Below are 142,903 nucleotides of genomic sequence, written 5' to 3'. Positions count from 1 at the left end.
ATTAGAGCTAAAGCATACATGACTTTTGCACCACCTAACTCACAGTTGGTGAAGGAGTTGAAACTTCGAACTAAAGAGGTGGACATGTGGTCGGTGGAACTCACAAGGATTCTGATTTATCTTGGAGGTAAAATGATTTGTACTTTTGTTTTCATCTTGCATTACTTGCTGTCAAACACATTAAACATGCCACTATCAATTCCCCAGACTTTGAAAAAGAAGAATGCAATTAGTTATGTGAGTGAACATATAGGTTGTGAAAAACCATTTCTCATTTAGTCCCCCAAAAAACAAGGTTACTGTAAACGGATCTGTTTTTGGTTTAAATCTCCAAACTTGATGATTTTTCAGTGCTTTGCAGAAAATGAGAACATGGAGGCCTCACTATCCAAAGCAGCCGTGCTTTCCCAGACTGCTCTGCTATGGCCACAAAACTACGTTCTATGACCACAGTGCTGAAGAGCAAGTTGCGTTGCAGAAGAAGCAAGTCACATTTCTTTATCACCTTGCTGGAAGTACTAACCCAAAGGTCTTCATTGTCTTTCTTTGCAGCTGACTGCAGAGTACTTTGCTCTCGAGTCCAAGGAAAGGCAATTTCCTAACCGACACAAGTTGCATGATACACAGCTCTATCATTGTGCTGTCTTCTCCGACAATGTTCTGGCATGTGAAGTGGTTGTGAACTCCACTCTTTTCACTGCCATGGTATTCTCAACCAGCATTTCCAATAATATGTTTTAACTATTTTGTTTAATTCTCAATCATCCCATTATTTTTTCCTTCAGCTAAAATCAATACCTAAAAGCATGATTCTGTCAAGCTTAAGCCAAAATCATCCCAATTGATCCCATCTCCAAATGTTTGCCATATTCTTTGCACACTCGATCCTAAGTAGTAGCATGAAAGCTTGATGACTTTCTTAATTCTGGCATAATGATGTGCAGGAACCAGAGAAAATTGTTTTCCATGTGGTGACTGATTCACCCAATTTTCCAGCATTTTCCATCCTCCTGGAAAAAGCCACTATCCAAGTTTAGAGCATAGAGAGTTTTGTGACAAGCGTAGAGAGCTAAAGCAGGAACTTCCATAATCCATACTAACCTGTTATCCAAGTTAAGCATGATTGATATTTTACATTTAACTTGTGACAAAATAGTTTACCAAATTATTACACTATTGATTTTGGACTTCCAACTACGGCTAAGAAATCTGTCGTGCTCAATGTGATGATAGTTATGAGCGAACTGATAGGAAAGAACAAAATTTTGAGTTTGTGAACACCTTGGAGATTAGAGCTTTGTTGATTTTATTTTCATTGATAATACTCACCTCAGAACTGTCCACTTAAACAAATTAAACTCTTAGGGGGGTGTATTGTATTTGGATTTATGTGGACTTTTTTTAAATGATAGACTTTTTCAAAAGTCCATGGACTCTATAAAAAGTTCATAGACTTCTATTGATTTCTTAAAACCATTGACTTTTAGCATTGACTTTTTACTGATTTATAAAAATCTACAGATTTTATATGAATGACTTCTATAGATTTCACAATATTTACAAAAAAGAAAGAAAGAAAAAAAAGCTAGTTTATGAGTCAGAGAAAGAAAAAAAAGCTAGTTGTTGTGATGACTCATTTTCACTTTGTACGAACATGTTAGTATTTCGATCAAAAACTAATCCATCTATGCCACCAATTCCCCAAGATTCATTTTCCTCCGCTCCAAATGTTGTTGCATCTGTATCATCACCTAGACTGATTGAGCCCATTCCAGTTGCAGTTCCATTTCCAACTGCAATTTTCAAGTCCTCATAGTCTGGAAAAGTTTCTGACCGAAAGTGCCCATGCGTTGGATGTGACTAGTAGGAAAAAAAAAAAAACACAATTGTCAATATGATGATAAACATTTGAAGTAATTATAAATCCAAATTAGAATAAACGAAAAGGCAATAAGCTCACCTTCAAATAATCTGCCCATACTTCATCATCAGCAGTGAATCTTTTTGTGATGGGATCCCACCCAAATCCAGAACTATGGCGCATAAGCTGAGAGTAATTGGTGTATTGTTTCTTAAACCATTTCACTCTGCTTTGGTAATGACTAAAAGTTATTTCATAACCAAGTATCTCTCAAGCCAGTCACTGCTGTTGAGAGTCAGTCCTAAACAAACTCAACCCCTGAGTGCACTCGACTCATCATAATATAGTAAGTAACCTCTTGCCAACATTTACCAACTCTGATGAACTATTTCGTTCAGGTCTACAAGATTGCAGCCAGGTAGCCTTCTGACCTTGTTTTCTTTCATGATTTCTTTCACCCAAGCCTTCTGACCTTATTTCGTTCAGGTCTACAAGACATTCAGCAACAATCTATAGTATGCAATGTTTTGAGGTTCCATGTCAATCAGAGATATTGCTATTTGTTCTCCCACAGTAACATCTTTTTGGAAACGACATGAACCAAGCACATTAGCCCATGCCAAGGATTCTTTTGTCAAATCTTCAGCAACCTCTGGCATTTTCCTGATCATTTCCTCTGCCTCTTGTATTAGCCCCTCACCAACATAAACATTAGCCATGCACCAATAATGTGCAAACCGGGGCTTTAAATGGAAAACATTAATCATTTGCCTGAAGTAATCTCTGGCTTCTCTTAACAATCCAGCACGCGCACAGGCACAAAGAACACCTATGAAAGTAGTTTCATCCGGAAGAATTCCCCCTCTGCCTTTGGTTGGCCTCGACAACCTATTCTCAGGGATGGTTTCCCCATCGTTTGACTCTGTTCTACCTAACATTTCACTAAACAGGCTAAGTCCATCTTCAGGATTTCCCTCAAAACAATTCCCCAAAATCATAGCATTCCAGCAAACCAAGTTCCTATGCTTGAAGCGCAAGGTCTTTAACTTTCTTGAGGGGAAAATCTAGCTAGTCCTACTAACAGTGATGCACAAGATGATTGCACAAGAAATTTACTAAAAGCTAGCTTGTCGGACCTGGAGCAAAGTACATGAATGTTTCTACTCAGCTTTGGGGTATTTAAAGAGGTAAATATCCCTTGTAGAATGAGGACTGAAAATATAAAATTCCTTCGTGATATAGGAATTACTAATTTCCTTCGTGTAGGAATGTTTCTACTCAGCTTTGGGCAAAGGATGTGCTGTTAGACTAGTTGCTCCTAATGTCAAAAGCTCAATCTAGTTAGTTAGCTTTCTGGTAAATCAACATCTCCTTGAACTTCACTATGTTATGTTTCATTCGCCAAAAAAAAAAAAAAAATAGACGCAGCAACCAACAGAAGAAAAGGAATTTCTTTCAGAATAGTCTAATAAGGATGACAATTGCAATAACAACAATAGTGCAAGACGCAGGACTATGATCAAACCGTAAAAGCATTAAGCATATACGTATAGACGACAAATTTGGGTTTAGGGTTTTAGGAGTAGATGATAATATTTGGGTTATTAGGGTTCCAAGCATCACAATTGAAAAACAAAAAAATCAAATTCAACAACAACAATGAACATGTTAGGTATTAGAAGTTGATACCACAAAACATTAGAGAAAAGACAACAAAAAATTTAAGAAAGAGAGATGGTGGAGGACCAACCTCTTCGCGCGCAGAGAGCAGAACTTTGATAGACTTTTCCACGCTCAAAATCTTTGCTCTGATGGCTGGACAAATATTGGAGTTTGGTATTTATACTAAACACTATAAAGTCCATGATTTTCCATTATTTTCTAATTCCGTATGTATGAATGATATTTTGAATACCCCTAAACTTCTATTCATTTTTAAAAGTCCTAATTGAATACCCCTAGACTTTGGTGGAATTCATAAAGATTTTTTAAAATCCTGATTGAATACACCTAGACTTTTATGGATTGTTAAAAGTCTGTATTGAATACACCCGGACTTTTAAATTCCATAGACTTCTTTAAAAATGCCAGTAATTCCATATACAATAGACCCCCCTTAGATTCCTTAAATTCCATGTAGTATGGTGCTATGTTATGATGAGATGGGAAATAAGATGTTAGAGATGGAAGATAACTATTTTGTCAATTAATAAAGCACTTTCCTCTTTGGTTCAATGTTTGCAAATCCAATTGAAACTGTGACAATCACAATCACAGTGAAACTTTCATTTATAAGCAGATAAGAAACTGAAAACTACGGTTCTAATCATCTCGTTTGCTTCAGACCAAACATAAAAAAATCATCTTGTTTGTTACCTTACGCCCTGCGGAGACTAGTATGCTACTTTTGCATCTTCTGTTAGCTTATGAAGACCATATGTATGAGTTGGTTTTACCGCACCACCAATACTATAATGCCATGCAGTTCTTTTGCTTTATTGCGAGTCATGGGACGTCGCACCATTTTGTTCAGTGCAGGGTAAACTTTATCATAATCAACGCTCATCTGTGCATATTTGTTTTCACCCACAAGATTCCAGATCTTCATCGTCTTTGAACTTGGTGAGATATACACTCATCTTCAGGGTGTTTGGATCCCTATCTCCCACCCAAAATGGCGGTGATTGCATAACCAGCAACCCTCTGATCTTTTACCCGATGTAATTTATAAAGCACTGCATACTCTCAAGTTTTCAGTCATTTCTCTATTTCTATCAGTCAGCTAGTAAAATTTAATTTTACAAGTTATTTTCAGCAGAAGGAGGTCAGCCATTTAACTTTACTAGTTAACTTTACTTCCGTCGGGAAAACAAAAAATTTAACTTTTGGGTTATTATCACAAATGGTACTTGAACTATACCTCAATCTTATCGATGGTACCTGAACTTCAATTTTGATCACAACCAGTACCCGAACTTTTCGATTTCATTTTAAATGGTACCTAGAGCCACCTCCGGTCACTATTCCGACTAAAAACGACATGGGAGACGATCATAGTGATGATTTTTGATGATTTCGAGAGTTGCAATCATATATAGTGATGATTTTTTAGTAATAGACTTGCCTTGAACTTGTTTTTTTTTATTTTTTGTCTTCTTAGATTTGGCTTTTTTTAGCCGGAATAGTGACCGAAGGTAGCCTTAGGTACCATTTAAAATGAAATCGAAAAGTTCAGGTACTGGTTGTGATCAAAATTGAAGTTCAGGTACCATCGATAAAATAGATGATAAGTTCAGGTACCATTTGTGATAATAACCCTTAACTTTTCTTCCAAAGATGATTATGTGCAATTATGTGCATCCATAGTAAACTGTAAACATGAGAAAATGAGCTAAACTGCTACATAATAAACTCTTGTGCAATCAAACGAAGTTTTAAACTCCAAGCTATACACATCAAAGCAATTTGCATCAAAGCAAACCTCAGGCTACTAATAGAAAAGAAACAGGTGTTTTTTCCTATTGAGTATTCAGAATATCAATATTCTCGTCACTGCAAACTCAACAAAAGACTATTCCAGTGCAGTAAAGCAAAGTAAGGATGACTGTTCCACACATCACACCAGAGACAAAAATCAATCACCGAATTGCATATTGGCAAAGTAAGGATGACTGAGGGCCTCCTGTGCAGTAATTCGATTCTCTGGAACCCACACTAGCATTCTCTGCATTTTATAATGAAGATTAAAAAGTTAGTTTCCTTTTTCATTTTGGAGGAAAGGGAGGGGGCAGGGGGTTGAAGGATCAGAAAATTCCTTGTATTACATATGGATAGCTGACTTACCCTAAGCAGATCCACTCCTGCAGGCACAGCTGTAGGAACTGCAGCTTCCAACAGTATACTGATCGGTTTAAGATCCTCAAATCCTAACCACCGACTCTAAGGCACACCAGGGATTAGAATCCTCTCTTCATTTGAGGGAAGCCCCAACACACTACAAGCAAATATCACTACATTTTAATAACATATTTCCAAATAGAAGTGATAAACCAGCAATAACTGACCCCCCCAGCAGCCATAAAATGGAAGCAAAACAGTAAGCCATCACAAGGATTCTCAAATCTCAACAGCCATAAAAGAACTATTGGATTAAGGAAAACTATTACAAAATTCATATGAACAGAGGGCATTAAATAAGCAACAATTCAGTCTCTGCCTACCATACCAACTCATAGATTGAATTAAACAACTTGGTAAACGCATTGTAAAATTTACAAGAACCAGAAAGGGCATTAAAAATAAGCAACATTTCAGTCTCTATGGTGTAGAATGAGATTTTAGCCAATTTCAACAAAAAATCTCGATAAGAAAGAAACGTCTTCACATTAAGAAAAATAATTTAAATATTGGAAACTAGTATTCAAATAGGCTTCTTAATGATAGAATTAATCATAAATTACTCTTTTGGATATATCAGGATTTTCGAGCCAAATCTTGATTGAGATTCCAAGAGTAATATTTTTTAGTATCTAGGATTCTATTTCCGATTTTTATTTAATCAGGTTTAATTAGGTTTCCTAGTTTTAGTCTATAATAAATTGTTCTGTATGTTTTTTAGTTGTATTAGGTTTATGCTATGTGTCATATATACGGCACCTCTTAGATTGTAATTTTCATTATAGTTATCAATAATAAAAAAAAAACCAAATATTAGAGAAGTTTCTCTATGTTTCTTACGGCTGTGCCCGTAATTGGTAGTGGATTCTAGCTCATCTCATATGGCTTTCGACACTTGACGAAGCCTCTTGCTATCAGTATCAGAGCGGGTTTCGCCCGCTTCTTAGCATACAATGATCTAAGAGAGAAGTTCACTATCGCCAACCTCAACGACGCTGGTCATAGAGTATCTATCAAAGAAAGTTTCGTTGAAGAGGAATATGCCAAGGGATTAAGGGCAACCTCATCAATCCAAAAAAGAAGAAGAAGAAGAAGAAGAAGAAAAAAAACATGGAATGTTGGATATTCACAACGCCGGATTATGACGACCTCCCAACAACATGTATCATCAAAGACAAGGTATGCTCGGTAATACTTGACTGTGGTCTACGAGAGAACTTTGTAGCAAACAAAGTTGTGGATTATTTTCAATTATCGATAGTGAAGCTGAGTGATCCATATTGGATTCCATTTGGAGAGGATGAATATGCGCAAATAACAAAGGTTTGTAAAATTCTTGTCTCTATGGGAAAATTTTATAAAGAAGAGATTACTTGTCATGTGATTGACATGGATGACACTAATGTGCTTTTTGGAAGACCATGGCATGAAAGTGTCAATGATGGTTATTGCAATGACAACACATTTATTTAGGTGGGATGCACACAAAATTAAAATCAAGCCTAGAAGGAAGAACATCAAGAATGACCATTCTGAGATGTGTGAAAAGAAACATGAAGAAGCCACTTTGAAGATTGAAGAGAAACTTATTAAAGACAAGGAAGCTGATTCATTCATCACATCGATATCCATGTCATGCATGCTTAATAGTGTTCAAGACCAACCCAAAGAGAAGTCAATGGCCATTCGTTTTCAAGTGGAGGAGCTTAAGTTTCAAGATGCGTATTCTAAACTTGTCTACAGTATTGGATTCATGGTGATACCTTTTAATTTCGAGAATATTGAAGTTGATGGCTTATCATGTTTTATTCCTACTAATGATCGAGCTGCATTCAAGAGGAACTCGAGGTCAAGTTCTTTTCAAGTGGAGGAGACTGATGTAGGACGATATTTTAGCCAATTTCAACAAAAAATCTCGATAAGAAAGAAGCGTCTTCACATTAAGAAAAATAATTTGAATATTGGAAATTCAAATAGGCTTCTTAATGATAGAATTAATTATAAATTACTCTTTTGCATATATCGAGATTTTCGAGCAAAATCTTGATTGGGATTCCAAGAGTAATATTCTTTAGTATCTAGGATTCTATTTCCGATTTTTATTTAATCATGTTTAATTAGGTTTCCTAGTTCAATAAATTGTTCTTTATGTTTTCTAGTTGTATTAGGTTTATGCTATGTGCCCTATATAAGGCACCTCTTAGATTGTAATTTTCATTCAAGTTATCAATAAAATAAAACCAAATATTAGAGAAGTTTCTCTATGTTTCTTACGGCTGTGCTCGTAATTACTAGTGGATTCTAGCTCATCTCATATGACTTTCGACGCTTGACGGAGCCTCTTGCTATCGTGTTCACACTTCCCGCATCATTCTGCCTACCATTTCAACTCACAGATTGAATTAAACAACTTGGTAAACGCATTGTAAAAGTTAAAAGAACAGAAAGGAATAGACAACTAACATAGAGATTGCTTTTATTTCTCTTGGCCAATATCCATAGAAAACCTCTTCGCCAAAAAAGAAAAAGCCATAAAGAACTAATGACACGTTTACTTATTTGGAATGGAAAATAATCATAAATCGGAGACAACTGGAGTGGGAGAAGAAAGGAATCGGTATTGATTCCGGAGGAGTTGATTTTGAAACCCATCTCCCCCCTTCGTATTCAAATTCTTGAGTATTCAATAATCGATTCCTTATAAGGAGGTGGGATCTACACCCATTCTGATTCCTTCATGTGTTAGTAAACGCAGGAATATTTTTATCCGGAAACATTCTGATTCCTTTATGTGTTAGTAAACGTAGCAATAGTTGTACCTCGTAATCATTCTCTCTCATTCCAAGTAAGTAAACGTGCCCTAAGAGTGTGTTTGGATAAGGGAAAAAATGATGGAATTTAATTAAAAGTGAGGATTTCATAATTCCTAAAATCCAATTCCCTCGTTTGGCATTATCAAATTGGAAATTTTAAATTTTTTTGTAGAAAAAAAATGAAGGAATTCATTATTTAAATTCCCCACCTCAATTTCCACCAAAATATGTGTCATTTTCGAATTCTTTTGCAATATTCAACATTTATTTCCAAAACAAGGCTTTTTTCTATTTTATTTTTTTATTTTTTTTAAACTTTCTTAATTTATTACACATTTCAAATCCTAAATAGATACAACCAAACAATAGAAATTGCAATTAATGAAATTTTAGATTGATAGAGTTAAAGATTCCATCATTTATAAATTTCTCCGGATTTTATAATTTTCTCATCCAAACGCATCATTATTTAAGACAGTAATTTCACTTCAAGATAAGCATAGGAATTAACAATTCAGTACTATAAAATAAAGAATCCACACATTAATCTTAGGATAGAATAAATTCCAATTCGTTACCAAAGATGGTTCCCAATGACCATATATCAACGGAATAGGAGTATATTTTGGCCTACAATAGCAGCTCCGAAGCTGTGTAGTGCAAACAGGTTCCGAAAATTTCACTCGGGGGAGTGAAATGTCCACCGCTCTAGCCCTTGTCGAGTAAGCCACGCAACACTAGCATCGCCTTTCTGGAACGAAAATCACAGAGCACATCAGCACAAGCTTAGTTGGCCCAAAATCAATCAACGCGTTGCCCGGGGACAACTCATGAAGTGGCACTTCCCTATGCCAACGAAAAGCAAATACATCAGTGACTGGATTTGAGCGTCGGTCATCCTTGTTGGTGGCATGGTGCATTTGGAATCTGATTTGCTACGACAACTTGGTTTCGATTTCGACAGAGACGGTCTAAATGCTGTCAGAGACTCATCCAAGTCTTGTGCTCGTAAATCACACAAAGAATTCCTCCACCATCTTTCCAGTGATGGCCCAAGACCTTCATAATGTAGGCGGTTTCAGGCAGCTCCTTATAAACCTCCACTTCCCTCAATCCAAAGCGATGACCATTCGAACTCCTTCACAGTTACCAACTCGCCAGTAGTGCGGTGACGAGCGCAGTAGACTTCTGTTTGGACTTGATTTTAGCAACTCCCATGTGTTTTGACTTGACGGTTGATTAGGGAGGCATCGAGTCGTTCGACCGGAATAAAAGTAGTGTTCGGCTATTCAGCCGAGATTAGAAGTTTTCGAGATGTATGGTTGAGATGGATGCATCGATGGAGGTTTGGGATTTTGGGTCACATGACCCAAAATATGAAGAAACACGGATCTCATAACATAAAGTTAGACGGCCCAAGTCCACATGAGTAACTATATAAATGGGCTGCGAGGCAAGGTGGAGTAGTTCAGCCGAACCCAAGTAGTAACGTCGGCCGAAGAGTTCACTCAAGAAAGGAATCCTTGCAAGGAAAGAGTTCAAATCAATTATCGATTTTGATTGTGAAGATTTCATATATCAGCCAAGTCAGAATTTTATGAGACGAATCAATCCTAGAAGGAAGGAGAATCCTACTTAAATTCCACGTCTTGGAGGACAAGTTAGCTAGGGTTTTTGACTTGTATATATAGCACATTGTAAATCATTGTAAGAGGTCCTGCACCACACAAACAAATCAATATACAACTTTTACTCAAACCTTTCTCTTACTCTTTCATAGGTACTTTGCTTTCTATTCAACTTTCATAACTTGTTTTCATTTTTAGTTTCTTACTTTTATTTCAGTCGTTACATTCAAGCACTTTACTTTCTTGTTCTTTATTTTATATGTACTTTACTTTTCGCACATAGGAGTAGTTCGTAACATAGAATCATTAATCTCTTTCGGCCAGTCCGGACTGGATTGATGTGATTCGCCGTTCACACACATATCATCTCACAACGTTTTGACAACCTAGTCCACTTCACCTTCGTCTTCACCGTGATTTGCGAGTACCTTCACCCAATAGATCTCTCGCTTGTCACCCGAACCTTTGAGTTTACCCAAGAAGTGAACGTGATAGAAGATCCCGGTCAGCATTGACGCCTAACCAAAGTCCTTGCAACAGAGGCATCAGAACCTAACGGCCGAGAGGGTTCCTTCCTCGGCCTATAATCATTTGAAAGAAGTCAGATCACGCACCATTCAAATCATAAACCTCGCTTGGCCATTCGGCCGCTAGTTGGCACGCCCGCGCAATTTCAGAAGGACGATTCAACCACAAGTCCCTCGGCCCTCATTCGGCCGAGACGATTTTGAGGCAAACATCTTTTGGCACGCCCAGTGGGACAAAACACTAAGGCGTCATTTTTGGATGCACCCCAATCCATACTTAAAATACCGGGGAAATACTTGTCTTAAGTGTAACGAAGTCGGCCATACCTCGGCCGAGTGTCCGAAGCGAAAGTATACAAGAACAACTTCAGCCATGAGTAGTGGACCAGGGACGTCAGGTAGTGTGACACCATCACGTACCTCAACCCCGGTCACGGCTAGTCATGGAACTACGGCCGCAACCCAGGCCGTCCTAGGGGCTACCAACACCTCAACCATAGGAATGTCAAGTATGGCCATGATCGTACCAAGCATTCAGACCGAATCTACGTCTGTGACACCATTTGGAATGCCTTCCGGACAAATGGCTCTTTCACATCAAAACTCATCACAGTCTGGACAAAACCAATGGGGGCTTTATCCAAATTTCAACCCTTCGGCCGAGGAGATAACTCGAATGATGGCTGACGAGTCTAGGAGGACTGTCCATGAGTTGAGGCTCTCAGTAGATGGTTTGGGTCGAGACTTGGCAGCAAGCATCAACAGTAACACTAGTACCCAAATGGGAAATCTCAATAACACCCTGCTCCTCATCTACCAACAATTGTTGGCTAACGGGAATAATGGAGCGCACGAAATCGTGGGACATCAACATAACATACAAGCTCAAATCCAACCCAACCAAGTCAACATGGCTGCTCCAAACCAGATGAATATGCAACAGCAGCCAAGGATGCCAAATATGCAACAGCAGCCAAGGATGCCGTATCCGCTTTATGGCATGCCACCTGAAATGGGATTCGGCCAAGGATTCATCCCTCAGCCGAACCAAGTAAACAACAATGTGGCTCAAAACCATCAGCAGAACAATCATCAAGGAGGAGGTCAAGACTGACCGGTTCGGCTCAATGAGTTTCAAAATTTAGTTGAAGATCTTATGGGAGTCTTACCAAGACGGGTGGAGAGACCAAGTTATGCTAAACCGTATCCTGCATATATTGATACCATCCCGTACCCAGCAGGATATCGCATTCCCTCATTCACATTGTTCTCTGGAGATGCATATCAATCCACTATAGAACACATTGGCCGATTCACGGCCCAGTGCGGAGAGGCTAGCTCTGACGACAACAAGCTAAGGCTATTCGTCCACTCCCTCACGGGACTAGCCTTCACTTGGTTCATCAATCTCCCGCCCAACTCAGTCAATAATTGGAGGGAAATGGAACGAGCTTTCCATGACCAATATTATCGAGCGCAACAAGAGATTAGGTTGGCTGACCTGGCCAAGACGTCGCAGATGAGTCATGAGACTGCACAAGAATACTTAAGCCGCTTCAAACTAGCTAGAGCACGATGCCGAGTAAGATTGCCTGAATCAGAGTTCGTAGATATGGCTGTAGCTGGCTTGAGCTTCAAATTCAGAGAACATTTTGAGGGTGTTACCTTCAATGACCTATTCGAGCTCGAGACAAGGATCGATCGGTATGATGCCATTTTGAGGGATGAAGCTCAAAAGCGGGCAGCATCAAAGGGTACGTATTAGAAGAATCAGGCCGTTAATGCGGTTGACAGATTTGGAGTGGATTTAAACGAGGACTCGGTTGAAGTGGATTCGGCCGAAATGGTGATTAAGCAACCCCGTGTGTGCAAAGCTTTGGAACGGGTTGACCCAAAACAAACCAAACCACCACCAGCCCAAAGCACAAGCACAACAAAAACTAATGCACGTACTTACACTTTCAATATAGCTAAAGCCGATTTGATCTTTGATCAACTCTTGGCCGAGAAGATGATTCAACTTTCTTTCGGCCATATACTCCCCAAGGTCGAAGAAATCAAGGGGAATACTTTTTGCAATTATCATAATTCATGGAAGCATGCAACTAACAATTGTGTTATTTTTCGTGATATGATACAGGATCTCATTGACGCAGGAACTCTCAAGTTCCCTGAAAGTAAGCCAGCAATGAAGGTTGACACCAACCCGTTTCCTGAAGCTCAAGTGAACATGGTGTATGTCAGAGTCCCCAAGGATGGGGATGCTCCAAGGAAAATGGTAGATGATAGCAAGACTACTGATAAGCTCCAATCATCGGTCCAGCCAACGGCCGAAGGACTTACTATTGGGAGTATCAAGCTTGAGCCACCAAAAGTAGCTGTTCTATGCACTCGGTGCCAGGAAGAAGTCATGCTTGAAGGGGTTTTAAAACTCCAGAGGCCAGAGCAGGTTGGTAACAGGGGTTTTAAAACTTCTAATTCGACTCAAAAAGCCGAGAGTGCACCAACAGGAACCAAAATAGGGAATACACCCGAACAGGTGCATTCCAGAGTAGAACTTCGGGACAAAGGAATTATCTCGGCCAAAGTAGGTAAGGCCGAGGCTGACAAACAGAGATTCAGGTCTCAGGTTACCACAAAGCGACCATTGACCCCAGATGCATCGGACAAGTATGGTCCGCACAGTCCAAGGGAAAATTCGAAGGGTGTATTTCATCGTCTTGATAAATCGGACGGAAGATTCTCAGAGAGGGAGCCAGTTAGGCGGCGCCTAAACTTTGATCGGCCATTTTATGATGAAGAATATTACGGCCGAAACGAGAGGGACAAAAAGAGATATCATAGAGACGAGGGTTGTAGCCGTGGTAGCTATGACCGTGATGGAAACCCCCGTCCACTAAGGACTTTCAAGCCTCCTTTGGTTTCTGATAACCGTTGGTACCGCCGTGTTTCAAGGGACCAGCCAATTGCCCCCAGGACGAAAACACAATTGAGAAGACAGCAAAGGCAAGTAGCCGAGGCTAAGAAAGCCCGACTGAGCGAGACAACCAGAACTTCACCTCCGCGACCCGTTAAAAGGTCTGGATACGAAACGGCACCGAGAAGGTTTAGAACATACGTGAAAAAGAGCATTGATCCTCCTGTGGATAAATCCACTCGGGATACTGAAGACATGCAAATCGACTCAAGCAGAAAGGGGGTATTGAAGGTTCACTTCAAAGAGGCCCCTCGCCAAAACCGTTGGTTGTAGTGGATAGGAGTCGGAATCCACCCTTTACGGCCGAAGGACTCGTAACTATGCGAAACTATCATCTTTTGCATTCGGCCATCGATTGGTATGGTTTGACTAAGGAGGAAAACAAGCTTTTTAACTTAGTGCGTAGGGACTGCAATAGATGCGAAGAACTCTGGGCGCCTAATGTGAGAAGAGGTGTGAGAGCCAAGTATCAAGCTTATTTGGAAGATCAGGAAATAAAGGCTGATTATAATTCTCTTCCCATTTCGAGAGACGACTTACAGTATTTGAGAGAATACTTTAGTGTGCACTCGGCCGAAGAATTGTTCGGCCTAACAATTGAGGAACAAAGACTTGCGTTCATATTTGAGGAACGCATGGAGAAGATGGATAGAGAAAGGTGGGACATTCTTCACGCCCCAAGTTCACCCAAGTCTTCATCAGGTACACCGGCATCAGGTGAAGAGGAAGAAGAAATTTCTGAATCAAATGGTGATGAAGAGCCTTTCGTAAAACTGTACAAGGACTTGAATCCGCCTTTTTCAGTTAAGGGACTTAGGAGAATGAAGGAGTATCACCGAAAGAATTCTGCTCTTGCATTGTACGGACCAACAAATAAGGAGATGGATACGTTACACATGATCGCTGAATGCCCAAAGTCAGCAACCCTTTTGTTGGACTTGGATTCTAGCCTTGGTTTAAAGGTTGCTTACCAGGCTGTCCAAGAAGGCATAGAGCTTAAAGTTGGTAATGAGGAAATTCCAATCTCAGATAGAGATCTGAAGTATTTAAAGAGGTTCCATAAGATCCAATCTGCGGTCAAGATGTATGGGATGACTACTCAGGAAAGAGAGTTGATGAAATGTTTCGACCACCATGTCCGAGAAGAAGAGAATTGTCAGCAAGCTCAAGCAAACCAAGACTTGGCCAAATGGTTAGAAGACTCTGATACAAATGATAAGCAAGACCAACATTTGGATGACTTGGATGGCCAGATTGATAAGGGCATATTGGAGGACGATGAAGGCCTATTGGATGAGGATATGGGGGATTATGATGACATAGGGGATTATGAGGAACAGGTTGACTATGATGATGCCGATCAGGTTCCTGATATCCTGAGCTCTAATCCACGGGTTAATACCACCATAAACACTTTGAGTGAGACAAGTGTACAACCTTCAGCCAGGGAGGCCAACGAAACTACTGTCCCAACATCTCAGGGCATCGGTGACTTTATGGTGAATATGATTAGCGTACGGTCAACAATTAAGAATGATTTCGGCCTGGTGCAGAAAGAGAGGGATTCGACCAGAGTATATTTTTCTCGGCCGAGCGAGTCCATGACCCAAGTCAAAGATCCCATCCTTATAGATGCTTATATAGGCGGATACCGATTTTCAAGGGTTTTAGTGGATGGAGGATAAGCTGTCAACATCCTTCCTTGCTCTATTATACGTCAACTCCACCCTGCCAGGTATGGCTTTGTTCCAACTGATATTTCTATTTACGACTATACAGGGGAAGAAGCTGAAGTCAGAGGAGCATTGCCATTAACAGTAACTGTAGGAAAGAAAAGCTCGACAACTTGTTTCTTTGTCATCCCCACCAACAACTCATGCACCGCTATACTGGGTCGTGATTGGATCCACCAAAATACTTGTATCCCATCTTCAGTACATCAATTTCTTGTTTTGTGGAATGGGAATGAGGTCGAGGTCATACGGTCGGTTCGAACTGAAGATAAAGAAGATACCGCCATTGATATGGTGTATGTGCTCCCGCTCGAGTTTCAAGCTCAGCCAGGACAGTCGGACGGGATGGAGGGAGATGTCCAAGAAGAAAGTGAATGCCCAACTCCAGTCCAAGGCTTGGCCAAAGCCTACTTTCCAAAGCCAACACCAGCTATGTCCAAGCACATCAAGCCATTGTATATCACAGCTCATTTTGAGGGATATCCGATATCAAGAGTATTGGTAGATGGTGGAGCAGCCGTAAATGTTATTCTTCTTTCGGTTGCCGAGAAGTTGAAAAAGACAGACAAAGATATTTTGTCCTCCGAGATCGCCATCCGAGATTTCTCCGGTGGTAAGAAGCAAACCAAGGGAATTCTACCTTTGGAAGTCACGGTAGGTAACAAGAGCATGATGACTGGTTTCTTGGTCATAGATTCCAAGCCTTGCTATAATGCTATTTTAGGAAGAGATTGGATACATCAGAGTATGTGCATCCCTTCGTCCATGCATCAACTTTTGGTATTCTGGAATGGGAACACTGTGGAAGTAGTGGAAGCTGATTCTCAACCATTGAAAGCTTCGGCCAATGCAATTGATGCCCAATACTACGAGGAAGAAATTGGGTGCTCAGAAATTCAGAGGGAAGATGGTACTGGCTGAATTACAAGGATAACCATGCAAAGAGCACTGGCCCTAGGCGCCGAGAAAGTCCACGAGGACTCGGAGCGGCCAGCATTGGCGGACTTGTTTGATCCCATAATCCATGGATAGTGGCCTAGAGAACGAGACACTATCGGCCGCGGTTAAATCAACAATGAGGAAACTGTTGGCTCATTGGGCCGAAAACTCTCTTCAGAATGATTCGGCCATGAATTTGATAGAATTTATCTCAGAAGGAGCACCAGAGGATGAGTTGAAGATAGAAGACATCGGCCCTGCATCGGCCGAGTTGGAAGATGACCTTACTGAAACTCAAGACCCTCTAGAAGAACTAAATTTAGGGACCACCGATGAGCCTCGGATAGTCCGGATCAGCAAACTCCTGCCACCCAAGATGAAGGAAGATTTGAAGGCTTTGCTGACTGAGTTTCAAGATTGTTTTGCATGGAATTACCATGAAATGCCAGGTTTAGATAGAAATATAGTAGAACATAGGTTGCCTATACAGTCCAATTGTAAGCCTTACAAACAACCTCCTCGGCGATGTGCCGCCGAGGTTTTGCCTGAAATTAAAGAAGAAATGGAACGTTTATTAAAGGCCGGTTTTATTCGAACGGCCAGGTATGTTGAATGGTTATCTAATTTTGTGACAGTAAGAAAAAAGAATGGAAAAATGCACATATGTGTTGATTTTCGAAATCTCAACTTGGCCACACCCAAGGATGAGTACCCAATGCCCGTGGCCGACTTGCTCGTGGATGGTGCGGCCAAACATGAAATTCTTTCTTTCATGGAAGGGCACGCCGGATATAACCAAATTTTTATAGCTGAGGAAGATGTTCACAAAATGGCGTTCAGATGCCCAGGCGCAATAGGAACATTTGAGTGGCTCGTTATGCCATTTGGACTCAAAAACGCCGGCGCAACCTATCAAAGGGCCATGAATATGATCTTTCACGACCTTATTGGCCACACAGTCGAAGTATACATTGATGACATTGTGGTAAAGTCGGCCAAGACGCAAAATCATTTGGCCGACCTTCAACAGACATTCGTACGGATGCGAACCCACAAACTAAAAATGAATCCTGACAAATGCCTTTTTGGAGTATCAGCTGGTATGTTCCTTGGTTTTGTAGTTCATAAAAGGGGAATTGAAATGGACAAAAACAAAGCCAAGGCCATAATGGATGCGCCTGCTCCTAGCACGAAGAAGGAACTCCAATCATTCCTAGGAAAAGTGAATTTTCTAAGGCGTTTCATCTCTAACTCGGCTGGCAAGATTCAGCCATTCTCTTCACTTTTGAGAACCAAGGCCGAAAATGAGTTTGTTTGGAGAACAGAACATCAAGTGGCATTCGACCAACTCAAACGATACTTATCAAACCCACCCGTCCTAGTACCCCCAGTACGTGGGAGGCCTTTGAAGTTATACATATCGGCATCGGATAACTCAATAGGAAGCCTATTGGCACAAGACAATGACAATGGCAAGGAATGTGCTGTGCATTACTTGAGCCGGATCCTCACTGATGTGGAAACTCGGTATACGCCTATTGAGAGGCTTTGTCTTGCATTGTTCTTTTCGGCAATCCGGCTTTGGCATTACATGTTACCCTCGGTTGTCCAAGTCATATCCAAGACCAATTAAGTAAAATACATGCTGACTCGACCCATCATACGAGGCCGAATTGGAAAATGGACCATGGCGTTGTCTGAGTTCACGTTTCAATATGTGTCTCAAAAGTCAGTCAAAGGCCAAGCATTGGCCGATTTTCTTGCTCATCACCCTTCGACCGAGTTTGAGGGAGCCGAAGAGGTAGATATTGGGATCATATATGTGGCTTCCATGACCAATAACCACTGGACCATGTATTTCGATGGATCTAGTACTGAATTTTCAGCCGGGGCTGGTGTTGTCGTTGAAATGCCTGAAGGACAAAAGTTCCAGTTCGCCTTCCAATTAGACTTTACGTGCACAAACAATCAGGCAGAATATGAGGCTCTGATTGTTGGTTTGGAGATTCTCCAAGAGTTGGGAGCACGGCGAGTTTTGGTGTTCGGGGATTCTCAACTAGTCATTAATCAAATGAATAAGGAGTTCAAATGCACAAGCTGGGGACTTTTATCCTGTCACGCTTTAGCTGACCAGCTCGCCAACACGTTCGACCGAATCTCTTTCGCTCACCTCCCAAGGGGACAAAACATGGAGGCCAATGAGATGGCTCAATTAGCCTCAGGGTTACGGATCCCCGAAGGAGACGACTCCCGAGTCATCAAGATTGCCAAACGTACCCTCCCAGCTTTAGAAGAGAGAGGAGTCTCAGAGGATGTTTTTGTTATCGACATCGAGCCCGATGATTGGAGACTCCCCATTATCAAGTTCCACAAAAATCCTCAAGGTAATCATGATCGGAAAACTCGATACTTGGCTGGACATTTCGTTATATACAAAGAAGCAGTGTACCGCAAAAGCTCGGATGATCTACTCCTTCTTTGTATAGGGGGGCAAGAGACTTTGGAAGTCATGAGAGATGTCCATGAGGGGATATGTGGTGCACACCAGGCCGGAATCAAAATGAGGTGGTTAATTCGAAGACATGGCTTCTATTGGCCAACAACTCTAAAGGATTGCATTGAATTCGCAAAGAGTTGCAAGAAATGTCAAATTCATGCACCTGTACAAAGGGTTCCGGCCGACGTCCTCCATCCAATTGTTAAGCCATGGCCATTTCGAGGTTGGGCCATGGACATTATAGGGAGTATTAGACCACCATCATCAAAACAACACGTATGGATCTTGGTCGCCACTAATTATTTCACTAAATGGGTAGAGACCAAACCATACGTTACTATTTCAAGTCAGACAGTGATCAAGTTTGTGGAGGAAAACATTGTACACAGGTTTGGGATACCTGAAACCATAACGGCCGATAGGGGTTCGGTTTTCATAGCCGAGGCAATGCATGAACTCACAGATAGTCTGGGTATCAAGTTAACTCACTCGACACCTTACTATGCCCAAGCAAATGGTCAGGCCGAAGCTAGCAATAAAGGCATTATAAATATACTCAAGAAGATGGTTCAAGAGAATCCTAGAGATTGGCACAATCTGCTATCGGAGACATTGTGGGCTTTTCGGACCTCCAAACGTACAGCCACAGGAACAACGCCTTTTGCACTAACATATGGCCACGATGCTATGTTACCTGTCGAGGTGAAACTGAAATCACTTAGATTCGCTGCTCAAAATGAAATGGTGGCTGACGACTACATTCAGGCAATGATTCAGGAACTTGAAGAACTCGACCAAGAGCGAATGGACGCCTATAACCGAATGGAAGCTCAGAAAAAGGCTGTGGCTCGTGCATACAACAAGCGAGTTAAGTCTAAGTCATTTGCTGAGGAAGATTTAGTTTGGAAAGCCGTTTTGCCTATCGGAACTAAAGATAGACATTTCGGAAAATGGTCGCCAAGGTGGGAAGGCCCGTTTATCATCGATCAAGTGCTAGGAAAAGGTGCATATCAACTTAGGGATCAAGATGGAGAGCTGCATGCAATGCCTATCAACGGGCAATTTCTTAAGAAATACTACCCCACGACATGGGAGATGAGGGAGCAAGAATCGTAATGTACTATCTATAGAACATCGGCCGAGTATTTGGGTTTGTAAACTCGGCCGCCTTTTTTATTTTTGATGTTTTTATATGAACAACATTTTAGTGTCTTTTTACATCCCTTTACTCATATTTTTGAAATTTACCTTTACTTTTGTTGGCCAAAGCTAAATAAGAGGTATCGGCCGAACCAACCATATTTGTTTTGGCCGAACCAACCATATTTGTTTTGGCCGAAGTCAAGTAATTATTTTGGCCGAGTTAAACAAGAAGTGTTGGCCGAGACGACTGAGGTAATCTCGGCCGAAGTGAACAAGAGTTTCAGCCGAGCTCGAGTTGTTGATTTGGTTGACTAAAATGTTGAGTTTTTCGTTGGCCAAAGTTAAAATGTTGAGGTATCGTCCGAACTAACCATAATTGTGTTGGCCGAAGTCAAGTAATTTTGGCCGAGACGACTGAGGTAATCTTGGCCGAAGTGAGGTAATCTCGGCCGAGGTGAACAAGAGTTTCAGCCGAGCTCGAGTTGTTGATTTGGTTGACTAGAGTTTTTTCATTGGCCAAAGCTAAATAAGAGGTAACGACCGAACCAACCATCATAGTGTTGGCCGAAGTCAAGTAATTATTTTGGCTAAGTTAAACAAGAAGTGTTAGGCAAGACGACTGAGGTCATCTCGGCCGAAGTGAACAAGAGTTTTAGCCTAGTTCAAGATGTTGATTTGGTCGAGCTCAAAATTAAAATGCATGACAAGCAAAAAGACTTAGGTGGCCGAAATATATGAAGTCAAAAGAGGCCGAGTCAATTGACAAAATAGCGGCCGGGTGATCAACGGTCACATTCACAAAATTAGCGTTTGAGTCATACAAAGAAGGTCAGCCAAACTCTACAAAAACGTGTCAACCGGCTGAGTTACAGGCCTAAGGCCATGTACAAAATATAAGCCGAGATGAATATCACATCCTAAAGTAACTAATCAGTGGGCAAGAGTGACCGAAGAGCTTCTTTAACATCTTCTAAGTCTTGCATACCTTGGTCGACCTTTCGCTTCAAGATGCCCCTCTTCTTGTTATACGACTTGACCGATGACAGAATCAAGCTATACTTGGTGAGATCTTGTTGGGGAACAATGGTTCGGATGGCGCCGAAGTGACTTTGACTTGCTTTCAGCTTCGGCCAACTGCTGCCTCAGATCAAGCACTTTTTGCCTTCCTTCGTCCAAAGAAGTCTTCAACTTTTGGAGTTGGCCAAGATCGGTGGATTGGCGAATGTCATCGTACTCACTTTTCAACTTCTCACCTGCTTCAAACTCTTTTTAGGCTTCTAGACAAGGAGAGAGACTAAAATTTACAACAGCCAAACGAGCATGAACTTCATAAGCCTCTACCTGAGAGAAATGTTTGGCTGAAATAAGTACTTCAACCGCCTCCTTGAAAGAGAGAAAACTAGCCTCGGTCACTGTTCTCACATCACAACCCAAAAACTGTCTGACCGTCTCAAGTGCCTTTTTGGTTTCGGCTGTTTCAAGTTTTTCCTCTTCAGGACTCGTGGTGTTGTCTAGAGTATTTAGGAATTGAAGTAGGTCCAAACCAAGATCACCCACTGTATGATCCTAAAAAAAAAAAAAAAATGGAACTGAATTAATTCGATTAAAGGCAAACCAGACTTGAATTTACCAGGGCACTCACCACAAGCTCGGCCGAAGATGGAGCACAAACGATAGCTTGCTCACTTTGACACATCCCGTCATTAGGAGGAGAGGTAAGTGTTCCGAACATAGGGGGATGTGATTCAGTTTGGTTGAGAAGAGCCAATTCTAGGGTTGTACTGCTTCGAGATTCTCCTACCTACATGATAACAACTTTTCAAGTTGTTTCGTATAGGATTTTGGAAAATTAAACACCAAGGCGGGATGAAATATCTTACCTGAACCAATGTCTGATGGATAAGTAGTGTTTCTCGGCCACGTGCATCTGTGTTTTCAACATCCTTGGAAAAGTTGTTTGATATGGCAAGCTGTTGGCCGATGCTCGATGTGTTGTGAAGTTGGCTCTCACCCAAGTCCTGTGAAATGAAAGAAGTCAATAATCTCAGACAAGCAAGAAATGAAATTCAAGAAAGGAGTAGGGGAGGCTTACGTCCATGTCAATCTCAATCATGGAGTTTTCAAGTGGGGGCAAAGAATGATCAATGCGGCCATCTCTCTATCAAAATAAAGGGAAGGTTCTTAGCCAAGCACGAATCGTATAACCAAGTTGAGAGAGAAGCACACAACTCTAGATTAGGAACTTACCTCTTGGTCACCGCTTTCTGATTGAGCTTCTTCCGAATAACCTTCGCTATCAGCCGAGTCCGCGCTATGGATCGAGGCGTCACCAGTTTCGGCCATATCCTCAATTTCAGACGTATTTTGGTTTTCAGCCAAAGCATCGTGGCCATCATCCATATTAGCCTCAAAAAATATGTCCTCACTAACCATAGTGTCCGTCGGGTTTGTGACCGAATTCTCCACCACATCTGATGATTTCTTTGTTTTCTTGGCGTTCCGAGTATACCCCAATGTTGAGCCACATTTCTTCGATGTTTGTCCTGAAGAGTTGCAACACATTAGAAGGAAAATGTGTAAACAGAAATCGGAAAGATTGGTTTGAAGATTACCTTGTTTAGAGGATCCTTTGGTTGATTTTAACTTCCCATCCGGTGCTTTCTTCTTACCGTTACCTGGATCAAAGAGGTAAGAGATCAATATAAGGAAAAGTTGGAACAATAAGCCAAAATAACTTACCTTCCTTGGGGCCTAGCAAGTTCGAAAGTCCTTGTAAAGCACCACGTTGGGTCCCAGCCAAGTCCTTTCCAAGATTTTTCATGATAAAAGTCGACCACCAAGCTTGGAAGTGTGGGGTGGCTCTATGATCAGGACAACGAGGCTTTAGGCCGGACCTCTCAAACTTGCCAAATTGCTCTTCATAGTAGTTACCAACGGCCGAACACTGAGAAGTTCGTGTGAACCCATCTCTCCATGACGAGAAGTAGTTTCTTGACATCAAGAATAAGGCCGGACAACTTTGTATGAAGCCAAGCTGACGTGCAACAAAATTGGGAAGATAGACCTCCACACCATACCGACCCACGGTGCCTTTGAGGCCATAGTTCAGGTCTCGAGAGATCAGAAAACTCCCCCAAGTCAGAATCACATCCAACTCAAATTTTTTATCCCATGGTTTTGATATGTTGATCTCAAGGCAAGAAGGGTGATCTCGGCTGTAACATATGGAAAACTCGTCTTTGGACATAGTCTTTTTTGAATAAAAGAAAGCAAAACACTGCGCGGCTGAATGTGTATGAGTGCCAAGGGCAATAATCTGACGGCCAAGTGTCATTGTGGGGACAAATGGAGGACATGTCGACCGGAGCTCATGAAAATAGGTCTGTATCCACACTTGAAACATCCATAATGGCCCTCCAATATCCAAATTCATATTATCGATCACTGCATTGCGTAAAGCACGGTAGAGGCGAGCAAGAACAAATGGCCCAAGGGCTAGAGGCCTACCCATGCTAAAAGCTTCTGCAATACCAGCAAATTCAAAAGTGCACTTATTTGACTTGGAGCAAAATACAAACTTACAAAGCCAATAGAGAAGGAAGGCGGCGTGCTCGTGCTGTTTTGGAGGTTGCCTCCTAGTTTCCGAAACTGCTGCATCAACTGCATGTGTGGCATAAAAGGTGCTATAGTTGAGTAATTTCTTTGCCTTAGCTTCTGCGTCATCTTTAGCCTTCTTGTCATTCTTTATCGCTTTAGGTTTCAGACTAGCATGGAAGGAACTAGGGAATTTGGTTGTAGCACAAACCGCCTCGCCATTCGGCCGAAACCCAAATATTGCGGCCATGTCTAACAAAGTAGGGGTCATGGGACCAAGAGGCAACTTGATAGTGTTGGTGGCAGACGACCAGAAGCATAAGCTCGCCGCAAGAAGGGGCCGATCCATATGAATCTCTTGCTCCGTCATCTTAATACTATCATATATTCCATAGTCCTTCCATTTTTGAGCAAAGAAATGCTCCATCCTTGGCACCCATTTGCTCCACTCAGGGGTCAGTTTCGGCCAAACCCGCGGAAGTTTGAACTCAGAACTCCAGGTGGACCAACTAGCCCCATAAGCAAGACATGACGTGTCAACTAACGAACCCTCTAGTACCTCCTTCATGACCAGCGGCACGCCCGCGTAGTAATGCGGCCCCAGTGTGCACATTCCCAGCGGTTCTTTGTTTTTCGCCAGCTGACAAACCACGGAATTTTGAAGTGTGTCTTTGGAAGCATCAAAAGCCTTCTTAAACTTTGTGGCAAACTCGGCCGAATTTTTGGTTAGTATGTCGCTGCCTTCCGACCCGGCCTCGAGTTCCGAAGCATCGTCGGCCATGGAGCACTTTGCCTTTTAACCAAAAAGCTTCACTAAGCCTACAAAGACCACAAAACCAAAACAAATGAGCAGCCGCAACATTGACCACCGTATAATACAATGGAAGTCATTGAGATACAACACTAGAATCAAGAGAGAGCATATGTCAGGGAATGACGTCTAGGCAGGCCATTGCCACCCAAAAGGCATTTTGAAATTTAAATTTTGAAATCTAAACTACTGACTGGTGTGGAGACTGACTAGTCAAATGGTCAAAGTAGGCTTTCTGGGTATGGAGCAGTTTGTCACACAGCAACTCTAGAGAAGCACCTTAAACTCATTACAGAAGGCATTCGTAATTAACTCCAAATCCTAGGAAATTATACTCTAAGTCTCTAATTAAGGGCTTCGATCTTTCAAAGTCGTGGTTGATGCTTCCTATGGCATTGTGTTATGGTTGGGTTCATTTTGACATTTATACCTATAGTGTCATGGAAATCAACGATTGAAAGTTCAAGTGATTGCTTAATTAGCTCAGATTGGAGCATAGAAGCAAGGCAAAAGAAGCTAAGTTAAATTAAAGGCATATTGGGTCATTAGTATATCTATGCAAGTCCAAGTCCAGATTTAACAAAAGAAGCCAAGACAAATTAAGCAAGATTCCAGGTTGTTTCGTAGCCATAGAGTCACCAATTAAAGCTTTGACTTTTCAAACTTTTGATTGAGAGTAATTGCAATTACACAAGAATGATATGCAGGCAACAAAGTAAGCCCAGATTATGACTACCGCCATTTATGCTCTCCACGAAGCCTATCTTTAATTTGAGAAGGTTAGAAGCAACTGACCTCAGCAAGAAGGAAGATAACGACAAAGGCTCAGTCCGAAAGAGACCTCTCCTCCATTTTGGCTCCTTTTTCTAGTTTGCCGGCATCGTACCCAAGCCGGCGACCCACCTTAAGGCCTACCGGTGACAAGCCGAGCAATGATGTCCAGATGGAGAACCCGTGCCACCGGCGTCGAATGTAGATCGCCGATTGCTGTTTGAAATGCTCAGTCGTAGATCTGGGTTTGGTGCCCAGGTTAAGTCAATTGATGTTTGTGAGGCTCAGCCGTAGTCGATTTCTTTGGAGAAAGAATCATATTCACACGAGGAGAAGGAATTAAATGCCCAGAAGTGGTTTTGAAAATGTGAAGATGCAAGAGAGATGAACCAGTGGGTGTTCCAAGGGATAGTACAGTGCTCAGGTTTGGTTGTTTACCAATGCACGAGTCAGGTGATAAGTCCAAAGTGATATATAATTGTGTATGCACACGTTATACACATATATTTATATAATATATATATATATATATTATAATCATATTCTGTTATATGCATGTGTGATCATGATATAATATTATAATTATACATATAACATTATAATTGTACATATATGTACTGTGACCTGGTACACTCGGCAGGTGATCATGATATAATATTATAATTGTATATATAATATTATAATTGTACATATATGTACTGTGACCTGGTGGCGTCTCGGGCTTCACATAGCTTGGAAAAGAAATGGCTATGTATTTCTTTTTCTTTGGACTTTTGTAAGATCGGCCAAATTCGTAAATAAAGGTGTTTCGGCCGAAGTTCACAATCTTGGATATGACCCAGTCTCCATGCATCAGCCGAGTTGTTCTGTTCTGGCCAATTGGACTAGTTTTGAGTGGTTGGGCGATTTGGCCAAAGTTAAATTAGGATCTCAGATGTCACTTTATCAAGCCCTTGGTGAAATAGAATTATACCTTGTGGGTCAATTTGGCTGAGCCTTATATATTAGACATCTTGGCCAAGACTTCAAGGCGAGTATGCTTCGGCTGAGTTCGGCCTAAGTCCAGGAGTTGGTGTGTTCAGCCATGTTTCACGTAAGTAATTTAGCACGATTAACTTCACGATCACACGACCGAGTTATTTCAAGAAACTCTAGTTAAAATCTCATGGCCACTTGGCTAGAGAGCCGATACCCACGAGACTGGGGGGGCAATGTTTGGACTTGATTTTAGCAACTCCCATGTGTTTTGACTTGACGGTTGATTAGGGAGGCATCGAGTCGTTCGACCGGAATAAAAGTAGTGTTCGGCTATTCAGTCGAGATTAGAAGTTTTCGAGATGTATGGTTGAGATGGATGCATCGATGGAGGTTTGGGATTTTGGGTCACATGACCCAAAATATGAAGAAACACGGATCTCATAAACATAAAGTTAGACGGCCCAAGTCCACATGAGTAACTATATAAATGGGCTGCGAGGCAAGGTGGAGTAGTTCAGCCGAACCCAAGTAGTAACGTCGGCCGAAGAGTTCACTCAAGAAAGGAATCCTTGCAAGGAAGGAGTTCAAATCAATTATGGATTTTGATTGTGAAGATTTCATATATCAGCCAAGTCAGAATTTTATGAGACGAATCAATCCTAGAAGGAAGGAGAATCCTACTTAAATTCCACGTCTTGGAGGACAAGTTAGCTAGGGTTTTTGACTTGTATATATAGCACATTGTAAATCATTGTAAGAGGTCCTGCACCACACAAACAAATCAATATACAACTTTTACTCAAACCTTTCTCTTACTCTTTCATAGGTACTTTGCCTTCTATTCAACTTTCATAACTTGTTTTCATTTTTAGTTTCTTACTTTTATTTCAGTCGTTACATTCAAGCACTTTACTTTCTTGTTCTTTATTTTATATGTACTTTACTTTTCACACTTAGGAGTAGTTCGTAACATAGAATTATCATCCATTAATCTCTTTCGGCCAGTCCAGACTGGATTGATGCGATTCACCGTTCACACACATATCATCTCACAACGTTTTGACAACCTAGTCCACTTCACCTTCGTCTTCACCGTGATTTGCGAGTACCTTCACCCAATAGATCTCTCGCTTGTCACCCGAACCTTTGAGTTTACCCAAGAAGTGAACGTGATAGAAGATCCCGGTCAGCATTGACGCCTAACCAAAGTCCTTGCAATAGAGGCATCAGAACCTAACGGCCGAGAGGGTTCCTTCCTCGGCCTACAATCATTTGAAAGAAGTCAGATCACGCATCATTCAAATCATAAACCTCGCTTGGCCATTCGGCCGCGAGTTGGCACGCCCGTGCAATTTCAGAAGGACGATTCAACCACAAGTCCCTCGGCCCTCATTCGGCCGAGACGATTTTGAGGCAAACAACTTCACGTGACGCCCAAGCGCCATGTGGTGGAGCTTCTCATACTTGTCCATTTTCTGAGAAACCCTAACCTAGACGACGCTCAACTGGTCTACAATTTGATCGCGAGAGAGTGACATTTTACATAGTAATAGAGGTAAATTGGTTTTGGGTCATTTTCATCTAAGAGCAAGTTCAGCCATAGTCCCTTGGCTGGTCTCCACCTTGGATTGGTGAGGTGGTGACCAAGTTTTTGCAAAAACCATCTTCCACCGCCAAAGGATTGACCTGCCAAAGCAAGGTTTTTCATGACCCAGGCCAAGAAAAATGGCAAGCCCATGACAAATTTGTTGACCCAGTGTAGCCGGCTGCCAGCTCAGCCCAGAGCTAGATCGTGGGTGATGTCAGCGAGATGGTGGAGAGAGGGACGTGTTCACACCCTCACATGGAGGCCAGTACTTTGTCGCGTAGCGTCGAAAAGGCTGCTGCACGTGCTGCAGCAGATGTTTGTCGCGTAGCAACAATTAGGGGACAGAAAAGGTGCACATGGAAGAATGTAGTTGGGTGGTTTGGATTTTTGAAATCAATGGTCAATTAATCTTGGCCGTTGGTTTCAATTAATATGGAGATCTGATGACAAATGATTAATATGTATGCATATACATGTAACGGTAACAAAACAGTAAGAAAAAAAATTCTAAAATTTTTCTTATAGATACCTTACCATTTATTTTAGGGGAAATTCCCACTTACACATTTTCTAGGGGGGTAATTCCCAGTCACCCAAAGTATTTTCAAAATACCGAAAAGGGGTACAGGAGGAGCATAGCAGGATCTGCACCATCACTTGTCCTTACCATCACATGGAGTTTGTCTCCTTCATGTTTGAAAACCCGTGGGTCAGCCTGCAAGCCTAGAAAGAATAAAATATAGTTTTATAGCTTTTATTTGTAGTTTTGTCAGCAAGCTCTTTGCGTAAGAGCTATTGTCCCTTTTTGCATGGGCTTTTGTTTATTTCTGCATGCTGTTTTGTATAGTTATGCATGCTTCTTCCACCTGTTTTTGCAATCACCACCGTAATCTTGTACAAAGCCAGCTAGAGCTGGTATAAGAAGGAAGAATAGATAGCAGATGGAGTACGTTGGAGAAGAAAAAATCTCAGTACCCATTGCTTTCCTTTGTAAACACTTTCAGTATCAATAAAGCCCTTTGTTCATAATATCATCTGTTCATATACTTTCTACTTATTAACACCACAATCATCCATACATAACCCACAACAATAATCTGTAGCTGTAATATGGAGCAGTAGCTGTGGTGACACTTTATTCATGTTCGTGTGAAGCAAACTAGCATTCAACTAGTGTTTTCTGTTGCAACTCCATAGAAGACTGTACAGTTTGTACTAGCACGTTCAAGTAGGTTTATCTTACTTTTTATTTTCCGGTTTTCTTAGTAGACTTCTAGTCCAAAATAGGGAAACACTGAGATAATTATGCTATTATATTGCTAAACGGACGATCATATTATCTTTAAGGATTCCTGTTTTAATTAACATGCATGCCAAGATAACTAATAAAATTAGTCAGGGAACCTCTGAGTCTAAGAACCTCTGTTTCTGCTCTTGTTTGGCCCAATAGGTTGGCTTTGTATGCAGTTTTAAGCTCTTGTCCATGTTCAAGACTCAATCTTTAATAGATGTTTTGGCATATGTGTAGTTAGGACAGACCCCCTTAAATTAAATTTGGTATCAGAGCCTAGTTTAGCATTATAATAGTATAGTTATATCAGTAAAGTACCTTGAGGACAGAAGTCATAAACACACCTAGTAAGAAAACAAGAAAAATTTGAACCTGTAATTAAGAGTCAGTACAATCCGACCCTGTATTGGGGGGCAATAGACGACTATTGGAGGCCAATAGACGATTCAGTTATCTTGAAATCTAAACTGTTTGTTACATATATTTTAAATCTGTTGTTGTTTTATGATAGATTATCTTAATTTAGAGATTACAGAGCATCAAAAACGTAAGATCACTCTAGATCAGAATACTTTAGTTTGTTATTTTCCACAGAAGAATAATAAGCATATTTTGCATAGTGAAGAACATCCACTAATTAATAGTGTCATAGACCTTATAATTAGCCAAGCAGAAAGTATAAAATTAGAACATAGTCAGTATAATCAGAAATTACAGCAAGTATTAGATTATTTTCAGAAAAATTCCCTACAAATAATTAGACAAAATTTAAGTTTTATACAATCACAACTAGAAGATAATAATAGAAATATACAAAGGTTTCCTAGTAGAAAAGAAATAAAAGAGCTTGTAGACATCATTGACAGTAAGCCGAAGCAAGTAGAATTGCAGTCCTTAGAAATTGTAGAACAGCTGAAAATAGAAGTACAGAAAATTAAATTAGTACAAAAAGAGTTAACAGAGCAAGTAGAAAAATTGCATAGTAAAATAGATAGATTATTAGTTTAATGAATGATTCTAGAAATAATAATAATTACATCAAAGCATTAAAAGAAGTTAGTGAGTTAGAAGAAGAACCAATAGGATTTTCAGACTTTACAACAAGTGTTCCTAGTAATAATATTCCCATAAGGCAAAATAATATTATTATCCAATTGATAATAAATTTAGCAGAAAAAATAGATCACATAGAGGAACAAATAGCAGAAATTAATCAACTTTTAAATAGCACATCAGCATCATTACTACCATCATTAGTTACTAAATTAGAAAATTTAACATTAGGCACAAGCAATATAAGAAAAAGAAAAATAAACCCTTTTGATAATAGCAAATGGAACTCTTTAGAAGAAAAGGAAAAGAAATAGTAAGAACCGAAGATATATATCCTAGTGAAGAGGAAGCACAAGACTTTCTTAGAAATGGATTTTTAAGATCACAAAGAAATAGACATAATTTATATCAATTAGGAAGATTTGAAAATAGAAATAGCATAGTAAGTAGCATAAGTCAATATGAAATAAGTTGCATAGATAAAGAAGTTATACTAAATTTACTTAGTAATTCGGCAATAGAACAACTTAGAAAATCAAACTATTCACAAATTCATATAGGAACTATATTAATCGGAATAGCAGGATTGACTAGAGCACAAGTAGGAACTAAAGCATTAGTATACATATATGATGATAGATGGGATAATCACCAACAAGCAGCCATAGCAACAGCTGAAGTAGACCTTAGCACAAACTTAGCAATTATAGGTTGCATTCCAAATTATGTAATGAATATTAAAGAATTTAGTAAATATATTAAGGTAAGCATTAGAACAAAAAATTATAATATGAAAGGAGATTTTAAAAACTTAAGTGTTAGTTTAATGTATGTAGGAAAAGTGTCAGACAAATTTAACTATAAGTTTAATGTTGAATTCCAAAACTTAGTACAAACTTTTGGAAGTAAACATGTTAATATGATAGAAGCAAAACCAGTAGATAATAGTTTTTTAGAAGGAACTCAATGGTTATTACCTAATTTACATGGATCAAAAAATAAACAACCTGATAAAGCACAAATTTTTGAAAATCACTTAGGAGAAGCATCAGTAAGGTTTAGCAATTATAGACAAATAGAAAATGTGGACGACTTAGAAAGTGAAGCAGAAATTAATATGGCTTTTGATAATTTAGAAATCAATATGATTGAACATAATTTTGATAACATAGTAGATAAATTAATAGAAGACATAGATAATTTGAGTGAAGAACAATACTTAGAAAAATATAAAACTTATGAATTAGGATTACATAGACTAAATGATGAGGAACTGAAGCAATTAATATTAAAAATAGGATTAGAACATATTTTAGGAGAAAAAGAATATAACAATATGTTAATAAAAGTAGAATGTATGCCTGTAGAAGAAACTAGTTCAACAGGAACTTCAGGAATCCATACTGAACCAAGAGTAGGTAGAACCGATCAACAAAATATAAGACCAACTAGAGAACATTATGCAGAAAATAGTAGAACTTATGATTATGAAGAAACTAGACCTAGAAGAAATAGAATACCTTATTCAGGAATAGAACATGTAAACTTAGCAGGAAATATATTAAACATAGATCATGTAGACCCACAAGATTGGGAAAAAACAATAGAAAGATGGGAGAAAGGATGTGTACATGCGGCAATCATGTTAGATTTTAGTAATACAACTGATATGTTAGATTATTTTGAACATACTTTAGATGGAATGGTATTTGATTTCTTTCAAGCATGGAAAGTAAAAAATCCACAACAACATCAAGCAGCAAAAGAAACTTTTAATATAGATACTTTTGTTAAACTTATTAAGTATGAGTTTCTAGATCATAATAGGTTAGATGGTAGAAACGAACAAGAACAAATTAGAGCAATAAGAAATTTAGAGCAATTACAAATTTGTGATTTGCAATACATAGGAGAATATACTACAGATTTCTTTAAATATTTAGGAAGAACAGGTAGGATTAATGACATAAATTTATTAAATACATATATGACTAAAATTAAAGGACCAATAGGAGAAAAAATATGGAGAGAATGGCAAAACCACCCTAGAAAAGATGATATAGCAATAGGACCTAGAACACAACATGTGTATGATATATTAAGAGAAGAATGTAGACAATTAAAAGCAAAGAGACAAATTAGAAAACAATTTTACATGAGCTGTAAGAACATAGATTTACCTAAGCAATATGGTTGTCATAGAAAAGATAAGTATAATAAGAAAATTAGACCATATAGAAAGAGCTATAGGAAGAAGTATAGATCATATAAGCAACATAAGACCTTTGACATACAACCTTCAAGAACCTTTAGGAAGAGAAAATACATTCCTAAGCACTTTAGGAAAAGAACCAATAAACCTTGGATTAGAAAATACAAAGCACCAAAGGATAAGAGTACTTGTAAATGTTATTTTTGTGGTGAGGTAGGACACATTAGACCTAAATGTCCTAAGTTAGGAAAACAACCTAGAGAAAAAGTACAATTAATTGAGCAATTTAAATTAGAAGAAGATGAAGACTTAGAGTCAATATATAGCTTAGACAACTTAAGTGATAGTGCAAGCATTTATAGCATAAATAGCATAGATATGTTATCCGAATCAGAATTAGAGTCAGATTACTCTAGTAATTCAGATAGTGAACTAGATGAAAATATATGTATGTTTGAGGAAGAACAAGAAGAATTTCAATATGTTAATTTAGGTTGGCCTCAAGAATGTAGTAAATGTAAGAAAGTAGTAGCTGAAAAATATTATACAAGCAAGATAATATTTTGTAAACCTTGTTATACTAATGAAACATTAGAGCTAAATTCAATAGAGGACGAAGAAATTAATATGCAAAACATTGGAGAAAATCAGAAAACTAGTTCTTTAATAACTATTAATTGTGAGTTAGAACTATCTAAAGAACATAAGATTCAAACAGTAGGTATGATAGATACAGGTAGCACTAAGAGTGTCATAAAGGAAGAGTTAGTACCAACACAATTTAGGCAAAAACTAGTTAAACCAGTTAGAGTATCACAATTCGATACTAGAACTGTATACTTAACACATTGTATGACTAATATACCTATAAAGATCGAAAGACAATTATTTACCTTACCTTTAACATTTATATCACCTGTAGGATCTTATCAATTTATCTTAGGATTAAACTTTCTTAAAAGCTTACAAGGATTTTTGTATATACCTCCGGATATAACTTTCTTTAAGAAAGGTATAACTACAACTGATCAAAGTAATTTGATAGAAGCTTATAATAGCATTAGCATAGAAGAGTCAAGAGAAAATAGCTTTAGAGAAGAAGAAAATCTAGATAACAATGTCGATGAGCAGAATAGTATAGAATATGATGAATCAATCTTTGAACTTGAGTATCCAAACATAGGAGAAGTAGCTCTAGTAGAACTGAAACAAATAGGTAGACCTAAAACATTAGAAGAATTATTACAATTAGCAGAACATACTCGAATCATAGGAGAAGATCCCCAACTACATTGGAATAAAAATAAGATTTTAGCAAAATTAGATATAATTAACCCAGATTTAACTATTAAAACAGCAGATATGCCTTGTAATTTATTGGATAAACAAGAATTTGAGCAGCAAATAAAAGAGTTATTAAACCTTAAAGTAATTAGACCTTCTAAATCTAGACATAGGTCAGCAGCCTTTGTAGTTCGAAAGCATTCCGAACTAAAAAGAGGTAAAGCTAGAATAGTTTATAATTATAGGAGACTCAATGACAATACCTATGAAGATAGTTATAAATTACCTAATAAAGATGAGTTAATAAATAAGATTCAAGAGAGTAAATACTTTAGTAAATTTGATTGTAAATCAGGTTTTTGGCAAATTAGATTAGCTGAAGAATCAATAGAATGGACAGCCTTCACTTGTCCAGAAGGACACTTTGAATGGTTAGTCATGCCATTTGGATTGAAAAATGCACCTTCTATTTTTCAAAGAAAAATGGATCAACTTTTGAAGAAGTATGATAGTTTTTGTAGTGTATATGTAGATGATATACTTATACACAGCAAAAATAGAAATGAACATAGAAAACACTTAGAAATAATCTTGCAAGAGTTTATAGATAATGGTATCATTATTAGTAAAAATAAAATAGACTTAGAAAAACAAGATATAGAGTTTTTAGGAATATATATTAAGTCAGGAACTATTCAATTGCAGGAACATATAGCTAAGAAGGTTACAGAATTTCCAGATCGATTAGAGGATAAAAAGCAGTTACAAGCATTTTTAGGATTATTAAATTATGCTAGAAGTTTCATCCCAGATTTAGGAAGAAAAATAGCAGTTTTACATAGTAAGACTAGCAAAACAGGTCAGAAATACTTTAATACAGAAGATATTAAGTTAGTTCAACAAATTAAACAAGAAATTACACAACTTAAACCTTTAGCACTACCATTAGATAGTAGTTACAAAATAGTAGAAACAGATGCATCAGCATTAGGTTGGGCAGGAATTTTATATCAGAAAAAGTTTAAAGAATTACCAAAGTCTGATGAGCAAATTTGTAGATATGCATCAGGTAAATTTAGTGACATACAATCTCGATTACCAGCCACAGATTTAGAAATATTAGGCATAATTAATTCTTTAGAAGCATTTTCTTTATTCTTACATAATGAAATATTTACAATTAGAACTGATTGTCAAAATATTGTTTCTCATTATAATAAAATCACTACTAATAAACAAGCAGCTAGAAGATGGGTCAATTTTATAGATTGTATTACAGGAAATGGATTTAGGCCACAATTTGAGCATATAAAAGGAGCTGATAATACACTTGCAGATATCTTATCTCGGCTTCTTCTTTGACAGGTATGGACTTTTTCAGGCCTTCATCTTCTAGTACTCAAAGAGCAGAAAGTGGTGTGCCACCTCAAAGTGGTAATACACTAAGCATGACAGCAAGATCAGCAAATATTAGTTACAACTTTAATGGCTACACTGTGCAAGAAATTAGAAATCCACTCTTTAGATATAAAAGTACAGCATCATTATCGACTAGACAACAAGTTCTATTAGATAATTTTTGGAATATTAGAATAAATGCTATGGACATGAGAAGAGGTCAAGAAAAATTAATTAGAGCACTTGAGCAGGAATTTTCAGCCAATAATTGTGATCTTGCTAGATATCAAGAAGAGTATCCTAAGTCAAGAGCACAATATGCTAGACTTCAGACACAATATAATCACCTTAAAGCACAGCATGATAATCTGAATGCATTGTATTATAATTTGCAAAATGAGCATGATACAGTAGTTGATCATTTTCGTACACTGAATATAAATTATCAGAAAACAGTTGAGTTTATTAAGCAAGAAGAAGAAAGTAGTTGGCCTGCATCTCTGTTAGAAAGAGAAACAAAAAATCCCTACTTTTTACAAGCCCTAGCAAAAGAACGGTTTTCGTATTTACCTCATGATTGTAAAGATAAAATCTTCAAGTTACAGCATGATAAGCATCTTTCCCTTCAAGTAGCTATCCAGAATTTTCTCTTTAATCTTATATCTCATCCTCAACCTGGTATAGGAGTCATTTGTCATGATACATTTTCTCATCCTGAAGAAAAAGCACAATTTCATATTCTATTAGCTACTATTAATATGAGAGACTTTGGTGAAATGTACATTGAGCATGATAATCGTAGGGTTCGAGTTACTCCAGGTTTTCTAATGGAACATGGAGTGTTAAAAAGTCTTTATGTCCAAAATGAACATCATATAGAGTCATTCTCCTATCACCTTAAGTATGCTATATCTCATTATCTTAAGCAATGGGGAAGTATAGGGTTAGGTTATAGTACTATCCGACTAGAAATAATTAGCATTCCTTCATATCCTCGTAGAACCAGTCTATATCATGATAAAGCCAGACACCTAGTCATCATATCACTTCGTAATTATATAGAGCCACCTCCTTTACCAACAATTGATGTGGCACCAACAGTGGAGGATATTCACAAATTTCGTGCAGCCCAGCTTGTAGTAGATGATTTCTTTGATGATACAAATCTGCAATTAATCTACCAAGCCAATGCTTTAAATATCTACACCAGAGAACACCTGGATGGAGTACCACGACCAGGAGAGCTGTACACTGTTGATATGAGCACAACCACTAAAGAAGTGTATGATTTATTGTATAAAGAAGAGCAGGAGAGCCAACAAGTGAGAGAAAGTGATGCTGATTATTGGGATAATCTCGATGATGAAGAACTCCACAACATTGAAAACATGATGGAAGCTTGACGATCATCTCACTGCATCAATAGAAGATAAGATTCAAGCATGAAGATATAGCTTTACACTTTTCAAGAAGTTCATTTCTCAAGCAAGAAGATCAAGATGAACAGCTCAACATAGTTTTCTCAGCAACTGGCAAGAAGAAACGAAGCAGCCATCCAAGAGGCAAGAGGCAAGAAAAAGCCAAAATAACATTCAGCTTGAGACAAGCAAGGAATTCCTCAAAAAGATAAGGACATCGATGTCTTTTCACAGCAAAGAGTTGTGTAACCGGGCAACTTTCGCTCGTACTGGGGCAAATGGGAAATATCCCTTTATTTTACCTCTTACATTCAAAAAATTAGTTGGACAAAGTACCAGTCATAGCGGCAAATGTCACCTGAGATGCGGTTGAAAACATTGTGACTCATCCTGTAGAGTGTTCGGAATTCCTCATCATTGAAAATTGGACGTTCAACAAAGTAATCTTCCATCATGTTTTTGCCTCTTACTTCTCTAAATCGCTCCTCATTCGATGCACGACCTGGTCGAGAACCCCGTTGTCGTGTTTGATTACCAGATTCTGCTTTAGCAACTGCTGCGATCACAATGACATTAGTAGTACACATCTCTTGATAATCTTCATCTCGAGACTGTCGAATCTTAGCCACAATCTCTTCATTGATATGAGGGAAGGAGAGGAAATGTGTTAATTCCGGAGATATGAAAAATGAGGAGATTTGCCAATGTCAGATTCTGTGTGAATGGAGAGCTGCTTGTTTCTCTATTTATTGACATTTTTCCCATCAAACGTAATCAGATGATAAGCACACGTGTCAACACCTACTTCTATGTAATTTGATCTAAAATCTTAGATAAGATTACGTTCACAATAACCGTTAGATTGAATAGTATGCAAATGATCTAGTTCGTTCAAAGTTGTCGGTGTTTGTTTCAATCTTTTTTTTTTAAAATGTCGGTGTTTGCTTCACCCATTACAAGAAAAAATTGTTGATAAATGTAGGTGGCTCATAATTTGTCCATCGAAAATATCAGAAAAATAATAAATTATAGTTTTGATGCCAAAAAGATCTTGAAAGCCCAAAAAAACCCACACGTCGTGGCGAAGCAACAAGTTATCTTCCTAGCGTCGTACCCTTTTCGAAAAGCTATAGCAATCACAATTCTAACACCAAATGCCAAATCAAGCTACTCTTCGACAAATGTTGTCATCCGTTCTACATCAATTATCCATAAATGTCCATTATTACCATCTATTTACATCAAATATATTTCAATTTTACAATATAAAAAAATTAAAATTTTTTTTCCATGAACAGTAAATGACATGTCAAGAAACAAAACAGGTGGAAACACATGTCCAGTGGCAGTGAACAGTGTCTTGACCCAGTGACCTTGACCTTTACCTCCAACGGGTGAACTTGGTCTAAATACGAGGATTGCCAGCGTGGAACTATGTGAGAGGAGTGGACGATTTAGGTGCGGATTGCCAGCGTGGAATTGGGGACGAGTTATGTTTGTTGTGTGAGTAACAGTAGACGAGTTGTGTTTGTTGTATGAGAACAGTGGATGAGTTGGATTTTAATTAAATTTGATCATTTCGTAATGTGGGTTGCATCTCATTTCTTTGAATTCTGTATAGTTTTTTTTTTTTATGAAAAAAATTTAGCTTCATTTCTTTGTGAAGGAAGAAACAATGTGACTTGTCCACAAAAAATCAACATTAAAAACACTGGCCAGCGTGAGAGAGGATAAACTTTGATATGCAGAACGCTACCTTTTTATGTGAAGACTAAAGAGGTCGAAGATGGAAGTTGAAGATGAAATAACAGTGTGCTTAGAGGGGCTGCGAAGGTCACATACGTACTTGGTGGGGAAGCTTCTGACTACTCAAACTTTTAACAAATGTTCATTGATTATTTTCCAGCGTGCCTATCGACTCAATGGTCGTTATACTGTCCAAGAGCATGATGATCGTTCTTATTTATGTTATCGGATCCGTCAGATCTCAATCTGATTCTTCGAGGAGGGCTGTGGGGTTTTGATCGTGCCAATTAGGTGGTGTTGGCACCCTATGATAGTGTCAGTGACATGACCCACTCCGAATTTGACCCTGAAATCCGAAGTGGCCATGCGAAACCCACTTTAGAAGAAGTTCTATTGAAAATTCGGTTGAATTTTCCCTAAAAATATACTAGAGGTGGCAAACGGGCCGCTAAACACGAGCACGGCAAGCTTAAAAGCGGCCTGACACTGCGCAAGCTCGTTAGTGACCCGAGCACGTTAGAATAACGGGCCGGGTTGAACCTAGGAATATTAGCCCATTGGCCCGGCCCAAGCCTGTAATGGGCCCGGCACGGCCCAAGCACGACATATTTGGGCCGGTCCGTTTCAAACACAAAATTTTATTTTGTTTTTAAAAATATTAAAAAATCACAATGATAAGATTTGAATATTAGACCTCCTTATTTAAAATCTCATGACAATTCCACTAATGTTATTTATTTTATGTTGTCAAAATAGTGACAAAAAAAAACATTATATCCTTGTTTTGACATAAAGTATTTTTTCTAAATATTAAATATATGTTTATGAATAAAGACTAATCTCATAATAATACAACTATAGAATGAAGGAAAGAATAATATGATACTAAATCTTCATTATATTAATAAAGATTAATCTCACAATAATATACTAAAAGCAATATATTTTGAGTTTTCTTTCTTTCTTTCTTGTAGTGGAATATAAAAAATTATTAGAAAACTACTCTTAAAAAGCTAAGATTGAAAAAAAAATTGTAGAACTTAATTTATTTGAATTTTCTAAATAGTTAAATAAAATTATTTTTTATTTATTCAAATTAAGATTTTAAAATCGTGTTATAGTGGGTAGGCACAAGCACGGCCCGTTTATTGGCCCGACACGAGCACGGCCCGGCACTATATGAGCTCGGGCCATGGGCCGGACCGGACTTAATGTTTAAGTAAATAGGCCGGCACGAGCCCGGCACGATAATAAATGGGCCGACCCAAGCACGTCACGAAGCACGACTAGGCCCACTTAAAATGGGTCTGGCCGGGCCGGCCCGTTTGCCACCTCTAAAATAGACTATCCAAATTTGCAAGACAAATAAACACTTCTAATAGCACAAGTCCAATCCTCAATCTTCCCGAGCCTACCTGCTCCCCCTAAATTACAACTATCTCCACAATAATTTATAATAATATTCCCACACTTCCATCAATCAATTGTATCAAGTAAAATATTAACTTGCATATCAAACAATATTTTCATAAATATAATTCTCATCATGTCATGGCATTTATTGATCCAGATAATTCGAAGTATACTCAAACATACAATCATAACACGTGTCAGATCAATAATCATCACGGCCACCAGTTCATCCCCTCTCTCCTAGTGTCACAACAACAACCATGCATAACCACTAGTACACCCCTCTCTTCTAGTGCCTCATCTCCGGTTATGACTACCAGTCCATCCCCTCTCTTCTGGTGTCATAAGTTGAGGTCAATAGTCCATCCCCTCTCTCCTAGTTTCTCCACAATAATTAATGCATCCACAATTCTACATTAATCCCAAAAATTATGACAAATACTCAATCTATAATATATATTCCCAAATTATACTCAAGCTTATATTCAAAATATTTACCGGGAACCACAATTTCAAATAGGGAGTTTCTATTCATACCTCTAAAATTGGCATTTGGACATCTTCACTTAATAGACCTCCAACTTACTTTTACAAATAACCAATTTGCTATCTACACCTCTCTAATTTTCCTATAATGGCCATCATCCAATAAAATCAATAAAACATTTTATTTTTTTTTAGGATTATATTCATACTATCAAAAATCAGTAGTTGGACCTCCTTCAGTTTTTGAAGATTTGAAATTGCAGCAACTTTTTTTTCTTTTTTGAGAAGTTCATCCTCCATATATGAGTTACAGAGGTGCTAACACTTTTTCAATGAATTGTCGACTCTTGGTTAGCGTAGGCAACAATACCATATTTGCTCATCATCTCGTACAAATATGTTTTCCAAGTATTATTTTCATTGCATTTAGGTGTCATTTATTGTCCCTAAACTGATTCTCTCGTATTTGTTTCCGTAGCAACTTGGAATCAACATGGTTCTTCTGTTTTAGATATGTATGAGATAGTAGAGGAAATTACAATAACCAAACATGAGTCTAGTGCATTCTCCATAGATTTATATCAGATGGTTGAATTTTTCATCATATCTATAGAATAGTTCCACATAAAATTGCTCTGCACTGATGATGTGCGGGAAGATCTTGTGGACAACTACCCATTGCTGCGTTTGTCATGTAAACTGCAAGGAGTGAAGCTGGTTTACACTCCTAGAACATGCAACAATGTGGCTCATTGCCTAGCAGGCTTGGGTTTTGAAGCTGATCAAGGTGTAGTTTGGTTTAGTCAGGCACACCAGAAGACATCTTAGATGTACTTGAGAATGATTGTAAACAGCTCACTTGAGCCATCGATTAATGATAAGTAATTTCTTTGATTAAAAAAAAAATTAATAACTATTTTTTAAAATTATTTTTGGCTTCCTAAAGTTTTGAACATGATCGGAGCAGCATTTTTATGAATCCCTAAGTAGCGCAGAGGCTATTGGAGGTGCTACATGGGTAATAATTTCTACACTAGCTAATTGAATTGACATGGCTTACTAAGAAAATAAAATGAACTAGAAACTGCAAAACTATAGTATTTTCCATAATTACGAACAGTCATTCATATAGTTTATTCGAACTCATTACCTTCTAATCTAGTAACATAACTCTCATCTACATAAGTAGAGGATCCTGATTTAACTCTCGTAACCGTACAACAGTTATCGTATAACAAAAAAGTTCTTTAATTGCTTCCAATATCTCGAAAAGTTTGGTTAGAACCCATCAATTTTGGCTGCTCTTGACAAAGAAAGACTAATATTACTGTCATCATTCTCAAATTTCGGCAAGTAGTATGCTCCGTCGAACCCTGAGTATTGTGGCGTGGACCATAATGTCTCCCACGGCCACACTCCACATACATTGTCAATCTGATGATCCTCAAACCCTGGTGTTGGCATGTGAGCATTGCTGGTTGAACACTCTGGAAAGCCCACTTTAAGATCATTAGTATCACCAAAAAAATCATTCAGAAATTGATCAAAATCATGATCGGTGTCAAAGCCGTTGTTTGGTTCAACATTTTCCCTGGTGTTATTCATGAGAAATTGTTCAATATCATCACCCATATCGATACCCTTGTTTTGATCTTCTAAGTTCTCCATAGTGTTATTCAGAAATTGATCAATATCAAACCCCTTGTCTTCCTCATAGTTCTCCAGGGTATTCATGGATTGATCAATGTCATCATCACCCATAGCCAAACCCTTGTTTTCTTCAAACTGCTCCACTGTCTTTGATCGGTTGACCTCCCTACAGACCTTTGTTTTCTTTTTGCATTGTTTGTACTTGGCGATGATGGATACGGCGTCTGCTGGGTTTTCCGGCCAGATCTCAATATTCCCAGTTGGCCCCACCAAAACGCAGCAAACCTGCGCACCGCAGAGAATCTCGAGCTGGCTCGCGCTCTCTTCAGAGTGGACTTTCTCTTCTGAATTGGTTTTTCCAAAGATCTCAGACTTCTGATCTCTTTGATGTTTTCTCCGGATATGGTGGTCTGGGATTTCGTCACCATGGTGACGGTAGCTTTTCAACACTAGGAAGTCGCAACTTATTGAAACGAAAATTGGCGTGAAATAGAAGGTGATTAAGGCGATATATACAAGTGTTTCCCAGACAGCTCAGGAAAATTAAGATTAAGATATCCCACTCAATCAAGGAAAAGTTGATACAATTAACTAGTTGATTAAGGAAAGTAAATAGCTGGCCGCTTGACCTAAGCTTATAGATGCATTTTGATCAAAACAATTAACTTAAGTTGTACTTCATTATTGCTTGTAAACACAATTCAATCTAATAATCTATAGCAGTGTAGTAGCCAGAATTTAAATTGGTAGAACTTGTCATCAATAAAAATCAAGATCTAAACAATAAAAATCTAAAACAGTGTAGTCGATCTAACTCTCTATGCCTTGATAATTATGTTTTTCTACAATAAAAAAGCTTCAGGAACATTTTACAAGGCTCTTCTTCTGCTAGTGTAAAAGTACCAGTATTGCCCAACGGCTAGCGACTTTCAAACTCTCCATCTTGGATTCCAGGAAACCATACAAACTAGTCACTTATCCAATACCTCAAAACTCAACATTTCCAAAACCCTTACCAAAACTCTTCATATGCGAACCCTCTTGTTCTTTCTGAGTTTCTTTGGAGCCTTTTGGTTGTCCGCGATGATTTCTGTGACCTCGGTGATCATTCCTGATGGATACTCTCAAGATTTCACCCTAATGGTAAGCTCACAATGGCTACTCTCAAGAAAACATGAAGGAGTTGAAGCTCTTGTAATAAGATAATGTTCCTAATTGTCGAGGAATTGAGGCCCTGGCAATTGGTCAGTATAACCTTCACCTTCTTGGAAAGTGGCATACCGGCCTATTGCCATGAGAATGAATAGAGTCGATGTTTTTCTGCGGTGGGAAATTTTGTCCACTTTGATCACAACATGGAACTTATTGCTTTCATCGTTAGCTGATCTGCCCAGAAACATCCCTGCATATGGATCTCTTCATTTCGAATATCAATCAACAATACATTCACTCCTTAAGAACGATAAAAATTAAATCAATTTAATTAAATGATCAACTCATTGCTAGTGTACAACACGTATCCAGAACAAAACGACTAAAGATACAAAACTTCTGCTTATGATGATATTACAAATTAATAATAATTCTTTTGGCTAATTTGACCAAAGAAAAAAAAAACTAGAATACATGGGTGGGTGATGAACTTAAGCTCATATTTGTGTACTGTGATGAATTTGCTGTCCTGTTTCTAGTGACAATATGTATTTTTTGGCTATTCACCTACGCCGGGCGGAAGAAGTATGCTCGTGTGCCTTAATATCAGTCTTTATTCGATCAGCATACATAGGTAGGCGGACAATCTCATCAATCTCCTTCAACACAACTTCCTCCGTTATATTATCCTTAATGCTTTTCATCACCTGTTTGATTTTGGGAGGCCACAGCTTCTTCATCAGTCCGGACAATTGTTTCAAAAATGCAGCAAGATTACAAAAGGACAGGACATAGTAGATACCTTTGTATATGTCATGAACTCATTTGGCGTCGATTTGTCTGGCCTTAGCCGCAAACAGACCCACACGTGTCCCTCAGCGTCCCAGGCGCACTCTACGATTTTCCCCGAACAAAAAGCTGGGTCCAATTCATCTGCAATTGGAATTGGAATACCACGGTGTTAGATTCCAAGCCAAGCTTTTGAATATCAACACCATCTGTATTAGGTACGTACTACAGTGTTAAAACACTGAAACACTCATTAAGACCAATGACTCTATGTCTTGGCTAAAAGAAAGAACTATTGAATTATCTATCTCATCTCAAGAATTTATGTTACTTCCACCATAAAATGCAAGATCTTGCAATTTCAGCACCACAGCAACAGACAATTAAGGATGAAATAGCAAGGTTGATTGGCTACACTTCAACATTCGTCAACATAAAACAAGATGAGGTGAGTATCAAGCAAATAGAGGGCATTTTAAGTCAACCTTTAAAAACAACCCTAAAGCCTGACATCAGCTTCTTCTTTCCACGCTCATTCAGAAAAAGTAGCGGACGACCATCAACTCCCAACTGTCAACACAAACACAAAATATATTTTTAATTCTTCCCTCAGAATAACTTCATAAAACCAACCATATAATAAACGAGATCTTAAGTACAGAGTCAGAATACAACCTCAAACAGGAAATCAACTGAATTCATTTCAGGAAATTTCCACTTCAAAAGACCTTCATGCGTTCTGGGTACATAAGGATCATCCCAGCCCTGAAAAAGACAAATCATCAACAATAGCATGGTAGTGTATATAGTATCTAATGATATCACTAGTGAATTGTTGAATTATGGAACTCAGGAACCTTTAGATGCTACAAGTTTTACCAAAATATTGGTTTCAATTATTCTATCATCCACATTATGAACCTGCTCTCTGAAGAGTTCAAAAATCACCTGGAATATCAGACCGTCAGATGCATGTGAAAGTCCAGGAATGAATTTCCTCAAAAGCTTGGTAACAGTAGATAGTATCCAAAAACCCTTCCTCCTCACCTGGTGAACATCTATAACAAAGTAAACTACCAATCTTGACAGAATATGCAACTTCAGATTACTTGCTATGTGGGTTCAAAAGAGGTTTAAGTAATCCTTGGTTGTTAGCATACGTACACTGAACGGTTCCAAGTCATATCTGTAATATGGCTCTGCACTCCTGGAAAGAGTATCACGTTCCATATTTCGAGGCTCGATCACTTCTTTTTCCAGCATCTTCCACCGTTCATGGAATGGCAGCTGGAAGATTTTTAGTTATCACCTTATTAGTTAATTGATAAAAGCGGAGATTACTTGTCATATCAAAAGTTGGCAGTCAAAAGCATAAACCTAAGCAGAAGACATCATGCTTGACACAACATGGGGGACATGAATATATGACTGACAATTGAAGCGTAAAAGTTGCTCCCTATAGTGTTTCTCTACCCTTTAACCTCAGATCAAATGCACAAAAAATGGCAATGAACTACGAAGGACGAGATAATTTCTAAAAACTTGTTCATTTTGGCATAAAATCTCTTCAATTGTACAGGCCAAGTAACATTCCAATAATAGGATGCTTTATGATAGGAAACTGCCAGTGAACATACAATGGCATCTAAGTATGCCCATGCTTATGAATACAAAGGGTACATAGGCGGACAACACTCCTTCCCAAACAGCCAGAAAACAAAAGAATACAAATATTGCTTGCCATCAAAACAGATAAATCTAAATTAATACATAAATAAAAATGTAGATACCTCCCTGCAATCATGAGGTTGGGAATAAACAATCCAAATCAAAAGTAAATGGGGGAGCCAGCAAAACAGATTCCAATTCCTCACTAACCTTCACGACTGAGGCTTGGTTAATTGACATGACGTCATAAATGAGGTATCTTCTCTCTTGCTTTTGGGTATTTGGGTCCGTGTCAATTATCATCTCTCCATCAAGTAATGTAAAATGATGAGTCTTCTCAGGTATAACCTTTGAAAGAATAATTATACAAAGAGGTGAGAGTCATTTACAGAAACACCTCACATCGACCAAAGCACATTCCATATGGCAAATGTGGAAGTGGACACTGACCTTATTTGAATATCTGCAAGGAAAACGCATCTGGACCCTTCGGAAATGAAACCTTCTATCAATTAAGTAACACCCATCCCAAGTAATTAGCATCATATAGCGAGTTCCATCAGCTTTCCATGTGGCATAGTAATAGCGCTGCCTTAGTAATTGTTGGTTCTCTCTAAAGATCCAGTATGTCATATAAATTTTAGCATCATCTTAACACAATACTTAATAAAAAGATATTTACAATTAAGTCAACATCACTGGAAGGAAAGATGTTAGACCAAACCTGTTGAGAGAAACAGGATGCGACCCTGGAAACGGCAACTTCCCTCTACCCTGAAGAGGGCCAGAAATAAATTTATATATTGACAACGGCATCCTGTAAAAAGGCATAAGAGCCAAACTCCAGGTATCACACTTGGGAGCCTACCGTTATAACCAAGTCGAGTGCATGATAACAGGCTTCCTGCAACATCTTTTGCTGGTCAAAAGGTATTGTATCTCCCAAAACATCATCAATCGTCATTGCTCCATTTCTCACATGATTCTCCTAAAGGGAAAGAAAGTTAGATATAAAAAAAATCCATATTCAGTAACTATAAGCAGAGCCACATGTATAACTTCTTTCCTAGGCGTTGAACTTAGAAGTAAGAGGGATCATGAAACATTAAATAGACATGACACCGAGACAAATACTATTCTGGTTCCAGATCTTTCAGTTAACCATGGAAAACTAAGTAAATGCACCTCAATCTTTGCACATATATATTTCCCAGAAGTTAATATGTTATTATATAATGTATTGCAGCTAAATAGGTCATCAATTTAAGACACTGATACCATAAGCACCGTCTTTATACATATGTATGATCTAGCATATAAACTGATCGGTGTATTGCCAGCTCAGCAGTTTAACCATTCCAGTGAGCAACATAAACGAGAGAAAATGTTCTCTTCCAAAAAAAAGAAAGAAAAGGAGCACACTTAAAAACATGATGCATGTATGATCCCCAAACACGTACATTGTCCTGATCGGAACTTCTCTTCCACTCTGGAGTTTGAGGGCAAACAATTGAATCAGGCTTCCTTTCATGATAAGCCAAGTATAGCGCATCAATATAGTCCTGTTTATATATCCCAGGATGACGAGCCCTGGCAAATTGACTGATTGCCTGCAGAATGGACAGTTGTGTAATGAATAATCTAAAATCGCGGGACAGATTAATCGTAACTAAAATGATAACTGCAGAACTAATTACTTACCTCAGTGACAGTAATTGAGTTGGTATGTACAAGGTAATGAACAATCATGAAACCTGTGCGGTTATGCCCATGTGTACAGTGGACAAGAATAAACTTCATTGGATTTGTTCTATGGGAGAAAAATTTTGATACCTATGAAAGAAGTCACTAGTCAATCACTGAGATAAGCCTTCTTTATATCACTAAATACCCAAAAGAAAAAAGCATCTCGATATAAAGCAGTTAAGAGGTAGAAAAATTAAAAAAAAATTGTAAAACATTCATAGTGTGTAACCATGAAATCTGGCACGACACTAACACAGAAGCAGCTTACCTCATCGATAAATTTATTTACAGATTCACTATCAGGTACTGAATCCCTTCCTTGGCATTTTATCTGGTGCATACAAATTTATGGACATGAATAAACAGATAAATTTCAGTGACTAGCAACAGATTACCGATTACAAATACACTTACCTTAACATGACGAATACCTTCCCTTCCCCAATCGGATAAGGGATAGTATCGAGTCGTGTTTGTTAGATCAATCACTAAACCAAGCTGAAAAATGAAAGCCAAACGACAAATCAGTCAGTTAACACACCTAAAGTAGTAAAGTAGGTTCAATTTTGAATCGAAAGGAATTACTTCTCTTCCTAGAAGTCTTTGTTGATGAATGACTTGCTTTGGAGTGTATGTTTCACCTCGAATGTGGTCACTAAAAGACTCACCCAGAGGTACTTTTGAAGGAATTATACCACTAATTTCATCTCCGAAAGCAGGACAACCAGCCCAACCTAAAAGCCCATACGAAACAATCATCAGCTCAAAAACCGAATACGAATCGCTAGTTCATGACCAAACCAATTGGCACTACCTTCAGGAAGCGCGTATCGATCGTAAGGCTGTTGGTTCCTATTGTGAATCGCTGGATCCTCATACTGGAATTTTCTTTTGAACCCCATCCGTCTCTCTTCTCTATCCTAAGAAAGCAGTAGACCCACACAAAGGCAACAATTAACAAATTGAAACAGTAGAACTTACAAAATCCCCCAATTCTGTTATGCAGAGGGGATTGAGATTTCAAAGAGAAGCAAAGAAGTGATGGATTGAATGATGTACCATCGACTTGGAGATGTCTTCAATTTGGAGAATCGGTGAGAGTCATGGAGAAGGAGAAGTTAGGGTTTTAGGTCTGGATATGGATCAGAGTTGGGAGAGACGAGAGAGTTTACGAACTAAACTGTTTCAGAGATACTGCTTCGTTTATAAACATCTCAGAACCGCCATTCTGGCTTCTTTTTTTTCTTTTCTTTTTTTTACTTTCTTCATTTTATAATCTTCACCCTGTTGTTTACTTTTTTAGTAATATAAATTTTGTGAGAATTTTAACTAAAACAGAAAAGAATGGTCGTGCTTTTTTCTTTTTATCAAATTATTTTCCTATCAATTTTTTTAAGCTATTCTCACTTTCAATTGGTGAATTTAGATTATTCAATACGATACACACTATTGAATATGTAAGATGGAATGCACTCGCTCTCTTTCTCGCACGCGAGCTACCATCAAGGTCTTTTTCTTGACTGTGGTATGATTCACCGGCAAGTCTTTTTCGATTCACCCTGCGAGGGGCCTCCGGTTGTCCTCTAGCACGCGGTGGTCATATGTTTCCCTTTTTTCTTGCTTCTTGTGGCAATGAGACAACCCTGAAGGAGGGTATCTCTATGGGGCGATACGAGTGGCTTCACAGTGATGCTTTTTTTGTTAGGGGTTGGACCATTTTTTTTTTGCCTTTCTTTTTGTCTTCTATTTCTTGTTAGAGCTCGGAGGAAGCCTTCTCTGCAAAGGGAGGTCTCGGGTTTGTTGAATAAGTTAATCATTCTTTCTTTTTACCCTAACATTGTCTAGGTTCTGATTCTCTAATTATATTAGGTTGCTCTACAATGGCCTTGCATGACTTAATATTGATGTGGCCCTCCTCAGCAAGTCATGTACCGTTGTTACCTACATTTGATTATATCAAGACTTGACATCATTCCCTAAAACAAAATAGAGGATACCATCCTTTCAGAAGAAAGAAAAAAAAAATAGCGGATATCATCTAATATTATAACTTGAGAGATGACCCTAGGTTGGCATGAGTTATTAATAGTCGGTATCGACTGTCTTCTCAGCAGTGGAGATATGATCTCCATTGTCACAATGATGTGAGTGTTCATAAGTCATTCGTTTTGCGCCGCCTCTATGCTCTGGATTCTGTATGAGTTGCGTTTTTAGTTCAACCAAGTCAGCTATAGTAGGAACCGTGGCGTACTTGGCATTCTATGACTAATAATAGGTTATATGCCGACATCTTTTGACCCGTCATGTTGGGCCAAATTTTACCATGCAAAGCTCGTGTTTGCGTAGGAGTGGCCCAATCCAGTATCCACACATCTTCAGTACGGTCCAATTGATGGACCGACAGCTTTTGGGGTGTCGTAAATTAGTCCCAGAAATTGATGTCGTTTGCTCAGCCTTGGCTACAACCCCCCGAGCCCTAAGGTTAAAATCAGCTAGTGCGGCACAGATAGATCCCACCCCCCACAACTCTCCCGCTTTGTTTTTGGAAAAGCTTGGAGCCCTAGCTCTCCAATTTCTCATCGCCACAATGAAGCTCGTCAGGTCAGTCCTCCTCCTCTCTCTTTCTCTCTGTGTAAAATCTCTCAGTTCTTTACTGTAATCGATGTATTGGTTTGTACTGATAAGCGTTAATTTGACGATGTGCAGGTTCTTGATGAAGTTGAACAACGAAACCGTGTCGATCGAGCTCAAGAACGGCACCGTTGTGAATGGCACCATCACAGGTTTCCCTCTGCTCCTTTCTGACCGTCTTCTCTGCTTTATCAAGTTTTTACTGTTTAGGGTTTAGTTTAATAAAACCCTAGGTTTTGCGCCGCGCTGTAACTCTTCTCTTTTAATTAGCTTATAATGGAATTGGTTGCTGGGTTTTGGTAGCTTAGAACGCCCTTATTTGTTTAAATTAATCTTAGAACGCCTTTATTGCGGTGAATCATGGAATAGATAAGATGCTGGTTTCTCTTTGTGTGAAATCTCCCTCGTCATTGTTTGCTTTTAGTGGAATCAGCTATTCCCATAATTGAATCACAGCGGAGCCTTGTTTCATATGGAGTTAGAGAATTAGGTTTGCACGCCTCTGGGTCAACCAATTCTTGTAGTTTGAGCATGTAGAAGCATTACCAGGAGACTGTTACACTAAGATGCAATTGACGGGTTTTATGAGTTATTAATGTCTTGTTGAGTGTAAGTTTGTTGGCAATTTGCAACACTTTCGTTGCTCGTAAGTCTGAGTTTGCTTCTTGCATATATTATCGGAAAATTATTATCTTAGACTTTGGGTTTGCTCCTACCTGCATATGTCCATGTATTTAGAATGCTGAACTTGTTTTGGGCACATTTACATCTGTATGAGGTTGGACTGATTTAAGAGCATCATTACACTTACATCAGTTGTGTAACACAGTGTTTAAAAGTTTCCACAACAGATAGTTAGTAGGCATGTGTCGTATTTGAAAATATGCTTTAAAATACTTCTGCTTGTTGTTGTTGTTTGAAGTTGTGGAGTCAAAATCAGATCTTGCAAATGTCCTTTACTAGTTTTGCTCTGGCTCCAAACCGTGGATGGCATTTCAGAAGTTTGAAGTTATGTGTTTCGATTATTTCCATTTCTGTTTTTTGAAGTCCAAGAGCCAGAGTTTGTGGATATACTTAACTTTCAAGGTTTGGGGTGTTGGTTTTCACAGGCCTCAAGCCAAGGATGCCATATCAGAACATAAAGTGCATGAGCACAATGATTCTGAAGTTGCATGCTTTGAAATGGCTTCCACTCATTCATTCTGTTTTGGAGGTCAGAGTCAAAAGAGTCATAACTAGTGAATATCCTTACATTGGGGTTTGAAGATTTGTATAGTTTTGGTCTGCCTCCAAACCATGGATACCATTTCAGAACACGAACACAGTGATTACTTCCATACATTACTTGATAATTCCTTAGCTAAGCATAAGTTACCAAGTTCAGCAGAACTCTGGAGTCCTTACTTTGTAATGGCCGGAAGATGATTTTAAGTTTGTTTTCAAGCATCTTCTCTTATTGTCCGAAAAAAGAATGTGTTCCTCAAGGAACAGAAGTTTGACTTGAATTGGTAAATGGTATTGCAAAGTGCTATGGGGAAATGATTTGATCACTAATCTAAAATATGTATGAGATGAGCCTGTGTACATCCGTAATCTAATTCAACTATAACTTTAAAACAGTTAATTTCTGTTGCTACTGTTCAAAGGAAGCTCTTGTTTCAGTTTTTTTTTTAGAATTGAACTTAAACTTGTTAAATACATTATAATCTTAATTCGATGCACATGTTGACAAGGGGGAAAAGTAGCTGTTCTGACTTGTAATTTACTGCTTGTTACAGGTGTAGATATCAGTATGAATACACATTTGAAGACGGTGAAACTTACACTCAGGGGGAAGAATCCAGTGACTCTGGATCATCTCAGTGTGAGGGGTAACAATATTCGATACTACATCCTTCCTGACAGCTTGAATCTTGAGACTCTGCTGGTTGAAGAGACACCTAGGGTCAAACCCAAGAAGCCAACTGCAGGTACTACAAGCTTGTATTTGGCTTGGACACCTTCTCTTTTGAGCACATTGTTAATTTATGATCTTTGATATTGTGAATCACTGTCATGAATCTTCTAATCGCTTTTACCTTTAAAAATTTCAGGGAGGCCTGTGGGAAGGGGAAGGGGCCGTGGACGTGGACGCGGTCGTGGCCGTGGTGGTCGTTAAATACACTGCATTGGTTAATTTTTGTGGCAAGAAATTGGCCTGCCTGGTTTGTAAAACACCTCTGTAGGACGAACTTGTTTGTGATCTTGGAGACATGAAATGAGTGGCACTTTTTCCTGGTTATGTAAACACCTTTGTAGGAAGTACTTACCTATGATCTTGGAGACATGAATGAAGCATTGCACTGTTATTCGATTGTCTATTCCCAGTGAAATTCTTAAAATGCTATTATGAACTTGGTAATCAATATGTTTTTGACTTCTTATATCTACTTTCCTTTTGGGTTGTCCAAAATTAGCTTTCCTTAGAGCCAGTTGGTGGTTTTCCTGATTTTCAGAAGTCATGTACATATGGCCATGACCATGTGCAGCATGAATGAGCATCACCATGTCAATGCGCGTCATGCAATCGCCATAGGCATAAGCAGCTTTAAGTAGTATTAGCTTCTCTTTTACATTTCTGAGCTTCTACCTTCTATTACCGTCGTGGTTCATATTACCCTTTTCTCTTTCTTATGGGACCAAGGGTTTACATGAAAATGGGAAATGCACCTCGAGCTGAGACCAGTTTAGTTTGTCTTCTGTTCTGTTGGTTTGTGACTGCAGTACTTGACGCCTAGAATTGGAAGCATGTTGGTCGTTACTCATAAAATGACAACACAAAAACCCTGTAGGGAATGTTTTTTTGTTTAAAGTGATTTCTCGAAAGCTGACAAGTAAGAAGACTAATAGACCACAGATGCTTTCAGCTAAAATCGAACCCGAGTACTCGTTACCTGGGGGTTTATTTCTCTTATTTTCTTGGGGAAAAAGCTAAAATGCATTATTTACTTATTTTAAAATGGATAAATACAGCGATATTTTCCATACTGTTGTGCGATTCCCAAACAAATCCAAAATGGGCCACAGGCCCAAAATCCGAAAAGAACCCTATATATGACTGTCCTCCCACTGTCCCAGTCGTCATCGACGAGACTCGTACAGAAATTTGAAACCTGGTCAAAAGTTTTACTTGCTTTCAAAGGAAGAACGCGAGTGGTGGTGAAGCAAAGGGAAGAAGACGGAGATGGCAAAATCTTCAGCTACGAAGCAAGCGGCGATTGTGTTCGGAGCCCTGGCGGTCGGATGGTTGGCCATAGAGCTCGCCTTCAAGCCCATCCTTGACAAGGCCCGATCCGCCATGAACAAGTCTGACCCGGCCCGCGATCCCGACGACGTCGTCGAGGGGGAGGATTCCGCCACCAAGACTGACGAGACCCCCAAGGACGCTTGAGGTAGTTCAATTGGGGATTTTTGAGCTTGTGGGATTTCAATTTTTAGTTTATGTTATGTTATTATTCACCAGTTTACTCTTAATTTGAACTCTGTGCTGTATTAAACCCTATCTATTATGGATTTCTGTGTACTATGCTTCCATGGATGAGAATTATTTAGGCCAAGACCCCCACAGCCCACAGGTTCTATTTTCTAGAAGAAATCTAAATCGGGAATATCCCATTGATAATTTTCCAGGCTTGTGCCTCTGGGCTTGCTTGTGTATGTTGGGCTCTTATGACATTACGTATGACAATTGGGTTTAGGAACAATGACCTGCCCAATATGTTTCATCCCTTTTATATTTATCTGTATTATATTTAAGAAATTCTTAGGCTTCCTCACCATAACTGATTGATTTTTTATTTTTTTTAAATTTTTTTTATACCTTTAGAATATTAAATAACTTTATATTATTTTAGCTTAATTGCCAAATTTCTACCCAAGTCTCGATTTACTACTTTAGGTTTTATTTCAGCTAATTTTTTACTCTAGGTTTTTAAAATTAGCAAATTTGCTACTATTTTAGCTCATTTTCTACCATTCCTTCAAATTTGCTACTCTAGCCTTTCAAAATTAACCAAATTACTTCTCTAAATTTTTAAAATTAATCAATGTTTGGATGAAGAAGTGAACAAATTAATATGACAAACATATGGCAAAATTGGCTAATTTTGAAAACATAAAGTAACAAATTGGCAGAAATAATACTTAGGGTAGCAAATTGGCTGAAAAAAAAAATCTAGGGTAGCAAATTGACACCAAGGTGAAACCTAAGTTTTTTTTTGAGATAAGGCCAGTACGGCTGCCCTTAAGCCTTGATAATTAATGAAACCACAGAATACATGGAGGGGACATTATGCCTAAACCCCAAAAAAAAATGAGCGTCGAGAGAACATCCTAAGATAATAACAGGAGTTTCAGCTAAACATATGTATTCTAACAAGCGCCAATTAGCGAAGAATGCACTTCTGGCTACTCTATTCTCTTTACATTTGTGGCGACACACCAGAAAGATTTTGCTCACGCGAAACCATAATTTGCTATTACTTTTAGCTTTCCCACTATGTTACCACCGGAAAAACAATCTGGTAGCACTTAGTTTCATCTTGCTACTGAGAGATTGCGACCATTTGACGAAGCAAGGAACTCATCGCCTAACCAGAGTAGACAAAGCACACAAGGTGCGCAGTCCGAGACAAAGCCCACGTCGCCCAACCACAATAGGGTAAGGACTTATTACCGGCATAAAGCCACATCCTACAAATAAAAAGCAAGAAACTAAAACATGTGAAACCTAAGTAATAAGCCTATATTTTTCTAATTGTTAGTGACTTTTCATCCAAATATAAATAAATAATTAGGGAAAAATTCACCAACGGTGTCTGGACACTTAAGGGACTTTCAAAATGATACCTGAACTTACAAAGTTATCAATGTGATACCTGGACTCATTTTTTGGTATCAATGTCGTACCTATGACCAATTTCCGTAACGGCTCCGTGACTGAAATTGGCCGTAGGTATCACATTGATACGAAAAAATGAGTCCAGGTATCACATTGATAACTTTGTAAGTTCAGGTATCATTCTGAAAGTCTCTAAGTGTCCAGACACCGTTGGTGAATTTTTTCCAATTTTGCACGTGAGTCACTTAATGAAGACAAAATGACCGATTTACCCTCAAATTCTTTCTTTCTTTTCTTTTCTTGTTTTCTTTATTCTTCTTTCTTTCTTTCTTTCTTCTTCTTCTTTTCTGGTTTCTTCTTCCCCTGATTTGAATCATCAAGATTCAAATCATCTTGCTCGTCCGATTCCCACCGCCGCTGCGTCTCAATCCACATTCATGCACCACAGATGTTTCTGGTTCCCCCAACTTCAAATTCTATAGCAAATTGCAATTGTGCATTGAGGCTTCACCGCACACTCCGAGTTCATCCCCGCCGCCGTCGCCAATGACTTGACCACAACAACCTCCACCACCGCACAACAACGTCATCCTCCGCTGCTTCTCGATTGGGTTTGGGGATAAGGACTGCTTCTTCCTCCACCGCTAGTGAAATCGTGGAGGCTCAAGGCCACATTCTAAAGGCCACCGGCCGGAAGGACAGCCACAGCAAGGTTTGCACCACCAAAGGCCCCAGGGATCGCAGTATCAAGCTCGTCGCCCACACTGCCATTCAATTCTACGACATGCAGGACCGGCTTGGATACGACCAGCCTAGCAAGGTCGTCGATTGGCCTCGCAGGACAAGCAGAACGTGAGCCTCAATTTCTCGATGGTGGAGGCTCCGAGTCCTTTGTTTACTAATCGGCGAGGCACAATGGTGGGTAGCAGCGGAGTGGCGAAGCTGGTGAATAAGAACAGCTCGAATTTTATGCAGGTGAGGATGGTGTTGAGGCCGAAGTTGTTAATCTTTGTCTGCCGAAAATTACCTCTGATTGAAGTTGGGCTAGAGGCCGAAGTTGTCGGCTAAACCGATGAAGTTGCAAGTGAGGATGGTGTGGAGGTAGTGTTGCATGTCGGGAAGAAGGAGAGGATGGAGGGGTGTGATTGGAGCTGTGATTTGAGAGTGCAGGGCTGGCGGGGTCTGAGTTTCTGATCAATGGTGTATAAAAGGGGGTCGGAGGAGAGAACGAGAGTGGTGGTGGTCAAGTCATTGGCGGCGGCGGCGGGGATGAACTCAGAGTGAACGGTGAAGCCTCAATCCACAATTTCAATTTGCTATAGGATTTGAAGTTGGGGGAACCAGAAACATCTGTGGTGCATGAAGGTGGATTGAGACGCAGCGGCGGTGTTTGATCGGTGATCGGCGGTGGGAATCGGACGAGCAAGATGATTTGAATCTTGATGATTCAAATCAGGGGAAGAAGAAACCAGAAAAGAAGAAGAAGAAGAAGAAAGAAAGAAAGAACGAAAGAAGAATAAAGAAAAAAAGAAAAGAAAACAAAGAAAGAATTTGAGGGTAAATCGGTCATTTTGTCTTCATTAAGTGACTCACGTGCAAAATTGGGAAAAATACACCAACGGTGTCTGGACACTTAGGGACTTTCAGAATGATACCTGAACTTACAAAGTTATCAATGTGATACCTGGACTCATTTTTTTGTATCAACATCGTACCTATGACCAATTTCCGTAACGGCTCCGTGACGGAAATTGGCCGTAGGTATCACATTGATACGAAAAAATGAGTCCAGGTATCACATTGATAACTTTGTAAGTTCAGGTATCATTCTGAAAGTCCCCTAAGTGTCCAGACACCGTTGGTGAATTTTTCCCAAATAATTAATATAAACAATTATTATTTTCAAAAACTAGCTACCAACGTCTAGAATGTTAACCACCCACTGCTCCACACCCATAGGCTCGTTTGGCAAACCTGACCTGAATAGATTAGTATCCATGACTGACTTGGATTGAATTGGAAACAGATTGGATTGTAAAATCTCAATCTTACTCGGTGGTTGGAGCAACAATATACAAGTTGGATTGAAAATTGGAAATCTAAAAATTAAAGAAAAGCAAGAAGCTCAACACTAACATAGATGGAAACAAACAATTCCAAATCAATATCGAATTCACCATCAATGAAAGAGGTCTATCAGCATAGTCTTGGGAAACCCATCGGCGACGGCGACGATTAGAGAAGTGGGTGGTTCGGAAGGTTGAAGACGAAGATGAAGGCATCCGTGTTTGCCAATTAGTTGTGTTACTAGTATAGAATGATGGTTGCGCCATGGTATAAGGGAAGGAGGGGGGAGAGCGCCATGGTTTGAGGGAGGGACGGGGGGCAAGCGCGTGGTTTTCATTCTCTAATATTTTATGGTGGTTGAGTGGTGGGTGAATGGATAACTTATATCTTACCTCTCCAACAAAATTTGTTATCAAAGTCTGACAAGATAAATATTTTCTAGCAGCAGGGTATCCAAGGCTCCGAACACACACACACTGATTAATCAGATTGGATATATCTTTTCCTATTCTGTCCTTATATGGAGGAAAACAAGCGGTCATAGGGTGTGAGCAAATTTTAGTCTACTATAATTAAACAAGAAGTATTAAGAAAACCCTACCATTCCAATCAATCACTACAATTTTTTCAACATTTAAATTTATCAGTATTTGAGCGATATTAAGAATGTGTTCTAAATTAGGTATTATTTATCAATTTTTATTAATGAAGGAATCTAGATTATCAAAATTGAAATCAATATCGTGAACGTGCTTGTACCTACCGAATACAAAGCCACTATTTTCTAGGTACTAAACTAGAAATGCCTAGTTAATGTTTTGTATAAAGCTGAAGCCTGAAGGTATGGAGCATTGGCATCATGTCGTTATCAAATAGAGTCCAGATTTTTATCTTATGTAATATCACGACATGGAACCTAGAGAGAGACGTCCATATTTCTGGTGCTGGCGAGGTGTCATCTTCTCGGAAATATTAGTTTACAAAGTCCCCCCATCATTTAGGTTTGTGATGAATTTATAAAACCATCACATCTTGTAGCTCTCACCGGTCACCTATAACCGGTGACCAACCGGGCGATAGACTTGGGACCTATCAGAGTTGAATTGAGGTGGAGCTTGGGAGTGGTTGGTCATGGCTTCTTGTATAGAGGGTAGCATATGAACATGAATGATATTGAAGAAGCCAAACCAGTGAAACCACCATTGTACTTGTACAAAATGACCCATAGTGGATTGGGAGATGATTGATTGATTGACTGGTCCAAGTACTATATTGTTGCTTATAAATTGTGGAATCATACCAAACAAATAGGAAGTAAGTAGAGAGATTTTTACGTAGGGCAAATGTACCACGTAGCAGAAAAGCGGGAAAGAATGGCTGAAAATTATTTTTCATTGATCCAATTCATGTTAATGCTCTTAAATGCTCAATTATGATGGTTTTTCCCGATTCAACAATTCATGTTCTATCCCGAAACACTAGTTACAAGAATTCTCACTAAAAAAAAAAAACAGACAAAGAAACACCAGTAGAGTAGAGTAGAGGATAGAGGTAGGTATAAATGAGGACATATGGCATGGGTTGGTCCAATGATGTGGCCAAACTTGTGTGGTTAAAACAAAATAGACTGGTCGCATTTGCAGAGGGTTTCGAGTTTCGAGAGAGAGCCAAAGCTACAAAAATCTCATAACTTGTACTTATTTCCCTCTTCCTTGCAAATAATTTGGTAACGAAGGCAAAGAAAGGTACTGTGCACCAGTCCATAACCTTCCAAAAAACTTGTGGAAAGAGACTCACGACTCTCTCACCTCTTTGATCAAACACCCTTCATCGGATTTGCATACCTTTTAAGGTTCCTCCTTTCTTCCTCTTCATTGGAAATTACAAAAAGTCAAAAGGTTGCCGGCCTCTTGTGTTTCGGTTGCAGCATCATTGTTCTTGTTCATGGGAGTTGTTCATGACTAATCTATGAGGTTTGTAAAACCAAACCCAGTTCCTCTTTTTCCAGTTTCTTGGTTCTGATTGTGCAAAAGTTTCATTTCTTGTTTGTCTGATGAAGATTTTGTTTTGGTGGGTTAGTTTTGATTTGGGTGGATTGTGTTTCATTCATTGATCAAGGCATCCCTTTGGAAGCATTTAGATTGGAACCTTTTTCTTTTGAAGTCACAAAAGAAAGGGAATTGCCCATGATATGTTTCATTTTTTTTTTTTTTTTTTTTTTTTTGAGAATAGATGATATGTTTCATTTTGTTCTGCAGAATTTTGGTACTCTTGAGTTGCCTTTTTTGGTTCCTACCCTGCCCACCTCTTAAATGTTTGGTCTTTACTGCGTGTATTGATTTCTGTCTTTATCATTTTTGAATTGAATTTTGCAGTCAATTACGTTTCTCATTTGCCAAGGAGAGAATCCAATATGTGATGTATAGTCATTCATGTTGGAGTACTGTTCTGTCGGATTTATCTTCTCCTCTTACTAAGTCATTATCTCTTACTGCTCATAGAATGAAAACTTGGTTTTGTATATCTTGGTTTCAGAGGTATCAATGGCTTTGAATTCATATGAAGCCTGCATTATGTAGAACAATATAAGTTAGAAATGACCTTGGTATCTACTTTTATTCTGGATTGTGGATATGTAAAAAGAATAGAAGAAGAAAGAGGTCCTCTCACTATGCCTTCTTTCCAAAACCGTAGTAACTGATTGAGTTAGTTGAATTGGTGATTGCTAACTCGCATATTTAGAGAGTGATTATCTCTGGTTTAGGTTTTTTACTCATCCTGTTTGGTAGTGATTGCCATCTTTTCTAACTATACACTCACTCAAGTTGGGTAGTCGGGATATGCATATAAGCATCAGACTCTTTTCAATCAATGCAAGAAGTATATTTAATTGTTCATTCCCCAATTGTTGATTTGAAATTTTTCATGTCTTTACGCTTACATTAAACAGAAGCAAGTTCAAGATCCCTCAATCTGCAAGTCTTCTTTGTTCAATTTTCAAGGAACCACTTGCAACTCGGCAGCTTATATAGTAATTTGACTGATTTCTAATAGTTCTATATAAAACCCAAAAACAGTCTTCTGCATATAGTGGTCTCCCTTGTACTGTTTCCTTAATTATTCCATTGATGATTTAAGTGGTCTTTGGGGATAACAATAATGTTATAACCTCTTTCTTGTACTATTTCCTTTATTGGTTTCAAACTTTTAATGTGGATCTTTTTTGAAAGGACTTTTAATGTGGATCTAAGTGGTCTTTTTTCTTACTCTTCTGTATAGTTCTCTTTTAAACATACCTCCACAAAATGCGATAATTGTCATTTCACTTTCTTTTCCTTCTTTTTTCTTTCTACTGTTTTTAAATCTTTGTGTTCAGTTTTGTGAAAGATCAATGTTTAGGATTATGTTTCATGGGGACTGTATTATGTAAGTGTTGGTTATAATGTTTCTGCTTAAAATGATTGTCATTTAAACACTCCACAATAATGTGATAATTGTCATCCACTTTCTTGTCCTTTTTTCTTTCTACTCTTTTTAAACTTTGTTCTTTTTTGTGAACGATCAATGTTTAGGATTATGTTTTATAGGGACTGTATTATCTTTGGGAGGAATTTAAATGTTGGTTATAATGTTTCTGCTTAAAATGATTTTCAAGCTTGAAGCTTTGAGTGGAATTATGAAATTGTGGGTGCATTTACTGCATTATCCTGCCAGACTAAGTTATCATTATGAACACCTTTCCTCTTTCTTGTACTGTTTCCATCATCGGTTTGGATAATGAGTTAAGTGATCTTTTGGTGTAAGTAATAATGTGATAATGGCAGTTCACTGACTTTTTTTCTTTTAAGTCCTTGTCACTGACTCCCCTTTATTATTATTATTTTTTTAATGTCCTTGTTCGGTTTTGTGAAGAGATAAATGGTTAGGAACTTAGGATTAGGTTTTATTGGTTTCTAAGAATCTTTGAAAGGAATGCAATACTTGGTTATCTTAAAAGGATTTTCAAGCTTGAAGCTTTGATTTGACTAATGAATATTTGGGAGTAACTACTGTTTTCTCCTTCATAGTCTTCTTCTATTTTTGGTTCTTTGTCCAATCACTTCAAATTACCGTCAAACATTTGTCCCAAAAAAAAAAAAAAAAGTTACATGAAACCTGGTTACGCATATAAACTTTGTAATAGTTAGTTCCCATGCTGGTAGTGGATCAACTATAGTTGCTGTACATATTTCAAGTTGGGGGCAAAGCTCTCTGCTAAAGCACATTATCAAGTAGTTGACATTAAAATACTATTCTAGAATGAATAAGAAAATGGTCGTATGATTTGAAGGCACTTGTTTGTGTAACTTGTTTTGAAATTGTGTGATTTCATATCATGAAATTATTTGTGAATAGTTGGAGTGCTATAGTTGGATTGATCATATGGCTTTGTATTTCAGATAACAGAGATCGACTACAATGTCAGTTGCACCAGTTGAGAACATGGCATCTTTGAACACAGACCTTTTCTATGATATATTGAGACGTCTCGATGGACCAACTTTAGCTACTGCAGCATGTACATGTGCAGCATTCTGTTCCATCTCAAAAGAAGAGAGGTTATGGGAAGATGTATGCTCTTCTATGTGGCCTTCGACTAATAGGGAAGATGTCAAGAGTTTAATATCGTCCATTGGTGGGTTCAGAAAGTTCTATGCTGATTGTTTTCCCCTTATTGTAAACAAGGAAGTTACTGACTACCAATGGAATGACTACCTTGAGTACCCGGAAGAATGGACCGAAGCTGAATATTACGGTGACATGGATGAGTTCGAAAGTATATCACCATCAGATTTTGTTTCAATTGTGGACATCCGGTACAAGGATAAACTAATTTGCTCAAAAGTTCTTTGGGGGATTCCAAATGCAAACGGCTTCAATGGTTGGTTTTACAACTGCCCATTTCGAATTGATCTTCTTACTTATGCAGCTAGAGATGATGATGATGGGGAAGCTTTCCTTTCTGTTGCTAATGGCCTGCCACCAATCACATCTATGGAGACAGAAAGGAAAGATGGGAAGTTATGGCGGGGGCTCCGTGATGGCCTCCGGCTTAGTTGGATCGTCGTAAATAGAAAAATGAAGCAAGCTGCTAATCTTGCTAGCTGGTGCCCTATTGGTGGTCAAAGGCATTGGCCAACAGACAAGGACTTTGTGATTCGCTTCGGATCCATTCTTCCTGCTAGAGACATCCTTCCTTGTCAAGTAGTGGAATGCATCCTCAGCATGAAGTTCCGAGTGATTTGTACTGAAGGAGAAGGTGCTGAGACAACCCTCAAGTTAACAGAATTGAGCATGCAGTTAGAAGACATGGAAGGTTCTCATGTCAACGGAAGAAACAGTTTGCTAATTCTCAAGGAAGCGCTGAGTTGCCGCCGTAGCAAAAACTACAGTGAAGTTCTTGAGTCATGCAATTTGTACTCGAAAGTGCAGAACGAGCTCAAAGAGGAGAAGATGAGAAGCGAAAGCAGGTTAGATAGACTTTGTATCTTGAGTGGCATTGCTGCATTTATATCCTTCTGTTACTATGTATTGTGAAGACATTACTGGTTTTTGTTCACAACACTTAACTGAAACAGCTCTGACAAACTTTCTGCGTTTGTACTCTTCTGATGTAAAATTCAAATCTTGCTTCACTTAATCAAAAGGTTTTGCCTGCGTTTATTCTGAAAGGTGTTTCAACAGCAGAATCTTCTACATTGCAATCTGCAAAACCTGTCTGTTGGGACATGGGAACCAACATTGCTCTCGAGTTCTTGACTATATTGCAGAAGCAAGTTCTAAACTTTGGCCTTCATGTCTTCTGTGCAAATTGTTTGTTTTCTTTAGCTGGAGAACATGTAGATAGCAGAACAAAACCTCGATTACAACTTGATCCGAATAGATCAAAGATAAAAAATCAAGAAAGCCAAATGATCTCGAAATCATGTGCACAGAATGCAAAATGTTTCGGTTTGCAACTCATTTTGTTGTCTATTTCCCCATTACAAATGGACTGGAAAGTGGGAGGGGAGTGCTGCATTATGAAACTGAAAATGGGGAATCTCTGATTAATAGTATTATTATTAACCCACAAAAGATTAATAATTGAGATTTGACAAACGTGTGGTACCACCGGAATTTAGCTGTCATGTACTCGTTTCATTGTTAATATTAATTTCTTATCTTCAATTATTTATCTTATTTCTGTTTTCAGAAAAGGAACATATGCAAGGCACCAATATTCTCAACTAGATAATTAATTGATTTGACCCTAAAATTCGGGAAGATTGTGGCTTGTGGGAATGGGTTGGGGCTTCAATTTTGCAATTAAGAATATATACACACACACATACACATATAGCATTGGCCTACACACGGTGTGTGTAGGAAGGTTGGTTTTTTTTTTTCAAGAGTGCATGGGAAGGTAGTTAAAAATAGTGGGAGTTTCCACCCTACATCTTTCCACTACATTTAATTTTTTTTGTTATTTTATTTTGTTTTATTAATTGACTTTATTATCCCTATTGATTTTACCTGATTTAAAGTATTTTAATATATTAAGGGTAAATTGGTAAAAAAAATTAGTTATGGAGAGCAAGCTCTCTTCTCTTAATAATAGTATAGATGTGTGTGTGTGTGTGTGTCCATCATTTCCTGGTTGTTAACATTAAGGATGGTGACCTCTTCCCATTTGCTTTCTTATCATCTATTTTGTTAATATTAACTTCTTCTTTTTTAATTTTGAAATTTGTCATATGTTTCTAAATTTCTCATTCTAGCATTTGTGGCATGAAAGAAGCCTTCTATAATTAATTGGATGTACTCATTTAAAATGGTTAAATATTTCATTATTTTAGTGTCCTTTCATACTTTCATATTCGATTGAGAAAGACCGGTCGTATAAGTTTTAACATTTGAGGTGACAATACATAAATGGACCGCATGTCCTTTCATGTCCAATAAGTGGTTTTCAAGACCAAATTATATTCCCTTTATGTTTTTCATTTTGGTTTTCCTCTTTATCAATGGACTTGCGAATAATTCTAAATTTCTCATTCTAGCGTTTGTCGCATGAAAGAAGCCTTCTATAATTAATTGGATGTACTCGTTTAAAATGGTTAAATCTTTCATTATTTTAGTGTCCTTTCATATTTTCATATTTGATTGAGAAAGACCAGTCGTATAAGTTTTAACATTTGAGGTGACAATAAGTAAATGGACGGCATGCCCTTTCATGTCCAATAAGTGGTTTTCAAGACCAAATTATATTCCCTTTATTTTTCCTCTTTATCAACGGACTTGCAAATACATAAAAAGTTGCTTCAAACCACCCAAAAAAAACCAAGACAATTACATAAAAGTTGAAGGGATTTGAAAATTGACATGAGTAGATAGAGTATGTCATGGTGATGTAGGATTTTAGAAGCTTACATAAACATAAAAGTATTTTCTCAGTTTACCTATTCTAATTTTAGGTCCAACATTATATTAATGGGAAAACAGCACAAATGGTCACTGAGTTATGACTTATTCGACACTTAACTCACTGTATTTTCAACAATATCACTTAACTCACTCAGTTTTACATCCGTCTTTCACTTAACTCACTGTCGTTAATTCTACCGTTAAAAGTTATTAAAATCGAGGGTATATTTGTCTAAACACTAAAAAAATGCATTTCTAACTCTTTTTTTTTTTCAAATTATATTGAAGTTAAAAAAAATCATTTTTTTATTAGAAATCTCATAAATTTAAAAAATTTAAAAAAGTATAATAAATGTAAATTGACGGTATATTTGTCTAAACACTCAAAAAATGCATTTCTAACTTATTTTTTTTATAAAAAAAGACAATTTTTTTTCAAATTATATTTAAATTAAAAAAAATCATTTTTTATTAGAAATTTCAGAAAATTAAAAAAATTGAAAAAAAATCTAATAAATGTAGTTTTTTAAAGTTAAAAATGATTTTTTAGTGTTTTGACAAATATACCCTCAATTTTAACGGCTTCTAACGGTAGAATTAACGGTAATGAGTTAAGTGAAAGACGGATGTAAAACTGAGTGAGTTAAGTGATATTGTTGAAAATACAGTGAGTTAAGTGTCGAATAAGTCATAACTCAGTGACCATTGGTGATATTTCCCCTATATTAATCCCTGTTATTTAAATTTCATCAACAACATCCATGCAATTCTAATTTTAATTAGCCATGCCGAATTCTCCAAGCTTCATCCAAAATTTCTCACAAGTGATCCAAAAAGTTAAATTCTTGTAGTACCACTTGTGAACATTTTCCCTCCACTCGGTATCTTGCCTCAAAAAACTTACGCACTCCCTAACTCTAAAACTCTTATCCATTACGCTCCTCATTACTATAGATCATGTAAATGAACCCATATTATCTTTCTCTACCTCCCGAAAATTTCAACATCTAAGTGACCCCAGATTACTCAGTACATCCCTCATTACAACTCTGCTTCCAAATTATCTCTTTCTATTTTTTCTTCAACTTCATGAACTTTAGAAATTAACTACAACAAACCATCAATAATTGTTCGTAACTCCTTTCAAAAAAAAAAAATGTCATAAATATATTTTTGTTCCAAAAATTTCTCAAACTTTTATAAATCAGAGTGGTGTTCACTTGGTCTGATTTCAATGTGTTCCTTTGAATATAATAAACTAGAATTAGATTCATAAATTTGAAGCGTGTCAATTTCATTCATTCATATTAAATTCAAGGGAGGTGACCACAAAATTAATGACCACTAAATGAACACCCTTGATAAAAATCAGACTTTACACTAAAAAAAATCCACATGTGCTGTCATTTGAGGAAGAAATACCGAATTACCGATTGTAAGAAGGGTTCTTGACCCAATGCCCAAATTTGGGCCAATATACTCCCACTTACTCTACTAAGAGTAAAAAACTCTCATTTACTCAATTTAACATTTAATGATAGTTTTTCCTTATTCATTAAACTGAAGCATGTCTCTCTTCTCCCAGACTCTCTCTCTGTCTCTCTTCCTTCCTTCCCCAGCCGAGTCGACTAAGAGTCTCACAACCAGTAGACACCAACCACCCCGTCAACCTTGACGATCCCGAGTTCACCACCATCTCTGCCGGACGAGGACTAGATGACGATTGACGAGGCGGTTAGGGATGGAAATCTCATAGCTGGAGTTGGTGACAGAGTTGGGCGTTAGGGACCAGATAGCGATGAAGGAGGAGAAGCTTCTATTCACGTTCCAGACGATCGTAGACCTTCCAATCATCTTTGACTCGGAGCTCTTGAAGGACAGAAGTACAGGTTGAGTTGAGGCGGTCGATGGTGTGGCGTCACGACACCGTTTTTCTTCTCCACTTCAAGCCTTTCCAATAATCCTCAACGGCCTCGCCATTCCTTCACTCATAGAGCTTTCGATTTTTTCTCTTTTCAGCTCTTCCGACCGCCTCGATTTTGGCGCCAAGATCCAATTGCTACGTCTTCGATAACTCTAGCCGCCTGGTCAATTTTGTATCCTCTAATAAACAATTGGTTTTGCATGTGACTTGCTCAATAACCATGCTTAATATATAGTTAGTACTGCTTCAAGTTTGGGATTTTATTTTGTTTCAAGTTTGGGAGGTGAATTCGCTAGCTCAGATAGCCGAGAATCTGGCGAGACGTAATAGCAAGTCACCGTTGGTGTGCCCCAAGTAATTGTTTGTTTATTTTTAATATTATGATCGGAGTAATATGATGATGATTATACATAGTCTATTATGTTTCGTTGAACATCATTGTCTGAGAAAGTTGTCTGAGTCCGGTCTATGTTTGCTGTTGGAGGATACAACGTCGTTTTCTATCCGATGAAACAGCCACAAAAAGTATCGTTATTGTAATATAGTAGCAGTACCTTGGTTATTTATTCCATCTTCTTTTGTTTTAATTTCTATCGTTTTGAATTGTTTTTTTGGGTGGTAGTACTACAACACAAATGTTCAGGAGTCCTTTTTGAGGGGCAATCAACTTTTTTTTGTGGGGGGGGGAGGGGAATAAACATTTTATTGAAATAATCATTTTATTGGGGGATGGGGGATAATGATTCTATTGGGGGGCAATAAACTTTCGATGGGAAAAAAATACAAACAGTACCCAAACTATGGGCCACTAATAACTTTCGTACCTCAACTTCAAAAACTATCATTTTGGTACCTGGACTTTTCACTCCGACCCAAGATTCATACCTAGGATCCACTTTGCCGTTAACGGTGTTAAATTTACAAGGGTAAATATGTCATTTCACTGTTCATATATATATATATATATATATATATATTCTTTTTAATTTTTTTTCTCTCTTCCTGCAAGTGAAAAGACAGATTTACCCTTACAAAGTTAACACCGTTAACGGCAAAGTGGATCCTAGGTATGAATCTTGGGTCGGGGTGAAAAGTCCAGGTACCAAAATGATAGTTTTTGAAGTTTAGGTACGAAAGTTATTAGTGGCCTATAGTTCAGGTACTGTTTGTGAGTTTTTCCCACTTTCTATTGGGGGCCAATAAATTTTCTATTGGTTTTTATTTAGGGGCAATAATATTCTCCGGTGACCTATGAGATCTCCGACAACCTATTTAGGGACATATGTTGAGTTTTTCGGCGATCCGGTGAACTGAATCCGGCCACCAGCGACCAGAGTCTGGTGAAATCTCCAATGACTTCTCTCTCTAAGTGACAAAGAGATGGAAGGCAAAATAGTCTAAAAAATAAACATAAATAAATAAATAAAATACTTAATTGGGTAATATGGGTAAAAAATATGTAATTTGTTGGGTAAGTGGGCAATCTTATAAGATGTTTGGGAAAAAACTTCATTTATTTTAGAAAGGTGGGTAACTGAGGTTAGTGTAGCTCAAATTTGGGTAAATGGACATAGTGAAGGAGAAAAGAAGAAAGACAAACAAAATAAATAAATAATTAAAATCACCCTTTCTTTTAGGCCTTAAACGCACGTTCACACGACCATCCATCACTAATTCGAGAAGCTAATTGCGGTTTTAGCATCAAGATCTTTGCCTTCATGATTTTCTTGAGGTTTTGTGGGAGTTAAATTAAAGATTACGTTACATTAATCTACACAGTACGCAAAGTGTGAGTAATTTAAGCCCTAAACAAACGCATCAACGTTTTTAGTGCTTCCAACTCTCACTTGTCGTCAAACCCATTTCGCTCCCGTCAAATTAAGACACCTTTCTCTTTCCATCTCCTTCTGCCTCAATCAAACACCACCACCGTTTTGAATGCTTAGCATGATGTACAGACTGAAACTAATAACTCTGATGCTGATCTTAGACCAAGAAAAACCAAACCCAGTTACAAAAGATGCCTTCTTAGGCCTTTTCACCATTAATACTCTCACCCTCCCTCTCTTTTGAGACCCCACTTCCCTGTCCAAGTCCAAAGCTCCCATTTTTTAAACACCCCTTTTGCCTTTGGACCATTTCTCTCTCAAGCACGCCTTTTGAAGAATTATTAAGCTTCCATTATATGACCAAAGTGGGTTTTACTAGTTCCACAGTGCACAAACAATGACCCACTTGGAGTTCTTCAAGAAAATCAAGCGCTTCAATCCTCTAGAGCCTTCTCTGGGCATTCTTGGCTTCTTCTTGGTCACTGTTTTACTCATTGGGTGCTTCTCCTACTTGGACTACCGCACAGTTGTCCATGGGATTCGCTCTCATCTTTTGCATGGTTCATCTCCTGGTAGGAAAGCACGGTCAGGATTTCTTGATCAGGGGAATGAAGGGTGTGATGTGTTTGATGGGAATTGGGTTTGGGATGAGAGCTATCCTCTTTATCAGTCCCAGAATTGCTCATTTTTAGATGGAGGGTTTAGGTGTACTGAGAATGGGAGGCCTGATAGCTTCTATACCAAGTGGCGTTGGCAACCCAAAGATTGCAACTTGCCCAGGTTTTTGTACCATTATCTCTCTTTAGTTTGTGGTTTTACCTTTTAAAGTTGCCCAGAATTTCATTCCTTGAAGTTTTGAATGTCATATCTCTGTTGCTTTGGATTAGTATAGGTGAAAGGTTTTGTCGTAATGATAGGGTAATAGGCAGGAGTTAAATTTATGTTTAGGATTTTTGATATAATGGTCATGTTTATGTGTATAAAGTTTGCATCTTTATGGAAGTAGATTCTTTTTCCCTGTTAAGTTTGGCCTGATTTCCTGGATTCTGTTTCTCGTTTCATGTTTGCCTTCTCTCTATTGTTGTCATTGTCATTTTCTGTTCCAACAAATTTGAATTATGGACTTTGTACTAGTTGATTGATACGTCTTCGTTGTTGATTAGCTGCACCCGTGAACCCTTATGATCACGAATTTGAACTATTCAAGTAGTGAAGAAGGCTTTTCGTTTGGTTTCTTATTTGGGTGTGTTGTTCATCTTTTTCCTTTGTTGGGTGCCAGCCTGTGTTTTCACCTGCCATGTGCTGAAAACAATCCTTGTTTCGTACTGTATTTTTTGAAATTGGAGGTTTGGGTTTTCTTTCTCTGTTTATAATTGATTATCATTTGCTTGTTTTCAGTCCAAACAGATGGTAGCCACTTATATATTTATATACAGTTAACATTGTGATCAAGTGTACCTGTTGGTTTAGCTTCAATTATACTGCAATGAAGGTTATAACTATGATCAACCTCGTGTCTCCTTCTAGCTTAGGGGAATTAGTTAGTGAAGTACTCTGAGTTCTGTTCTAACCAGGTAGTTTGGTCTTATTGAGTTTCTGTCTTCTCTTGAGAACAGATTTGATGCAGGGATGATGTTGGAAAAGCTTCGAAACCGACGTCTTGTATTTGCTGGTGACTCGATTGGAAGGAACCAGTGGGAGTCTCTTCTCTGCATGCTCTCTTCTGTAATTCCTAACAAGACTTCAATCTATGAGGTGAATGGGAAGCCAATCACGAAGCACTCAGGGTTTTTGGTCTTTAAGTTTGAGGACTTCAACTGCACAGTGGAGTACTACAGGTCACCTTTTCTAGTCTTTCAGGGCCATCCTCCGGCTGGCGCCCCTGAGGAGGTGAAGTTGGCTTTAAAAGTGGATAAAATGGACTGGATTTCCCGCCACTGGAGGGATGCAGATGTGCTGGTTTTGAATGCTGGGCACTGGTGGAATTATGGGAAGACCATAAGAGAGTAAGTTAGATTTATGTTCTGATTACTTTCTAGATCGTTTTGCTATTTTCATTACATTTCTTAATGGTACATATGCAAGCTCTCCACTTAAAGTCAAGTAGAAGGATATTTAGCAAAGAACATTGTACTTTAGAGGTATTTCAATTGAATGGTTGAGTAAGGATCTAAGTTTTCATGTGGAGAGAAATATATGCCTTTAATGAATAGGGTGTTTGATCTTTTGAAGTGCATTATTTGTTAGGGGCTGCTACTTTCAAGAAGGGGAGCAGATAAAGATGAATATGACTGTTAAAACTGCATACCAGAGATCAATGGAAACTTTGCTTGATTGGATTGATAGTGAAGTCAACATAAGCAAGACTTATGTACTTTTTCGAACTTATGCTCCTGTGCATTTCAGGTTTGCTCTATCATTTAAGTTGCTTAGTCTCATTGGTAGATTATTATTTGCTTCTTTGTCGCATCAAATTTCAGTTTGAATTGTTCTTCAGATGTTATTGTGTTTTCTTTAAGCTTCAGGCTTTAGCACATATGGCATTGCCGTTGACATTTTTCCTTTGCTTATTATTAGCAATAGCACGGTATACATACTGAGCACTAATAAATAGGCTGTTTATGTATCAGTGGTGGTGATTGGAATGCTGGCGGTGGTTGTCACTTGGAAACTCTACCTGGATTAGGCCCATTGCCTGTTTTATCTGACAGTGTTTACAAGACTATCTTTGATGTGTTATCTGAGCGGTCAAATGAGTCGCATGTAAGAAAATTCGATTTTCTGAATGTAACAAACATGTCTCTATGGAGAAAAGATGGCCACGCATCTCTGTACTATCTAGGCCCTACTAGAGCAGCCCCTATCAACCATCAAGACTGCAGCCACTGGTGCCTACCTGGTGTCCCTGATGCATGGAACGAACTTCTTTATGCCCTTTTCCTAAAACAGGAATCCATTCGCTCAGGAAATTCAACCAAATCTTCTCAGCTTCCATTGTGAATGGTATTAAAACTTCCTCAGTTGACCAGCATACTGATCATAAAAGGACTTCACTGCAAAGAAGGATCAAAAGAGTGGAACATTTTGTTCTGCTTTTACACTAACCAGCAAAGTTCTGGCCTGCAAAGCTGAGAGTTAGGTTTCACTTGAGCACTAGCTGGAGTTTGCTTAACACGCGGAAAGTTAGAATGACAGATTGCGTTCGAATGATGATGACACTTGGCTAGGCTAATGGGTGAAGCAGAGATGTATTAATTGGGACAATCCAAACATCTCCTTGAAGGCTTTATACGGTAACTATAGCAAATTTATTGTTACCAGACTCGAAGTTGATTTATGGAGCATGTCATACTTTTGTAGGGATGTGAAGTATTGATGAGGCAAGTTTGATAGCACTTGCATACACCTGGTTTTGGTTCTCTCACATGATGTAATTACACAAAAGAAAAGGAATGAAAAGGTTTATTTTCCATATAACAGCTTGAATTGTATTACCTAGATGTTCTATCAGTTTCGTGACTGGATGGAAATGGCTGTAGTTATACAGACGAGCCAAAGAATGCAATTTTACTGTGAGACTCTAGTGTTAAGATGAGCCATACATGATATATCTCATATTTCTTTTTCTGTTCATATGTTGTTTTCTTAGGCAGCATCAAATTCTTGGTTATTGAACAGTTTCTATTCAAGACTGGGAAATGGAAACTCGGATTGAGATGTGTGAACAACTCCTGAACATGGATGTTATAAATTGAAACAAGGATTTGATTTCCTTGGTACCAACAAAGCAGAAATATCGTGCCTTTTCTTCTTTTCAAACCAACTTGTCTCTTTCTCATTTCTGATTTCTTCATGGAATAGATGACCGATCTGACTAAACACAGGAAAGAAAATATTCAAATATGAAATCTCCAATTTTCAAACGAGGATCTATTAGTACGTTGAAATTGGACAACGCATTAAGCACTCACTAGCTAGTGGAAATCAAACTCAATAATGAAAAGCAATCTAATCTTTCGGGACTTTGACTCTTCCATGCGTCCAGTGATTTACTCGGTGAATGGGTATTGCTCATACCTGATTGAACAATCACCAAGTACAGCACGACCCCCTATATTGCTCTGACAAGTACCTAACATGTCGGTTTTCGCAATACCGAGACAAGTAGTGCAGTCGGAGCTTGTCACGTTCGGGTTGCAAGAAGCATGGCCGTAAGCAAAAGCATTGGGGTATGGAGATATGTCATAGTAATCATAGTTCTTGTGTGCTGCTGTTGCAGTCTCCAGTTCCTGAAGAACATATGCGAGGCTTATAGCAAATGGATCACCAGAAGTATACACACCTTGGTTGCACAGAACACTTGTTATATTCGTATCCGGAACGCCTCTGATCACAGTGCAGAACCCTAAGAATGAGATTATAGTTGCTGCAACTTTGAGATGAAGAAGAAGAACACCCATTTTCTCTGTTTCTCTGTTCAGAATTGGAGCTTTGGACTTTTATCACTACAATCATGTGTTTCTCCGTCAACATATCACTAGAATTGTGATGATTTTTGTCTTACTCGATTGGTATTATCTTAGGACGGTCCTATTCCTTTCGAGTGTTTTGATTCTCTACAGAAAACTTGTCCCTAAATCTATGATAATGACTTGAAGCCTATTTTATCAATTAATGTGTGCCAGTGCATGTTGGAGCTGTGACCGAGGTTTAAAATATTTGAACCTACGGGCTACGATATAATTTCTTTTTTACGGACCGATATTTTCTTTTCTTAACAAATGCTCTTCATTATGGTTGATATAATTGTTGATATCCTTAATTTTGAGTATGACCGATAAATAGATCGTCAGCAGAGGCTCCTATGTTAAGATAAAAAAATAAAAAATAAAAAACTAAACCATTTTTACTGATGAATTTTTTTTTTTTAAATAATTATGAATTTTCTTAAAACGCATGTAAAGATGACCATTACATACCCTCATGCTGCCTTCTATAAATAGATTAAGAAGTTGTGGTGAAAATCATTGCGGTACAGAGGGATATACTAACTATATTCGAACTGAGTGCTCATTTATTATAAATAAGCTTAAATAGTGTATGACATAATAAATAAATAAAGTAAAAAAAACTTAAATAAAATCCACCCCTAAAAGGTTAACCCACTCCCTATGAAGCCCAAAGACCTATCACATACCCAAAGAGAGCAAGCTAGCCCAATAGGCAAGCTTGACTGCAGCCTTGACCCAACGTCATCGAGGGCCATCGTGATGCACTTCCACCGAAGAGCCAACTTCCAGTAGGGCCCCTAAACCGCGACACCAATTGCCAATCTGATCGAAATCAGATTGACAAGGGAAGCCTCGGTTTCGGGTTGATAGATCTTGTTCCAGCCTTCCCCGGAAAACCACGAGTTGTTCTCTTGATCAGGTATAGCCGTACTTAGAAGACATCCAAATTCCTCTGTGTTTCCTTGGCCTGCAGCAAGCAGTTGTGTCGGAACCCGCACCACTGGGCTCCATCCTCCGTTTGCCAATTTGTGGCAGCCAAGAAGTGTTACAATATTACTTTGTGACGGCCATTTAAGACCGTCGCTGAGACCGTCATGAATCAGTCAAGCATTGAGATCGACTATTGACGGCCGGAAGTAGAGATCCAAACCTCAAGGGGATAGGGTTGAGGGAGAACGGCACTACTTTCATGAATCGCATGAAAAGATACTTTGACTTTTTATTTATTGTCACTGACGAATTATTCTTTGACAATTTGACATACAATTATTCGTTGGCTTCCTCTCATCTCCATAACGCTCTCCCCAAGCTCTCCTAGGGTAAATGCAAGTGACAACCCTACGACTTTTCTCGGCTCTTTGATCAACTGTCTCACAATCGGCGATGGCTAATCACAAAAATACCAAAACAAAGATTACTTGGTCATAAATTTTGTTTGAAGCAGCTTAAGTAAACGCAAAATTGAAGCCTAAAGAGGTACTATATGTTATATACCTGTCTAGGAGACTGAAGACAGGCTTTGAGGGAAAGGACAGTGGTAGCTAGGTCGATCTCGAAGAAGCTCCAACCTGTAGATATTTATTCCGTGGTAGTGAAGACAAATTTATGTCATGGTTCCCACTTCGCAAAATTTTCCTGTCATATACAGTAGGGTTTTTTACTTCAACAGTGTCTAAACTCTTCGAGGACTTTTAAAATGATACCTGAACTTTCAAAGTGATACCTGGACTTATTTTTTCTCATCAATGTCGTACCTCCGTCAATTTTCCATCATGGAACCGTTAAAATGAAGCACATGCTACGCACATGATTTGATTTTTAAGGGTAAAATTGTCTTCTTACACCAATTTTTTTTTTTAAATAAATTAAAAAGAAACTGAAGATGTTTTGTTAATAAAATATAATTAATTAATATAACACTAAGCCTTTTTCTATGATTCTCTCTCTATTTCATTTTCGTTTGAGTGCCCCAAAACACAGTACCGTCTTCATCTCTCCCTGTGTCTTCCTACCCAGATCATCAAAATCCCAAATAACAGAATGTTGCTGCTGGGGACTTGAGAGTGATCCATCTTCTGAGGCTTCCTCTAGAACTTCCTTGAGCTTGTTCTTTTGAAGTTTTCAGAGAACTGATGTCGATTTCCTGATGTCAACACTCGAATCTAACATTCTGACCCATCTTTCTTCTTGCTGCTACTGCTCTTCTTGTCCATAAGCAGATCAGCGCACTGATATAGGGGATTCCATATCGAAAAATGCATGAACGCTTGTGATCTAGAATTCAATCTAGTCAAAAAACACAAAGGAATGAATTGGCTTAAAGCAAAACAACAAACTGATTTGGGGTTTTATCGCATCAACATGTAGAAACCCAATTTGAGCTTCAAACACTAAGATAAAAGAAACCCCCAACTCTGAAATCCAATTCAATGACAGAAGGGAACCAACTTTAAGTTTCAATGGTCAAATTGAGCCACGAAGGACGCATCTTTATCCCATATCATTCAAGAAAATTCTGGGCTTTCCACTGAAGAAATATACAACATTATCTATTAATTAATCTGATGCACGACTCCTGACTCTCCACTCAACAATGGAAGACATCTGGTTCTTCCAAAATCAAAACCACTAACCTCAGTGTAGCATTGGAACAATTCACAGGTCAAAACCCACCCATAAACCCCCAAATTGAAAGGACAAACAATTATTGGTAAAACCCTCTTCTGATTAAAACCCATAAACCCCAAAATTGAAAGACCAAACAACAATTACTAAAAGTATATTTGCACCCTTTTCTGATTGCCCAAAATTGAAAGAACAAAAAACAAAGACGAACTTTGAATGAAGAAACTGAGGAAGACCCACTCACTTGAAATTGGAATCGTGTTGTTGCTTTGGGCAACCGAAGTCTGTGACCTTGTGACTCTTAGTGTTGACGGTGGGGTTTCCATGGGATTCGAATCGAGAAGGTCGCCGGAAAAAGAAATTGGTTGTCGGATCGATATAGAGTTCTTATATATGATTTTGTAGTTACTGGGCATCAATGAGTTTGAAGTCTTGATGATTCAAATCAGGAGGAAGCGAGCCGAAAAAGAAGAAGAACGAAAGAAAGAAAAAAAAGAGAACCAAAAAAAAAAAAAAAACTTTGGAGGGTAAATCGGTCTTTTTTTCTTTATTTAGTGCCTCACGTGCATCACACATGATCAGATTAACGGCTTCGTAACGGAAAATGAACGGAGATACGACATAGATGAGAAAAAATAAGTCCAGGTATCACTTTGATCACTTTGAAAGTTCAGGTATCATTTCAAAAGTCTCCGAAGAGTTCAGACACTGTTGAAGTAAAAAACCCCATACAGTAATATGCATCAACAAGACTACTTATATAATTAAGCATCAATACCCTTCACGTAATAGAGTACACTAGGCAATTCCTCCCGCGCGATGCCGCGGGTATGTTTGCTTACTAATGATGAACACTTTGACGCTCATGTCAAGTCGAGGTACTGGTCGATTCAATCTTTGAATTAACAGGCATATAATTTCAATTACAAACTCAGACCCAAAGCCGTTCTTTTCTCCTTTGCTCAATCACTGGTCTGCTTCAAATTGAAGAAAAATCAATTCTCATACTAAATTCGCATGAGAAAAAAACAAATTTGAACACAGAAAAGAGCAGTTAGCACCATAAAGTCAGAAACATTCTCACTAACCCAAAACAAACAAAAAACAAAAAAACCAAAAAACAAAAAACAAAAAAAAAAGAGAAAAAAGGGAGAATGATAGGTGGTTCAAAGCAAGTACTATGCCCTAAATGAACCAAACGTACAGAGCCTTCTAAAGAGGCCTCAATTTCAGGATCTTACCTTTGGCTCTTCATATTTGGGGCTGTTTTCACTTTCTTCATTATGCTTTTTAAAATCTCTAACTTGCTGTTGTCCGTGTGCTTCTATTCAATCTCTAGGTCTATTCAATTCTCTATTTCTTAATCGTTCTTTATTCTGTTAATTATGTTCGATGTAATAACTCATTTCTAAATTGGTCATCAAACAAAGGAAGGAGTATTTGGCAGGCCATTTATGCCTATAGCCCAATTCTAATCATTGAACATGCATGTCCGTAAAGAGAAGGATGCTGAAATTTGCTGTACTTGGTGCTATATATACCAATGAAAATAATCATTGGAATGCCTACATAACTTTATGACAACCCAGCTGCTAAAATTGAATGCCTCCTTTACAAATCAGACTGTTGGGAACAGATAAGTAGTTTTGAAATCAAATCTTTACCTAATCGAACCTAAAAAGCTAGGTCTCTGAAAAATCAAACATTGTTGATGGCAAAAATTTACCAGCGGAGGAATCCTTGCGCTTTCTATCAAATAGTAATCCACTGGATCCAATCAAATGGTAGCTAACTGCAACAAAACCATACCAAACAGAAATTAGACAAAAGAAAAATAGAACCTAGCTTTAACATGAAAGGGGCTTATCTATCTTATATTGCAAATCTTGATTTCGAGCTACCAAATATTTTAGATTGCAGAATTGCAACTGAGCAATAAATTACAAAACTTAAACTATATTTCTTAAACTGTGCAATCGTATAAGGAGTTCTAACAAATATTTCTACAATTCCCATGAAACAATTAAAAATGAAATACAAACCCAAGTTTCATAATCGATAAAAATGTAAGCTTGGCTCGGATTTTGCAAAGCTGCGTCATTGAAATACTTTGTGTAGGTGAGTTGGAACAATTTAGTGAAGTCACTGGGATATTAGTTATGTCAATCTATTTCACATGTAGCAGTACCATCAGTAAACTTACTAACCGAAGAAATAAACACTTGCTATGATTGGGTTCCCTTTACCCTGCTAAAATAATATTCTCTTCAAGGTCCCCAAAGAACATAAAGTTAGCGTCACCTGAAAGATGCAAAGAAAAAGATTAGCAACGAAGCTAGAGCATAGAAAAGAAGTAGGGTAATCATTTACAGAAAACTTATGATAAAAGGGATTAAAAGCTATTATAATACGTAACATAGTCATCCAACTTGTTTTCAGAAACTGAGACTGGCACAGAGAAACCCAAAGAAGAAAAAGCTTTGCTAATCAACATAAAAAAGACAACAAAGCAATCAAAACTTGACCAATTACCCAAATCAACGTTAATGTCTTGGCTAAACATATCAAACTAAAACTGAAAAAGTAGCAAAGGCAGAGAGATAGCCATAGAATCAAACCCAAAAACCATCAAATTCCATGAAAAGAAACATAATCTAAAATTTACTTCTCTGCCAATACAATGTCTGATTTACCTCAATGATGTCACGCCGATAATTTAAAGCAATCATCATCGAAGAAGACAGAAATAATCGTACAGGCTTATGGTAGAAGTGGAAAAGTAAAAGACCTAGAAACTCCTTCCGCTTGTGGAAGACCTGATCGGCGCACTTCTCTTTCTCTCTACGTCGGGCAATCTAAAAGTAAAATCCAATTACAAAAATCCAAAGCAATTCCAAAAGATTTGAAAGGAAAGCAATTCGAAAACCCAAAACCACAAAAACCATGCAACCAAGCATCAAACCACAAAACCCAGAAGAAAAACACAAATTAAAACACATAAAAGCAAGGTATTTCAGATCAATACCCAATTACCCAGACTCCTCTTCTTCTTCTTCTTCTTCTTCTTGTCTCCCTCTTCTCCTTCTCTCTCCGATCAGTCTCGCGATGTGAATTTCCCTATTCTTCTTTCTGTGCATGTCTCTCGCAGAAGACCTCTCACATCCCTTTTCTTCTCTCTGTAATCTTGCAGAAGACCTCTTCCCCTCGTTAAAGACCCAGAAGACATCTATCCCGGTCTCTCTTATCACCGTCAAGATATTGAATGGCAGCTTCGTAATAAAGAAACAAAAAGGGGCAAAAGAGTAAATCAATACGGACTTTACTGTTCACAGGGAGATAGCGCTTTAGTATAGGTAATTACAAAAAGGTAATCCTTCAAATGCTTATGTTTCGAGTAAATATTATTGAAGCTTCATGTTCAAGATGATAGGATATATCAACAATGTATACTCTAAAGTATTAACATCATTTTGTCTCAAAAAGAAAAGAAAAAAGTAGTAACATCATTGGCAAATGGTCCTGCAATTGATCAATAATCAAAACTGATTTTATATTTGATTTGGGATCTTAGTCAAATTTAAAACTTGCATTTTTACAGGAATTCGTCTAACGAATAGAATACTTTATATTGAAAACATTTTGACAACATATAGAACATATGTCGTATTTCATGTTCATCACATGTTCTTGAGTGACAAGATCATAGATGATATACCACCTACTCATCCTTAGACTTCGAGTGCAACACCAGTTTGCAACTACTGGAACTGGAAGTGGACTGTACGGGCAGGTTACTCTTCCCTGTCTAATGTGAAGTAAGGTTCCAAGCATTCTGTATAGATTCGATGAACATGAAGATAAATTAGATATTTTTATATATACCAATGGAATTAATGAACCCACTTAGCTTCGATAGGGTTTGCAAGGTCTTGAAATTTACTGGCTATAGAGTCGTGAAGTTCATCACCAGCCCATGCGGGGAAGACCAGAAAGCTTATGAAGACGAAAACGAGGACACCAGTAACGACAGTTGAAAGTGGATCACCAGCTAAATCCAAAACCTCCTGGGTACGTAAACCCGAAACAATCACTAAATTGAAGGTCAGGATGAATATCATTGCCGCATAGTCGTATCTCTTCTGGATCATCGGCTGCAATTAAGTGTATGCATGTACCACCAGCTCCTGAAAACCATGTAATATATATACTAATTAATTATAAATCGATTAGTTTAAACTTGTACAAATGGGCTATATTAGGAAGCTAACGGATTATGAAACTAAAGCGCTTCTTGTCTGGACAGATATCTTACTGATGATAAAGACCGACGAAATAATGATTAGGGTGCTGGCCTTTCCCATGCCACCAATTTCTTAGAGACAAAATTGCAGCTGTGCATCCAAGTCCACCTCCTAATAGAATTCCCAACACTCGATTTAAACCCTTGCTAAGTGTAGCACCTGAAAGCCCCAACTCATATTAAAGTACGTACAGAATCAAATTAAGTTTAAACACGACAAATTAAAAAACCGTGAAATATGGGAAATTCTAGTGTAGTGGTGGGTATGAGATACCCACATTTACAAAAGTGAGAACAAATTTTGTTGTCAAAGTTGTAATTTGAGTCCTATTTTATGTAATCTTAGTTCTAATAATGGTAATTACACCTCTTACGACATTTTACAAGTTTTTGAACAAATTCGTTGTCAATGTTGTAATCTTAGTTCTAATAATGGTAATTACACCTCTTACGATATTTTTACAAACTTTTGAACAAATTCGTTGTCAGTGTTTTAATTTTTGTTCAACTATATGTAAATAGTGTAAATGAATATGGTAAATTTTGTTCTCAATGTTATAATTTTGGTTCAAATACTTGTAAATTTTTGTTCAAATAGTTGTAAATGAGGGTATCTCATACCCACCAGTACACTAGCTTGTCTCGTGAAATATACCTGCAAAGAACTCTTAACATTTTGACGATAGTCATTATAGTCCACATGACAGTTTCTTCGACTTGCTCATGGAGAGAGTCGAAGAGATAAAAGTGAAACGGAAACCAAAGCAAGTCCGACCTTGAAGCCGTTAATCAGCGCTCTCAGATCTTGCTTGTTTTTCTTCACTACTCTGACTCTCTGAGATAGGAAACAATATTGGAAGAAAACATAGAAAACTTGCAGTTGCTTGTCTTTTCTTTCTCTTTTTTAGTTTTGGGAGGAGGAAGAGGACGATCTCCATCTGGAATACACTAGCAACCGACGCACACGCAATGCGTGTGAAACTTAAAATAGAAATCCTTTGATACATATGGTAGAATAATACATATGATAGAATATGAGTGTTCTTTTGAGGTCTTCGTAAGAAAAACGTATACCTTGCATATCATTGCATATAAGCAATTGAAAAGTTAAACTAAATGCTATACTATAAAACAGTTAAGATCAAATTTACTAATTCCTATATTTCAAGACAATGTACTAACTGAGGTAAAATAAATAATCAAAAAGAAAAAAAAAAAAAAAACTCTACCACTCAAAATTTATTATAATTATAGTCTCAATACTTGTTCATGGTAACGTTTTTCACTTTATTGGTTTCCTTGTTAGCTCTTCATTATCATAACTCAAAACCTAGAAGTCTGGTGTTTTCCTTGCTAGCCTGCATTAATATAGTCCAAGGTGTTAAACTACATGATGCAATAACAATTCACATCAACCACAAGATCAATTCATACAACAACATATCAAGAACAATTAAAACCAGCAGCACAACATCCACACCAAACTGCATAATAGTTTTCCTAGTAGCACTAGGACTCGACCTGGATCAATGATGCTCTAGATCCCTGCAGAAACAGCGTGGCCTAGGTTGGACATCTTGAGCAACTGGAACGAGGATTGAATAGCAGCAAACTGGAGCAAGAGCCTTCTGTATGTCAACACCAAAAGCTTCAGAATGGGGCTGAACTATATGCTATAAACCGATGATGAATACAGGGACTTTGCTTCCTATTTATATTGGCCTAAACCACGAGTTAGACTCATCCCATAAAGAGTCCAACACTGCTTCATGTTTATCTAGATAGGAGACTTAAAGATTATCACAAATACTTGATGTAATACAGGTTGATTACTAATGAGTTTCCTACTTCTATTAAGAGATATACACCTCAATAGATAACTAGAATTAGAGTTGTATTCATGTACTTCTTGTTATTTCCATAGGATTAAATCGATTGGCTTTATCTTAATGTAAATTAGATGATGTTAAGTCCACATATTCTAACATTCTCCCACTTGGACCAACATTGTCTGCCTACAACACAACTGAACCAATAACCCCATAAAGACAACAAACTAAAGTGTGCACTGAAGTACACAAAAACTCATAGCTCATTCAGCTTAGTCAATTTGCAGAAAATAATGCATAACCTCAAACCAACTTTGATTAAATAACCAGATTGATTAAAGACCACTAACATTATGCACTACAATTACATAAGCTTAAAGTGATAATAAGAGCAAGATTTAGGTAAGTATATCTACCTGTAATATCTATTGCTCATAGTCCTACAGAATGACATTGATAACTCAAAATCTTGACAGCAAAAATTGAAACACTAGTGAACTGGTATTTGCTTTTATAAAAACTGAAACTGAATCTGCAACATTCTACAATGCAGGAAAGTTCACTTGATAACACACACTGATATTTTAAAGTTCAAAAAACTGTAAGCAATAGTAATTGCAGAAACTAAAACAATACTGAAACTAAAAACACATATATGAAATACCTCATTTTATTTAAAGTCTGTAGAATCAAGAATTACAAGCCAAGTTTAAAAATGCAGTAACTGAACCAAGAAACCTATTACAAAAATTAAATTCTAAAAATCAAAAGATGGCTCCCACTGAACTCAAGCCTACAATTCAGATAGAATTCCCATGTTCTTGGTATGCTTCTGAAAACTTGTAATTGATAATGCTTTAGTGAAAGGATCTGCAAGCTGTGACTCTGTATTTATGTTCAAGACATTTATCTCACCATATGTTCAAGACATTTATCTCACCATGCTTCACTCTTTCTCTAACACTATAGAATTTTAAGTCTATGTGTTTAGAGTTGTTGGACCTTTTACTGTTTTTACCAAAAAATACTGCAGCCTCATTATCACAAAATATTTTCAATGCATCTGAAACAATTGAACTTAATACTTTAGTATGCAATAGAAATTTTTTGATCCACAAGCCTTCACAGACTCCTTCATAAATGGCTATGAACTCAGCCTGCATAGTGGAGGTTGAAATCAATGACTGTTTCATGGTTTTCCATGCAACAGCCCCTCTTGCAAGCATGAAGACATAACCAGATGTGGACTTTTTAGAATCTGGATAATGACCTGCAAAGTCTGAATTAGTATAGCCAACTAGTCCAAGCTTTTTAACTTGTCTGTAAACCAACATGTGAGATTTAGTTTTCTGCAAATATCTAAGTACTTTCTTTCCTGCAATCCAGTGTTATGACTAGGATTAGACTGAAACCTAGATAAAATTCCAACTGCAAATGATAAATCAGGTCTAGTGCAGACATGTGCATACATTAGGCTACCAATCAACCTAGCATAAGGATTGCTTTCCATATCAGACATCTTCCCCCCATTTTTAGAATTTTTGTTTTTGGACAATTTGTCACCCTTTGACATGGGTGCATCACCTTATGCACAAGACTCCATACCAAATCTCTTCAACACTTTTGTGATGTAATTGTGTTGAGATAAGCCTAATAAGCCTTGTAACCTGTCTCTCTTAATTTCAATTCCTAAAACATAGGAAGCCTCACCCAAATCTTTCATGTTAAAATTTTTAGACAGAAAAGCTTTAGTATCTTTAAGCAATTTAATGTTAGTGCTAGCTAAAAGAATATCATCCACATACAGTATAAGAAAAATAAAATTATTCCTAACTGTCTTAATGTATACACATTCATCTACTATATTTTCTGAAAAGCCAAAAGATGAAATCACTGAATCAAACTTCTTATACCATTGTCTAGAAGCCTGCTTAAGCCCATAAATTGATCTTTTCAGTTTGCACACATGATCTTCTTTTCCTGTTTTCACAAAACCTTCAGGTTGTTTCATATATATGACCTCATCTAACTCTCCATTCAAAAAAGTTGTTTTCACATCCATTTGATGCAGCTCCATATTATAATGAGCTACTAGAGCCATTATAATCCTAAATGAGTCTTTAGTTGAAACTGGAGAGAAAGTTTCTGTATAGTCTATGCCTTCTTTTTGTGTGAAACCCTTAGCTACTAGCCTGACTTTATGCCTTTCTACATTGCCATTTGCATCTCTCTTTGTCTTAAACACCCACTTGCAGCCTATTGGTTTTTGGTTTGGGTTTGGTTTAACCAATTCCCATACTGAGTTTTGCTTCATTGACTCGATTTCAGCCTTCATAGCCTTCTGCCATTCTTCAACTTCATAACTCTCAACAGCTTGCTTGACGCTTGAAGGATCATTATCTTCACCTAGGATATCAATTTCTTGCAGGTATACTATAAAATCACTCTCTTCCCCATATATTGGTCTTCTTTCCCTTTGTGATGTCCTAGGCTGGAATTTGTTCTTCTGCAGGGTTATTTTCTAAATGGACATCATTCATAGGTTCATCTATATGAGGTTTCTAAGGCTACTGGTTCTTCTAAGGCTTGATTTTGGCTTTGAGTTTCTGTACCTGCATTATTTGACTGAATTAAAGGCAAGATGTTCTGTAGATTTTCATTTTCAGTAATTTCTTCTAACTCTAAAGACAAGTCTTCAAAATTAGTATTACTGAAACCTTCATCCAAAAATTTTGCTTGATGGGTTTCAAAAATTCTGGTAAAATTTTGAGCTGCATAGAATCTATAGCCTTTAGATTTCTCACAGTAGCCAATAAAATGGCAACTGACTGTTTTGGATTGTAATTTCTGTGTCAATGCATTTGGCAGTGATGCAAGCTAGGATGCCTTCCACACCACAACTCAAATGGTGTTTTGTCTACTGATTTACTAGGTGATCTATTGCAAATATAATTTGCAGTCTTAAGAGCTTCACCCCATAAGAAAATAGGTAGACTTGTAGTGCACATCATACTTCTAACCATATTTAACAAAGTTCTATTTTTTCTCTCTACTACTCCATTTTGTGTAGGATTATAGGGAGTTGTATACTGAGCCTTAATGACATTTTCCTGTAAATAAAGTGCAAAAGGACCCTTTTGCTGGCCTGCTTCAGTGTGTTTGCCATAGAACTCCCCTCCCCTATCAGATCTCACGAACTTTATTTTCTTTTCTAGCTGCAATTCAACTTCAGTTTTATAAATTTTGAATGCATCACATAACAGAGAACTCTGGTTTGTTTAAAACCCAAAACCACTGATATATACGATGATATGAGCAATCCAAACCGATAAATAAATCTGGTTTAGTATCAATCAGATTTTGTTCAAAGAAAGAAGAACGTGTGTTGGAGAGGGTAGTCAAGTTAATGGCGGCTGACAGCCCTAAAACTCCCAGAGTCTCCTATGCAGCTGCTCTCTCTGACGCCTCTCCCCTTCCTTTTGCCATTGACAATCTACTTGCTCCCTATGTGGAGGAGGGTTTGATATCCATCAAAATTTCTGAGGAACCTTTCCTCCGAGGGCTCGAAAGTTGCAAAAACAACTTGGTGGGTCGTGTAACGTCCCCTATCAAGACGTTGGATCTGGTGCAACAACTGAAAAAAGGTTGGTCGGCGCTGAACGAATGGATTGCTGCGCCGCTTGGAAAAGGGTTCTTTATGCTTCAGTTTAAAACCCTAGCTGATATGCAGCGTGTATGGGCAATGGGTTCAATCCAACTTCAACAGGGAATGCTCCGACTTATCAGATGGTCGCCGTCTTTCTCTCCTTCAACCTATAAGAATACCTTTGCACAAGTCTGGGTTCGGTTTTGGGACTTGGGTTTTGCTTTCTGGGATCATCAAACCCTATTTGAAATTGCTTCAGGAGTTGGCACGCCATTGAAACTAGATCCCCGTACAAAGAACTGTACTATTGGTTTGTACGCCAGAATTCTTGTGGATGTGGACTTTTCACAACCTCCTCCGGATAAACTCCGAATCACTAGGGCTAATGGTGAAGTGGTAGTCATTGGTGTTGAATTCGAATCTGTGCCGGTGATTTGCAGTAAATGTGGAATTGTTGGCCATGCTGCTACTTCTTGTCGTGCTATGGTGAATGTGGAGGCTGATCCCAGTGTCCCAAATGAGCGAGGACGCTCTGTGGTACGTTCTGGGCATAAGCGCCATAAGTAGCGTTCCCGTAGAAGGCAGGTCTCAGCCCATGATACTGTGTCTGCTGTAACAATGCAATGCTCGGACCAGTTACCAGTGCATGTGATAACAGCAAGGCCTGACGATGCTGCTGTTCCAGAGTCGGCTACAATGCAGGTGGTAGTACTAGTACCGAAGACAGTGCTCATCGATACGCCCATGACGGTTACAGTCCAACCATCTGACCATTGTCCCTTTGCCCGTATCCCAGAACACATTGGACTGGAAACTATGCCGTCTACAGCACCCATGCAGACACAAACAAAGGTTAGACCAATGCAGCAAGTGGACGAAGCTCAGGCTTCCTCCTCACTTAGTGTGCCTCCAGGTTTTCAGAAACCTCTGTTGGGAAAAGAACAAGAGATTATTCCATCAGATAAAGTGAGTTATGCTGGTGTTAACAGGGTTGACTTGGAGGAAGGAGAGTTCACTCCAGTCGTCTCCAAGAAAAATAAAAAGATGCTTAAGCAAGCTGCAACTTTGAAGCCTAAGGCAGCAACACGTAAAATTCAGTTAGGGTGTGCTCTCTACAAGGGGGAAAAACAAAAGCTTTATCAATGAATGTTATATTCTGGAATGCCCGGGGCTTTGCAAACGAAGACACACAGCGGGCTTTAAAAAATTTGGTACGTATACACAAGCCTTTCTTAGTTTTTGTCTCAGAACCCTTTGTGGTCCCTGAAGTACTTCCCAGCTCTCTCTGGAAATCATTAAATCTTAATTTATGTGCTACTAACACTACTAGAATTCTGTTCATTTACATCAGTCCAGAACCGATGTAAAACTAAATTCTAACCGATTTCTTTGTGGCTGATGTAAAAAATCCAGACATCACTTTAAGCGTGTCAAAAAACCGATGTTTAGTGGTTTTGTGTACATCGCTTTTTTTTATGTGAAACGATGTTTACTGGTTTGTCGTACATCGTTTCTTTTCAAATAAACTGATATGTTGCTTGTTTGTAGACATCACTTCTATTTTTCAAAACCAATATCCTGTTTTTCATGGTAAATCGATTTTGGTGACATTTCGATATGTTGATAATCATGAGACATCAGTCCAGTTTTAGATACTGATTTCTAATCTCTGAATTGACATCGTTTTCTTTGACATTAGTGTTTTGTTCTCCATTTATATACATCAATTCATATATATAAGAATGATGTGCAAACAATCATCTAGCTGCTGGCGGTGGGAAAATATCTAGAAATACATTTCTCATCATCCAAAAATCGGAGCTTTCCATTAATTTTCTCATCTTCATTCATGATTCTACATAATTCACAAAATAAAACCCAAAACCTCCAAAGGCTAGCCCATAAACATATTAGCAACCAACTACATCAGTTCTACATACACCATACTTTCCTTCAAAGCAAAAACTAGCCTTACATCAAGGTTGGTTGATCGGAACAACATTTGCATCAAGGAATGGATTGCCACTCTGCAGTTCCAGATGGGTTCAAAACTTAGAACACTTTGCTAAAAGACACTAAGAGGCTAAGACAAGATCAAATAAAAATAATATGCATGCTATAGTATCTGTTTCTTGAAAGAATTTATCATGATTGCATAAGATACAATGTATAGGCTTTACCATGATTGCTTTTGTGCTGTCTGCCAATTCGCTCACAGTATCTGTTTCTTGACATGCTGTAGACCATAAGTCCAAACTCTGAGAACCAATACCAGCTGCGAATTTTACCTAGAATTGCAGCAAGTTATATATTTGAGGACAGAAGAAGAACAAATATTTCTAAAGCAGGCTACAAGTTAGCACCTGAGACATTTCCAAATGTAGCAACAAATTCTACAAATGCATCCAAAGCTGGAAATGGAGATTTCCCCAGGAAGTATGTTGCTGAAGCATCATTGGTGCAACCATTCAATGCAAATTCTTGGGGCCAACTGTAAGATTTTCCAAAACTAGGGTTGACCTGCATAAGAAAGAATTTATCTAGTTAATACGATATATTGCGACTTAAAGAAGTATAAAAATGCTATAGATTGTCCTCAAACTAAATGTCAAGACTCGAGAAGTTTGGCATGTAATCAAACTAAAAAGTAAACGTCTGAACTCTAATATACCTCTGTGTATCAAAATGCAGGGTCTTTATACAATCAAGATCAGATTTGCAGACTACAAGCTTCCCACAATCAACTTCCAAATTGCAGATCAAAGACGCCATGAACATCTCCTCTTCAGACTGCTGTTGGAAACCATAACTTTGATCATAAGATATATCATAGTTAAAGAAGCACTAGATATCAAAACATTGGTAAGAAAAGGCCAGGTGTCAGATACCATTTAGAAGGGTGGGTAGCATACCATCATGTCCTTAGTTTTGAAGCGCCTAGAAGGTAGAAGCACTGAATTCTTCCCTGCCTTTGATGATAGAGCTAAACGAAAACAACGATTCCTGGTATACACAGCAGTGTCCACAAATAGGTGACTAAAGTATGCAGAGCTTGAATCTTTTCTAATAAGCAGATTCTCAAATCTTCCATTCCTCCCTTTTGCACTTGATATCCGTGAGCATATATGATAATATGTCATCATATAGTGACAAGAGTTGGTATTTCTATAGGGAAAAGTAAATGAAAGAACCGTAGTAAATGAAGTAGCTATCTGTTCATCACTAGAAAAGGAGGCTATATGCAATGTAGAATTTGCTTCTTGCTTATAATCTCTGTTATATTTTTACTTGGCAAATATAAATTAAAAAAAAGGAAAGAATGAGAATTAATTATCATAATATAATGATAAATTACAAACTCAATTTCCATTAATGAAGAGAAGTGGCACAAAATTTTGGTCATCTTCATCAACACATACCTCGGTGACAAATGCACCTACATGTGAGTTGTCCTTAAAAGCAGTCTTCTGAATGCGAATAATTAAATGTCGAGAGAACTTTGCTGCACAGGGGCACAAATACAACAACGAGTTTCAAAAACCAAGCAAATGAACCATATAATGGTACCAAAACAAAATCAACATCTTTTTACATTCCGTTTTCTCAGATCATTTCAGACTCAAGATTCAAAGCACTAACAATAAAGATTTACCATTTTTCGAGTCTCCTGAAGATTTGGGATTGACACTGGGGTTCTCATTCTGACTCCCGGTTGCATGACCACTCTCATCACCTTTCTCATCATCTGAACCCTGCGAACACTGCAAAACAAGAAACAACAATTAAAAGAACAATCCTTACTTCACAAAACCAAAACCAAAAACCTTACTTCACAATTAAAAAATAAAACAAAACCAAACCAGAAACCTTACTTCACATTTTCACAATTAAAAGAACAATCCTTCCACTTACTTTTGGATCATTATTGCCCTGGAAATTGCCTTGGAAAGTATTGAAGTTCTCTTTCAGACCCTCTTCCTATTACACTACCAAACCCAAAATCAGTTCCACATTCCCAGAAAATGTATAACAAAAAATCAACATATCAAATCTGAATCTTCATAAACAGTAAAAAATCAAATACCTTTAGCTCCTGTAAAGCATTAGGGATTGCCCCAAACCCTTTCCAAGTATACTGGTTCCTAGCCTTTAGCAAAAGAACCTGTAAAATCAAATCACCCAAGTCAAAAACCCTCAATTTGGGGCAAAGTTAAAGAAAATCAACCTCCTTTACATCTCAAATCTGCATCCAGACCAACCTTGTTTAGCTATTGCATTCGTCTAGTTCATTAGACAAGAGAGAAAAGCACAGACGAGAGAGAGAGAGGGAGGAGTGATTATAATCGATGCTATAATTTGAGGACTGATTCCAAGCTGGAACAAGGACATTTTAAGCTCAGCTGTAAAATCACCGAGCTCATCTGCAAATAAACAACATGGATGACCCTATAACAGACTTAACATCAAACCCAACTCACTCTTATGAAAGGGACAGAAGGAATAACTTAGAAATAAGAACTAGTAAACATGTATGAATATAAGATATCAAAAATCAAAGTCTAACTATACTATAAGCATCAATTACTCACCAACTGATCCTGAGGTATTAACCTTCTATCAAACCCAGGCAGAGGAATGAATATAAGATATCAAAAATCATGTATGAATATAAGATATCAAAAATCAAAGTCTAACTATACTATGAGCATCAATTACTCACCAACTGATCCTGAGGTATTAACCTTCTATCAAACCCAGGCAGAGGAATGAAATAACCAACACGACTAATCACAATTGATCAGTACTGCCATCACAAACAACCTCCTCCGAATCTCACTCTTGAAGAATGCAGTCTTCTTCAGGGAATGCAGGTATCCCCAAATCTCCACCCATCTATAATTAAAACCCTAAAATTGAAAACCCCAAAATTGAAAACCCCCAAAATTCTCAGGACCCAAACAGAAAACAAAGAATTCAATTGTAGTGACTCACCATTAACGCGATTAATTCAGATTAAAACCTGTTGTAGAGGATGTGTTGCCAGATTGAAATCTTCTGAGATCTTAGAGAGCTCGAGAGCTAGAGAGAGAGAGAGAGCTTGAGGGTACAGGTGATAGCGACGGCGAGGTGGTGGAGGTGGTTAATGAGAGAGAGATAGTAGCGGGAGTGAGCGGAGAGGAAGGCGATGCTGGCCTTGGAAAGAGGGATGGAGAGGAAGGAGGGGAGAGAGAGCTTGCGGGTATAGGTGATAGCGCCGGCAAGGTGGTGGAGGAGGTTAATGAGAGAGAGAGAGATAGTAGAGGGAGTGAGCGGAGAGGAAGGCGATGGTGGCCGTGGAGAGAGGGATGGAGAGGAAGGAGGGGAGGGATAGGGTTTCGGGCAAGAGTGAGAGAGAGAACGATGAAAGTGAGCGAAGGTAAAAGTAGGAAAAATAACAAAGTGTGTGGGGAATGAAAATTTTGCTCCCGCGTTCCAGAAAGTTTTTAACTTAGTCTTTCCGCGTTTTTCTATATTTTGGAATCAAAATATAGACATCGGTCAACAGTAACAACCGATGTTAATTATGTAAATAGAAATCGGATTTTCAAAAACCGATGTTATAATATTTTTTTACATCACGTGCAATCTCAACTGATTTAAATGACGTGATGTAAATGAACAGAATTCTAGTAGTGTAATGATCGGGGGTCACAAGCTCCCAATCTTTGGTTATTGTGTCCAATCGATGTTAGGCTTGTTCTGCTCTCTGCAACTGACCAGCAAATAACGGTATCTTGTTCTCTAGACGGTATACAATGTACCATTACAGCAGTCTATGCCAGAACTACCATTCATGGTCGCCGTAAGCTTTGGCAGGATTTATCTGATATTCTTCAAATGGGAATTCAGGGGCCTTGGTTAATGCTTGGTGACTTTAATTGTGTTCTTGGTGCACATGAAAAACAGGGAGGGAGAGCCCCTAATGCAATTGCTTGTCGGGATTTCCAACAAATGTGCACTTCTTGTGGCATGTTGAATATTGACACAAAGGGAGTTTTCTATACTTGGTCAAATGGTAGAACTGATGTTAGGCTTGACAGAGCTTTGGGTAACTCGGACTGGTTCGAAGCGTGGGCAACATTTGAGTGTCGTACGCTAACAAAGGCTTCTTCTGATCATCATCCCATCATGGTTTCTTGTTCTCGATTGGCTTTTGTTCCTCATAGCCCTTTCCGTTTTCAAGGTATGTGGTTGAAGCATCCAGGTTTCCTTGCAATGGTGAGAGACTTTTGGACTAATCAGGCAGTTTATGGTTGTCCAATGTATATTCTAGCTTCTAAACTGAGAGCTCTGAAAGGAATGTTGAAGGTTTGGAATATCAATTCTTTTGGTGACATTAATCTACGAGTTAAATACTCTAGAGCAATGATAGACTGTGTACAGCAAGAGCTTTCAGATTTGGGGCCATCAGAGGTCAGACTCAGACGTGAAGACATGGAAACTTTGAATTACCAAACAGATTTGTCAATGCAAGAATCTTTCTTGAGAAGCAAAGTGCGTGTTCGTTGGCTAATTGAAGGGGATCGAAATACTACTTTCTTGCATAATATGGTGAAGATTCGTCGAGTTCATAAATCTATGGCTTCGATTAAAGTTGGTTCACAAGTACTTCATGGTCAGGATCAGATTGCATCCCACGTGGTGGATCATTTCAAGGCCTTATTTAAAAGTGATTCAAATATCATTGACATAGGGTTAGTGGCGCGAACAATTCCAGCTCTAGTTACTGAGGCAGAGAATTTGAGTCTTACAGCTAAGCCATCAGTAGAGGAGATTCATGGGGCAGTGTTGAACTTAGATGGTTCTAGTGCGCCTGGTCCGGATGGGTTTGGGGGTATTTTCTTCCACGAGTGCTGGGAGGTGGTAGCTTTGGATGTAATTGCGGCGGTCAATAGTTTTTTTGACAATGGCTTTATTCTCCCTCATTTCAACTCCAGCTAAATCATACTGGTACCTAAGAAGGAGAAGGCTGATAGTATCTCAGATTTTCGTCCCATTGCTCTAGCGAATTTTATTTTTAAAGTGATCACAAAAATATTGGTTGACAGACTGGGTTTGGTTGATTCCAGAATTGTTTCCCCCCATCAAAGTGGCTTTATTAAGGGTCGTTCAATAGTGGATCCTATTATTATTACATTTGAATGTGTGAACCTTCTTGATAGAAATGGTACATGGGGTAATATTGCTATCAAGCTTGACATCAGCAAGGCTTTTGACACATTAGATTGGGGTTTTTTTACTGTGAGTTCTTCAAGCTTTTGGTTTTGCTCCACTCTTTATTACATGGATTCATAATATCCTTCAGTCTGCTTGGTTGTCAGTTCTAATAAATGGTACCTCATGTGGTTTCTTCCAATGCTCAAGGGGAGTTAGACAAGGGGAACCACTTTCGCCGCTTCTATTTTGTCTAGCAGAGGAGGTTTTAAGTCGAGGTTTATCTACGTTGGTCTCAAAGGGTAAAATTTCCCCCATTGCCGCTCCAAAAAAGGTGAATCCTCCTTCTCATGTTCTTTTTGCTGATGATGTAATGGTATTTATGCAAAGCAACCCCCGTGGTCTTCGTGCTATTATGAAATTCTTGGATGAATATGCAATTAATTCGGGTAAGGTGGTGAACAAGAATAAATCATCAGTATTTTTGGGCAAATATGCCTAGCGGCGGAAAGTTTACATCCAACATGTTTTGGGTATTAGGGAAGGTTCATTTTCCTTCACTTATCTCGGTGTCCCTATCTTTAAAGGGTGTCCGAAACCTTCCTACTTTAGAACCATTGCAGACAAAGTAAGATGTAAGCTCTCCACTTGGAAGGGTAAGCAACTCTCACAGGCTGCCAGACTTCAATTAATCTCTTCTGTTATTCACAGTCAGCTCTTACATAGCTTCCAAGTATATGCTTGGCCTCGGTCTCTTCTTTTGAAGGTACAGCAATGGACACGAAATTTTTTCTGGGCTAGTGATCCTCTAAAGAAAGGCTTAGCACTTATTGCTTGGGATACAGTCTGTCTTCCGCTGGAGCAAGGAGGTTTGGGTTTAAAGAATTTATTTAATTTCAACCGTGCGTTGCTTCTAAAGATTTGTTGGAGCACAGTCAATAGCTCTTCACCTTCAGCAGCCTTCCTGAGAGAGCTTTTCTTTTCTCATGACTTGCTCCCTATACAGTATTATCAATGATCCTCAGTGTGGCCTGGTCTTAAAAAATTATGGGGCTCATTCTATGCTAATATTCAGTGGTTGGTGGGAGATGGTAGCAGAATCTCTTTTTGTTCAGATAATTGGTTGGGTGCTCTAATTTCTTCCATTCATCAGATCACTCCAGTGGTGCAGTCCCTTATGCCAGCCAGGGTTAGGGATTTTATTAAGAATAAGCAATGGGCAATTCCTCCTATTTTTTCTTTCTTCTTTCCAGATATTGCTTCACAAATTTCTAAGGTGGTGTTGCCTTTGGAAAGCATAGGGGACCAAGTCATTTGGCCATTAAACGTAGCTGGAGTTTTAACAATAAAGGATGCTTTCATGTTTCTCTCGCCACCTAGGCCTTCAGTAAACTGGTGCAACTTGATGTGGAATAAGGCTTTGCAGCCCCGCAAAAGCTTGGTGACTTGGAAGGTCTTAAACAAGAGGATTTTAACTGATGATTTATTAGTAAGAAGGGGAATCTCTCTTAGTTCTCAGTGCTCTATTTTCCGAAGACAAGGTGAGTCTCTAAATCATCTTTTCTTTGAGTGCTATTTAATCCATGATTTCTGGAGTTGGCTTGCTTCTTTCTTCCGCAAGAGGATTCAACCAGGTACTTCCCTTGTTGATCTTCTCTCTCTAGACTTTCTAAATGGGATGGCTAGCTCTTCAAAAATTCTATGGAGTTTTGCTTTCTGTAATGTTGTCTGGTGCATATGGACAGAAAGAAACAAAATCAGGTTTCATGAGACTACTTTTAATTTCCAGCATTGGTTTCTAATTTCTTTGCTAGAGTCTGCCTCTATTCACTTTCTGCCGTGCTCTAATTCTTTGAGAACGCAAGGTTTATTTGCTGTTCTAGGGCTTTCTTCTTTGACTGTAAAGGCTCCAAAATATATTCCAGTACAATGGACTCCCCCCCCAGCTCATTGGTTGAAGGTTAATACAGATGGTTCTTTTCGTGACAATAGCACCGCTGGATCTGGGGAGATATTTAGAGATAAAGAGGGTCAGTTTCGAGGTGCTTTTGCTAAAAATGTGGAGGCTCTTAGTGCAATTGATGCGGAAGTGTTAGCAGTTATTGAGGCTTTGAGGATAGCTTGGGTTAAGCGTTGGACCCACATCTGGCTTGAAACAGACTCTATGCTTGTGGTTCAGTATTTCAAGAATCCAAAGTTGGTTCCGTGGAGACGACGGATTGCGTGGTCTAACTGTTTGTTTTTCACCCATACGATTCATTTTAGAGTTTTTCACACTTTTCGGGAGGGGAACGCTGTAGCTGATGCTCTTGCTAATCATGGGGCGCTCAATGTTGGTTATAGATGATGGGATGATCTTCCTTCTTTTATTGCTGGTCATTATGGGTGCGATCAGTCTTCTATGTTTTATTATAGGTTTTGTTGATGGTTTCTTTTGTATTTGTACTTTTGTTTTTTCATTTGTTTTTTCTTCCTTTGCTTGTTTATGGCAAGAGGGTTTGCCTCTTCCTCGTTTATTTCAGTTTGGGTTTTGGTTTGGTCCCCCCAACTGTTTTTGTATTTGCTTCTTTTCATCTAATAAAAATAGGGGGATGGGGGGTGAGTTCCCAGCGTGTGGCAGACCCTTCTCCTTAGGGATTGAGGGTGGGACTTTTTCCCTACATTGTCTGCCTCCGAGGAACTAATATCGCCTAACCTCTTATTCAACAAAAAAAAAAAAAAGAGCTTGTGATTTTTCTGACAGTAAATAGATATAGCAGTACCTAGAAAAATCATCTATAAATGTGATGAAGTAAAAATTTCCACAGATAGTTTTGTGTTTGAATGGACCACATATGTCTGTATGTATTAGTTCTAATAGGTTTTGACTTCTTAAGGCCTTTTTCTTTCTGTAGTTTGTCAATTTCTCTTTAAAACACTCAATGCAGTCATTCAAATCAGTATAATCCAATGCAGGTAAGATTTTATTTTTCTCGAGTGTTTTCAGTCTATCTTTGGATATATGGCCTAATCTTCTATGCCATATATTTGCAGACTAATTATTGAACAATGTTCTTTTAGTACCTGTGACAGTGTTATTCTGCATGGTGTTTTGATTATTTTCAATTAACATAATTTCCTATTGAGCAATAGAACAATTTAATTTTAAATAATCATGCATAAACACACCACAGCCAAGATAATTTGAACCCTGAAATAACTTTATTCCATTGAAATCAATAATGAGTTTGCAACCAATCTTAACTAAAAGACCTACTGAAATCAAATTCCTTTTCAAGGAAGGAATATAATAAACACTATCTAGAAAAAGAAAATTTCCTAAGCCTAAATCAATCTTCAGGGTCCCAATGGCCTTAACTGCTACTCTCGAACCATTCCCCCACACAGACTTGGACCTCACTTTTCTTTGGTGTCCTCCTGTTTGTTAAACCCTGCAAGGAATTTGTAATGTGTATAGGTGAGCCTAAGTCTAACCAGTAAGAGTGAGATGCTATATTAACAAAATTAACTTCTAGAGAAAAGACAGAATTTGGAAAAGACTCACCCTTCTTTATCATCTGAGCCTTGAAACCACTACAATCTTTCTTCATGTGCCCTATTTTCTTGCAAAAATAGCACTTAAACTTAAAAGGTTTTCTCAGCTTTAGGTTCTGCAGGTTTGCCGGGTACTTTAGTGATGGTAGTCTTCTTGGGCTTAAGTTGGTTCTTTTTCTTCCATTTAGGCTTCTCAAATACGTTTACTGCAGTAGCTGGTTTGCCTTCTTTTCTGATCCTCTCTTCCTCGACTACACATATAGAAATTAACTTGTTGAGGTCCCAGTTAGACTCTTGGGCATGGTATGAGGTTCTCAGGTTACTGTAGGTGTTAGGCAGTGACTGAAGTGCCACATGCACAACCTGAGAGTCTTTAACTCCCATGTCTAAATCCCTCAGCCTCGAGCTGAGGTCGATCAACTCCATAATGTGCTGCCTCACACTTCATTTTCTTGAAAACTCCAACTCATTAAATCTTTTGGATAGCCTAGCAGCCTCAGCTTTGTCACTCTCCTGATACTTATCTCCTATGGCTTCTAGAAAATCCATGGCAAGCTCTGGCTCAATGATTGAACCCCTAACAGTGTCGGACATGGAGGTTCTTATCACATTTTTAGCTTTCCTGTTGCAGCTATACCACTCCTTATAATATTTCCTATCTTCTTCTATGCTCTCAGTGTCTAGCTCTAAGGGCTGATCCTCAATCAAGCAAAGATCCATATTTTGATTTATAGACAGATAAAATTCAACTTGGTTTCTCCACTTCTTATAATTCCAGCCATTAAGCAACTGAATTTGGCCTATAGTGACCACATTTAGACCTAAAAACGCAGAAAAATAAAGAAAATAAGATTTCTGCAGTAAAACTTTTATGTGTATGTCAGAAAACAAAATCATGTATTTGAATAACAAAACCAAAATAAAACAGAAGGCTTAAAATTCAAAAGCAGTCATGAGCTTCAAATTTATGCAGATACATGATTAGTTTTCTATAAAACCCCATAGCTGAAATAACATTAAGTAACACCTTTGTGGCATAAAACTCAACATTCTAAAGTTCTTAATTATCATACTGCATTTAACAAACATCTGTCATTCCATGAATCAGTCTATATCTTTGGACAATAAAAGCTTCAGGGTATCTCAATAGATGATTGTATTTACATATGATACTGTTCAGTATTCAAAATTACATAGTGAACTACTTCTTTGGAAGACAAAATATAAGTGCAATTTTAAATGCAGAAACACAAGTTCCAATTTTGATAAAACTTAAAATCTTTGAAGAGTGATAGTGAAAACTTGCTTTGTGTAAAATAATCAATACAATCTTTCAAGAATCCTAAAACTAGAATTAATAACCATATGCTCAGTTTCTGTATGAACTTACTAATTTATGCCATGAAAATAACAATACTGCAGGTTTTAATGTTTGGGAGACATATTGTTAACTAAAGATCCATAGCATACATAAACATACAATACTCAATCACATCATCACAGTAACCATATAATTCTCAATTTCACACTTCATATCACACGATCACAGTAACGCATTCAACCATATATGCAAGATTACATTCATATGCATGATCAAGCATTCCAATATGATTATGACAACCCTTTCCATATGCAGAATCGAAAAACAAGTTCTGAGATTCTCAATGAACATACCTTGGCCTCTGCTACAGCGCTGCAACCAATTATTTTAGCGGAAGCAAAATTAAGAACAAGCAACAATTTTAACCTTTCTATTAATCCAAAATTTCTAAAAGAGGGTCTTAAATCCTCAGAACTGAGAATTCAATCTCAATAAGCCCTACTCAATCTGATCCCTAAAGCACAAGTGACCGTTATGTTCTAACGGTAATATTTTTAATTCTGGACTCGGGTTTGGGCCTTTTTACTTAATGAATTGGATTAGTACTAAAACCGGGTTAAAAACCACTTAAGGCCTGCTTTACTATAAATAGAAAATATATTTTATTTTCCAGAAAATAATTTTCACAGTATGGTTTTCTAAACAAAAACGCATGATATGTGTTTTATGAAATTCCTAAGCTCTGATACCATTTGTTAAACTACATGATGCAATAACAATTCACATCAACCACAAGATCAATTCATACAACAACATATCAAGAACAATTAAAACCAGCTGCACAACATCCACACCAAACTGCAGAATAGTTTTCCTAGTAGCACTAGGACTCGACCTGGATCAATGATGCTCTGGATCCCTGCAGAAACAGCTTGGCTTAGGTTGGACATCTTGAGCAACTGGAACGAGGATTGAATAGCAGCAAACTGGAGCAAAAACCTTCTGTATGTTAACACCAAAAGCTTCAGAATGGGGCTGAACTATATGCTATAAACCGGTGATGAATACAGGGACTTTGCTTCCTATTTATATTGGCCTAAACCACGAGTTAGACTCATCCCATAAAGAGTCCAACACTGCTTCATGTTTATCTAGATAGGAGACTTAGAGATTATCACAAATACTTGATGTAATACAGGTTGATTACTAATGAGTTTCCTACTTCTATTATTAAGAGATATACACCTCAATAGATAACCAAAATTAGAGTTGTATTCATGTACTTCTTGTTATTTCCATAGGATTAAATCGATTGGCTTTATCTTAATGTAAATCAGATAATGTTAAGTCCACATATTCTAACACAAGGAAGTTTCAATAATTAGAATTACAGAATAATAAATGTCAAAAATGATCTTCCTTGGTCAAAAACGTATGAATATGTTAGACATACCATGAATGGTTCTCCAAGGATCAGTTTCCTTATAAAGTATATTTGTTCAAAACCTGAAAAACCATATGAAAAGGTATAGTCAAGGAATCAAACAATGCTTAAAACCAGACCAAAACTTACAATCAATAAAACAAAAATTCTTTGCATTACAAACACCCATACAGTACAAAATAGAACAAATCATTGGTAAACAATCTTGCAATTGATCCCTAACTCAACAACAAATTGAAAAATATTGAATCCACATACAGGTCCAGAAAGAAATAGACAAAACAATTCTCATCAACCTCTTCAAAACTTAACATAAAGTGCTTACTGTGCAATAAAAAGAAAAATTTTTAACAATAGTACCCGACAAATGGGTGACTCCGAACTTCGATACATTATGTTTTAAACAAATCATTTCGATACATGAACTTGAAATCTCGACCCAAAATATATACACGCCGTTACATCCATCGTTAGTCAATGATTGATGAAAAAAAAAAAAACAAACAAATATTCAATGTTCACCACCAACTCCGACAATCCAACCAGCGCCGAGCTCCACCGACTTCTTCTTTCCTACTACACCCACTGGCACGCCATACTCTACTTCACCATGGCCGTGATCGTCGCCGCAGTCGCAATCTCCATGACCCTCCCTTCCAAGCCCGCAGCCGGAACCCCCGATCCGCCGCACCCATCAGCCACTTCATCTCTGTCTTTTTCCTCAAGAACTCTTTGGGCCTCTGGCTTCACCACCACCTAACCCTCTCCGCTTCCACTGATTCCAGAAAACCCGAATTCCACCTCCATGAAATGACCCTCTTCATTATCCTCACTAACCTCTGAATTCAAAAACCAAATTGAACCATCAAGACTATTTAAAGGTTCTCAACTATCTCTATACCTTCAAAATTTGCAGGCCTAATGAGACCTTGATTGTTCTCCTTGGAACCCATTTCGATCACCTTTAAGACCAGTTGCAACGCATTAGAACCCAAAAGAAAGCACCTTCAAATACCAAAAACCAAAACCCCAAATTTCAAAATTAGACGAAACCGGGCAAAACCCATTATCTAAAACAATAACACAACCACGGAACCCCAGAACCCACATCATTCAGATTTCAAAAAATTTTAAATTTCCAAAAAACCCACAAACCTTGACGAAAGGTCGAGTCTTTCCGCCCCAAATCAAAAATCAGATTGGGTCGATTCTGGTCAATGATTCTAGGGTTTGTGAGTAGCTAGATTTTGTAGGCTTAGATTGGTTTGTTTGGTGATTTGAGTGGTCGTGGATGGTTTGTATAATCAGAGCAAGTCAACAAACAGAGGATTGAGGAAGAGATACTCACCAGGAGAGAGAGAGAGAGAGAGAGAGAGAGAGAGAGAGAGAATGGAAAATACTAAATTACCCTTAGAAAAAATAAATAATGGCATAGGATTAACGGTGTTCACCCATTGATTACACGTATTTCTGTACATGTAATTGTATCTAAAACACTAGAATTAAGGTAATCTCAAGTCAATTATTATGTAATTAATCTATTTTTCTTTATTGTGTAGGAAATAAGCAAAATATCAAAAGAAAATGATATGAAATGGAGCAATTCGAAGTTTTTAGCAAAAGGACGAAATTGTAGATATCTTAATTAAGCAATTAAGTTAATTGATTAATTATGCAATTAAGCTTAATTGGTTAATTAATGCAAGCAGGCACGTGCAGTTTTGTTTAATTGGTTGGAAACCAATTCCAATTTGACACATGGCATGGCATGGTTTAATTAACCATGATTCTCACCTCAGGTTAGCGTCCTCCCATCGGGCGCGGCATGATTTCTTCCTCTCTTCCTCTATTGTCGTGCCATGTGGCCCTAAGCTTAATTATATCTCTCTTGCAGCGCACAACAGCCACTCATATATATTCCTGTCTCCATTCTCTTCGAAAGAAAAAAAAACCTAGCAGCGCCGCACCACCAAAACTGGGCAGCTAATCCTTTCCTCCTCCTCCATTTTCCATATTTTCTTTAGTTTTATTTTAGAAATTTGAAGAATTCATGCTTCTCTTCTACAAGATTCAAGACTTGGGTAATTAATTCAAGGATAGTCATGTTAGCTTTTTAGCTAATTGTGGCCACTCTTGTTTTCTCCTACACTTTTATAATCTTTTCTCTTTGAATTTTGTAATCTTGATGTCTATGATTATGGGTTGTGAGTAATTTCTTTGTTGGGGGTTAGGATTGTGTGCCCTTACCCAAATTTTGTGTAAAAGATGTTTAATTTAATGTACTGATGCAATTTTATATTATGGATGCTTATATCAATTATTGTTGGGTTGAAATGCATGTCTACGAGCCTAGCTAGTCAACTCTAGGGTGTTTATTTTGAGTATGTCTAGGATGAAGTTAGAGGCTTGACCCCATCTAATTCCTAAGCTAGAAATCTTCAATTTCGTATTCGAGAGGTTATAAGCATGGTGATTTACACCCGTTGCGTGATTGAGCAAGCGGGTCGCTTAGTAGTCTAATTCCTCAATCTCTAGGCCTCTTGAATTAAGTGAGTTCCTACGACCCTTGACGACCCTTGAACCGGAGTAGGAATACCATGAAAGGGAATTTCAGTTTTTGAGCCTTGAACCGTCTTGGATACGACTACCGCCAAAGTAGGAGATTTGCATCTACATTAGATTAGCTTCTGACACATGAGATTTGATGAAGGAGCCTCCCTAGCAACCGAAATTCTCATTGGAGCAACCTTTCACCATTTATGAGCATGAGTCTTTCTTTGACCAAGAGCCTAATTTAAGAGAAGAAGCGCATGTCGAGCATCTTGATCAAGAGCCCTTTATTCAAGTTGAAGATGATAATAGTCATGTTGATGTGCAAAATAGTGAGCTTGGTTATGAAAGTTCCAATGCAAGTGAGGTTAGAGACTACACTTCGGAGGAATGGGTATAATATTGGAAATATAAGCTTCCAATGGAGGGGAGATATTTAAAGATGATTCCGAAGAAGATGATGGCTTATCAATTGAGGAGGATGGGGAGTTTGAAGTCATACAACATAATCCCTTGTTCATTAAGGAGGATGCAGGAGCTTGAAGTCATACACCATAATTCCTTATTCATTGAGGCTGATATTCCCATGGAGGAATATAGCCCTTTAATACTTTGTGATGATGAAGAAATTGAAGAGCCAAGGACTTTCTTGCCTCCTACATCCAAGGAGATCCATCATGAGCTTCCTAAGGTGGAGAGTAAGACATTGAGCACTTATTTTTTTTATGAGAAGATTGAGATTAAGGTATTTTTACCTCTCAATCCACCATTAAGTGGTCAATGTTTCTACAATGAGGTGATGGATTAGAAATGAAATGGAGCACTTGCATTCAACATTTCCCATCACTCTCAAGAGAGTCTATCACTTATTGTTCATATGAGCATCATTTCTACACCAATTTTGAAGGAGAATGCAAGGTGGGCTCCTAGAAGAAAAATTGAGAAGAAGAGGAAGATTAAGAAGCTACACTTTTGGTCACCCATTGGAATATTCATGGATAGCTCTTGGTCTTGCCTCTATGGCATGTCAAGGAGTCCCTTAGCCCCAAACAATAGGGTGGTCACACTTGAGAAGTATCAACCTTGACAAAGTTCACGTTCTATGGACCGGCTTGGGGTTTTTAAAAACAAGCGCTTCTAGGGAGGCAACCCTTGGTGGTTTTAAAATTTTCTTGTTTATTATGTATCAATAAGGCTATTTAGCCATCTTTTTGGGAGGATGGGAGGTGTTAACGTTTGTGACCGAGGGGTCTAATTAACGATAAATAGAGAGAGAGAGAGAGACACACACGAGAAGTATAGTGGTTCGTCTCCGCCTTAGCGGGAGACTACGTCCACTTGAATATTGTACTATGTGTGTTTGGGCCTTGCGGCCCAAGGGGATTACAAAGTATGTAATGGGATGGATATGGAATGAATTGAGTTGTGGGAGGAGGCATTCCTTTTATATATGAAGGAATGCTTCTCCTTTACATGGTTTTCGATGTGGGACAAGCAACCACCATTTCTAGTCTAAAAAGCTATGTTGTGAGGGCAACTTGGCAAGGCCGGGAAGGTGGCTTCCCGGCTACGTATTTGCCATTCAGGATACCGTGGCGTAGCTTGAACATAGGGCTACAAGATGCATGCCTCGGTTGGGCCTCACCATGGCTTGTGGGTGTCCCAAAGAGAGTGTTACTTATGCTTGGTGATGTAGCAAATCCTCCATGCATAGTGAGAGGTATCTACAAGTCCCCGAAGTCCCCAAGTAAGAGGATCTTCTTGGTTGGGGAGTTATAAGCATGAAGTCATCAAGCATAAGTGACGTCCGAGAGGCGCCTAGCCCCTACAAGTCCCTGAACTCCTTAAGCAAGAAGGGACTCGTCTAACCTGCACAATGAGACAAAAAAAACGCGCATATGTAGAATGCTTTGTTGTATTGGTTACCGCTCTTATTAATGGAACGCGAAAAGAATTCGATTTGTTGCAAACGAAAAATGGTAGAAGAATTCAATATTCCATTAATGTGTATGAACATGTAAAATATTGGTATTTGTATATGTGGATCTTATGGCCATATAACATGCACAATAGATAGTGACAAGTGTAATGGGTGTCCCAAGAAAATTGTGGGAGTAGTCCCGGTAACATAGTATGAAGCGTTTGTGAACTTGGGGCTTAAGTAAAGCATGTTGGACATGATCGAGCAAGTTGGGTGTAGTTGAGAAAGTTAGGTGTAGTTGAGTGTGTACGTGCTGTGCGAGCATGCGGGGCGTGGCCCAAGCGCAAGTCATGGCCATACTCGATACCCAAGTGAGTCGTAACCCGAGCAAGTCTTTTATCCAAGCATGTTTAATTAAGTCGTAAGTATCACAAGCTTCTAGACGAACATCACATGAAAGTGAATTTAAGCATGTATGTGTGTAGCATGTACTTGTAGTAAAGTTGCTAATAACATTTTGTAGGCATGCTTAAGGGTCATGGAGACATGTATAGTCATGGTAAAGGCTCTAATTGCAAGAGCGTAAGAGATAAGATATAGTGACTTATCTTATGCCGATTTGGAGCGAGTTGGAGTTGAAATTGATGTAAATACCCAAATCATTGCTCCGGTGAAGCATCCTAGTAGAAGAATGATGATTTCGTTAATTGGAGAGGTGATCGGTGATTATGTCCTCTTGAAACAAAATAGGTGATTAGTACATGAGTCTGTAAAATCAACACTAGTATTTTGCATGTATATTTTGCATATGTACTTTGATAAAATTTTAAGCGAAGTGTATATGCAAAAATATAGTCGACAACAAATGGCATGTTTGATTGTGTGTGTTTAGTATGGATTTGAAAGTGATAGTGAAATGTCAAAGAAGCATTGTACTAGATTGGGCGATAGCATAGTGCACATATGTGGGCGCTAGGATAAAGTTTGATAAAATTGGCAATTTAATTGAACGTGGATATGCTCTGCATGCATATCAGTGTGAAATTTTGGACCCAGCCACATATGCCTGGTTGACGTCCCTAGCTAGTTCGTTTGTGGGCATGTCCTGTTTAGTCAAGTTGGACCACAACTATATATATATATGCATAATTTATGTGCTTCTGCCACATGCATAATTAGGGCAAGAAGTTCTGACATGTTTCTTCATTTGATAATTAGCTCAACAATAAAGGTGCATGTGTTCATAATTGATGGAAAAGGCACAAGTGACCCATACATAAAGAGATATATATGTGTGTGGAGTGCACGCAGGCAGGTGTCTCCCAAATTATTCAAAAAGCTGAAGCATGTGGTGCTGATATATAAGGATCAGAGAAGAAAGGCTTAGCTTATTGATCATTTTGACCATTGATAGAAGCTCGATGCATAGGGCCGTAAGACATAATGAAAATTGAAACGGCCTGATGTAGCAGGCAGCGAGCTGCTGGGTGTCGACAAAGAAGGTGACCGCTGATCCCATGCCTAGATAAAGTTGCAGGTTCGATCCCTTCTGGCCGGCGGCGTACTGGTGTGGCCGCTAAGGTTGGCTAGCGGTTGGTTGTAGCCAGCGGAGGAGTTTTGGCTAGCGGATGGCAGGCTATCAGAGTTCTGGAACGCCGCAGGGGCTTGGTCAGCGGTTGTGGCAGGCGAACCTTTTGCCGGCGGATGTGGCTAGCAAAAGAATATGCCACTGACGGTGATTAGCGAAGGCTTGGCTTGGTAGCGGTTGAAAATAGCGGTGTACAGTGTGGCGGAAGATGGCAGCAAGGAGGCCACTGGTGCTCAGCAGGTGCTTCCCTGGAGGAAGCTGCTGTCAGACGTGGCGAAGTTGAAAGGCCCGGCGGTGTCTTGTTGGGCGGGGGTTTCCAGAGGAGAGCTGGTCTGCCAGAGGTCGGTTTTCGGCAGAGGATGCTAGCGAAGGCTAGAGGAGAAACATGTTGCTTTGACCTACCTTGGATGGTTGAATGGCTAATGGTTCCGCTGAGCTTGCGCAGCGGAGCATGGGCAGCGGCACAGTCGCGCTGAAGAGCTGGCGGAAGGGCTCGCTGGCGGCAGAGACTTGCTGGGGGAAGATGCTCAGCTGGCCGCTGAGCGCTAGTGGGTCTTGAAAGAGCTGCTGCCGGCGGCCTGATGCAACAAAGAAGAAGGAGGGTGGCCTAAGCAGATCTCTGGATGTCAAGAGAGAATTTGCACCAGCAAAATTTTTTTTTTTTTTTAGTAGGTCAATGTTGACTTTGCTGACCAACACTAATCAGCGTTGACCAAGCCCTGATGGGCGTTGACCGGAGTTGACCAGCCATGCTCGGCGTTGACCAAGCATTGACCGGCCCTGATGGGCTTTGACCAGCCCTGATTTGATGTTGACCGAGTGTTGGCTCAACGCTTACTTGTTCAAGTTCGTGGTAGGTGATGAAGCCTTTGTGTTGGCTTTCCACAGACGGCACTAATGTTAACGTTTGTGACCGAGGGGTCTAATTAACGATAAATAGAGAAAGAGAGACACACGAGAAGTATAGTGGTTCGTCTCCGCCTTAGCGGGAGACTACGTCCACTTGAATATTATACTATGTGTGTTTGGGCCTTGCGGCCCAAGGGGATTACAAAGTATGTAATGGGATGGATATGGAATGAATTGAGTTGTGGGAGGAGGCATTCCTTTTATAGGTGAAGGAATGCTTCTCCTCTACATGGTTTTCGATGTGGGACAAGCAACCACCATTTCTAGTCTAAAAAGCTATGTTGTGAGGGCACCTTGGCAAGGCCGGGAATGTGGCTTCCCGGCGACGTATTTGCCACTTCCGGATACCATGGCGTAGCTTGAACATAGGGCTACAAGATGCATGCCTCGGTTGGGCCTCACCATTGCTTGTGGGTGTCCTAAAGAGAGTGTTACTTATGCTTGGTGATGTAGCAAATCCTCCATGCATAGTGAGAGGTATCTACAGGAGGTGTTCGGAGTTGGAATGTGAGGCAAGAAAGATTGTGGTAGTGAGCAGTTTCTGTCCAGAACATTCAGTTGATTTCGAGCGACTATAGCTTCCAATATACATGCTATTTTCTGCTGAAACGTTGTGGAGATATTTCCCTGTGTGTCAACTATATACTAAAAAAAAATTAGCCTCTTTAAGTTGTTGGAAGTTCAGTTATTCAATGGTCAATGCATGGAGGTCAAAACAGAGACATCTTCTATACGATGACTTTGTGAAGCTACACCCTCTACATATCAAGCAATTTGGAGCTAAAATTATTTAGAGATGTATCTTCACATGGCCTATGTATGCTGGTACAAAATTTTTTAATTTGAACTTTCCTAGACCCAGATGTAGGTTTTCAAGTTACAGAGAATAGAAGCAAAGCACAACGGAAACTGCGGAACAGATCAGTGAGTTTGGAGGCCAATGATTTTTGACTCAGACCTCATTTTACAGTGAAATTTTAATAAGGTATCATCATGAGTCTACTTTCATTGTCAGTTGGTCTCACTCTCATTGAACCTCTGGAGTTTCAGATATTGCAGTTTTGGTGACTGAGGGTCAGCAGCAGACTTCATTACAAGCTGGCAAATTTGACCAGCTATATTTTTCATCTCAATTGAAGACAAGTGGATCACTTGATATGGATAGAAAGCTCTTTGAGTCTACTTTCTATTCCAGGTAGTGTCACTTACTTATCTCTTTCTGAGTATGAGATATGGGCACTTGAAGACAGAAAGGTCATTGCTTGAAGTTTTCTGCACTCACTAGTTTTGTTCACTCGGGTTGGTTGGACTTCTTTCCATTTTATTTCATCTCTGGAGAGTAATCTATGGACATTCTCGAGGTGTGTTGGAGGTGGCAAAGCCTATGATCTAATGGATGACCTTTGTCTATATTATTTGATGGGCTATTTTTGACGCATTGCTCTTTGGACACTATATATTTCTTATTGGAGTCGATCTTCACATGAGCACCTAGAGCTATTATGGAACATATTTTAAGGAGGTTGGTGTCTCGTATTATTCTTTTGCGAAGGTCGTGAGCAATGGAAGGTTGATAAAGGGGTTTCCATCATTTTTCTTCACATTTAGATATTTACTTTCATACTTACTTCTTGTGCCTACGCCCGGATTTCACTCTCATGCCTAAATCCAACATAGATTTAGCTTTTGAGCTCACTTAACAACATTGAGGACAATGTTGATTTTAAGTGTAGGGGTGAGGGCTCGGGTGCCCTATTTTCTTCACTCAAAAAAAAAATTCACTTTTAGATTTAGCTTTTTGTAATTAGATTTTAGTGGTTAATGCATTTTTCCAACCCTAATTAATGACAAGCCATGAACTTAACTTGTTATGATTGTGGATAGATTAAGCATGATCTAGGTTTTTGAATTTGTTTTGTGATTAAGTGTATATGTGACCTATGCTTGACTTTATGTGTGCACATAGCCTATGGTTAGGTTAGTTCATCATAATTAGAGAAGCATATAGATGATTTGATTAACTTGCATGCCTTATTTGTGAGCTTTTGTGCTTATATCTATAGTGTATGCATCATTCATTCACTTTCTTTTTCATGTGTGTACAATTTCATGACATTGCGTATATAAAACTTGCTTGAGACCTCTCGAGGCTACTTGTTAGCTTACAACAGGATGGAAAAGATTGAGGCATTAGGGTTAATTACCACCATGGCCAAAGAAGCATGTGCCCAAAGACATTTACCACTAGATTGTCATTTTGAGTCTATTTATATTTTTAGCCTTTTTGTTCATTCACACCACAAATTCCTGCCTAACCTATACACTTTTATCCTACCATTCCATTGTAGTTGGTGAAGCGATTCGAGATAATGACTTTATGTTTAAGTGTTTCAAAAGAAAGAAAAAGTCAAAAGTGTGAGGTTATAAAAGAATAAGTGTGGGGGTGAGTGTGTGTTTAGAAAAGAAAGTTCGAAAAAAAAAATAGCTAGTATTATTTTTGTTTATAGTATAGTGCAGTGTGAGTTGTACATTGAGAATAGAGTGAGTGAGTTAGCATTTGAAAGCAAAAGTCATATCTCTACAAGAGAGAGTAGCTTCACGGGCTTCTATGGACTTTATATTTCCTTATCATTCATTTCTCTTAACCACTTGCCCTTAGCCTTATTACAACCAAATAAAAGACCTATTGATCTTGAATGTTGTGAACTGTAGCGGAGATGAGATTGAAAAGCAAGCATATGGCAGCGCGTGTTGTGGAATTGCTTTGAGTGAAACACATATAGCTAGCGGTAATATTAAGTGAACCTATGTGAGTTTAGTGGGTTATGTCGGGTCTTCTATATGCCTATTTGATTATGGTGGATTGATTTGACACATGGTCAACACATGCATATACTTGAGTATCTCACATATGCATCTTAATTGCCATAGAAATTCATAAGTCCTATGTTATGTTTTGTCAACTTTATGGTCATACACATAATTAATTCTCCGAGAGTTATGGTTGGAAAGGCTAATACCGCATTTTACTTATGTTTGTGAGTTATTAGATTTTTAGATTATATTTCATTTAGTTTGTTTTAAGACAAGCAAAGTTCAAGTGTGGGGTGTGATTACACGCATTTCTATGCATGTAATTATATCTAAAACACTATAATTAAGCTAACCTCAAGTCAATTATTATGTAGTTCCATTTTTGTTTATTGTGTAGGAAAGAAGCGGAATTGCGAAAACCAAAAGAAAATGACACGAAATGGAGCAATTCGGAGTTTTTAGCAAAATGATGAAATTGTGAAATCTTAATTAAGCATGCAATTATATAAGTTAATTGATTAATTATGCAATTAAACTTAATTGGTTAATTAAGCACAAAATGTGCAGCATGCAAGGAAAGATGGGTTAATCACCCGTTGCTTAATTATCCTTTTGACACGTGGCAGAAAATATGCCATACTTAATTGACCATTCCCAGTAGCAGCTCATCACGAGCTCTTCTCTCCACATGCCACCATCTTATTTACTCATCCTTCTTTTGTTGAACACGTGGCACTAGCAGCTCTTCTCTTGTACTTTGCTCACCTACACCACCGAGGGATATATATAATTAGAGGAGAGACCCACGTACATTATTTTCTCTAATCTAGATACACAACGCCGCGTATCACCAAAAGAGCTGCCCTCTTCTCCACCCTCCACCTCCATTTTACATATTTTCTTTAGTTTTATTTTAGGATTTTGAAGGATTACTCACCCAAAGGATTTAAGGATTCATCAAAAGCTTCAATCTCTACAAGATTCAAGACTTAGGTAATTATTGTGAGAGTTGTAAATCAAGACTAGTCATGCTAGCTTTTTAGCTATTTGTGTTTCTCTTTCACTTCTCTTCTCTTTTGTATTTGAATTTGAATTTTGTAATTTTGATGTCTATGATTATGGGTTGTGAGTAATTTCCTTGTTTGGGGCTAGGGTTGTGTCACTTGTGTGCCATAGTCTAAATTTTGTGTAAAAGATGTTTAATTTAATGTAATAATGCAATTTTCATATGATGGATGCTCATATTAATTATTGTTGGGTTGAAATGCATGTCTAGGAGTCTAGTCAACTTTAGAGTTTGTATTTTGAGCATGTCTAAAACGGAGTTAGAGGCTTGACTCCCTCTAATTCCTAAGCTAGAAACCCTCAATTTCGTATCCGAGGGGTTATAAGCATGGTGATTTACACATGTTGCTTGATTGTGCGGGCGGGTCACTTAGTAGTCTAATTCCTCGATCTCTAGGCCTCTTGATGTGAATTAGTGACCCTTGAACCGGCTCTAATTCATGTCAAGTGAGTTCCGATGACCCTTGAACCGGAGTAGCAATACCATGAAAGGGAATTTCAGTCCTTGAGCCTTGAACCGCCTTGGATACGACTACCACCAAAGTAGGAGATTTTCATCTACATTGGATTAGCTTCTGACACATGAGATTTGGTGAAGAAACCTCCCTAGCACCTGACATTCCCATCTATTTGGTTATACTTTTATTAATTTCTTTGCATTTTTATTAATTGCTTTACATTTCATTACATTTTGTTAATCTAAAATCCCTCTTTCAAAATATTGAAACTCCGACTCATTGTAAATAATCATCACTAGGCTATTAGTTTTTATTAAGCTTTGGTGAGAACCAAAGCCGAGCATTGCTAAGGCTTAGTGCCTTAAAGTAGAATTTTTGTTTATTTTGTTCTTCTTTTGCATGCTAAGTGTCTTCAATTCCGACTACCCAAGGATTGTGGGTTAACCACTAATCCCCGTGGTACAATAATTTTGGGCTTAATACTTCCCTGTCTTGACACGATTCGTACGCTTGCGAGAGTTTATGCATCAAGTCACCCATCACAGAAAATCAATCATTTTTCCTAATCACTAAAGTCTATTGTGTAGATAATAGTCATAAAAATTGAAATTATTAATCCTAAGTCCGAACACGTTTGTGGACCTTCTACGGAAAATTGATAGGATTCCCTTTTCTTTTATTTTGAGTTGGGAGTGGAAGGCCCTAAATTCCTTAGAAAATACAAAAAAAAAATTCCTTTGAAACAAACTTAGATTCAAATTAGGTTGCAAGTAGTGCAGAATAGCTGGGCTAAATTGTTTGAATAGTGAATAGAACATTAACACCAATTGAATCATACTAATTTACCTCAGAAGAACTCAATTTCTACTTTGGGTTGTGAAATCGAGTGGGTACGTATTACGAATTCAAAACTCCTTTGTTGTAATGATAGCAAGTTGGAGAGCAAGAAAGACAAATAGAAAGAAGATGGTTGCTTAGTAGCAGAAGCGGCGGGAGCACTTAGGCTTAAAATGGCGCTGAGAGGGCAGTTTGTGAAACCAGATCCTCTCACCATCAGACCCAATATTTGCATACTGGAGGAGAGGGAAGAGAGACGGGAAAAAACTCAAGCTCTTGTTGTCGATGGGCGAATGGCAAGTTGTAATTTAAAAAATATATATAAGGGCTATTCTGTCTTTTCAAGAAGGCTCGGCTCAAGCAGATAAACGGCAGGCGATCTGTTTTAGTAAATGTATATAATAATAATAAGGGGAAATTACTGGTCACTCCCTGTACTTTTAGGGAGTCGACAGTTCAGTCCATGCTATCCTAATTTCGACAAGTTACTCCTCAGACTTTCAAATCTCACACAATTTGGTCCAAAATGACTATTTTGCCCCTCCCTTCCTCTTTTTGTTTTTTATTTTTCTCTCCTCTCCCCTCCTTTCTTCTAAAATTCATAATTAATTCATACGAACTCCGATATTTGCGTTCCATATATGTACGAGATCGTATCGATGAGCTCCACAACTTTTATGAAGAAAGTTTTTTCAAATTTTGTATGTATAAAAAGTCAATTTTCACGACCGCTCCAAATAACATTCGTTTCGAAAATCCACTTTTTTCTAAAATTCATAATTAATTCATACAAACTCTGATTTTTGCGTTCCATATATGCACAAGATTGTATCAACGAGCTCTACAACTTTTATGAAGAAAGTTGTTCCAAATTTTGTACGTATAAAAAGTCATTTTCACTACCCCCTAAATAACGTTCGTTTCGAAAATCTCCTTTCTTCTAAAATTCATAATTAATTCATACGAACTCCGATATTTGCGTTCCATATATGTACGAGATCGTATCGAGGATCTCTACAATTTTTATGAAGAAAGTTTTTCCAAATTTTGTATGTATAAAAAGTCAATTTTCACGACCCCCCCTAAATAACGTTCATTTCGAAAATCTCCTTTCTTCTAAAATTCATAATTAATTCATACGAACTCCGATATTTGCGTTCCATATATGTACGAGATCGTATCGATGATCTCTACAATTTTTATGAAGAAAGTTTTTTCAAATTTTGTATGTATAAAAAGTCAATTTTCACGACCCCCCCTAAATAACGTTCATTTCGAAACTAAAATTGATACGAAACCGAATTTCTCGTACAACTACTTATGAAATAGTCTCAATATTCATAATTCAAATATTTGATATTTCTTGGGTTGAAATGTGCATAATGAGAGAGAGTGTGTGTGTGTGTTATTTTGTGGTTGGGGGGTCGTGAAAATTGACTGTTTATACATACAAAATTTGAAAAAACTTCCTTCATAAAATTTGTAGAGCTCATCGATACGATCTCGTACATATATGGAACGCAAAAATCGGAGTTTGTATGAATTAATTATGAATTTTAGAAGAAAGGAGGGGAGAGGAGAGAAAAATAAAAACACAAAAAGAGGAAGGGAGGGGCAAAATAGTCATTTTGGACCAAATTGTGTGAGATTTGAAAGTCTGAGGAGTAACTTGTCGAAATTAGGATAGCAGGGACTGAACTGTCGACTCCCTAAAAGTACAGGGAGTAACCAGTAATTTCCCCTAATAATAATGTCACAGTCGACCTATAATTTGTATCACCAACTCACCAAGAATACTTGTTCAACTCAACCCAACGTTGAGTTGAGAAATTCTGAGTGAGGAAAATTCTTATGTATATAGATACACAAAAGACGATAAATGGGAAATTAGATAGTCCTATGCAGAGCCCTAAAGTTGTGGACAAATTAGCAGTTCAACCCTAAGACATGCATGAAAACAAACATACACCTAAGTTCATATATATATGTGTGTGTGTGTGTGTGTGTGTGTGTGTGTGTGCGATTTATCATATGAGTGTACATGCGCATCTTTCACCAAGGAACTTATTCAGGAAGCTAGACTATCTGAATTTTTTCATAAAGTTTCTAGAGAGAGAGGGTATACCTTCTCTCTAGAAATTTTCTCCAACACACCCATTATTTTGAGAGTCTCCCTACCCCAACCCCACCAGCACCACCACCAACCCGTGTACCCCTTCCACTTCCTCCATCCCTTGCACACATCCTCTATTCATAAGACCCATTTTCCCGTTCCTCTCTCTTCTTCATCTACCTCACCTATCTACCCCACTATCTTCACAAACCATACTGCCCTCGATCATGGGCTCTCATTGATTGAGAATGACTCTCATCCTCTTCACCCTCACCACATCTCCACCTCTTCCATTCTCTGCACATGCAACCCAAGATGCTCCCTTGTCACCAGATCTCTTCCTCTACAACTCAGATCTGCAGTCTATATCCTCTTGGATGGAATTGATCACTATTGCTTCCGGATTTGCTTCGTTCTCCACCATCTTTAAACGAACTTACGCCCGTTGGCGGATTTTTCGTTCCTCAAAAGCGAGTGGCTCGATTGCTCTTGCAACCACACTCTGCTAAGTTATTTGGTGTTTCATGGGCGTTCTTGAGCCCTCTGTGTGTCCCAACTAGTGTAGAAGGAAGCAAGATGGTGTTATGGCAGCTATTTCTCTTCAAGCAAGGACATGGATGAGGCGACAATAGAGTTCAGAGGATGGAGACGTTTTCCTATTGGTGGCTGATAGCATTTTCTCTAGGGTTTGTTTATTTCAATTATGGGCTCCCAACTTGTTTTTGGGTTAAGTCTCTTAGAGGCTTTTGTTATCTTCTGTTAGGCCTAAGTACCTTATTTGCAGGGCCTATTGTATTGTGGTGGATCTTTTGGGTCATCTAATACAAACTTTATTTTTCGGATAAAAAAAAGAAGGAATTTAATGACCTAGGACCTAGGTAGAACACATGAATATGTAATTATGTATACATGTGTGTGTATACACTATGTTTGCAACAATTTTATGCAAATTGCAATCCCAAAGGTTAAGCCTAATTAAGCCTAATGAATTCCTTATATGGAAATTAAATCTAGTCATTGAGAATCTTCCTCAGATTTCCCTATTTTTTCTCTGGGTTAGTTAGTATTTGGTGCGAGTCATTATTGTGTTTCCATCTACGTACTTTGGTCTAAACATATTGTAGTAACTTGGTGTTATTATTCTTGATCAGTTTCTACATCTGGTATCAGAGCTTAAAGGAGTAAAGAATTGCTGGTGGTTCAAGGATGGCCAACAGAGTCGAGTTCTCCAGTGCCTAGTCGGTAAATTTGATGAAAAGGGCAACTTTCAACATTGAAGAGCCCTGATGAAGCTTTTCTTCAAATTGATGGAATACATTTAGGTTGTAATCAATAGATTCAAAATCCGGGAGATGCAAATCTCAAAACAGAACTAGAGAGAGGAGTTAATCAAAAACTGAAAGAAAGATAACAGAGCGCTAATGTATATCTATGGAGCTATCGATTCTGAAATTTATGAGAAGATTGCACATGCTGCTACCGCAAAGAGGCCTGATCGAGATTGTCTCATTAACAACTATGTGGGGCAAGATAAGGTGAAAAAGGTTCACCTCCAGACTTTGCAGCGGCTATTTGATCTTCTTCAGATGGAGAGAAGAAATAGCATCTCAGAGTACTTCTCATGCACCTTGACAATTGTGAATCAGATGAGAGCCAATAGGGAGGTTATAGAGGATCTCCAAGTCGTGGCATTAGTTCTTTGGACTTTGACAGCGACTATTTGAGCTTCTTCAGATGGAGAGAAAAGAGAGCATCTCAGAGTACTTTTCATGCACCTTGACAATTGTGAATCAGATGAGAGCCAATAGGAAGGTTATAGAGGATCTCCAAGAAGTGGAGAAAGTTTTTTGGACTTTGACAGCAGCTATTTGAGCTTCTTCATATGGAGAGAAGAGAGAGCATCTCAGAGTACTTTTCATGCACCTTGACAACTGTGAATCAGATGAGAGCCAATAGGGAGGTTATAGAGGATCTCCAAGTCATGGAGAAAGTTCTTTGGACTTTGATAGTGGTTCAAAAACAAAATCACATCAATAGAGGAGTCACGAGATCTCAGTGCCCTGACAGTGGATGAGCTGATGAGTTCCCTCCAAGCCTCTGAGCAGAGGCTAAATGAGAAGTCAAAGGTTGCAATCGAATTCGAATAAGCATTGGAGATGTAGTTGAACTTTTTTTGGAGATGCAGTTGAACTTGAAAAGGAGAAAATTTTGGCGTACCGCAGTGAAGGACGTTACAGTGGTAAGGGACACTATCGCCGTGAGACAAGAAAACAGAGTTCAAGCTACAAGAAATGATCGAATCACCGATTTGGAGTAAAGAGAGGAAGAGAAAGAGCTTGTACATCGAATCACCAGTTGATAATTAATCAATTTTTCACAGCAAGAGAAACAATTAATCATCCTTTGATGGTTATCTCACTTGTTTAGTATGTATACTATTTATTATTAATACAAAGAGGGATCTACAGCTAGTTTTTGAGTGTGATAGTCTTTTCAAGGTTGTGTAGAGATGCTTTGTGTCCCTCAATCACCAGAGCGTTGTTGTTGTTTTTTTTTTCTTTGAAGTCAAAAGTTAAAAAGGCAAAAATCCACCTAGACCTATGAAATTCATTGAAGAAGAAAAAAAAAGGACTAAATTCTGCTTACTACCCTGTACTTTCAAGGGTTCATCAGTTCAGTCCCTGCACTTCTAATTTAATCAGAAAAGTCTTTGCACTCTCCAATTTCATCAAATCAATCCAATCCGCCACCACTTTGTCAATTTTCGGAGAAAATTTTCAAACTACCCATCTGCATTCACAAGACTGACACATCAGCGGCTGCCTAGCGATGGGTAGTTTGAGAATTTTCCTTGTGAGAATGTCCCACATCAGCATTTTAACAGCGAAAATTGATGGAATAGTGACGGATTAGATCGATTTGATGAAATTGGATAGTGCAATGACTTTTCTGATTAAATTAGAAGTGCAGCGACTGAACTGATGAACCCTTAAAAATACAAGGTAATAAGCAGAATTTAATCCAAAAAAAATACAAAACAGGGGACCAAAAAACCAAAACCTCCCATACAAAACAAAAATAAGCTATAGAAAAACCAAACTATCGAAAACGAAAATTCGGCATACCCAAATGGTTTGTCTGAAGATATTTATGAATAAAAAAAAAGAAGCTGGATCCAACCAAATCAGTTCACTAAAACTCAAACCATAATTAGCCAATGCATCTGCAACTTGATTCCCTTCCGGAAAGATATTGAAGATCGGAATTGCATCAAAGAAATGTTGTATAAGCAATTGCCCCACTCAATAGAAAGCTGCCAAGGCACCAAATCAGGCAGAAAATTTAGAACTAGGGAAAGAGTCAACCTCTAGCCATATATGTTTCCAGTCCCTTACCCAAACTAGCTCAATAGCTTTAATAACAGCCATTACCTCCACTGCTACTAAACTAGGAATGGTAAGATTAGAACTATTAATTATATATTGTCTAATTCTCCATATGTATTTCACTTCACCACAACAATTATAAGCTACAGCCACGTACCATGTTCCTGGCTTTATACAGAAAACGACAAGCAAGAGACATATATTCGTGTCCAATGCCCAGAGCCACATTTAAAAATGTCAGTGCGCTGTGGAGCCGTTGCCATCCTTCAAATGTGCCACATTCCAACGCTTTCGTGGGTATGACTATGAGGGGACCCACAATTATGTGTGCCAATTCTAAACTATTCTAACAATATTTTATTGGGTTTAATACCCACCATTAATACAAACCGTCACTATCTCTATTTGCAATTTTAAAAAAATTTATTAGATAAAAAGATGCATAAAATTAATCATTCCAAAATATTTAATTATAAAATTCCAGAAACCATTCAATTACAACTTCAGATTTCTCTACATATGAAAGAAACAAGTGCATTTCACTAATAATTAAGGTACCAAGGATCAAAACTGTAAAACATGATAATCAATTGCCAACTTCAAGCAACCACATAATAATGCATACAGAACCTAGGAATATTTTGTCTACAAGCTTTGCCTCTTTTATGCTGCAACCTTATCTGCAATTGTCTTAATTAATAGTGCCTTCTTGATATCCTTTTTTTTGAGAGAAAGGAGGTCAGAACTCCTTGATATCCTAGAACAACTACACTTGCTGAGCCAAATTTAGCGGCAAAGCCCAACGAACATTTTCACATCTGTAGGATCAATCACGGGTAATCAGTTGCTAAAAATAACTAGCACAGCAAACCACTAGCACCATAGTGCAAAGCAATGAGTATGTAGTTTATAATTTGTGGTTAACATATTTAAACTTAAAAGGACCACTTTAAAGCATGTAAAGATGAGGGAAACATACCACTACATATCACATTTATGTTATGAGATACATCATCTTAGCAACTCCACAACTCCATATCACATTTATGTTATGAGTTCTGGTGCAGGAAGCTTCCCTAACTTCAGATAGTCATCAGGGGTTTGCACACCACGATCAATATCATCACAGTTCAAATAGCATCTGAATTGATAGGACAGCAGTGAAAAAAACTTAAACAGAAAAATAGATTGATGTATGTTGAAAGCCAAGTCACCAAAAAAGAATTGACTAAACACATAATCTCAGTAGATAACTTGATACACATAATAGTTTGCTTGTAAATATGCATTGCATCTATGAAGGTTAATCAAACCACATAGAAATTTAAAGAAAATTGTCAACAAGTTTTACCTCATGGTTTGAATCACAATATAGGTATCAAGATATTTTCCATCCATTAGCATGTCCAAATTAAAGAGCTTCCATCACCTAGCAGTAGTAAACAAATGAAATCAACAAGTTGAAAATCAGAGGTTTTTTATATGTGTTAGGACCATTAATCAATCTTTATAGTGGAAATGATAAGGTAATCATATTAAGCATTCTCATTTAGGTGATAACTGTCATGTAAAGGCAGACAAGCATCAAGTGCTAGTTTGTCATGCATAGATACAAGTATTTCCACACAAGTCAAAGTTCAAGGTAATTGAATTTGACATGAACTTTAAGAAACAAGTTTATTTCTGGACTCTTATAATCAATAAGCATACCCGAATGTTACTGTTACATCATCTTAGCAAGGTTCACCGATTAGGATTCCCATGCATTTAGATCATAGAACAATTATGAGGCTAAACTCTGAAATAACCAGGAACAACCATTAATCAGTCATGACGCTAAAGTAAAAATAATGCTTCATTCAGAAAACACAATTTATATGAGGATGATCCTCCTTAAATTTCAGAGGTAAGGAATTGAAATTACAATACTTAAAACACAAATTCAAACCAAGATTTGAAAACCAGATCAGAGTTCACAGGAAAAAAAGATAGATTGAGCAATTACTTGTTAGTTTTTACAGGGATTACCAAACCTTCTTTTTTTTTCTGAACTAAATTGGGTTAATTCAATCTGACCCAGAATCTAAAATGTAAAATCAAATACATGGAAAGACAATTTCTAAACTTTATAGATAAGCACAGGACCAAAAACTGAAATGCAGAATGGGAAAGATCTTGAATCATTACTGTAACCAAAAAAAAAAAAAGATCTTGAATCATTATGAGTCTGAGGAGAGCAAGAAAGATAGAGAAGGAGGGAAAGATATCATGCACTCGTAGCAAAGAGGGATAGATCTGAAGTTCGGAACCTTTAAGAACTTCAAGCTCCAGCTTGGCTTGTCGGTCTTCACAATATGGGCATACTGTCGGCCTTCACACTATATAATCCTCCATCCCATCATTTTTAAATCTTTGTCGAAAAAAACATCATTTTTAAATATGAAGGTTGCCACGTTCGACAATAATTGTGACTAGATAAGATAAAAATTAATAAACAATTGCCTTCACCACCATCCTAGGCACTGGCGGGACTAAAGTCAATGTTAATAGAGAATTACCCCACAGTTGTTTAAATCGTGGGCAACCAAAGTGTGGCTGTTGCTCAGTTTTGTTGTAGTGCTTACAAAGAGGAATTGCAAGGAAAAAAAAAAAAACAACCTTATTTCTCATATATATGATCATCGATCAGTTACATGGTTACTACCAAGTCGCATCATTTGGTGTCATACATACATGTAGTTCCAGGCCAAAATTGGCAAATGGTTATTATGTACAGCATAATACCATATGCTCATAGTACTCATAGCTAGTTAAGAAGACCATGCCATGTCTGTATATACACTGTATATAGACAGTTATTTGGTACCAAAATCAGCGAGTTCTCCAAGTTCTTCAACCTCCTTTACCAATTCTTCAACTTTTTCCACAGTTTCCATCAACAGGAAGACAAAGCTTGAAATAGCAAGTTCATCAACATTCTCTAGTGGTCCAAACTTGGAAGAAGAAATGATGGAGTTCAGCTCTACTCTCATTGACTTCAACTTGGGCATGATCACAGCTTCTTGTTGGCTTCTTCTCATCTTCGTAACGCTCTCTCCGAGCTCTCGCAGGGTCAATGCGAGTGACAACCCTACAGCTTTGCTAGGCTCTTTGATCGACTCTCTCACACTTGACGACGGCTAACCATTCCAAAACAAGGAGTTAGTCATAAGCTTTTGTTGAAGCAACTTAAGTGACAGCAAATTATGGGATAAATAGTATGTGTAATGTACCTGTCTAGGAGATTGAAGACAGGCTTTGAGGGAAAGGACAATGGTGGCGAGGTCTCTTAGCTGCTCTCCAACCTGTAGGTATTTGTTCCATGGGTAGTGAAGACCAAATTTCCCGTGCCATGGTTCCCACTTCGCAAAATTTGCCTGTCATACAATACATATTACAACATTAGTACCGTACCAAACAGTAAACACCGATACAACTCACTTTTTTGGTTATATAACCAAGGTAGTGCTTCTGAAACTTTATGTTAAAATATAGCAGATTGTTTATCATACATTATGTAAGGTTAACATCAAATGAGACAAATGTGATTAAGTTTTTTAGATATATACTTGCATTTTAATGATCGGCTTATATCATAGGTCATTTTTTTTAAGGTTAATCACCACAAAAAACCAGTAAATTGAAAATCGCTTTGCCATTTGATTGTTTCAGTTCATCCAGTTGTCTGGTATTTGTCTATATTAAAATGGCCAAACTGTTTTTGATATGACTGATAATTAAAGATGATCCTTCGAAGGTTTCTGACATTTTCCAGTAAAGACTGTCTCGGTGTAATATTTCTCGCATATACCAGTGACAAGAGGAGATAGTATATACCAGCGACTCATCTTTAGACTTCGAGTGCAACACCGATTTGCAACTACCGGAACTGGAACTCGGTTGGCCAGGCTGGTTATCCTTTTCACTATTTAATCTGAAGTAATCTTCAAGGCATTCTATACATAGGACGAATAAGAAGTTGAGTTAGATGGTTCAATTATACATATCGACTTTAGTGAAAATATAGTTTCTCTTCCTAGCTATTTAACTTAATTACCTTCAATAGCTTTTGCAAGGGCTTGGAATTTACTGGATAAAGAGTCATGAAGCTCATCACTGGCCCATGTGGGGAAGACGAGTAAGCTTATGATGATGCAGACGGCGAAACCCATTCCGATGGTTGAAAGCCGCTCACGAGCCAATTTCAACACCTCCTCGGCACGTAAACCCGAAACAACCACCAGATTGAAGGTGAGTATGAATATCATTGCTGCATAGTCGTATCTCTTCTTGATGCTCGGCTGTAATCTAGTGTATGTCCCAGCTGCACCTGAAAACCATGAGATATACTGTTTATAAAAATATGATCACATTAATCACACACTTTCGTCATCAACCATTTAAAATCTGTAATGCACGCCACGTCATGAAAGTAGAAGTTCCAAATTCTTTGGGGGCGAGTACTAAAAGCATATTGAGCTAAATATGTAGTAACATTATCTTACCGATGACAAATACAGCAGAACCAATGATTATGGTGCTGGCCTCGCCCATGCCAGTAACTTCTTGAGCTAAAGTTGCAGCTGAGCAGCCAAGCCCACCTCCTAAGATGGTTCCCAATCCTCGGTTTATGCCCTTGCTAAGTGTAGCACCTGAAAAATTAATGTTACCCAAACATATGTTAATTAACGTACAAAAAATTAACTTGAACTAAAAATGAATCAGAACTTGAAACCGGATTATACCTGCAAAGAACTCGAAGATGACGACGACGGTCATTATAGCCCACATGGCATTTTCTCCGACTTGTTCATAGAGAGGGTCGAGCAGATAGAGTAGTGAAACCAAAACCAGTGCAATCCCAACCTTGATGCTGTGAATCAGCTTTCTCATTTTCTGCCTGTTCTTTTGTAGCTCTCCAAGATAGGAGAAAATAATTGAAAGCTTGTTTGGTCTCTCCTTCTCTTTCTTAATGCTGGGAAGAGGAAGAGAAAGCTCTCCATCTGGAATTGATATCACGGTCGAACCCATAATTAGTACTACCAGAAGTGCTTGTTACTCAATACGACTTTCAGTTTCTTGAGTTGAGAATTTTGGAATGAGGAATTGTGATATATATACACGTTACTTCCATGAACAGTGAGAGACAGACAGGAATTAGATAGTCATAATTCTTTTTATTCAAAGTCCTAAGTGGACAACTAGCTAGCTTAGGTCCTTTCCTTCATTAATCCTAAGACAATGCCCTGTCTAGCTAGGTATGCATGAAAACAACATATAGCTAGGTTCATCTCTCAGGTAGGGTGTTCATGTATTTGGATTTAGGTAACTCGGTAATCGAGTGGACCGTGCAAGGTCATTAATTTATGTGATGCACAATTGTCTTTTCGCAACAATTTAAGAGAGTTAGAAAAGAGATACACCATAACACTTTTAGCGGAATCATTTTTTCCTTTCATCATATGCATGTAACTGAATAACTAAAATTGTCTATTCTTTAAAAAGTAGTGTATTTAATCATCTAAATTGATTTAACAAATTGAATGAAATTAAAATGATAATGAAAAAGGATCATCCCCCACACGAGTACCCCAAGTTTCACCAAGGTTTCTTAATTAGTAGCTTATGAGATATATGTAGCGTGTTAGTGGTCACAACTCACATACATCATGCATAGTTGCCTGGTGTCATGTGATGCGAGGTTGATTACCAAGACATGGTAGTTCCCCTTATGTTCCATCTTCACCTGTACATATCATCGGGGCCAAAACTTGTATGGGACGGACACAACATGCCCACCTCCACCAGAAATGATGTGAAACCTAAATACATACTCATATTTGTGCTAGAGTTGGATGCAAATACGTCTGCTCCATAACCATTAATTCTTGTCGTATATATGGTGGATAATATACAAGTATGAACCAAACTAAGCCTTTTCTTGGGTGCTGAAATACTTGTATGTAGGAATTAGGTTAGAACCAACATCTACTGCTCAGGATTAGGAAATAATCCAATCATTAGTTTCTACATGTGATAACAATATGAAATACCATATACATGGACATGAAACACTGAGATAATCATAATCGTAGTGATGATATATAGACCCAAGTTACTCCCACTTTATTAAGATATGGTGCAGATGTTACATTGACAGGTGCCACTTTCCTTTGTCTTTAATTTCTTCTGTGCTATTTATTTGGTAAACATCTTTTATCCCATTTTTATAGGCGATAAACAATTTTCTTGGATCTCCTTACGTGATCAAGTTGGCCACTTCTTTCAAAAATTAATGGAATTTTTTTTAGAGTGGAAAATTAATGGACTTTACATATATAGATATAATGATATGTGTTATGCTTTGTTACTTACTGGAGTGGCAATATTTTAGTTTAAGCATGGTAATGTCTCGTTTGGAATTGTTTCGCTTTTAAAAAAATCAGTTTTTTGTTCAAAATTTTATATTTTAATGTGTTTGGTAAATAAATAAAAAGCAGTTTTAATTGAAAGTTACAGGTCACTGACAGCAGATTTTAGCAGCCTATATATTGCTTTTAGAAGCTGTTGTGGATAAAAATACGCTTGTAGTTGTTTTATGTACTGACAACACTTTTAAAAATATTATTTACCAAACACGAAACTGTTTTAATTCATAGCTGAAGTTTTATTTAAAAATCACAGCAATCTCAAACTAGCCCTAAAATAATTACACCAATTAGCAAGAAGGGAAGTGAGATTAACAAGTCAATTATTAAATTTCTTATAGGATTGAAAAGAAAAATCAATAAATACATAGATAATAAACTATACAAAAATTTAGGATAAAATTTATAAAACAACTAAAAATGTACTTCAAACTGATGTTGAACTGTACTTAAAAACAAAAAAATTAGAAATATAATTGATATTTTAGACGTAAATTGAGACTCATACTTGCATTGAAACAGCTTAATATAATTTGATGTAGTGACATTAATTTTCCTTTTGTAAGCCAGAGGTCTAAAAGTTGACTCACAGATTAAGTATTTTGTATTCTCAGTTATTATTTATTTCAAAAAATATATGCATTAATTGATTGACATCAGAATAAATAATTAAAATTTTCAAAGTTATTCATTCATAGGCGCCAAATAAGAAACCTAACTTTAGTTAGATAACCTGAACATGACCTACTTAATTAGTCCTTGACAACCTTAATTTAACATATCATGCTTTCTAACTTTCACCAGTCTAAAAATTGCATTCTTACTATTGGTGGATAATATCTGTCCTCAAATTAACATCATCCTGATCTATAGTTGTGATATTGTTAAATGAGTCTTTCACTTACCAAACAACGGTGCCTCCAGACTAATTATGTAATCAGGTTTTGCTCCTTAGCTGCATTTACCTACAACCTGTCCACATCTATTAACTAATTAATCATTTAATCATACTTGAAGGGTGACACTTCATAGAAAGGTTTAGCATCCACAAACTTGAAAGTTCTGACTTGCATTTTATCTGTCTCTATATGGAATCTAATTTAATGATCAAACTGTTAAGATCCAACGTAGTTAAAGATTTGTATAAAACCTATCAGGATTAACGCTTGATTATTTAGATTGCAGACCAATACAAACTTGAAGCTAGAAAAGTGATAATCAAATGGTTAACCAATACTGTTTTGGTGATTCCTCCCAATAATATGCTCGCAAAAATTATATGATTATTATTATTAAATTACGTGCCGATAAAAATTATGTACAAATATTACATCATATATATGGATTGAAATGTAGTGCGTAAAAGTGTTGCTAAGTTTCTTAGTATGATTTTCTTTTAGACAAATTTACGTGGCAACATCTTCGTTGCATGCTTTCTAAGAGGCACTAAGTGCCTCTTTCATTCGTTCTTAAGATGGAGTTCTCGAGATTCAAAGAAAAGATTGCTGAGTTGCATATTTACATGATTTTCCTTGGCCAAAAATAGCAAAAACACAAGACTTAGTGGTTTGTTTTCCACTAAAGAGTACTTGACATATCCTAGCCTAGGCACCCACCAAATTAATCTCTTTCTGCATGTTGCGTCCAGCACTAAGGGGAGTGCATGTGATAATTGAGAGAGTGAATTACGATGATCATCAGGGTAAAAACAAAAAGATATTGTTAATGGATTCAAAGTTAAACCAAGTTGATATTCAATTACAGATCATGCTAAAGTCTGTTCATTCATATTTAAAATGAGTTAGCTTATGTGGGGAAGTTTCGTTGGAACAATGATGCATGGAGCGCAGCTATAGCTAGCGAAGGTTCTTTTAAGTACGATTGTATATTGTCCTACGTACGTTTGTTCCAGGCATGTTCTAGAGGTGCTAATGGACACGAATGCAACGCGGTGTTGAATAATAATACTGATATTGATGGCCACAATATCGATCAATCACGAAGTACCGTACGTTGAACATCAAAAGAGATAAACTCGATTTCAATTGAAATTTAAGTGTGATAGGAGGATTAGATGAACCAATTAGTTAGGAGTATTCAGTTCCTATTTTCATTTGGCAATGACGTCGACAACTATGTAACTGTATAATTAAGTGCTGCAAGTTAGGTCATATTTGAAATTTGGATGCAAAAAGATCCTAAAGGATCTCAATTTAATTGATCATTTCAACATTTAAAGGGTTAATTAGAAGGAGCCGAGGAGCATAGTGTAAGAAGAACTCCTTCAAAATACAATTACTTTTTTTTTTTTATGAAAATAGGTCAGTCCTTTCATTAAAATTCAGTAAGTAGTACAAAAACAAAACACCCCTATGGGGTTGACAGAAAGAATCGTTCCTTAGAACTTTATGGAACCCTATTCTAGTAGAATAACATCCCAAAAAATCCCGAGTACTTTTAGGAAATTCACGCACTATTATTCTAACAAAAACCAAGAAACCTCGAAGCAGACATAAAATGGAACCAACTAAGGCTCTGGTTTTTGAGATCCAAACAAAATTTAAATAGTACTATGGGCCCTAGAGCCCCATTCCAGCCAAAAGCAACCCGCATCCCAGTTGGAATCCCAGATAGCCCAACCTGTCAGACCGTCAAATGCCAGCCCACAGTCACCTCCACCCCTGTGAAGCCCAAACTCGGGGAGGCCAGAGCAAGGAGCCCAGCAGGAGGACAAGGCAGCCCAATCAGCTTGGACGCCATCGCCGATCTCCCTCATCTCAGAGTTCCAGCCACCAACGCCAACACTGGCACTGGTGCCTCTACCAAGTGCAGCCCATGCCTAGCGCCGGAACTCTACAAGGACCGACGACAAAGGCTCAACACAATCCGTCACCACCACCACTCCTCGCTCCGAAGCCTCCTCCGACACCCGAGATCGGGTCTTACTTACCACCCTTCCAACCTTAACGACTCCCGTCGGTTTCGCAATCAAAACCATCCACCACCAGATTGTCTCCCCCAAGGGACGACATCGGAAGCAGCTAATGACCAGTATCCAGCACGACCATTGGACTGAGAATAAAACTGCAAGGAAAAAATAGATGGGCACGCCGGAGAACACCCTCGCCACCACCGCCCACAATCCAATTAGACAAACGAAGGGAAGACATCCCTGCCATTAGAGTTGAAGGATCACCGCTGCCGGTCAGATTTGGGAATTTTGTCGAAGACTGTCGCCGTCGAGTAAACCCTAGCAGAGCTAGGTCAATGAAAGTTATTACTTTCTTCAAAATACAATATTTATTGATACACCCACACACACACAAAAATTCTTCGATTAACTATCATCTATTGAAAATTATCAAGTGACAGTGGAATCACACATCGGGAACTCTAAATCTTGCAAAATAACATAAGATATTAGACTCCACATACATTTATTATCAATTAATTTTAAGTTAATAAATTATTTCTATAAGGGATTATACATGATCGTATTAAAATCGACCTTGACATTATATGTACACGCACACGTATACATGTTTGAAGCATGTATATTGTAATTTGTAGGCAGGATCTTCTATAAGCAACTAGGGTTTGTGTAAGTTGCCGGTGGCTCGGGACAAGATGACAGGACCGGTGGACATATACCTACCCCAAGCCATAAATTGATTAAACTAGGGTTATCATCTTTACTTTTCAGTCCGTGCCACGGAAAGCATCAGCCGTACGTCGATTTATTATATTAGATTTTAGTTTTTCACACCTCCTCCACGAGTCCACGGTCTCCATCTCTAATAAGTAATAACCCTACGCGGCCCCCCTCTGTCACTTTCTTCCTCCTTTTGCTTTGATTTCATTCGACTGATAATTAAATTAACCCCAGTACTCGCCCACTTCAGTCTCCTCTCATCATTATTAATTACTTAGTTGATGCGTCGTCATCTATCTGTCCTGAATACGTTCTGATGTTTCACATTGGACTCCATTGTGAACCTCGATCGGACGGTCGAGCATATATCCGGTGAATTAGCGAGCACTAGCTACTTCTGCTAGTACAATTGATCGATTAGGAGAGAAGTACATCTTGATTTCATAAGATTAAAAGTTTAAGGTTTATGGTAGCTAGTCGATCGAGATATTTATAGGTTTAACAATCGATTATCGATGATTACGTATGAGGGTCAAAAATCTGGAGTGGTTCTTATATCTTGTAAGAGGAATAATATATATGTGAGAGAAGGGTCATTAAAGATAATTATGAGTTAAAATCTGTAAAGCAATGTAAAACGAAAAGAAATATATGTCCACAGAATGTATATGAAGTTCAAATATATTTGGTACAAATTTCTAATTAGAGCAAGTGCACCCGTAGTCAAGAAAAGGCAAAGTCGAGAAGTCAAGAATTCGACCAGTCAAGTTACTATTCACTACCACTGGACATAGGTTTACACCCGTTGTTTTTCTTACCCGGTCAACACTGTTCATTATTATATAATTTTAGAGGGGTCTCGAAAATCGACTTTTTACACATACATAATTTGGGAAAACTTCCTTCATGAAAGTTATAGAGATCGTCGATACGATCTCGTGCATACATGGAACGCAATATTCGGAGTTCGTATGAATTTATTATGAATTTTTGAAATCTGAAAATTTTCTATAAATAGTAAAAAAAAAAAATTTCTATTTTGTTTCAAAGGACGAAAATTTTTCATTTTTTCATTTCCCCCCCCCCCTCCTGTTCTCTCTCTCGCAGCTGCACCGGACCCTTGTTTTTTGTCCGACCCGACCCGGATTTTTCTCCATCCTCCGGCGTCCTCCGGCCACCCCCGAGGTCGCCTCACCTCGTCCTGCCGGTCTATGGCGTCAAACAGCCCAAAATCTTCCCCCAGGCCAAGATCGAAAAAGCCCAGGCGGAGCAAATCTTCCGGCAGCTCTGTGGCATCAGTCGAGCTGCCTTTGCGGCGCCACACGTCGATGCCCAGTCCTCCACTCCCTCCATTTGGCGCGTCGACCATTGCTGAGCTCCTCCTCACGTCAGCCACGATATGGCCTGGCCTAGCTGGCATTTGGGTTTGGCCGGTCATGGAAATAGTCATGGGGATGACTATTTTCTTGGCTGTAGTCAAGAAAGGGTTGGTTTTGCCCGGGCAAAAAACCACCGGTGGAAGGAGCAAAATCCATCTCAAGGTCATGTAGTCAGGTTTTTCTTGACTATGCCCGGTCAAGAGTAAACCGGTGGACTTGCTTACGGAAGCTAAAGTGGTACCTTAATCGGAAAAAGAAAGAAAAAGAATAATTAGAAAGTATGAGATAATGGGTAGGTACATTTCGTACATAAAGATAGAACATGAGTTTGACAATTTGCCAGTCAAGTGTAGCACGAAAAGGTTACAAGATATGGCTTATGCATATTACCGACTTCAAAACTAGAATGATTGATTGTAAGAAACATTATACTTTAACATCTGCCATCAAAGATAATCCACTAATGAACTCAAAATATCTTACAGGATTTTCTTCAAAGAAAGGAGAGGAAAAACTAAGGCAGGTCAATTTGAGTGGAACTTTTACTTTACAAATATATGAGTGTAAATACTTTACCGTCCAAATTATGTAGTAGCTTTGCTAGCCTCCCTAACCGAAAGTGTTGTTGGTACTTTGATCAAAATTTAGAGGGAATTAAAGTCAATCAGGTGGGATTGGGACATTCGGTAAAGAAAATAAACGAGTGTGCATATCAGTATATATATCACATGTTTTATCAAAACATAATGAACATCTAATTAAGCAATAAGCAGCCCTTGATATCATTCCACCACAACTTTCAAGTGCATGCATGTCATATATGGAATTATAAAAATTAAAAAACAATGGATTCTATTAATCAAAGTTAAACACCTTTAACTTTATATATGAGCGCTCTAACAAGGAATACCTAATTAAAACATATTAATTAATTAGTATGTACGTATTAGATTTGAGACATGTGAAGGTATTTAAGAGCATCTTTAGCAATACTAGCCATTTTTTAGTCAAATTTTTTGAGCTAAAGTAGCTAAAAAGTCATTTTGGCTAGCCACTTTAGACATATGTCTGTATCCAGTGCTCTCTATTTTAGCTTATTTTGAATTTACATTATTTTTTAAAGGAATATTAAATAGTTTAAATGTATTTATAAATTACATAAAATAACTCAAAATGAATGTTTTAAATTATAAAGAGCCTCATCTTGCTCTCTATATTTAGGAGCTAGATAAGTAAAAGTTATAATAAATAGTCACTTAGGAGTCTGGTGCAGCCACTAAAATAGATAAAAAGCTAAACATGCTCTCTAAAATAGCTAAGGAGTCAAAATAGAGAGTCTGCTAAAGATGCTCTTAAACATGCAAGTATAACATTGAAACCCAACGTAATTATTTAATGTATATAAACAAAACCAAAAGTTTATTAAATGGGCTATCCGCCACTGCTCAACGTGTTTAGCAAATATGTCGTGCCAAGATGGATTCGAATTGACCAACTTAATACATATAAATGCATTTGGCCAAACGGATTAGATCATTATAGTCCAATGGATGCGAGTTTACAAGAATCATCACCATAGCTTCTTGTATATAACTTACACCAGAAGAAAAATAAACGTACCATATGCTCATATGAACACTTGAAATTAATTTGTTTAGCATAAATTAAGTTAGATAATTCATTCAATAACATAAAATTAAGTGGATGATTTACAAGTTGGTGGATTGACTGAAGACGATCCATTTAATAATTGTATTTAATTTGACAGGTTTAATTGCAACTGACTTGTTTTTTGATCATATTTAGTCTAGCTAATTTTTCTTCACCTAAGTTCAGAATCATTCTATATTTCTATTGAGTCGTATTGAAATGAACAACCTTAAAAATCTCGTCCATTGCAATTGAAAATGTATGGACGACATGAAGTGTGGATCGAGTGGTCGCAATAATCTCCTCATGTATATAAGTGGAGTGGCTGAAATTAGAGGTAGGACAAATTAATCATAAGTGGAGCGTCCACTAATTACACACCCTGCATTTTGGTGCTTCATCCCCAGAAAATGGAGTCTACCTTGTCTCCTTTACCCACTTTAAAGATATTTATATATAATACTGACCTAAATTTGTTGTCCATCGGGACCTTCTCGATCTGAATGCCACCTAGTTACCTCTTCTATTGTGTAGTTTACTGAAGATTATTTTTTAGGAAAGCTGTTCTTCAATGTGAAACTGTTAAAGTGGACACTACCCAACATGCCTAGAAGGAGAAAAGATAAATTTTGTACAGTGTACGCAATTATACACAACTGTATACTAGCTCTGTATAATAGCAGACTAGTGTACTACTTGTACTGGCACGGTTTTATCACCGCCGGGACATGATAATTTTGCTCCCAAATATCAAACATTGGCAACTAAAGACGCTACGAGAAAGACAAAGCGATGATAGGTACTCTAGTATCTCTGCTCTTAACCCAATTGATTGATCCGTAAAGGCTCCGGTCCAACATGAAACCGTGGATTTTACATGAGATATGAAATACAAATATGAGATATGAAATACAAATATGACCCATAGAGCCCTACCCAACACGGTATTGGGCTTGTGGTGCCCCATCAGACTGGCCTACCATAAGAAAACTCCTAGAAGTCTTTCTCCATAAAGGACAGGTGAACCAAACCTATACGGTTTAGGATATCTAAACCTAAACAGTTTACTTGATATCTGAGGATCCAATATCAATTTGGCACAAGGATTCCTACCTTAGAAGTACCTTAGTCATCCCTATATAAGTCACACTTCGCGCCATGAGGGGATAAGTTGTTCATACCAGTCTCAATTGTCGCTTTAATTGAACGCATCACTAACTTAATCGTCGGAGGCTCTTTGGTTGGCACCACACTAGTATCCTAACCATCCAAAGAGTTTCTCTCTTTTGTTACCAGTTATTTTCATCTGGAGTAACAAAGGTGAAGAAAACAGGGTAACACACTACTAACGTTCAACTACATGGATTGGTCAAATTGTTTACCTAGTGATTTTTTTCAATCCATATCTAAATATAACTTCAGTATAAGTTGTTTGTGTTTTTAGTTGAAACTATATCGATACTATTGACTCAAAGTACTAGTAAATGTCCGTAACCATTCAAAACACGTCGATTACCTCCCGAGTGCACAAGACATATAGGTATTACCTATGATACTCCTTTCTTTACTTTCTGACAACCCTTGACAGTATGATGAAGAAATTTATTGAAGAAAGAAGAAGTTAAAAGATGGGGGCAGTAAAGACCTTACCACAGAGCAACATGGAGATCTAATGAATATACACATAAAAGAACCATATGACAAATTAAGCAATTCGAAAGTTGGTAACTAGATAGCTGATGATTTGGCAAATTATGGTTCAAATTCTACTAGCTTGGTTCGATAGGATATGCCTTCTTTCTTTATTCATGCTCATTGTAATAAGGATCAATTTGGTCGGCCACAGTTTCGTTTGTGGTAGTTGGTTATGTTTTGGTTTTGGTCCCCTTCCTCTTGTAATTTTCTTCCCTTTTCAATAAATTCTAGGGGTTAAGGAGGCTCTTTGCCTCTCTTACCTCTTGGTTTAAACCTATAAAAAAAAAATCTTGGGAAGACTCAAGCAATTCCAAGCACATGAATTATGAATGAAGGGAGGAGCATCACTTCACCACAACAAATCCTCTAAAGCAATTGTTAGCCAAATAGCCACCCTTCAAGTATAAGGGGTACAAGTAATAGTATAGGGATTTAAGAAAGGTTGTTAAACCCACGATGATTTGATTCCTTCACAAGTTTGGGTGTGAACCTAAGGAGAGCTAGAATATGCAAATGTACAATCACAAACCTAGAATCACAAGGAAATCTAGGCTCATAGTGAGTATGTGCAAGATGGAGTAGTGGTTTGATTTTGATTTTGAAGATAGTTTTAAATTGAAAACAACTAGATGTTCAAATGTAAACTAAATTACTCTAAACTAAACTAGTGATCTAATGGATGAAAGTTAGGATTTGGATTGTCTTGCACTAACCTCCTTTGCAAGTCTTGATACATATCAATATGAATAATGCTAAATTAATTAATCAATTTCTCTCCTTACACTACTAAAAAAAACCTCAATTGCTTCACCATTTTACTTCGGCATCAATTGCCGTAGCAATTGAGACCCTATTGCTACGGAAAATATTCCGTCGCGATTAAGCCTTCTCATTTGCCACGGCAAATGTTTACCGTAGTAAGTTTTTTATCAATTGCGACTCAATCCCGTCTTGCCGTAGTAAGAATTCTTTTTCCTCAATTTTTTCTTTTGGTTTCTGAGCCTTATTTCCCACTAACATCGATCTGCAGCCCCAATTTACTCTCTCTCTCTCTCTCTCTCTCTCTCTCTCTCTCTCTCTCTCTCTCTCTCTCTCTCTACCTCCGACATCGACAAGGTCTGCACCGGAACTTACCGCCGAGATCGACAGCTCTTCCTTACCGCCGAGACCGACAGCTCCTCCTTCACCAAACTGTAACAACAACTTTCTCACACCAACCCAACCCCAGAAACACAGCAAACCTGATCGAGAAGATCGTTTGTTGATGGCGAGGGACGTTGGTTTCAGGACCCTGGTGTTCTCGATCTGGATAAGGTAAAGGTTGTAATTCATCCCTCTCAGCTTCTGATGTGGCCTCCAACGCATGCGTAAGCCATTCCCAAAATTCAAAGGTGAGAGCCCGATTCCCCTAACACCAAAACCCCAATTCAAATTAGGCACTGAGGATCCAAACCTCAATTTCAATTCTACAAGGTAACCATGTCGATTCCTCATAGTTTTTCCACATCAATACACGAATTAGGATTTCCAAGATTACCTTACTTATATGTACTTTGTTAAATTTTGAAATTTTGTGTTCATAGCTACTCTGCTAGTATTTTATTTGGGGCGTGAAATTGAAGATTCCAATGTGTTTTGCTTGAAATTTAGGTATTTACTAATTTTTTATTATTTCTACAATTGGGCAAATAGGTGTGCTGATGTTCATATACTATATCTTGTTTGATAATTTCTATTACAGTCAATTATAGGTACCGTCTCCTATTAGGGTTCTGGAGACCATGTTAGTGATTCTTGGTTTTATGATAATGTGGATTCTTGCTTTTATGATATTGTGGATTCTTGCTTTTACTTGTTGTGAAATTTATACAGTAGTAGCATACCATGAACATTTATAACTTTTATTGTTGCAAAGGTTATAACTTTCACTATTTTGTTGTTTATCTATGGGTAGTTTTGTAGGGGAAAAAATATAGGCACTACTGGGTTGCTTTCTTTGTAGTGGTATTATGGGAATTCAGATTTAGAGCTATAGATGCTAGTCTGGTGATGTTGATCCTCATTATAGGTAAATCATTCTTTTACCGTTTGTGGGATTTTTAGTTCTACTGCCGTAGCTTCTATTATCAGTTTTGCCACTGTATATTGTTTTCAGATTTTCATGTTATCATCAGTTTGCTTTAAAGACTGGCCATTGTAATGTCCTGTGCAATGTGGCTATTGTTCTGTAACCTACTGAGGCTTTCTTAGCCTAGATTAGCCATTTATTTTTCGGGTGACTGGAAGTTTCAGCTTAAGGACTATCTTAGCAAGGAGGCATTTATTTTTCAGTTCTGTGCTTACTAGTTGGAAATATAGATTGAGTCTGGTCATTCATAACTATAGCAAGGAGACGTGGAGCATTGTTGGTTATTACTTGTGTGTGATAAGTATGTCTCACCTGTCTCCTTGTCAGCTGGCTCGCTAATAAGAGCTCAATCTAAAGAGTAAATTGTGTGATGTCAACAAGCTTTCTTCACAAGCAATTAACTCTTAACTTTCAGCCCTATTTTGAACCATTAAAATAGAGGCTTCCTTGGTGTTACTAATTCTTCCTCCTCCTCCTCCTCCTCCTTCTTCTTCTTTCTTTTTCTCTTTCAATGCCTTCTTGCAATTCCTATATGTTTGAAGTCACTTAAAATTGATGTTTGATAAGTACCTCCTCATCCTTTGATATTAATATGTAATTATTGGTTCAGTACTGACTTTTACAAGGTTCCTTGAGTATGGGTCTTGTTATTTATTTGGTGGAATCAAAGTTTTCATCCATGTTGCACAATGAAGAAGTATGGCTTATTTTGCATACACTTGTAACCTGTCATGTGGATTTAGGGAAATTGGATACCAGAGCTAGACCAACTGAAATTTTGGAATTGACAGTGTCACATTTCACTTGGAATTGTAGGGCTTGTTTACAACGATATGAAGAAACTGGATGTGTAGCAAGAGATGCTTTCCACATTGCAATTTCTCTTCAGGTGGGGTATGGTGCTTACTTTTTGTTTCACTTTCATGGAATATTATACAAGCTCTATTATAAGCTAGTCTTATACATCATTGACTATATTAGCTGATTTAGTTATGCTTCTCACTGTATCCCTCGTGTTATCTCAGTTTCAGGTCCAAACCTGGCAGAAGGCGTGGGAGTATTCACATGCTGAGTAGTTTTTGCATTGTCTACCACTACATATCTGTTTAATTTTGTATATTTGCTTGCAAATACATATTCGAATACAATTTCAGGTCTTTAAATTTTGATTGTTGGTTGGTGTAAAACTGATGGATATTGTATTTAGATATTTTTCAATGGGCTAAATACTATTTACCACCCTGTGGTATGGACCTCACATCAATTCAGTCCCTCGACTTTTAATTTCATCAAAAACACCCCCGCACTATCATTTTCTCGTCCAATAGGTCCCTCCGACTCAATTCCGTTAATTTCAGATGTTAAATGCTGACGCGGCATTTCCAACTCATCAAAAGTGGGGCCCACACGGATGTGAAATTCCCAAAATAACCTTGGCCCTATTCTAACTCAAAATTGAACCCCCAATTCCTCACAATTTTTTATTAATTCAAATTATTAAATTAAAGTCCTCGTTGTGTGTCCCAACCGAGTTCTTCTTCTGCTTCACTCTCACTCCTCCACACTTTGAACTCAGAGTTTGAGACAAGCAACCAACAACCATAGGCTGTGTTTCTTCCAATCTGTTCAACCACAATGACGACTTCTCCTAGCTCGGTAGCTCCGCCTTGAGCCACCACATCGTCTCCCTCACCTCCTCCACCTACAGCCTCCCCGCCCACCACCCCACCTTCTCGATTCACATTGGGTTCCATCTTTCCCACCTCCCTCTCCCAGCCTAGATCACTCTGGTCTGACCCGAAGTCATCAACTCTTGGGAGCTCATGGCCGGCCTTGACGCCGACAGCTTCCGGTTCTCGCCGCTCCCGCCATCGAAGCCCTTCTCGATTCGAACCTCGAAATCCACATATCACATGTCCAGATTCATCTGCCAGAGCACAAACCCACCCGACTCTGCACATCTAGATGCGTTTCTACAAATCTAAACCAGAATATAGTATATCTTGAAAAGAAAAAAGTAAAAAGAATCTAACCCATTTCTGTAACATAAATCCAAACCCCCATTCTTGTAATGTTGCCACAGTTCAAATTTGGTCCACAGTAGCAATAAAAACAAACCCAATACATAAACAGAATGCATGAAACCAAATTTTTCAACCCAAATCAAACCCAGCCCCTATTCTAACTCAGATCACAGCCCCAAAATTTTCCAGCAATTGAAATGACTTGAAGAACACCGAAACCAATCCTCCAAGAACACCCACACCAGCCCTCCCCTCACCTCACCTCCTCATCCATCTCTAGAAGTGGCGAATAGAAGTGGGGTTTGATTACCAATTTGAGTCGGAGTCGTTTGGGAAATTGGGAGGGCGAGGTCGGCATCGGCATCGGCATCTAGGGATTTGAGGATCAGAGGTAGAGCAGACGAGGATGAATTGGGTGGCTTTGCAGACGAGGTCGCGCTGCGGACTATCAGTGGGGAGCGGCGGAAGTGGGTTGAGCAGCCATCTCCGAGCTTGAGCAGAAACGAAGAAGAAGAGAAGAGAAGAAAAGAAGGGAGAGAAGATCGTGAGGGAGTTAGAATAAGATATTAAAGAGCCAGGGTCATTTTGTGAATTTCACATCCGTGTGGGCCCCACTTTTGATGAGTTGGAACTCCACGTCAGCAACTTAACGTCTGAAATTGACAAAATTGAGTCGGAGGGACCTATTGGACGAGAAAATGATAGTGCGGGGGTGTTTTTGATGAAATTGAAAGTCGAGGGACTGAATTGATGTGAGGTCCATACCACAGGGTGGTAAACAGTATTTAGCCCTTTTTCAATTTATAACATTTGTAGAACGTGGAACTAGCTTTTGTGTGCAAATAAATTTTTTTTTTTGTGCAATTCACACCAGATTTTTTATTTATTTTTAAATGAAATATCTTTTTGCTACGGCAAAGTACCCGTCGCAACTAAATTAGCCTTTGCGACGGTAACAGTTTCCGTCGCAAATAAATACTTTTTGCAACGGAAATTTACCGTCGCAATTGGATCTTGTGACCCCACCTATTGCAACACTAAGATTTCCGTCGCAAATGCTCAATTTGCCGTCGCGAAAAGTATTTGCTACGGCAAAATTACTATTTGCCGTCGCAATTGAAGTTTTTTTTAGTAGTGTTACATCTCTCTCGGGTATGACAAGGGACATGCTCCTTTAGTGATATCAAGCAACCCTTCTAGGGTGTAGTACTTAACTACCTAAGTCATGCATTTCAATCCGGTTAGATATCTAGTGAATTGCCCTAAGTGCATAAAGTTTGGAGATGAAGAAATCATGCAAACCAACCAAGCTTATATCTAAGTGATTGTAATTCACAAACCCTACATGCACACGTAGTGTGCTTCTATGCTTTAACATTCAAAGGTTACCAATCTCTAAATATTATATCATGACATGAAAAACGCAAATACTCAAAGTGGTAAAGTCTAAGCAAAATTCTAAAAAATGCTAGACACTAGTCAAGCGGAAGCCCGAGGACTAGCTCCTAGGGGCCTAGGCAGGGACTAGGCGGTTTTATTTTATTTTTATTTTTATAACATATAATTATAATTATATTACATACAATTTCAACTCCCATCCAAATTACCAAAACAAAACAGAATATTCTTGCTCCTGAGTCCTGACTATAAAGAGAATCAAATTTCATAACACTACTCACAGTACTCAGAGAGACCTACCCTTGGTTTAGATACAATTTCAATTCCCATCCAAATTACCAAATTGTTTGCAATTCAATTCCCATCTAAAACTGCCAAAACAGATGCCAAATTTCAAAACAGATATAGAATCAATACATATATACAAATAATGGCAAAATAGCTCAATCGAAACAGCCAATAAACCAACTTATCAACAAGGCAACATGCAACAACTCGATCAACTAATGGAGATATTCAAAAAGGCAGTAACTTGAAGTTTGATCAATTTAATGATTTTAATCATACATTCATACAAATATACAATATGCAGCAAGACAGCAACTTACCAAGCTTGATTTCAGCAACTCACCAAGCTTGAAGAGTGAAACCCAGAATGTAACCAACAGTTTCTAGATTTCTACTTTGCTGCTTAAGGAAAAGAGCAACCACATTCGAGACTTTGAGGCTATTTGACTGAAAACCCAGAAAGTAGTGGAGATGTTCATGAGAGACAGAATGATTGAAAAGTAAAAATCCATAAATTTCGATAAATTATTCGATTTACCACCGTCACCATTGAGTATAACAAGGGTTGTCGACTCCTCGACGGTCGAGGAGAGAGGCTGAGATGGAAAGGGTCTGAGCCAAAGATTGAGAGAGGAGAGATGTCAACTAGGTTTATTGTTTGAAAGTTGAAACAGACAAAAGGTCGATTTGGTTTCAACTCTTTTCAGTCTTTTGACGAGTTAAAAAATAAAAAACAAAAAAACAAATTGGCAGCACCAAGTCGCCCAGCGCTCAAGAAGACATTGCAGCCCAATGCCTAGCTCAATCCACTAGGCCAAAATCCGAACGGCTTTGAGGCGCATAGCGGTCGTCTAGGCCGTTTTTGCTAACATTGAGTCTAAGCATATGCATTCCAACTCTTGAACTAGCATGTAGGCATGTTAAAGGAAATTGCATCACATCATATTATAGCATTAATTCATACAAGATTGGCTAAGACTTTCAACCTTACCGCCAAGAAAGTACTACTCACTCATAATTACATATAGGATTAAATTCAGTTTACCCCCCTGAGGTTTGGGGGTAATTTCATGTTAGTCCTTGTCCTTTCAATTTAATCAGTTTACCCCCCAAGCTTGTCAATTCTCCTCAATCGTGTCCATTCCATCCAATTTGGACGTTAAGTCTGAGTTTTGAGGGCTAAAATGGTCATTTCAAGACAAAAAAAAACTATTTAAAAAAAAGGATTTTTTTTATTTTTAAATTTTTTTTTCTGCTGTTTTTTTTTTAAAAAAATTTCTTTTGTTTTTCATTTTTTTCTTTCTGTTTTTTATTTTTTATTCTTGTTATTTTTTTTTTAATTTGTCTTCAACCTATACACCACAAGTTATAATAGGTTTATAAGAACAAAAAGATACTCTAGGTGGTTGAAAACCGCTCGCTGATCTACGATATTTGTGATATATCTCCGATAAAGTGAAGAATTTTAGGAGATATCCCCAATAAAGTAAAGAAATATCTGTAAAAAATGATTTTACACTTTATCTATAAATATCTGTAAAAAATGATTTTACACAGATATTTCTTCACGATTTTACACTTTATCTGTAAATATCTGTAAAAAATAATTTTACACAAACATTTCTTCACTTTATTGGGGATATATCCTAAAATTCTTCTCTTTATCGGAGATATATAATAAGTATCGTAGATCAGCGAGCGATCAACCACCTAGAGTATTTTTTTTGTTTTTATAAACCTATTATAGGTTGAAGACAAAATTTATATAAAAATAAAAATAAAAAAAGATGGAAAAAAAATGTTTCAAATGAAAAAAAATTAATAAAAAAAAGAAAAAAAAATTCCTTTTGTTTTTTAGTTTTTTTTTGTCTTGAAATGACCATTTTAGCCCTCAAAAGTCAAACTTAACTGTCCAAATTGGACGGAATAGTAAAAATTGGACACGGCTGATTGAAATTGGAAAGCTTGGGGGGTAAATTGATTAAATTGAAAGAACAGGGACTAACATGAAATTATCCCAAAACCTTAGGGGGGTAAACTGAATTTAATCCTTACATATACTAATTTCATAATCAAATTAAACACTAAAATATAATCTAAAGTAAGAGAGTAGAGTTGGCTTAGTGGTGTGCCAGATAGTCCCTAAGCTCACAAGTGATTTCCTCTCCTTCTTGCTTTTGAATATTTGATGATAAAAAATAGTGAAGGTTGAATTATGTAGGGGGGTGAAATTTGCACACCCCCTTTTACAATCTACACACCCTTTACATTTTTTTAATATATCTTATCCATTCACAATATTTCTCTTTTAAAACTACCCTTCTCTCTCTCTCTCTCTCTCTCTCTCTCTCTCTCTCTCTCTCTCTCTCTCTCTCTCTCTCTCTCTCTCTCTCTCTCTCTCTCTCTCTCTCCCCCCCTCTCCATCCGCAGAACCCATTCTCTCCTCTGTCTCTCTCTCTCTCTATCCACAATCCCATTTGTGCAATCAAATAAGCAAATCATCAAAACTCAATGAAACAAAACCCACAAATTCCATATTCTAACAATTCAATTCAGCTTCCAACAAACACGAGAGTACAAAAATTCACAAGATTTTCCAAAACCCATTTCAATAATTCAAATGAAAATGAAACATGAGAACCCAAGAAGATGATTCTCTGATGGAGGAGCATGTTGGTGGTATCGAGCTCTTTGAATCTGGGGACGCGTGGAACTGAAGTAGTAGTAGTAGTGGCGAAATGAAAATCCCAATTGCTGGACAAGGTGGTCTTGTGAGTCTTGTAGGCGACGAGGCTCTAACCAGACCGACGCGCCTCCTCCTTGTTGTTGTGCTGCAATCGATGATACTAGAAGCGCTAGTGCTATTAAGACCATTGCTCTTGACAATGGCCGGTTGGGTGTTGAAGCAGAGAGGCCTTGAAGCTGAGGCTCCATATGTCATCATCCTCCCTTTTTTCTTTTATCTGGGTTGGTCTCTCAAATTGGGAAGGAAGGAGAAATAGGGTGGTTGCAGTTATTTGCTTCTTTGATTGCACAAATGGGGTTCTGTGGATGGAGAGAGAGAGAGAGAGAGAGAGAGAGAGAGAGAGAGAGAGAGAGAGAGAGAGAGAGAGAAGGGTAGTTTTGAAAGAAAAATATTGTGAATGGATAAGATATATTAAAAAAATGCAAAGGGTGTGTAGATTGTAAAAGGGGGTGTGCAAATTTCACCCCTCATTATGTATTGTGGGAATAAGTGTAGTAGATGTAGAAAATGATGATAGAAAAGAGAATGGATAGATGATGTTTTAGTGGTGGTGTTAATGGAGGTAGAGGATAAAAAATTGTGGTGGTGATGAAGAAGGAGAAGATAGAGTAGTTGTGTTAAATGGTGGTGGTGATGGAGAAGATATATAGAGTAGTTGTGTGTGTGTGTGTGTGTGTAGGACAAAAGGATATGCATTACATCTTTCTTAAAGACAAGGAGGGATAATGTGGTAATTAAGGATGTGGTTTCTATGCTAAAAGATGACACCTAATGAAGACAAGGCATGGTGTTGATTGCATGAAGTAAGGGGAAGGTGACAACAACAAAGGAGAGATATGGTGAGTTGGTTGGAGTTGGTGGTTATATGGAATGGATGTAGGCTATTACCGAATAAGTAATATGATGAGTCTCTTCCTCCTTGCTCCTCCATGAGTATGACTGGAAAAGATGTGGCATCACCATAAGTGGTGGTTGACCACCACTTATGCTGCCTATAGTGGTGATTCGCTGGAATCCGAAATTCTATATTTTTGCTCTACATGGGACCGTCATTTGTCTAGCTCTGATTCTCCAATTCAAAGCCTCAAAATTGATGTTTCATTCACTCTTGCAATATTCTTAGATAAATAAGAAAATGATTTAGTAAAAGCTAAAATAGACTAAAAAACAAGTTGAATTCGAAATAGGGGAATTCATATATATTTGAATTGTGGTCTAACAATAGCACCACAATTCGCTATAATATCTGCAACTTGGTTTCTTTCAAGATAAATATGGGAAGAACAAAAGCTCATTTGAGAAATTAAGGAAGACGTACAATTACCTCACTCCACTTTCAATTTCCAAGGTATTAAGTGAATTTTTTGCGCTTATAGATAATAAGGATATAATTCACTTCTAGCCACACTTCTAATTATGAAGACAAACCAACTCAATCGCTTTAATGATTATCTCCCTTCATTTTGGTTGTGTCAAGATTAATTGTAATGGATTGGAAAAGTGCTTTAGGTAAGGCTAGGTTGGGAGGTGTGTTTAGAGATTATAAAGAGTTGGGATTCAAATTTGCTCACCACCAATACTTTAGTGGTGATACCACCACTCAATAAGAAGAAACTGTCATGTGTTATAAAACACAATTATAGTTAATTATGATGTTTTATTAAAAAAATTATATTTTAAGTATTCAATTGATTTTATATAACGTAGCAAGTTTTAATAGGGTGGTGATATCACCACAAAATAAAAGTGGTGAACAAATTTGAATCCCAAAGAGTTGTTCCTGATGCTTTTTGCTTAAATTTGGATATGCCAAGCTCAATGATAGCCAAAGTTATGGCTGCCCTATGTTACAGTAGATTGTTGAGAGTATATACATCTCGCATGGGAAAAATGAAACCTTGCTAGTGGATTTATAAGGGTTTGGATCACCTCATCCGCTACCAATTGGTTTTGGATGTAAATCCCAGACTACTTTATAATGGTATCAGAGCGGGTTACCTACGTGTGCATGCCTAACAGTCACACAGGCTCCACGTCACTCAAAGTTATCCACGTGGATAACTTGAAAATTCACCACAAGTGTTGAGAGTATATACATCTCACATGGAAAAAATGGGACTTTGCTAGTGGGTTTATAAGGGTTTGAGCTACTCTATCCATTGCTAATTGATTTTAAATGTGAACCTCAAATTACTTTATTATAGATAAGTATATAACTCCCCTATATTTATCGGTCCACAGATATAAAGTATACTCCCTTATATTTGAGAATGGTTGAGCCAAGAAGTCTACGGCTAGAGTTTTAATATCCATATTAATCTCGATCTTTACTTGAGTTGCATTATTAGCTAGAAGTGAAATAAGTTTAGACGTACGTCCATCTGGGATAGATAACGCGCTCGATGATCGAGTGGGTGTGAGTTGAGGACGATTGTGTGTCCTTAAGAGGTGGTGGAAGGCCAGCTAGCTAGAAGCCATTACTAACAACCTGGCCGTGGTCGGTGGTATGAGCCATTCTTGATGGACCAACTTGTATATATACTTCCGTGCAGCTGCTTAAATTCTGCCGACCAAAAAAAATAAAACCTAGCTAATAGCTGGCTGCCTAGTTTGTTATTATTTCTACAACGGGTAGTTGTATATATATAAACACTGGAGCTAGGTGTACGTATTGCTTTTGGAAATTTATTGGAGTGAAATTACGTAGATATAATTATATGAAGGTAATTTAACTTTTTTTCTTCCTTTTCTGTTCATTGTTTAAGCAAAACTTAATAAGTTTGTTTGAACCTTTGAGGTTAATTTATTGTTGTTTTCTGTTCTTAATTAGACTTACAGTACGAGTCTTAGAGATTTAGTATACTGAAAATGTATGTTAAACATACAAATCATCATCAAACATTGTTCTGAACTCAATTGCATATTTCACTAGGTGTGTAGTTATTTTCAAAAAACCTCGATGCCAGTAGCTAGTTGTATGTGAACTTCGGATTCATTTTCTACTATTTATTTTTGTTTGAGAGTTTACATTCTTCAATACAAGAACCCAAGGGAAAGCTCACCACAACTCCCACTTAATTGCCTGGTCACAACCAGAATTGGCGTTCGGTAATAATCAAGTTACAACCATGTAAACGTCAGCGAGCGAGCGAGAGAGAGAGAGAGCTGGGCTCCGGGATCTGGGCCGTGGGCCGTGGGCCGGATCGCTTTAAATGGGATATGGGCATTTCTAGTACTAGTAGGTAGGTGTAGGAGGTGTAATTAGTATCAGAAACATAAAACAGATGAGAATTGGGCCATCATTGCTCACGGCCCAGGGCCGGATCGCTTTAAATGGGATATGGGCATTTCTAGTACTGGTAGGTAGGTGTAATTAGTATCATAAACATTAAACAGATGAGAATTGGGCCATCATTGCTCTATTATTATTTGCTGCCGCATATCAGCAGGCCAATGTAGACTCCAGGAATCTAGGAGCCATAGAGTTTGCTTATAAGAGTCTAGCCCACCCCCCTATCTCTTTATGAGTACTGACAGTCACAGAAGCGTGAACACTGATCACGTTGGCTGATAGCTATTGCTCTCCTCTTTT

General features: G+C 38.1%; 11 protein-coding genes, 5 long non-coding RNA genes and 1 pseudogene across 26 annotated transcripts in view; 6 read left to right on the top strand and 11 right to left on the bottom strand.

Annotated features, from left to right (window-relative positions):
- Window positions 1-1,316, top strand: part of LOC112169564 — a 5,398-nt gene extending 4,082 nt beyond the window's left edge. For 5 of the 7 annotated variants that reach the window (XR_005802325.1, XR_005802322.1, XR_005802323.1 and 2 more), the window contains exons 6-8: window positions 1-127; window positions 362-705; window positions 945-1,316. The exon at window positions 1-127 is cut by the window's left edge and continues 140 nt beyond it. This is a non-coding gene — a long non-coding RNA (uncharacterized LOC112169564). Of the gene's footprint in view, window positions 128-351; window positions 706-944 lie in introns of all 7 variants that reach the window. The other 2 variants (XR_005802328.1, XR_005802327.1) reach the window with 2 other exon arrangements.
- A 274-nt stretch (window positions 1,317-1,590) lies between these two features.
- On the bottom strand, window positions 1,591-2,120 carry LOC112171577 (uncharacterized protein At2g29880-like). The gene is made up of 2 exons (XM_024308739.2): window positions 1,961-2,120; window positions 1,591-1,860 (listed from the first exon to the last, which is right to left on the bottom strand). Exons 1-2 carry the CDS (start codon window positions 2,042-2,044, stop codon window positions 1,591-1,593), a joined length of 354 nt encoding a protein of 117 aa, XP_024164507.1. The 5' UTR covers window positions 2,045-2,120.
- Window positions 2,121-21,253: 19,133 nt separating this feature from the next.
- On the bottom strand, window positions 21,254-22,613 carry LOC121050147. Of its 2 annotated transcripts, XM_040509316.1 has the most exons (5): window positions 22,263-22,613; window positions 22,108-22,173; window positions 21,896-22,033; window positions 21,658-21,816; window positions 21,254-21,581 (listed from the first exon to the last, which is right to left on the bottom strand). In XM_040509316.1, exons 1-5 carry the CDS (start codon window positions 22,575-22,577, stop codon window positions 21,285-21,287), a joined length of 975 nt encoding a protein of 324 aa, XP_040365250.1. In that variant the 5' UTR covers window positions 22,578-22,613; the 3' UTR covers window positions 21,254-21,284. The 2 variants fall into 2 exon arrangements, with proteins under 2 accessions (XP_040365250.1, XP_040365251.1); XM_040509317.1 differs by lacking the exon at window positions 21,658-21,816 and having other exon boundaries at window positions 21,258-21,581; window positions 22,263-22,609.
- Window positions 22,614-22,684: 71 nt separating this feature from the next.
- On the bottom strand, window positions 22,685-25,276 carry LOC121050111. Its single transcript, XM_040509047.1, has 2 exons — window positions 25,216-25,276; window positions 22,685-24,428 (listed from the first exon to the last, which is right to left on the bottom strand). The coding sequence occupies exon 2, from the start codon at window positions 24,388-24,390 to the stop codon at window positions 22,696-22,698; it is 1,695 nt and encodes a 564-aa protein (XP_040364981.1). The 5' UTR covers window positions 24,391-24,428; window positions 25,216-25,276; the 3' UTR covers window positions 22,685-22,695.
- A 17,885-nt stretch (window positions 25,277-43,161) lies between these two features.
- LOC112173063 (mRNA-capping enzyme) lies at window positions 43,162-48,283 on the bottom strand. 2 transcript variants are annotated; one of them, XM_024310608.2, is made up of 17 exons: window positions 48,123-48,283; window positions 47,878-47,983; window positions 47,649-47,797; window positions 47,478-47,561; window positions 47,332-47,394; window positions 47,019-47,150; window positions 46,778-46,927; window positions 46,186-46,305; window positions 46,042-46,091; window positions 45,768-45,930; window positions 45,528-45,665; window positions 44,814-44,936; window positions 44,598-44,696; window positions 44,325-44,414; window positions 44,135-44,219; window positions 43,663-43,793; window positions 43,162-43,567 (listed from the first exon to the last, which is right to left on the bottom strand). In XM_024310608.2, exons 1-17 carry the CDS (start codon window positions 48,123-48,125, stop codon window positions 43,424-43,426), a joined length of 1,830 nt encoding a protein of 609 aa, XP_024166376.1. In that variant the 5' UTR covers window positions 48,126-48,283; the 3' UTR covers window positions 43,162-43,423. The 2 variants fall into 2 exon arrangements, with proteins under 2 accessions (XP_024166376.1, XP_024166377.1); XM_024310609.2 differs by having other exon boundaries at window positions 47,878-47,978; window positions 48,123-48,276.
- A 1,221-nt stretch (window positions 48,284-49,504) lies between these two features.
- LOC112173170 (small nuclear ribonucleoprotein SmD1b) lies at window positions 49,505-52,119 on the top strand. Its single transcript, XM_024310748.2, has 4 exons — window positions 49,505-49,664; window positions 49,770-49,846; window positions 51,473-51,664; window positions 51,788-52,119. The coding sequence occupies exons 1-4, from the start codon at window positions 49,651-49,653 to the stop codon at window positions 51,850-51,852; spliced, it is 348 nt and encodes a 115-aa protein (XP_024166516.1). The 5' UTR covers window positions 49,505-49,650; the 3' UTR covers window positions 51,853-52,119.
- Window positions 52,120-52,803: 684 nt separating this feature from the next.
- Window positions 52,804-53,355, top strand: LOC112173171 (outer envelope membrane protein 7). The gene has a single exon (XM_024310749.2). It carries the CDS (start codon window positions 52,918-52,920, stop codon window positions 53,122-53,124), a length of 207 nt encoding a protein of 68 aa, XP_024166517.1. The 5' UTR covers window positions 52,804-52,917; the 3' UTR covers window positions 53,125-53,355.
- Window positions 53,356-58,232: 4,877 nt separating this feature from the next.
- On the top strand, window positions 58,233-62,351 carry LOC112172647 (F-box protein At2g27310). Its single transcript, XM_024310068.2, has 2 exons — window positions 58,233-58,613; window positions 61,080-62,351. Exon 2 carries the CDS (start codon window positions 61,099-61,101, stop codon window positions 62,215-62,217), a length of 1,119 nt encoding a protein of 372 aa, XP_024165836.1. The 5' UTR covers window positions 58,233-58,613; window positions 61,080-61,098; the 3' UTR covers window positions 62,218-62,351.
- A 5,521-nt stretch (window positions 62,352-67,872) lies between these two features.
- LOC112172047 (protein trichome birefringence-like 10) lies at window positions 67,873-71,472 on the top strand. Its single transcript, XM_024309214.2, has 4 exons — window positions 67,873-68,619; window positions 69,456-69,845; window positions 70,087-70,245; window positions 70,470-71,472. Exons 1-4 carry the CDS (start codon window positions 68,237-68,239, stop codon window positions 70,837-70,839), a joined length of 1,302 nt encoding a protein of 433 aa, XP_024164982.1. The 5' UTR covers window positions 67,873-68,236; the 3' UTR covers window positions 70,840-71,472.
- A 416-nt stretch (window positions 71,473-71,888) lies between these two features.
- On the bottom strand, window positions 71,889-72,299 carry LOC112171574 (antifungal protein ginkbilobin-like protein). Its single transcript, XM_024308734.1, has one exon. The coding sequence runs from the start codon at window positions 72,297-72,299 to the stop codon at window positions 71,889-71,891; it is 411 nt and encodes a 136-aa protein (XP_024164502.1).
- A 3,430-nt stretch (window positions 72,300-75,729) lies between these two features.
- LOC112173111 lies at window positions 75,730-78,272 on the bottom strand. The gene is made up of 5 exons (XR_005801074.1): window positions 78,009-78,272; window positions 77,669-77,830; window positions 77,183-77,276; window positions 76,702-76,767; window positions 75,730-75,949 (listed from the first exon to the last, which is right to left on the bottom strand). It is a non-coding gene; the product is annotated as an uncharacterized LOC112173111 (long non-coding RNA).
- Window positions 78,273-78,693: 421 nt separating this feature from the next.
- Window positions 78,694-82,677, bottom strand: LOC112173110 (annotated as a pseudogene).
- A 1,833-nt stretch (window positions 82,678-84,510) lies between these two features.
- Window positions 84,511-85,896, top strand: LOC112171573. The gene is made up of 2 exons (XM_024308733.1): window positions 84,511-85,287; window positions 85,387-85,896. The coding sequence occupies exons 1-2, from the start codon at window positions 84,511-84,513 to the stop codon at window positions 85,894-85,896; spliced, it is 1,287 nt and encodes a 428-aa protein (XP_024164501.1).
- Window positions 85,897-86,547: 651 nt separating this feature from the next.
- Window positions 86,548-87,675, bottom strand: LOC112170401. Its single transcript, XR_005801522.1, has 4 exons — window positions 87,422-87,675; window positions 87,114-87,270; window positions 86,931-87,038; window positions 86,548-86,777 (listed from the first exon to the last, which is right to left on the bottom strand). It is a non-coding gene; the product is annotated as an uncharacterized LOC112170401 (long non-coding RNA).
- A 737-nt stretch (window positions 87,676-88,412) lies between these two features.
- On the bottom strand, window positions 88,413-90,036 carry LOC112171572. Of its 2 annotated transcripts, none has more exons than XR_005801520.1 (5): window positions 89,471-90,036; window positions 89,010-89,171; window positions 88,835-88,912; window positions 88,663-88,728; window positions 88,413-88,511 (listed from the first exon to the last, which is right to left on the bottom strand). It is a non-coding gene; the product is annotated as an uncharacterized LOC112171572 (long non-coding RNA). The 2 variants fall into 2 exon arrangements; XR_005801521.1 differs by lacking the exon at window positions 89,471-90,036 and adding an exon at window positions 89,340-89,363.
- A 26,274-nt stretch (window positions 90,037-116,310) lies between these two features.
- LOC121049887 lies at window positions 116,311-118,278 on the bottom strand. Of its 2 annotated transcripts, XR_005801518.1 has the most exons (5): window positions 118,194-118,261; window positions 117,595-117,682; window positions 117,236-117,313; window positions 116,864-117,025; window positions 116,311-116,702 (listed from the first exon to the last, which is right to left on the bottom strand). It is a non-coding gene; the product is annotated as an uncharacterized LOC121049887 (long non-coding RNA). The 2 variants fall into 2 exon arrangements; XR_005801519.1 differs by lacking the exon at window positions 117,595-117,682 and having other exon boundaries at window positions 118,194-118,278.
- Window positions 118,279-118,559: 281 nt separating this feature from the next.
- Window positions 118,560-121,019, bottom strand: LOC112170400 (aluminum-activated malate transporter 13). The gene is made up of 6 exons (XM_024307666.2): window positions 120,669-121,019; window positions 120,429-120,575; window positions 119,981-120,253; window positions 119,761-119,879; window positions 119,157-119,300; window positions 118,560-119,063 (listed from the first exon to the last, which is right to left on the bottom strand). Exons 1-6 carry the CDS (start codon window positions 120,952-120,954, stop codon window positions 118,740-118,742), a joined length of 1,293 nt encoding a protein of 430 aa, XP_024163434.1. The 5' UTR covers window positions 120,955-121,019; the 3' UTR covers window positions 118,560-118,739.
- Between the last annotated feature and the right edge of the window lie 21,884 nt (window positions 121,020-142,903).

The sequence above is a fragment of the Rosa chinensis genome, chromosome 6 (assembly GCF_002994745.2).
Source record: "Rosa chinensis cultivar Old Blush chromosome 6, RchiOBHm-V2, whole genome shotgun sequence".
Taxonomy (NCBI): Eukaryota; Viridiplantae; Streptophyta; class Magnoliopsida; order Rosales; family Rosaceae; genus Rosa; species Rosa chinensis.
The sequence above is the reverse complement of the archived record's forward strand: the minus strand, read 5'-3'. Positions and strand labels throughout refer to the sequence as shown.

Bases quoted from the DNA above. Each gene is read 5' to 3' on its own strand.
- LOC112171577 (XM_024308739.2), bottom strand. From the start codon at position 2,044: ATGCGCCATAGTTCTGGATTTGGGTGGGATCCCATCACAAAAAGATTC. The intron at 1,861-1,960 runs GTGAGCTTATTG...TTTTCCTACTAG, and splicing joins TATGGGCAGATTATTTGAAG to TCACATCCAACGCATGGGCA.
- LOC121050147 (XM_040509316.1), bottom strand. From the start codon at position 22,577: ATGTGTTGCAACTCTTCAGGACAAACATCGAAGAAATGTGGCTCAACA. The intron at 21,817-21,895 runs GTAAGATATTTC...GTTATCATGTAG, and splicing joins TCCATCAGACATTGGTTCAG to GTAGGAGAATCTCGAAGCAG. The intron at 21,582-21,657 runs GTGAGTGCCCTG...TTTTTTTTTTAG, and splicing joins CATCTTCGGCCGAGCTTGTG to GATCATACAGTGGGTGATCT.
- LOC121050111 (XM_040509047.1), bottom strand. From the start codon at position 24,390: ATGGCCGACGATGCTTCGGAACTCGAGGCCGGGTCGGAAGGCAGCGAC.
- LOC112173063 (XM_024310608.2), bottom strand. The intron at 47,395-47,477 runs GTAAGTGTATTT...TGTATGCACCAG, and splicing joins AAGGTATTCGTCATGTTAAG to ATAAAATGCCAAGGAAGGGA. The intron at 43,794-44,134 runs GTTGACTTAAAA...TTCCAATTGCAG, and splicing joins CTTTAGGGTTGTTTTTAAAG to ATGAATTGGACCCAGCTTTT.
- LOC112173170 (XM_024310748.2), top strand. The intron at 49,847-51,472 runs GTTTCCCTCTGC...TGCTTGTTACAG, and splicing joins TGTGAATGGCACCATCACAG to GTGTAGATATCAGTATGAAT. The intron at 51,665-51,787 runs GTACTACAAGCT...TAAAAATTTCAG, and splicing joins ACCCAAGAAGCCAACTGCAG to GGAGGCCTGTGGGAAGGGGA.
- LOC112173171 (XM_024310749.2), top strand. From the start codon at position 52,918: ATGGCAAAATCTTCAGCTACGAAGCAAGCGGCGATTGTGTTCGGAGCC.
- LOC112172647 (XM_024310068.2), top strand. From the start codon at position 61,099: ATGTCAGTTGCACCAGTTGAGAACATGGCATCTTTGAACACAGACCTT.
- LOC112172047 (XM_024309214.2), top strand. From the start codon at position 68,237: ATGACCCACTTGGAGTTCTTCAAGAAAATCAAGCGCTTCAATCCTCTA. The intron at 68,620-69,455 runs GTTTTTGTACCA...TCTTGAGAACAG, and splicing joins AAAGATTGCAACTTGCCCAG to ATTTGATGCAGGGATGATGT. The intron at 70,246-70,469 runs GTTTGCTCTATC...TTTATGTATCAG, and splicing joins TATGCTCCTGTGCATTTCAG to TGGTGGTGATTGGAATGCTG.
- LOC112171574 (XM_024308734.1), bottom strand. From the start codon at position 72,299: ATGGGTGTTCTTCTTCTTCATCTCAAAGTTGCAGCAACTATAATCTCA.
- LOC112171573 (XM_024308733.1), top strand. From the start codon at position 84,511: ATGGCGGCTGACAGCCCTAAAACTCCCAGAGTCTCCTATGCAGCTGCT. The intron at 85,288-85,386 runs GTACGTTCTGGG...TGCTCGGACCAG, and splicing joins ATGAGCGAGGACGCTCTGTG to TTACCAGTGCATGTGATAAC.
- LOC112170400 (XM_024307666.2), bottom strand. From the start codon at position 120,954: ATGGGTTCGACCGTGATATCAATTCCAGATGGAGAGCTTTCTCTTCCT. The intron at 120,576-120,668 runs GTATAATCCGGT...TTAATTTTTCAG, and splicing joins CATCTTCGAGTTCTTTGCAG to GTGCTACACTTAGCAAGGGC. The intron at 119,301-119,760 runs GTATATACTATC...ATTGTATGACAG, and splicing joins AGTCTAAAGATGAGTCGCTG to GCAAATTTTGCGAAGTGGGA.